Here is a 143,294-nt window from a genome sequence, read left to right on the forward strand (position 1 = left end):
TATTTATAATACAAAGCCGATTAACAGCAGTGATTGTGAACGGTCAGCAACCGAGTGTATTGGCTAACTTAGAAAACACTGACCTGGAATCAAAAGTGGGCACTATTAGACTTACCAGGAAGGAACCGGGGAACCCACTAAGAAACCTCTCCTCTCATCCAAAATTGCAGTTCTGTGAGCGTCTGCATTGGTGCTGGAAAAACTGCTGAGGGCAGAAGCAGAAAGTAGGGCACTCGCCCAAGTAGTCTCTGGTTCTTGGTGTTTGTTTATGGGTTTGTTGGACGGTGTTTCCCAGTAGTGGTCTTTTGCACCAGGATCTGTAGAGCTTTCATGTTACACTCACCTGGTTTGCAGTGTTTGAGCGTGTGGACTACAGATTGTAGTTCTACTCACCTGGATTGTAGACTGTAGTGTCTGAGAGCCTCCAGGCGGCCCAGCTGCTACATTTGAACTGTGCCCTTTGTCCAGGGCCTGAACAGCATTCCCCGCTCTTGTGCCGGGAGGTGAGACCACACTGCAGTGTGCTGAGAACCATAGGAAATGAATGTTGGCGACCACAACTGAGGGCCATGTCACCAACCCTTACTTTATGGTAACTACAGCAATTATTTGTGAACTGTTCACAAGTAGCTGAGGCTTTTGCTAATGGAACAGACATTTTCTGCCTTCAGGGTGAGTTGGTGAGGTGGGACATTACCAAAACAACAGTTTGTCACAGAATTCTACATGGGTTTTAGGTATATGTTTGTTCTTGCCAAATGCACTTAAGCTTTACACAATTTTATTGGACCTAAATTTTAAAAATGAGTCTTGTCTTAGGCTCCAATTATCTTTACAATTAAAGTTGGATACATTTTTTTCACTAATCATTCATCTACATTTCCAGATACTATTTTCACCTAGACTGAGAACCAGAGTTTCTGGAAAAACTGGAAGAGCACCCAAAAATGGCTTTATAAAATTTAAAAAGAAAAAAATTTTTCATTGAAAAAACAATTTTTTTCTTGCAGTCTTTAAAAGTATATGACTGAGTGAATTAACTTTGAAGGCAGCCGAGTGCAAACCCAGAGGTCAATTTTCCCTTTATATCCAAGTAGATTTTTATGCTTTGTCTGCATAAAATAAGAGTATTTTCTCCATTATGAGTTTGTTAATGGGTCAATTGCTGATAATTTAATAAAGTAGTTCAAAGGGAAAATATTCCAGACCATTTTAAGATTAGCCCATATTAGAAGCAGCCCTCGTGGCCATTGATAAATGAATGGGTAAAGGAGATGGGATATATATACAATGGAATATTATTCAGCCATAAAAAAGAATGAGATCTCACCATTTGCAACAACATGGATGGATCTAGAAAGTATAATAAGACAATCAGAGAAAGACAAATACTATATAATTACACTCATATATGGAATTTAAAAAACAAAACAAATGAAGGGAAAAAAAAGAGAAACCAAAACACAGACTCTTTTTTTAAAAATGTTCTTATTTATTTTTCAGGAAGAGAGAGAGAGAAATCAGGGGAGGGGCAGAGGTAGAGGGGGACAGAGGATCAGAAGCAGGCTCTGTGCTGACAGCAGCGAGCCCCATGCAGGGCTTGAACCCACCAACTGTGAGATCATGGCCTGAGTTGAAGTCAGATGCTTAACTGAGCCACCCAGGTGCCCCCCAAATAGACTCTTAAATATAGAGAACAAACAGAAGGAAGGAGAGAGATGGGCAAAATAGGTGAAGGGGATTAAGTGTCACTTATCTTGATGAGCACTAATGTTGAATAGCTATATTGTACACTTGAAAATAATATAACACTGTGTTAATAACTACAATGGAATTAAAATTTAAAAGAAGAAAAGTAAGACTGGCCCATATTACATAGTGTTTAAAAGTGGTCAAAAGGAATTGGTTTACAGAATATTTGGATTTTAGTTGTAAGCCAGTCACATACACAATTGTCTATACCCTTTTGTGTGACTCACATAGTAATAATACAGACTCCACTGGGCAGATATTTCAGGTCAGTGCTGATTTAAATTTCCTACATTCCTAGGCCTTCCTTTTATACTCATTGAATTAGAATCTCTAGAGATTAGACCTAGAATTCACATTTTCAAAACACTCCCTATACCAGCTGGAGAATGGGTGGAGAATAACCGCATAGTACCCCCTGGATTGTCCCCTGGCTGCCAGCCCTCTGTACTGCCCCTCCCAAAGTGAAGGGACTACTGAAGCCTATCTTTGTGCATCAGAAGATGGAAGTTCAGAGGTGTTAGGAAAACCACACAGTAAGAGAAGGACCAGGATTCATTTGCAACCAATCAGTGCCAAGGCCAGGCTCTCCCCACTCTCTTACAGGATGAGAAGAGGTTGCAGAAGAAAGCTAGAGGCAGGGGACACCTGGGTGCCTCAGTTGGTTAAGCCTCCCACTTCAGATCAGTCATGATCTCGAGGTTCGCGAGTTGGAGCCCTACATCAGTCTCTCTAATGTCAGCGTGGAGCATGCTTCAGATCCTCTGTCCCCTTCTCTACCTGCTGCTCCCACATTTGCTCTCTCTCTCCTTCTCTCTCTCAAAAATAAAATAAACATTAAAAAGAAAACAAAAAGAAAAGAAAAGAACATTAAGAAGCAATGGCCTGGAGTCCCATGAGACTCCTGACCCCTTGACAATGACCTTCTGCCTCATCTGTTTCTGAGAATTTCCAGAGGGATATTTTCCAGTTGCTTCCAAACCACTCTGCAAGCTTTAGTCGCCCATAGTGTCCCCTCTGTTTCCAGTCCCTGTTTGCTAGTCTGTGCCATCCCATAGATGCTTGGGGAACCAGTGTACTCACCAAGGCTGCAGTGCTCAGGGACCAAAGGGTCTGCTTCCATGCAAAGGTGAAAGAGCAACCCCTATCCAAACCCTCCTACCTGGGCACCATATCTCCAAAAGTCTCAGGAACGGCTGTTAGTACCAGGCTCTTGGTCTCTGAGTGTGGTGGCCTGTGCCTTGCTCAGGAAGTCTCTGTGCCAGCACTAAATCTTGCACCAAGAAGCTCCAAACACCGCCATTACACTAAAGACATTTTATTTTTAAAAAGAAAAATTATCAATTAAAAATATACACATCATCCACATTTATTTTTTAAGTTTGTTTGTTTGTTTGTTTGTTTGTTTGTTTAGGGAGGGAGAGAGAGATAGGGAAGGCACACATATGAGCAGGGGAAGGGGCAGAGAGAGAGAGAGAGGAGACAGAGAATCCCAAGCAGACTCCATGTGCTGTCAGTGCAAAGCCCAGTGTGGGGCTCGAACTCACAAACTGTGAGACCTGAGCTGAAATCAACAGTCAGACACTTAGCCGGCTGAGCCACCCAGGCACCCCATCACCCAGGTTTCTTTTTCTTTTTTTTTTTTTTTTCTTTCAACGTTTATTTATTTTTGGGACAGAGAGAGAGAGACAGAGCATGAACGGGGGAGGGGCAGAGAGAGAGGGAGACACAGAATCGGAAACAGGCTCCAGGCTCTGAGCCATCAGCCCAGAGCCCGACGCGGGGCTCGAACTCACGGACCGCGAGATCGTGACCTGGCTGAAGTCGGACGCTTAACCGACTGCGCCACCCAGGCGCCCCTCTTTTTTTTTTTTTAATGTTTATTTATATTGAGAGAGAGAGAGAGAGAGAGAGAGAGAGAGAGAGAAAGTGCGTGCGTGCGTGCGTGCGTGTGTGTGTGTGTGTGTGTGTGTGATTCAGGGATGGGGGAGGGAGAGGGAGATTCCCAAGCAGGCTCCACACCCAGTGCAGAGGTCCCATGACCTCAAGATCACGACCTGAGCTGATATCAAGAGTCAGATGCTTAACCGACTGAGCCGCCCAGATGCCCCCACATTTCTATTTTATTCTCCAGAAATTTTAATCTCCAAAATGGCTGAAATGTTAAAGTACACTTTAAAGGACCACAGTGACCAGCAGAAAGCAAATGAGAGGAATTGACCTACTGGAGATTTTTATCCTAGAATCAGTTATGAGTTGAGAACTTTGCCCTGCAGAATCTTCGTCTCCTCCGGCACCTTTTCTCTTGCCTTTTCCATTGGCTATCCTTGCTCTTTCACCTCTCTGCATATCAAACACCGGATAAAAACACCTGGAAACAGCTCCGGTCACCCACCTATGCCCTGTTGCTAGCTCAGGATTCCAGGGATAGCTCCGTAAAGGCTGGAACACCTGTCTTATATGTGTTTTTATATATGATTGATATTATATATAAAATATATTAAAATATAAAATTATATATATATTTAAAGTATATTTAGTGATAATTTAGTTATCAGTGAAAATACTTGACTGATAAGTGATCAAACCTGGCTTCCGATCTCAGCTACATGTGTGTTATAGCATGGCCAAGTTTCCTAATTCAGTCTCCATTTCCAGATGTAGAGATAGTGGTAATTCCCATCTCCTAGTATTGTTGAGAAGATGAAATGAGAAATTACTCATAGACATCTTAGTACAATGTCTTCTAAATCCTCAGTCAGCATTAGTTGCTTCTTTATGTTTGTGAATAAAGTAGAGCTGTAATATCTCTGACTCTGACAATGGCTCCAGAAGTGGAGGAATCAAGAGCGAGGGTTCTGCACCCGGGTCAAGTGGTGGCTGATGTGGAGCCCAGATCTTTGCTCAGTGTGGCAAGGGGGTTGCTGGGTAGAACTTTGCAAATATCTGGGAAGGAATGATGAGTGCATTTGGTTGAAAGGACAGATGTTTGAAGATTGTGAGCTCAGCAAAATGATCTGCCTAGATAGGAGAATTCAATATAAAATCAAGTACTTCTGAGACATTTGCTAAAGAGGGTGAAATGTAAAGTTCTGTCAAATGCCTACAGTTTTGAAAAAACAGAAATATCTGGAAATGAAGAATTAAAATGTTCCCTAATGCATATAATAAAAATATTAATTGGCATAATTTTATGGAATCAATTTAAAATATATATAGTTCAGGGGGGCCTAGGTGGCTCTCAGTCAGTTGAATGTCTGACTTCCGCTCAGGTCATGATCTGGCAGCTTGTGGATTCGAGCCCCACATTGGGCTCTGTGATAATGGCGTGGAGCCTGCTTGGGATTCTCTGTCTCCCTCTTTTTCTGCCCCTCCCCTAATCTCTCTCAAAAATAAATAAACATTAGAAGAAGCATAAAATAGAATAAAATAAAATATAAAGATAGGTCATGTTTCCCTTTAAAGATATCAATGGTTGAGTGATATACTGTGAAAATCTAAGAAGTGTTGAATAATTTGTCAGCAGTTAAAGTCACTCTCACTATTTCTTGGACATCTTACAAGACCCTTAGTGGGCCTTGAGGAGGCTGAGATCGCCATCAGAAATAATGCCCCTTACCCATTTAGCCTATCCCCCTTCCCACAAGCCCTCCAGTGACCCTCAGTTTGTTCTCCGTTTTTAGGAGTCTCTTATGTTTTGCCCCCCTCCCTGTTTTTATATTATATTTGAATCTTTAATGCAAACTGAAATTGAAATATGGGGTATGGTGCAGGGTATGGAGTCCAATTTCTCTCTTTCTTTTTTTTTTTTTCCATATGGGTATCCAATTTTCCATTACCATGAATGGACTAACTTTCCTTTTCTGAGTGGTATGCAATACCAGTTCTGTGCTAGAGCAAGTTTCCACATATGTATGGGTCAGCCTCTGGGCTTTACATTCTGTTTACCCCTACATCATATATCCATGTTCTTGACAAAAATTGTCCTGTAAATTTTCATCCTTATAGTGCCTGTGCCTACCCTTTGGTATCAAGGCTATATTTGATTCACAAAATGAATTAGGTAGTGTTCTCTGGTTTTCTGTTCTCTAGAAGAGTTTGTTTAAGACTGGAAATCTCTTCTTTGAATGCTCGTCCCATTTGTTTCTGTGCTTTTTAATTTGATTCCTTTCATTCTACCTCCCTGTCCTTTCCTACGCCTCTTCCTCCTCTCTCTCTCTATTTGTTCCCTCTTGCTCCACCCACTTTCTTTTTCCTTAAAGAGCTTCTTGGACTTACAAGCATCAAGGAAATTGGATTGAAGCCCAAGTATTAAGATATTTTAACTGATGTTTTTAACATTTCCAAATATAACATTGCTTTGTGTTCAGTGTGACCAATTAGTACTGCCTGGATGTGAAAAAAAAAAAAATCTTGTAGTCATTTAAAATAATACTGATTGTTAAATGAGAATTTCAATCCTCTGTTCATAAATACTTATTTTGAAATATTTTTGAAGCCAATTCAGTCACATTCATAACATGGTAATTCTAGACCTCTCTGCCTGTGACACTCAACAATGAAGGGAAACAATTCAGTTATGTAAAGAACACATCAAAATTTCATGAGGGCAAGAGACTTTCCACAAATAAGCTATGATGATTTTCCAGGTTTTTCTATGAACATTTAGTTCTATGCTTTATATTTCATAGACATATATCTTCTCCTCTCCTTTCAGTTAGCACAAATGCAATTTTCTTGATGGATCATTATTTCTGAATGGTAACGATTACTTTAATTCTCTGTAAGAAAAATCTGGGACCCTTTCTCCTTTTATTTAGTTGAAATGTAAATGTTTTAAAACCCTCCATATCAATTTGATTTCTTTTTTTTTTTCTAGTAACTTTGTGGCTAAGTACCAAATGCTCTTACAAAAATGCAAATCTCTTATTCAAAATATAATTAAATTATAACATATGCAGTTTATAAGCAATTATAGTCACATAATGTGTGTAATTTGGATTTTTTTTTGTAAAAAGGCTATAAATGCACAGCTACCACATTAGAAAAAGAAACATCGTATTTATTTTTTGGAAATAAGGTATACTATAGCAACAATACTATTTCTGGGTAAGAATGTAAAGTAGGTCTCTCTGAAAGAATACCAATTAAGCTTCCCTCTTTAGGAATTCTGCAGGGGTCCTGCCAGTTAATTAGGTCATTTTATGCTGATAACAGACACCAACCTCAGAATCTGGAAAAGCTCTATGGCCACATATAATGATTGTTAAGATTGTCAGTGTCTATTTTGTATCACTTCTTGTGAGCAGTCCTTCCCCCCAAAACCTTAACTGAATAGGAATATTCAAAAGCAGATTTCTGAATTTTCATAGATTTAACCAGTAGACACTGTGATGAGTTACCCAAATCCCCATTTAGGAAGAAGGACTTCGTATTAGTTTTCCAGGAATGAGCAAAATCAATAAATAAATAGCCATAAGCTGGATGGTTTAAAACATCATAAACTCATTTCCTCCCAGTTATGGGGATCAGAAATCTGAAATCCAAGTGAGGCAGAACCTCACTCCTTCCGAAGACTCTAGGATAAAATCCTTTCTTGTTTTGTCTAGCATCTTATGGCTCCAGGTGTTCCTTGGCTTGTGGTTACATAACTCTAATCTCTGCCTCTGTGTTCACCAGGCCTTCTTCCCTGTGTCTCTGTGTCTTCTCTTCTGTCTCTTATAAGGACACTTGTAATGGACTTAGAGGCCATTCAAGTAATCCAGGATGATCTCTTCTTGAGATCTTCAACTTAGTTGCATCTGCAAAGACTTTTTTCAAATGAGGTCACAATCACAGGTTTCTGGAGTTAGGATGTGGACATATCTATCTTTCTGGTGATCACTATTCAATCTGCTGCAGACTTATTTCTCCAACTATGGGTGGGGCTATCAGAAGGCAGTCTCTGCTGTCAGCCCTCTTTGGGGATTGCCTCTTTGGGGGAATGCTTTGTCTAAGGCTTCCTTCCATGGGAAGCCCATAGAAAAGTGGATATAAAGTGGACCAAAGTGATCAAAGGGGATACAGAGGCCAGGCCTCCTTGACCCAATGTGGAGCATCCTGCAAAGCCACTCCAGTTCTATGGCTAACATTAACAACTCAGACAACAACAGATGTTGGCGAGGATGCAGAGAAAGAGGAACTCTTTTGCATTGCTGGTGGGAGTGCAAACTGGTACAGCCACTCGAGAAAACAGTATGGAGTTTCCTCAAAAAATTAAAAATAGAACTACCCTATGACCCAGCAATTGCACTACTAGGTATTTATCCAAAGGATACAGGAGTGCTGATTTGAAGGGGCACATGCACCCCAAAGTTTATAGCAGCACTATCAACAATAGCCAAAGTATGGAAAGAGACCACATGTCCATCGACTGATGAATGGATAAAGAAGATGCGGTATATATATACAATGGAATATTACTTGGTGATCAACAAGAATGAAATCTTACCATTTGCAACAATATGGATGGAACTAGAGTGTATTATGCTAAGTGAAATAAGTCAGAGAAAGACAAATATCACATAATTTCACTCATATGTGGAATTTAAGATAGAAAACAGATGACCATAAGGGAAGGAAAGCAAAAAATAATATAAGAAGAGAGAGGGAGACAAACCATAAGAGATTCTTACATACAGAGAACAAACTGAGCATTACTGGTGGGGTTTCCCACCAGCTCTTTCCATACTTTGGGTATGGAAAGCCCCATACATGGGGCTGTTTCCATACTTTGGCTATTGTCAATAATGCTGCTATAAATATTGGGGTGCATGTGCCCCTTCAAATCAGCACTCCTGTATCCTTTGGATAAATACCTAGTAGTGCAATTGCTGAGTCATAGGGTAGTTCTATTTTTAATAGAACTGGTGGGGTTTTGTAGGGGGGGGATGGGTTAAATGGGTGACACGCATTAAGGAAGGCACTTGTTGGGATAAGCACTAGGTGTTACATGTAAGTGATGAATTACTAAATTCTATTCCTGAAATCATTATTACACTGTATATCAACTAGCTTGTACTTAAAATAATAATAATAATAATAATAATAATAATAATAATAATAATAAATCACTCCAGTTCTAGAGACCTGCTGTGGTGAGGTGAGGTCTTCATTTTAGACCGTATTAAAGCTCAACCTGTCTGCCTGATCATCTTCCTCTTCCTCCTCCATCTCCATCTCCTTCTCCTCCTCCTCCTCTTCCCTCTACCCCTTCCCCTCCTACTTCTCTCTTTCTCCTGAGTCTGCTTAACAGGGAACCCAGCCTGAAACACTTTGATGAAAATAATTCATTCATTGATTCACTCATTCATTGATTCACTCATTCAATTTATTTAACCATATAAACAAATATTTATTGGTCACCTACTGTGTGTCAGGTGCTTTCTTTCATAAGTATGTCACAGTGAATATATTTGAATCTTTCTTTGGTAAATCAGGATTTCTCAGTGCGTAAAGCTGACCATCCTGGGGCCTCATTCGTTAGTTGCAGACACTAAGGGCTTAGGAGAAGACCGCACAATTTGACCTGGAACATCTCTTCTGTTTTGAATAAATCCCAACCTGACATTAGCTTCTTTTGCTGTACAAAAGAAGTTTCCTCCTAATAAAGGCACCACAAAGTCCATCAATTGAGTGTGCTAATCTAACAGAGTTTGCCTCCATTGTGGACTTTCTATACTGATTTAGGTCCCTCTCTTACCCTTTTAAGTTTATTTATTTTTGAGAGGGAGAGAGAGAGAGAGGGAGAGCATTAGGGAGGGGCAGAGAGAGAGCGAGAGAGAATCTCAAGCAGGTTCTATATTGTCAGCAGAGAGTCTGACCTGGGGCTCTATCTCACAAACTATGAAAGCATGACCTGAGCCAAAATCAAGAGTCGGATGTTTAATGGACTGAGCCACCCAGGCCCCCCCTCCTTTCTCTTAACCTTTTCAAATCTCAGTATAGAGATATGGAAAGAGAAAATAATGACAGATTCACAGTGTTAGAAGCATCACTGGATTACAGAATGTTAAGGCACTATGAGAACCAAAAAAAAAAAAAAAAAAAAAAAAAAAGCAGTGCAACCCCCTGTCACTGCAGATGGGAAAACTGATAGCTCATCTCACAGTTGCCTGAATCATGTACTATACGTGACTTTGTTTTATGTAGGGGCCATTGTCTCCCCATCCACTTTGTAAACTTCTTTTGGACAGAATCTGAACTTCATACTTTCCCACACTGCTCAGTGTTTAGAAAAATAAAAGATAGGTTTTGAATAAATAATTAACTTATTGAGCCCTTTTCTTTTTTTTTATTTTTTTTTCAACGTTTATTTATTTTTGGGACAGAGAGAGACAGAGCATGAACGGGCGAGGGGCAGAGAGAGAGGGAGACACAGAATCGGAAACAGGCTCCAGGCTCTGAGCCATCAGCCCAGAGCCCGACGCGGGGCTCGAACTCCGGACCGCGAGATCGTGACCTGGCTGAAGTCGGACGCTCAACCGACTGCGCCACCCAGGCGCCCCATTGAGCCCTTTTCATCCAGCAAAACTGCTTCAATCAAATGGGCAAAGTTTTAATCTTCTATGTATATGCAGAGACTTCTAGAGGAAATCCAATAACTTCCCTTCTCACTTGAATCCTAGACGTAGCAATGATCACGGTCAAGGAGTTCCTCCAAAAAACATAACCCAGCCTTGCAGAGTAGGCCAGAAATGTCATATGTATGCATATAATTTGTACCAGCCCTGTTCCATCAAAAGAAATTCACAGATAATGAAACAGTTTAGGAATAAAATAGCACCATTTTTAAATTTAAGTGTTTGTGTCACTTACAATAAAAAAAGGGGCACCTGGGTGGCTCAGTCAGTTAAGTGTCTGAGCTGATCTCACGGTTTGAGAGTTCAAGCCCCACGTCAGGCTCTGTGCTGACAGGAGGAGCCTGCTTGTGATTCTCTGTCTCCTGCTTTCTCTGCCCCTCCCCCCCCTAAATAAATAAATAAACAAACTTTGAAAAATTCTTTAAAAAAATAAATAAATAAAAAGGATTTGTGTCATTTACAATAAAACACATATTTCAATGTATTAAAAAACTAAGAAGGTGAGAAAACTGAGGTAGAAAATAAGACAAAGCTTGGGGTGATGCTGATATCCAAAGTGCATGACATTGGTAGGCCTGAAATTTGGCTGTGAGCATTCCCATTAATTAATAGCAGTTGCAGTAGAATGGTCCAAGTTCCCAAGTCATAAGAATCTGTTTCAGCCCAGATAATTAATCTAAGCCAATCACAGTAATCCTATTCCCCTTCTCAGTAGGTGGGTTAAGAATATGTATGTGACCTATTTTTGGTAAAATTGACAGGAGCGAAATTCTTCTAGGGAAGGAGGAGCTTTCCAGGAAAGACCTCCTCATTCTTATTCTCAAAAGAGAGATAAGAAGTATATAGTCCCAGGGTGCCTGGGTGGCTCAGTTGATTAAGTGACTGACTCTTGGTTTAGGCTCAGGTCATGATCTCAGAGTTTGGTGAGTTTGAGCCCCACACTGCCAGTACAGAGCCTGCTTGGGGTTCTCTCTCCCTCTCTCTCTGTCCCTTCCCTGCTTGCACTCTGTCTCTCCCAAATAAATAAATAAACTTTAAAAAAAGAAATACACACTTCTGGGGCGCTTGGGTGGCTCAGTCAGTTAAGCGCCTGATGTCAGCTCAGGACATGATCTCACAGTTCATGGGTTCCAGCCCCGCGTCTGACTCTGCTGACAGCTCAGTGCCTGGAGCCTGCTTCACATTCTGTGTCTCCCTTTCTCTCTGCCCCTTCCTGCTCACATGCTCGCTCGCTCTTTCAAAAATAAACATTAAAAATTAAAAAAAAAAAAAAAAGAAATCTACAGACCCTTCCTGCCTCTGGATGTTGTTATGTCTGGATATGATGCCTGGACTGATGAGCCATCTGAGTATCAACCTGAGAATGAAGCCAAAACATAGGGGGTGGGGGTGGGCAGGGCTATGGGAATCACCGTGAAGAGGTGCTGCAGCCCTGACTTCCTCCCCTGGAGCTACATTCCCTCTGACCTCTGGTTTTTGTTGTTGTTGTTTAAGGCAACTTGAATTGGGGTTTTTCTGTATCTTACAGCCAAAAGCATCCTAAATGGTTTCAAAGCAGCAGTTAAGAATGTAGTTCCAAAGTGAGACAAATCTGGATCTATCATTGAACTTGTTCTATGTAAACATGACCTGTATATTAGAGTATGTAATACCTACAATACAGAGTTGTTGTACAAACTTAGTGGAGAAAGAAAGCAGGTGAAATGTTTAGCACAGAACCCGATGCATCATAAGTGCTTAATAAAGAGTAGATTTTAACACTGAGGAGAAACACAGGTAATCAATATCTAAGTGACTGGCTCTTGGAAATGGCAATTGAACTTTCTCAGGCTGTAATTCAGGCTCTTAACCTGTCGTTAGTGAGGATGGAAGACAATTGGCCACTTCTTGCTTGTAAAACAATCCATTACATGCTGGACAGTCATTATTAAGGGTCTCATTTGTTAATCTCAACGGAATATCTAAAACCAAAACCACGAACTAAGCAACCTATATCCAATTAAGTTGTGCTCTTACTGAAAGGACACAGTAATGTGACAAAGGTAGGACTCAAATGTCACTGCCAGGTGTCCAACAAATAGTTACCAGGATGGTCTTTAGGGGTCAGCTCTTCTGGGCTTCAGCCTCCTTGTCTCTGCAAATAAGCTCTTTTGAGCCTGCCTGGTGGGTGCTATCAATGCTAGTGACCTTTGGTATAAAAGTTCCTTCCTCCCTCAGGCCTTGCAGAAACAAATCCTTTGGAGCCAGCCACCAAGAGACAACGCAGTATTGTTTCATTTTTTTCCCAAGGGGCTGCATATGATCAGTCACAAGGCCATCTCCAGCCAGTCCAGTGCTCTCCTAGCATTAAGTCTCGTCCATTCAGCGGGAGAAGGATTTCAATATAATGTTGTATGGACCAGCTGACTCTCAGAACCCCCAGTATTGCATTAGCAGCAAGGGTTGTGGAGGATGGATATGGGAAGTGGTAGGAGCTGAGGGAGAAGTGTGGCTGGTTGCCCCAAACAAATCTCTCTTATCTATAGACCTGCTTTTCATCTTTCTCCAAGAAGCAGTAAAAAATAGCTAATTTAATTATGTTTCTTGGGGACAAGGATTGTACCTTCATTGGTACCATTTATTGCCTGAAAGTTCATGGTTTTGGTGTTACAACCAAAACTAACCAATAGTTAGTTGTCCTTATAAATTTTTAATAAAGTTTAAATGTCAGTCTCTTCAAAATAAAGGCATTAAGCACATTTTTGAAAATAAATACATAACAAGGTAATTTATATTTTTAAAAAGGAGCATGCTACATTGGTGAGGAGAATCAGGAATGCCAACCACAATGAACTCAATAGCAGAGGCTTCTCCCATGTCCTTTTACAATCTCAAGAAAAGGGAGGGGATCAGAAAATTACTGAGATTGGATTCCTTCAGTTTTAAGAGAATAATGGCAAAGCCAGGTTTAATTGTAGCTAGAATAATATATAACAACACTTCTGGTTATGGAGCAGTTCATCCCTATTGTAGTAATTTTTAAAATGTGCAAATCAAAAAAAAAAAAAAAGAGAAAAACAAAATGAAGATAAAATCACACATACCCCACCACTTAGAAATCATACTTTAACATTTTGGTGATTGCTTTTCCTGAAAACACACACATACCCATCCATATATATATTCATATATGTGGGACCATATTTATATACTCTTGTATTAACTGACTTTTTTTTAATGCAGCATAACATTGCAAATATATTTCCATACCAATAAATACATTTCTGCAATTATATTTCTACAATGTAATTTTAATAGCTACAAAGCATTCCATTATATAGGATCTACTATATGTTTTATATCATAAATAATGTGCATAACCAAATCATTAGTGTGATTATTAGACTTTTCCAGTGTTTTCGTTGTTATAATTAACAGCACTGTGATAATTGTAACTAAATTCCTTTACGCTTCGTTATTAAATCCCTAATTTCCTTAGGATAATTTCTGAAAAGTGGAATCGCAAGTTCAAAGTGTTTGTACAATGTTGTTTTTAAACATAGATTGCGAGAATTCAGTAGGCACATTTAAATATTTTTAGGAGTTGCATTTCCTACTTAGAGAAAATTCTGTTGGCCTGTTAAATCATCATACCCAAATTTTCATTTTCTTTCTCCATACTTAACAGATTCATAACCAATTGTAATAGGTCTTATTTTTACTTGAAGTTAAAATTCTTTTATTTACTAACTGATCATTTTCTTGAATTTCTTCTACACTCAGAATCCCAATAACTGGGCTTGTAGCCCAATCTTTCAGTCTGTTAATATAGGCAAATCTCTCTAGTACTTCTATTCATTTTTTGATTAAATTGATCATATTGCATAGAACAGTGGCTGTTACTATTTAAATTAAGTGAATTTAAAGTAGAATATGCTAGGCCTTTTTGATTTGCAAATTTACTTGTAAAAGCCAGGCCCACATAGCAGTTAAAGGCTCAATCTTTTGATATTAACACAGCATGAAAAGTTTTTTATTTTGGTAGCATCTACTTACTTTAAAAATATGTATATATACATAATGTATGCAATATATCTGTATATGTGTATACATACACACACATATAACATTTATTCTAGAAGTGTGCTTTGTTGCTTACAGATGTGGAATAAATTAACTACAAAGCAAAATATTTGCAAATGTGTTTTGTTATTGCTTCTAATCTGTATAAAAGACCACTAGCTAGATGCTCCCTTTTCTGCTATCTCAACCTTAGCAAATAAGAATACCATTTAGCACTTTGCTTGGTGCTCAGGAGATGCTAATGTTTAGATAATAAACTGAGTATTTGTACTTTAAATTTTAGCCTAGGTTCACAGCATGGACCACTCCATTCAAATAAAACTGAGAAAACCATGTAAAAATATGATCCCTTTGGCGACAACTGTTATGACATACATGAATTTCCTTAAGTAAACATGATTTGAGTGTATTAGACACGTTAAGAGACAAAATACTAACTGTAAATACTTGGGAAGCATTGTGGACATGGGAATTGGTAAGTCATTTTTATAGGAAAATTTGATTTTTAGAAACAACAAATTGAGCAGTGGTTATGATTTTAACCATCTGAATGAAACAATGAGCTAATTATATGTAATGACTCACTGCTGTACTTTCAACACCTTCAGGGATCAATTTCACCCCAAAGTGAACAGAGCCAGCACCACATGGCCTGTTATCAAGCACTGACCTCTCTGATTCAAATGCAAAATGCTATTGCAGATGAAATTCACTGGGACAAAATGTTCAATAGAAAGATTACATTTCCAGTGGGGCAGAAAGATATTTGCCAGCATCTCATTAAGGCTTTGATACCAAGTCTTGGATTTCAATCAGCACTGAGATAGAATGGCAATAATCCAGTATCAGGAATGTATCTAGGGCTTTGTTTCCAGTAGCATTATGCATTTTTCCCATCTACAATAAAATCTTGAAAAAAATTTCTAAGGGACTAGATATGGAAAGAAATAACCTTGTAGTCATTTTAATGTCAGCCACAGAACGCATTTGGTGAAGCCTCTGCAGCCTGATAACTTTGCCTCTCACTAGGGGAGGAGAAGGTGACATCATTTACATTTAGCCCAACACGTGAAAAAGCCTGAAATTCTCTGCACCGTAAATGTAGCATCAATTCTTCCACCTTTGCAGCCCCACCACCCATCATTAATATAGTCTGGCCATTTTATCGCCGGCATTTTATCCTCTTCCCCTAGAAGTAATTTACCGACTTAATGGAAATGTGAGAGATTTGCTTTAACAGATTTTATGAATTTAAGCAAAAGGTCCCACTGAACATTTCCCTCTGGAGAGAGGTTATTCTTTGGCCAGGAGGCATTTGTAATAGTTCAGTAATCAAAAAAGAATTGCCTCAGGCTTGCTAATTTGCTCAGTCTCTTAAGTAACAAAAGGGTCTAAACTCTGCCTCTCAATTTAAAGTGAGCCCATAAAAGCTTCCAGCTTAGCAAGAAATCTAAGAATCCACAATCTGAGCTTTTAACCCCATTTCAATTTGTGCAAGTGTAATATCATTAGGGGCTCATTTCTACCAAAGAGTAGCTGTGGCTTTTCATAGAATTTAGTTCCTTAGAAGAGGTGGTGAGGTGGGCGAACACTTTGAAGAAGACAAACTACCAAAGAGATAAGGCTTGTTTCCCCTGAAGGATCAGAAGCTGGGAACACTGCAAATTTCATGGGAAAGTCTCTTTCCTATGAAACTTTTGGTCAAATGCGGCCAGGTAAGAATTCTGGATCAAATTTTGACTAGGGGGTGGAAGATTTAACTGCATTCTTCTTTGTTTGCATGGCTGCATTTGAAAAAGATACAATCGGGCAGAATTATGACACTGCGTCCACAGATGTATCCCCAGCATCTAGAATAGTGCTAGGCACTGAGACGCTCGGTAAATATTGGCTGAATGAATGAACTGTAATACAGCAGAGCCATTGTCATTGTTTGGTCAGGGAGAGACATGGTTTCTGCCTCAGGTTCCCTCAATATCCTGCCATTCTTGGACTGGCTTCTTTGGGCTGGTTGTTCCAGTTCCTCCTGCTTCCTGACACCTCTTCCTGGAACCAACTAATCAAAGCCCCCAACTTAGTGGGAAAATGTGTAACAAAGATTAAGGCCTCTTAACCGAGGAAACAAATAGAAGAAAACTAACGTGTAAATCCATAATCTTGCCCAACAACCTTGGTACTTAAGAAAAAAATTCACACAATTGAGAACCTGGGATAAGCATATTTGCTAGATTCCCAAGACAGTTCTAATTTCCCAAATCTTGTTTCACTGCCTCTTAAATCATTGGCTAACAAATGCTCATGACCATTAGACTAAAAGGCAGGGAAAGGAAAAAACTAAGATAGCAGAAAAGAGGGAAGAGGTTTTGCTAAAGCTTAATTGAACTGAATCATCTCCTCTGAATATGTCATTCTGGAAGTTAGTAAAACCCCCACCAAGTAAGCATGGACAGCCCATAAATAAGGTAAAAGGGTTAATAATGCAAGCTTAGGTGGTTCAGCATCTTCTGATATGCAAGGTAATAGCAGCAGTGATGAGACTAGCAATGGTTGGTTCATAAATGTCCATGAAGAACCAACCGGACAGAAAACATGGCACTTCAGGCAACTGGGAAGGGTTCTGTTTGCCAGAAACATGAGCAAGACTTTTTCCTGACCAATACTATCTTCATCTCTGTTAAAATTCTTCCTGAAATATCCTGCCACGCCAGTACAGTTCTTCCTGATCACTCTGTATGGATACCCCCAGGAACTTCACCTGGCTTATCTCATTACTTGGTTAACTGGCTAAATCATACTGAAGTCTTTCAACTTTGAGAATCAAGGAATAAAACAAATACCACTTTGGTTAGAATAAAAATTCCTGTGGACTACTGATTGCCATAGGTGAAAGAGAGAGAGAGTAACACATATAGGGATTTTGCCTCTGTAAATTATGCCTACATCTGTATTGTTTTGTTTTTCAAACTGTGGACAAATTTCTGTCTTAATATAATTTTTTCATTAATTAATGTACGTATGTAGTGTAAACAGTCAGATAATAATAAAGGGCTGTGCCACAAACCTCATCAACAATATCTGCTCTTTTACCTATTTGTCTTTGTTTCTACATAAAATACTTGGGCTGCTATTTCTTGATGTTTTTCAGTTTTAGATTGTACTTGACTTCCCACTATGGAAAATGAGAATATTTTTCTTACCAACACATTCTCTCCCTCATCTCCTTTTCATCTTCCCATGCAGTTATAACATAATTTCATTCAATCAGTATTCAATGTTTCCATTATTATCGCGTTGTTAACATTATTCACCACAGGCTGCACAGCATACCATAAATACACTTTCTTTTGGTACAATGTTTGTTTTCTCTGGCAATAATTGCCTCAGATTTTCATTTATGTAGTTTTTCGGGATTCATCCCCCAACTCTCTGAAAGAAGTATAAACATCCTTCCAGTATATTCAGACACATGAAGTAATCTAGCAGTTCTGTTTTAATTGTTTCACTGATATCCAACTGGAGTCCCACCTTTACCAGCTCCCATCTGGCGTGGTTGTGTCCAGGCCTGTTAAATGCTGAAAATTCCCTTCTCCCCTGTCCTATATTGCCTTGTTTGTTTCCCAGCCTCTGTCTTTTTTTCTTGGCTTACTCGTTCTTGCAGAGCACTGTTACCAAAGTTCTTTTCTTTCAAAGATTATAAACTTGTACAGGTGTATACACTTGTACAGGTGTTCTGAATAATAGTAATTCATGAGAGCTGCACTTCCTGCTTTGCAGAGGAAAGGCTTATTAATTATAAGGGAACGGGAATATATGGAATTAAACAATTACAGTAAACATAAAGAGAAGAAGTATAGAGAAGAATAAAGAAAGGTTACTACATCAAATCAGGTACTCACAACATCCAACCTTTCAGCTAGGGAAGCCCTACAGTGAATAGCCTGGTTGGAGTCCCTTTTGAGGGTCCCGGTGTCCTCCCCTCAGGTGAGGTTTCCAACTAACTATTCCCACCAGGGCAATATATACACTACCCGTGTGTGATCCATGGTTAGCATTAAGTTTGCCTAAGTGCAGTTGTGAGATAATCGGTTTTTCTTTCTTTCTTCTTCTGTTTTCTTTTTTCCTGTTTCTCTTGTCATCTCTCACAATATTAGGAGCCTTGGGTCTGCATGGTTCTCTTCTCTCCCTGATCCATTCGAGGGAGCCAGCCTGGTCTGCCTCAAGGAAGTGAGGCAAGTCAATCCCTCTTGATGTCAAGAATAGAAGGGCCAATTCTGATCCAGAGGCCAGATACGGAGCATAAGCCAACTAAGACCCCATGATTGCGTATGTGCAGTTCTGGGCAGAAATGCATGACAAGTCACCCGAACAAGTTCTATCCAGGACAACTGGCAACGAAAACTACTTGTTCACGGTTTTTGTTTTTTGTTTTTAGCTACGTATTTTTCAGACTTGAATTTTTTAAAGTATTTTTAATGTTTATTTATTTTTGGGAGAGAGGAAGAGAGAGAGTGTGAGTGGGGAAGGGGCAGAGAGGGATGGAGACACAGAATCCGAAGCAGGGTCCTGGCTCTGAGCTGTCAGCCCAGAACCTAATGCGGGGCTGGACTCACAAACCGCAAGATCATGACCTGAGCTGAAGTCAGACGCTTAACTGACTGAGCCACCCAGGTGCCCCTCAGACTTGAATTTTAACGCAACTTGAATAATACCTGAACCTCAAAGACCACCAAAGCTCCTTAGATTACCCTTTGAGACTTTTACTGTCTTAGTTCAGTAATAAACCAAAACACTAATCATAGTTAGACCTATTCTTGTTGCTGTGAGAAATACAGAGAAAAATATAAGACACGCGAGGAGTCTATACTCTGACTGAGAAGTGTGGTAGTCACGATAATGGCCTTCCAAAGACGGTCACGTCCTATCAGAATTTGTGAATATGTGCGGCCGGGTTTTTGTGCCGCAGAGAAAAAAAAAAAAAAAGAATTTGTGAATATGTCATTACATGGCAAAAGAGAATTAAGATGCAGATGGAATCAAGTAGGCTAATCAGCCGGCCTTAAAAGAAGGAGATGATGGTGATGGTGTTGGTGATGAATGCATCAAGTAGGTACAATGAAATCACAAAAGTCCTAAGATGTGGAAGTGAGAGGCGGGAGGTCAGAGTGTCAGAATGATGCAACACGAGGAAAATTCGACTGGCCATTGTTCATTTTGAAGGTGGAAGGTGGCCATGAATGAAGAGATACAGGTAGTCTCTAGAGTCTAGAAAGGACAGTAAAACAGATTCTCCCCTACAACCTCCAGAAAGGAACACAGCCCTGACAATAGTTTTCACCTCGTGAGAACCATGTCAGACCTCTGAACTACAAAACAGTAAAATATTAAATTTGTGTTGTTCTAAGCCACTAAGTTTGTGGCAATTTGTCACAGCAGCAATAGGAAACTAATGCAAGGAGATAAGATAAATACACACACAATTAGCAGTTTCATCAAGTAGGATTACGTAATTATTACAAGCTTAAATTGTGTAGCTTGTATCAAAAGCTGAAGGAGATCCAGAGATGTGAATATGTAGTAACATTCACTGAACATGTAAAAGATGCCAACACTATGTAAAATGCCTTAAATTTGACATCTCATTGGGTTAATTCCAGTGATTTGATAGTTGTAAAGGAAAGATGAAAAGTAGAGAAAGATATTTGCATCTTTGTAAGAGGCTTACATACTCATCAGATGTGAATTTAAATGGAATTTGGATTGTTGTGCTCTTTTTAATTGTTTTGCAGCATGTTCCATTTAAAATAGCAATCATGGATGGGGCGCCTGGGTGGCTCAGTTGGTTAAGCACCCAACTCTTGATTTTGGCTCAAGTCATGATCTCACATTTTGTGAGACTGAGCCCCACATTGGGCTCTGTGCTGACAGCACAGAACCTGCTCTCCCTAGCTCTCTGCCCCTCCTCCACTCTTTCTCTCTCTCAAAATAAAATAAACCTTTAAAATGGCAATCATTTTTTAAAGTATGGCTGAGCATAGACCTCAGCCTTTTCAGTTGAAAGTAAATGACCCAACTCCATCTATTCCTTTTAACCATTAAACACACAGAGACACAAAGACATACATCTTGACTCAACTAGCCAGCCTCCAGAAGTGTTGGGGGGAAGTCTGTAGACTGAGAGTATCTCACATGATGTACATTAACCTGGTTGAGTTTTTAGTATGTGAACAAATATATTCAAATCTCTTGATGAAGGTACTTACTCTCTCAGCCGTTGACGCATGCCACCTGAAACCTAGTTTCAAAGACGGAAAATTTGTTCTAGTTCCCTAAATTACTCTGTTGAGTCAGCGGTTTTATTTTCTCTTACTAACTAGAGTTTGTCTTGGAGCTCTAGAAATTGATTACTTATTTGGGCACAAACTTACACCAAAGAGCAGAATTTAGCATTGACTCCTCCCTACTGGACAAGATTAACCCTTCACGTGAGGATAAGGCAAGACTTAAAGTCACCTTGATGAAATCCTCCTAAAACAATTCTACTTTAAAAGCAGTGCAAGAAAAAAAAAAAAAAAAGCTCACCTATGCATCCCTTTCACATACTACGGATATACCTTGCTATATTTTTGCTTTTCTTTACAATAAGCTGTTCCAGTTGTCTTGCCTATGGGTATTCACAGACATATAATCTTTTCTCTGAGAATCTGAACTGTTGTTAGTGATTAGAATTCTAAGGCAAATATGCCAAGAAATGACTACAAGGGCCTGATTATCCTATAAACACTCTTCAGTTGTTGATTATTTGTCACAGTCGTCCTTAGCAACAAAAGCTTCCCTTCCCTCCGTGAGAAGTTGCAATAATGTTTTCACTTGAGGCTCCATTTGCCAGGGTTGTGTAGGTATTCTCGGTGCTGGGAGTGCTACTACAGTGCCAAGAATATGGGAGTTTTAAAAAGAGGACTATGGGATCTCAAACATGACATTAAACAACTCCCTCATGGGGGTGCCTGGGTGGCTCATTCGGTTAAGCGTCCAGCTTCAGTTCAGGTCATGATCCCATGGCTCCCAAACTGGAGCCCCGCATTGGGCTCTGTGCTGACAGCTCGAACGAAGCCTGGAGCCTGCTTCGGATTCTGTGTCTCCCTCTCTCTCTGCCTGTCGCTCTCTCTCTTTCTCAAAAATAAATAAACATTTAAAAAGTATTTAAACAATTCTAGGGGCGCCTGGGTGGCGCAGTCGGTTAAGCGTCCGACTTCAGCCAGGTCACGATCTCGCAGTCCGTGAGTTCGAGCCCCGCGTCGGGCTCTGGGCTGATGGCTCAGAGCCTGGAGCCTGTTTCCGATTCTGTGTCTCCCTCTCTCTCTACCCCTCCCCCGTTCATGCTCTGTCTCTCTCTGTCCCAAAAATAAAATAAAAACGTGGAAAAAAAAATTAAAAAAAAAAAAGTATTTAAACAATTCTCTTATGTAAATTAAGACATTCCTTGTCTGGCCTCTCCCTGGTTGCAAGTTCTTGTGGTTTACAGCAGTTAGAGGAGAAAGAAAAATGCATCTTCTTTCCTGGCCGCTTGGTCGCATATGCCATTTGAAGAGAAACATCATGCATTTACAGTGCAAACCTTTTTTCTATACACAACCCAGACTTGAAAAGAGAAACTACACCAAAATCCAAGGAAATAGAAGAAAAGAAAATCAGAGGAAGCTGGAGGTCAGTAAATGTATTACAGGATTAGGGGCCAAGGAGGAAACAAAAGAATTCTAAAAGACTCAATTCATTAGATTAGATTGTTTAAGCAAGCCAGTAAGCAATGGGCTTGGGAAGCTCTAGGGTTTTTGTTTTGTAATGTTTTTACATTTTTAGCCACTTAATAGCTGAGTTACATATTTGGTCAATGAATGTCAAGTCAGTAGAGCATATACAATTTCAAGTTCTTAAAGATTCAAGGTGAGGGAATAATATCTAAGGGAATATTTTGGTTAAGACAATTAGGACTTGAATAATATCTTCCTCTGCTTCTCAAAATAACAAAATCTACCTTCTGGATTTGGATACGATGTCTTAATTCTACTCTATCCTATTTCTCTAGGGATATTGAAGGGGAAAATGTTGATCCTTTTTTTCTTTTAGTAACTGTTGAAAGTGAACTGAGTGAATGGCAATAACTCTTTAGGAGAAGTTTTCAGAAAAAGGAAATTTTCAGTTTCATGATTAAATTATGAACTAAGAAAGCAGTGTCATCTATTTTGTCTTTTTTAAGTTTGTTTATGTCTTTTGAGAGAAAGATACAGCACGAGCAGGAGGAGCAGACAGAGGGAGAGAGAATCCCAAGCAGGCTCCGTGTAGTCTGCATGGAGCCCGACGCAGGGCTCCATCCCATGAACCATGAGAGCATGACCTGAGCCAAAATCAACAGTCAGATGCCTAACCAACTGAGCCACCCAGGCCCCCTGTGTAATCTATTTTAGATGGGTAATAATACTTAAGTATAAAAAGCAAAGATTTTATCTTGTTTTCCTAGCTGCAGAAGATTCTATTCAATTCACTGAAATACCAAGGAATAAAAGAGCTAACATTTACAGAGTGCCTACTGTGTGGTTCACAAAGCGCCTACTATGCTGTGGGTGCTGTGTGGTCATTTACAGTACATGTAAACCTCAGTGAGGTGCTAATATCCTCATTATTCAGATGAGAAAACTGTGGTTCAGAGAAGTGAAGGAACTTGTCTGAGCTCATATAATTTGAAATTGACAGGAACAACAACAAATCCAGATCTTAGTCCAGAACATGTCATCATTCCACCCCCACTCTGTGCCCTCAGGGAGCTGTCTGGTGGTGGAAATGACAAGCACTCAAAAACATATAACCAAACTAATAATATAAATACCTTTAGAGATGGTGCTTGGTGCTTCAAAGGAGAGTCAGAGAGAGAGAGAGAGACAGAGGTCATTGGGTTGGAAGTGGCAAGCCTAGGTTTGGCCTGAGTAGAGCATGGTTTGGAATGTTTTTGCACAACAGAGGGGCAGCCATCCCACCCAAACCCTTCAGCCTCGCCTTGGAGTCCTGCTGACCAGTGGAGACACATCTGATTAGGATACATCAGCCAGTCACATCTTCCTGAAAAAAAGTCTAGGTCCAGGGCATTTCTGACTTCCACCATGCCTACCTGCTTGCTCTCGCTCTTGCCTGGCTCACCGGCCGCGTCCGTCGTATCCGCTTGCCGCCTTTCTCTCTAACGCCAGCCTCGTTGATATACTCTCAGTTCCTCAAACGCTCACACCTCCCTCCCGCATTGGGACTTTTGCATGTGCCTGTACTTCCACTGTGCTTCAGCACTGCAGTGTACTTCAACACCTCCCCTCCACTTCCCCAGAAGTGGTTTTTAGATGGAATCCCCAGAAATGGACTCTGGCTGATTTAAACTTAAGAGGAAGGCATTGGAGTATACTGGGTGGTTCACAGAATTTCCAGGAAGAGTGGAATACCCAGATTTGGAGAACAGGAAAAAAACAAAGCCAGACAAATGGAACTTCAAGCAAAATCAGACCTAGAACCAGTCTGAAGAAGCTGCCTTTGCCCCTGAATGCAAAGCTCTCTTAGACAAAGGAATCCTGGAGTCATTGCTCTAGAAACTGAATGCTGCTACCACAGTCATTGCCACTAAAACAAATTCTTGGCACTGCTTCTTGGTATCACTGGCTCCTGCCTTGAGCAGGTTAACTCTGTTTGTCCAAGCCTGGGTCATGGGCCTAAACCCCAATGCAAGGAAGGCTAGGAAAATGAGCTAATGGGCTTTGGAGAATCCTGCCTCCTACCAGGACTCACGTAGTGGAAAGGCCTCAAACATAGCAAAGGAATTCGGATACAAAGTGGCCAGAAAATCCCATCCCTTCTTCCCCTGCTTGCCTTTTTAGAATTCTTGCCACTTTAGAATTCAGATCTTTGTTGTAATAACTTGACCAGTTAAGATCAATAGCTTGATCTTAAAAGATCTTCCATCGGTTATTATCTGCACCAGGCTTGTTCCTTCACAGCACTTAGCACAGTTGATCACTCTTCATTTGGACTATATGGTTCGTGAGTATAGGGACCTTGATTGTATCGTTCACAATGTTTCCTAGTACCCAGGATCATGCCTCACCCGGAGCACTGTCACTAAATAGTTGTTGAATGAATGGGTAAATGTGTTAATACTTGGAAGGCAGAGACTCTATCTGCTTAACTTCCTTTAGATTAAATGTAGCTTTACATTGAAGAAGGAATTTCCACAAATTATACTGGGAATTAATTGGATAACTATAAGCCAGAGCCACAGTCTAATTAATCAGCACAATACCGTATACAATTTTGCATTTCCATTATTTTTTTTATTTGGTGGTAATATTTACCTAACTGGCACGTGATCATGTTATGGATTTTCACTCAGCAATTTCTGTTCAGAATTGGCCACTTCTCTTACCTGAAAACCTAGAGATTAAAAAAAAAAAAAACTTTTAAAAAACGCATATCGTGTTCTCTGTAACAAATCAGATATAACCTTGTGTGCTATTATATGTCAAGTGTTTTCTTATACAGAACTTCATAACTGAAATCCAGAAGTGGCAACAGTGACTAATGACTTTCCACCTCTGTCATTATACCTTTGTAGGAATGTCTTCCCCACCGTTACACTGTTAGGTCTCTTAATGGTGCTTACCTGGTGCTTTTACCAACTATAGCATCTCAGTAAGTATGTTTTTAATTCACCACTAGCTTTACAGTAATGAGCGTAGCCCCTCAGTCACCACTTCCAACAAGCTGGCTCCTGGCCCTGTGCCTCTGGAGTCTGAGCACGGTTTAATCTGTCTCCACCACAGAATCTGAGACCTTGACTTCTAGGGCTTGTCTTACAGATCTTTGCATTTTCCAAAATGTTCAACATAGGTCTGGACACACATTGTTGCTTGGTGAGTGTTGGCTGCATGAGGCTAGTGGCTATTTTAAAATCTCTTTTAAAGGTGCATGTGTTCTATCTCCACAATTGGTATAGTGCTCTGTAGGCATTGCCTATGGTCACTGCAGCTGCCTCCCTGTCCCACCACCCCGGGAACTCTAGAGCTTATACTACATGGGCTTTTAAGGATCCTTATCCTGCTTACAAAATTGTGTGCAGGGGCACCGGGGTGGTTCAATTGGTTAAGCGTCTGACTTTGGCTCAGGTCATGATCTCACAGCTCCTGAGTTCGAGTCCTGCATTGAGCTCTGTGCGGACAGCTCAGATCCTGGAGCCTGCTTTGGATTCTGTGTCTCCCTCTCTCTGCCCCTCCCCTGCTCATGCTCTGTCTCTGTCTCTCTGTCTCTCTGTCTCTCTGTCTCTCTCAAAAATAAACATTTAAAAAAACGTGTGCAGTATTTTGTGTGTAGGTGAATTTATTCAAGGAGAGATTGTGCTTTTCACCCACCTGGCTAATGAGTTAGAAAAGTTTAAGAACTACTGTTCCAATGGCTTCTAAATCTCAAATTATCTGTTGGAAGTATAGGTAGAGAATGATTCTCCCTACATGCATCTATCCCTGTATTCCCTGGAAAAGTAATAATAGTTGTAACAGTAATAATAATAAACATAAACACCATTGGACACTTACTATGTGATAGTCACTTTTCTTAATACTTTTCATGTATTTCTTTTTTTTTCCTTATTTCACCCTGAAACCCCATGAAATAGGTGAGTCGGCTACCAAAATTCTGTTTTAAAATATAAATTAGAACATGTAACAGTTCTGGTTAAAAATGTATAGGGGCGCCTGGGTGGCTCAGTCAGTTGGGCATCCAACTCTTGGTTTCAGCTCAGGTCATGATCTCACGGTTCGTGAGTTCAAGCCCCACATCTGGCTCTATGCTGACAGTGCAGAGCCTGCTTGGGATTCTCTCTCTCCTCTCTCTCTGCCCCTCCCCCACTTGCACTCTCTCTTTCTCAATATAAATAAAAAAAAATTTTTTTAATGCATCAGTGGTTCTCTGTTGCCATTAAGATAAAACCCAAACTTATTGGCATTTGTATGGTGGACGCTGACTGTTGAGTCCACCACTTTTGCACAGTGGGCAGCTCCAAGAGGTAGACTCTAGACCAAGGTCCTTGGGACCCAGATGGCAGCAGTTTTCATTTTTGTTTTTAAAGAGCAGAACCTTTGGGGTACCTGGATGGCTCAGTCAGTTACGCATCCAACACTTGATCTCAGCTCAGCTCATGATCTCACATTTTGTGAGATCGAGCCTGGCATCGGGCTTTGTGATGACAGTGTGGAGCCTGCTTGGGATTCTCTCTCCCTCTCTCTCTCTCTCTCTCTCTCTGCCCCTCCCCTGCTCACGTACTCTCTCACTCTCAACATAAATAAAAAACATTAAAAAAAAATCTTTAGGGGCGCCTGGGTGGCCCAGTCGGTTGGGCGTCCGACTTCGGCTCAGGTCACAATCTCGCGGTCTGTGAGTTCGAGCCCCGCATCGGGCTCTGGGCTGATGGCTCAGAGCCTGGAGCCTGCTTCCGATTCTGTGTCTCCCTCTCTCTCTGCCCCTCCCCTGTTCATGCTCTGTCTCTCTCTGTCTCAAAAATAAATAAAACGTTAAAAAAATTAATAAAAATCTTTAAACAGCAGAATCTTTTTCTTTTTTATAACTAACAAAACCATTATTAACCCCAGTATGCAAGATAGGTAAGACCACCAGTGTTTTATCGACTTGGATTTATTTTACACATTCAACTTTATAATATTTAACATCTACTTATTATTATAAGTTAATAAAACAGCACACTTTTGATAAACACAAACATTTGAAATGGGGTTAATGGGATTAATTGCAGTCTTAACAGCATGTAAACTTTGAGGAAATTTGAATCAGAGGCTTATGGACTTTCTAAAATATTTGTGCAGGATTCTGGGATTCTGCGGAACACAGTTTGACAAAGCACTTTAGCATTAAGTTCTTCCCACAAGGCAACCCTTTCTCAGCCTTAACTGTTCAAACACTGCTAAAGATGCCATATTCTTTAATGTCACATTTCCTATGTCTGTTATGTGGATGATATCATGCTTTCTGAGAATATTTGAATCTTTCTGACAGGTTTTTATATCCACGCCCATGTGAACAACTTTCTCTCCTGGACCATCTAACTCTTCTTTGCCAACTCCTCTTCTGGGTCCTGTTGTCTCACTACCCAGAGCCATTCACTGTTAACATATTGGTGAATTTCCCTCTAGTTTTTTCTCTGCATAATTGTTTACAAGTACTTGAGATCATACTTTATATATAAGCTTATATTCTTATATTTTTCACTTACATTATAACAAAGGGCTTTCTCACATCATCAATTCTTCAGAAACATAATTTTAGCCGTGGTAAATGTTTCCACCATATTGCTTATACCACAATTGACTTCAGTTATTCTCTAGTTGGACATCCAGATTGCTTCTAATTGTTCACAATTATTTTTAAAACTCATGACAATGTTTGTAAATACTCTTTTTAAAGTTATTTTTGTAAAATGGACTTTCAGGCATTGAACAAACTGTTTAATGATGCAAACCTTTTTTTTTTTTTTATTTGAGAGAGAGAGAGAGAGAGAGAGAGAGAGAAAACTCCAGCAGGAGAGAGGGGTAAAGGGAAGAGAGAGAGAATTCTAAGCAGGCTCCATGCACAGCCCAGAGCCCAACACAAGGTTCGGTCTCACAACCCTGGGATCATGACCTGAGCTGAAATCAAGAGTGGGACCCTCAACCAACTGAACCACCAGGTGCCCTGCAAACATTTTTTTAAAAGTTATTTTCCTAAAGGCTGCAACAAAGTGTAAGCAGGTAAGAACATCTGTCTACTTATTGAGACCTAGAAGTTTTATATAGTTTCTAACTTGATAGCTACAAAGTTATATTTCCTTGTTTAAATTTGCATATCTACACTAGTAGGAATTGAACATTTCTACACATATTAGCCTTTGTAGTTACTCTATTGCAAACTATCTTTTTCTTTGCCTACTTATTTCCTAGTATACTAGTAATTTTTCTATGATTTCTATCAGTTCTCTGAACGTCAAAAGTAATTCATAAGTAGTACACTCATTGATTTTAATCTAAATGTTTTGCTACACAGCTGCTGGAAAACAATATATCAGGCATCACTCCTATTTTTCCTTGTTTACTTTGTTACATTGAGAAAAGCGAGATTCTAGTTTGTGACATCTGAACTATCAGAATTGTAAATCTGTAAGGTCCAAAGTAATAAGTACCACTATAATTACATTGTAATTCATCCAAAAGCCAATGACTATTTCTTTTTTTTTTTTAATGTTCATTTATTTTTGAGACAGAGAGAGGTTGAGCAGGGGAAGGGCAGAGAGAGAGGGGGACAGAGGATCCAAAGTGAGCTCCATGCTGATAGCAGTGAGCCTGATGCAGGGCTCGAACTCACGAACCGTGAGATCATCACCTGAGCTGAACTGGGACACTCAATGGACTGAGCCACCCCGGCGCCCCCCAGTGACTATTTCTTGAGAACCCATTATGGGCTAGACATTGTTCTTAGGTCTAGGGACATAACGGCACTAAGCGAGATAGGGCCCCTGCAGTTTACTGTCGGATGGCACAAATACCGTTCTTTTGAAAGTGTGCAATTATTCAGAGAAAAGCTTCTTAGGCAGTAGGTCAAATGATGAGGGGGCTACTAGTGAGAGAATTATAGCCGGCACCCAGTGACAACTGATGTAATAACCTCTCTGGCCCCAAAGTCCTAGAAGCTGACAGTTGAGATCATCTAATTCCACCTATTGCTTCATTTCTATTCCAGTCTCTAAGATTAATTAGGTCCAGGGTCAGGGATATAAGGACTATGGGACTCATACCTCTTTGTCTGCCTAGAACCACCCTTAATGTTAATCAACTTCTCACCATGTCTTCTAGCTACTTATTTAAGGCCATGTGTGACCAAATCCCTGCCTGCCATCCCAATTCTAGGAACATATCCCTCCCTTGCTGGCTTCCTTCATCACTACCTAATTTTCTCCTTACTCTATTAATTCTTTGGGCCCAGGGCTCTCTTGGTTGGACTTTATCACTGTGGCTGGATTCTTGTTTCCTGCTGCTGCATTGCTCTCAAGAAGACCATCTGCCTGGATCTGATGCTCACTAGTCATGCTTGCTGCAGCCTGCTCACTTAGCATCACAGATGTCTTTCTGTTGCCTCCAGAAAGCATTTAGGAAATGGAATCAACAGTGGTAGATGAGGGAGATATGAAACCCGAAAAGGATGATTTTGCAGGATTGTGCTTGGATGACTGAAGGAATGATAGTTTCATTCTGTGAGACTGCAAACGGAAGGAGCAGGTTTGCTGGGGAAAATGACAGGTCAGTTTTGGACATGTTGAATTTGAGGCTCACCTGTAGGATCTCCAGAAGATATCCAGTGGAGAGTTGGATGTATGTCTCAAGAGCTCAGGGGATAGTGTTACATTGTATAAATATCTTTCAGTGTATAAGTGTAAGTATATTTATATATCACATATATATTATAGTCATACATACACACAGACCAACATTTTAAAAGCTAAGCGTCTGTCAGTGATCAAGATTTCTGGAAAGATCACTGAGCAAAGTTCTTTTCCCATTATGCAAATCTGTACATTTTGTTAATCAACAGTTCTGTATAATTAGAAGCTCGCTTCCATGTTAACGTAGAAAGTCTTAACCACACTGAAATTTGCCTAAAGTCAGTAAGGTCAGATGTTGAATAAATAGTGATTCAAAGAGGAATATTACAGATCAAGGCTTCTAACCTGAAACTTAATCAATCCGGGTCTGACTTGAGCTTTACGCAGGGTTTGTGTTCGTTTAACAATGTTTCGCCTGCCAATCAGTAATTGTTTTCCACCCCTCCATTCAAAAGACAACATATTGAATACCTAAGAGAAACTTTAAAACAACAATACAAGATCTGATTCTACCACAAGAAACTAAATCAATACAAGAAATTCTGGGGGCAAAAGAGTATCTGCCTACCACACTTGCGGGGGGAGGGTCATATACTCCTTTAATGGGGCACTCATAATTCCCATCACAGTTAATGGGAGTTGTAGGTGTGTACTAGGAGGTGCGCAAACCTTGCTGTCTCCATCAGAAAATGATTTCTTTTGTGTTGATCTTCTAGCTGTGTTTTCATTCTACCTTTTAAAACCATTACACCTAACAGAGTTTTGAGTGCATTATAGGTAACTTTAAGAAGCCATCATTATCTTCTCTCTCTTAACCACATAATAGGGGGTAGAAAAGTGAGAGCACAGTATATACACCACGCTGAGGAGAAGGAACTTGCCTTGAATTTTTGAACCCTCAGCCTATTTTCTGTAATGCTCAGTGGTGAATCACTCTTAAGTGCTCCATCATTCACTAGGATATGTGCTTCCTGCCAAAGGTTACCAGATTACAAAAGTATCCTCAGCTCAGAAGGGACTCATAATTCACCATCACCTTATTTTGACACTAAGAGAGAAAATATGTGCATCAAGACAAGTAGAGGAAATAATGAAAAAAAAAACTGTATTAAGTTAACAATGCAGCAAACACTCCAAAGGGAAAAATACAGACTAGAACAATAATAAGGATAATAGAAAAGTAATGCTATTAAATTATGAGGAGAGATTTGCTGGCCAGCTCATGAACACTCCCCTGAGTGAAGATAGTTTCTTAAAGAACTTCATTTAGGCATGAGAGGAAATGGGGAAGTTAAGATAGTTCCCAAAGTTGGAAGAAAATAGGTAGTTGTGCCAATATCTGAAAGACAAAGTCAAATACATTTCCTGAAGGTGAAGGAAGTATCTGGAAAATATTAACAACACAATGACTTGGAAGGAGATGTTAACATGCAAAAGATGAACAATGTAAGGTCACAGAGGCAGGGTGGTAGAAAACTCAGGAACTTAGACAATCAAAGTGAAATGTTAGAGGATTCACATGTAGAAAAAAAAATGAGAGACACAATATTTATGAAAAGGTCCTGAGAAATGCTGTATGCTCTTTGTCTGGTAAAAAGGTCATAGGAATGTATGTCTTAAATTTTAGTTCATCTCATTTTAGCAAAGTTACAACCAAACGAATGACATTTACAGAAGAACACTAAAAGTGTAATTACCAGAAAGCTTCATGCATTGGTAATGCAGCTACAATTTTCTTTTTTGCAACATAATTTCATCATAAACTTTGATGAAAATGCTATCACAAGGTTGTCAACAAACATTTTTAAATGCTATGGCTGGCTACCTGGGAAAGACTTACTGAAGGCCCTACAATATATTGAAATGCCTGGATCACTAAGTAAATGTAACGCATTTCTATTCCTTGCAAATTCCTTCCTCTTCTGATCTGGGTGTTATATCTTTCTGATGGTTTATATGTTCATTGGTTTAAGGGGCACAGTTCAATATGCTCCTTTTTTCTTTACTTTTTTTAATTGAATATAATATACATATACATACATATATATGTATGTATATGTGTGTGTGTATATAAATATATATATATATATATATATATATAGTAAAGAGGACCCTTTATAAGGGTAGAATTTTTTTTACAAATTATATAAATCCATAAAATTATACTTTTACAATGTTCAATTGTACAATATTTTATAGGTCATATAAATTTGTGTAAACTACACCCAAATCAAGATGTGTAACATTACCAGCACCCCACAAACCTCCCTATGTCCCTTTCCAGTCAATACCCCCATACCTTAATAGCTACTAATCTGACTTATAGCATTAGTTTTGCCTACTTTAAAATTTCATATAAATTAAACCCTGCAGTATGTTCAATGTTACATTTATAAAACTTTCTATAAGTGGATATATTGAGTTCAAGTGTAACTCTGGATATGAATGTGTTCAATAAATGCACTTTCCCTCTATTTCTAACCTCTCTTACAAACTATTCTGAGAAATTTTAAAGTGCAACCTCTCCAACCATTCCCTTAAAACAAAAAATCCCTTCAGTACTAATGCTTACCATGCTCCTCCTCAGCCCTGCCAACTTAAGTAGCAATGACATAGTGGTTTGAGTTAAGTAATGTGGAGTAGTAACTTTTCTTAGCCATTACAGTCTTTCTAATCAATGTTGATAATAAGGCTTTTTTTAAGTGTTAAAAATGAAATAAAACAAAAAAATGTGTGGGTTTTGGTTTTGGTTGTTGTTGCTGTTGTTGTTTACACATTGACACATTTAAAAAAAAAATTCAAACGGGCCATTGAAGAAAGTCTTTGTTTTGCTCTAGATCCAGACATCTAGCCCTCTTCTCTAGAAGCAACCATTATAACTCATTTCTTGTGTATCTTTGTAAAAACAGTACATACATGGTTATGTTTCTTCCTTTTTGCACACATCAGATAATTCTAGGCAAACTATCCTTAACTTCACTATTTTCAACTATAAATTATAATTATATTGGAGGTCATTTGTCATCAGCACATAGAGAACCACCAAGCTAATTTTAATGGCTTCATGGTACCACATTCTATGGTTATACTTTTATTTACTTAATCAGAATTCAGGATTTGAAAAACAGGTAAGCATCCTTGTTTGGCCAGTGATTATTTAATCACAAGGAGACAGAAATTTCAGGACACTAAGAGGCAGAAATTAGCTAAAGGATTTTAGATATCCTTTACTTCCAACTAAGTGGATGGAAATTCCAAACAATATCTGGCTATTTCCCACACCACTTTCAGCTCCCTGCCGAAAAACAGGAGCCTTCAGCTGATGTAGTTCCCCAGGTTAGTAGGATCAAATAATAGCCCATGGTGTTAGAGAAACCAGACTCCACAGAATAATCTTGGCTTTTCTAAGAAGTGGTATTCTAGCCTTTTAAAAAAGTTGTAGTTTCAAGACTGAAAGTTTTCCTCCTGAGATCAGGAACAAGGCAAGGCTGTTCTTTTTCACCACTTTTATTCAACATAATACTGGAAGTTCTAGCCAGAGAATTAGGCAAGGAAAAGAAATAAAGTTATCCTAATTGGAAAGGAAGAAGTAAAAATATTTCTGTTCATGGTTGACATAATCTTATATGTAGAAAATCCTAAAGAATCTATAAAGAATCTGTTTAGAGCAAATAAATCCAGCAAAGTTGCAGGATACAAGATTAACACACAAATCTCAGCTGTATTTTTATGCACCCACAATGAACAATCCCCAAAGGAAATTAAGAAACCAATTACATTTACAATAGCATAAAAAAATTAAGTGCTTAGGTAAAATTTAACCAAGGAGGGCAAGACTTGTATACTGAAGACAAAATAAAGCCATGTATTGCTGCAAGAAATTAAAGGGCTAAATAAATGGAAAGATATTCTGTGATTATAGATGGGAAGACTTGAGAGTAAGATGGCAATCCTCCCCAAACAGATCTATAGATAGCCACCAAAATCCTAATGGCCTTTTTAGCAGAAATAGAAATATTCATCCTAAAATTCATATGGAATTTTAAGGTACTCCAATAGCCAAAGTAATCCTGAAAAAGAACAAAGTTGGAGGTCACACACTTCCTGATTGCAAAACTTGCTACAAAGCCACAGTAATCAAAACACTTCCATCACTCTACAAAATTCCCTAATGCCTCCTTGGCAGTCAGTCATTCTCTATTCCATCCCTGGGCAACCACTGATTTGGTTTTTGCCATAGTTCTGCCTTGTCTAGGATTTGATAGAAATACAATCATACAGTATGTAGTCATTTCTGTGAGGCTTCTTTGACTTAGAATGGTGTTTTCAAGATTCACTCATGCTGTTACATGTACGGGTAGCTCATTCCTCTCTGAGTTGAGCAGTTTTCCATTGTATGGATATATTACAATTTTATCCATTCACCAGTTGATGGACATTTGGGTTATTTTCAGGCTTGGTTTTTTGTTTTGTTTTGTTTTGTTTTCCTTTCTTTTTTATGGTTTTTTTTAAGGAAGTTATTTATTTATTTGAGTTTATTTATTTATTTTGAGAGAGAGAGAGAGAGCAGGGGAAAGGCAGAGAGAGAGAATTCTAACCAGGCTCTGCACTGTCCACACGGAGCACAACACGGGGCTTGAACTCATGAACCGGGAGATCATGACCTGAGCCAAAACCAAGAGCTGGAAGCTTAACCAACTAGCCACCCAGGTGCCCCTCTTTTTTTTTTACAGTTTCATTCTGTGGTGTCAAGTTCTACATTTACCCCATTTGCAACTAATAGGAATTCTTGAATCTGTGGATTCGTGATTTTTGCCAGTTGAAAAAAAATGGTCTTTTCAGAGGTTGACTCTGTTCTCTTCTCTCTCCCCTTCTCTTCTAGAACTTCATTAGATGTTTGCTAGACCTTCTCCTACTATCCACCACGTTTCTACTCTTTCTTCCATATTATCTTTTTTGTCTCTTCCTGCTGCATTCTGGATCATTTCTTTAGTACTACCTTCTAATACAAACATTTCCTCTTCTTGATCTACCCTCAATATTTCTAGGACCCTGGAAAAGAGTACAAATGAAAGGCCACATACTATATAAACATATTTAAAAGTCAGAAATCAAACTAACAAAGAATTAAATAAAATATATTCCCTCCTCCTATCTTGACAAAAGCCAGGTTTGAATTTAAAATTCTTGGATACCTAGAGCTCTGCCCTATACTATGGTGGCACAGGGATTGTTGACTCCCATCTGCCAACCCAAACCCCTTTTTATCCTCAGCTCCATTCCACACTACAATGGACATTGAATGTACACATTTAGGCAACCAACCTACAAATCCACATTCCATTACAGCCCATCTCATTCCATGAGAGCAATTTCTTGGCCACCCCCTGAGAGTACAGGCTACTCTCAGGAGGAGAGACCCAGGGAAGAGGTGTATATAAGGAACCAGAAGCTGGTTTGGGACTATTTGGGATGGTAATTGCAGAGTCTCTGCTGCCAGGAGTATGATCTATAAGGGGGCATATAGATTTCATGACTGGCCGTATCCTTAGCCATGCAAATTCCTTGTAGCTGGATGAAGGCCAGAGCAGACTCCAAAGTACAAGGCCCAAGACTGGTCTAAGGGCAGTACTGCTCTCTTTAGCTATGTTCAACTCATCTCTTGAGGGTTTTTTCTTTTTTAATTTCAGTTAGTATATTGTTACTTTTAAGAAGATCTAGTTGGTTCATTTTTAAAATCTACTGTTTTGGTCATATTTTTAGCTACTTCTTTTATGTGTTACAATAGTGAACCATATTTATTTTATATTCTGTGTCTGATATTCTAATATCTGAAGTCTTTCTGGGTCTTACTCTGCTACCTGTTATTTTGGTTGGTTGGCTCTTGCTTTTGGTGCCTTCTTTGTGTGTTTTGTATGATTTTTGAGCTCCTATTTCTTGAAATTTATGTGGAATTCTTCAAAGCATAGAATTCTCAAGGATGGAATTCTTCAAAGCTTGGAATGAAAGGAGTTCCTACAAAAAGATTCACATTTGCTTCTCCCAGGCATCTGAGTACATGACAAGTCTGGAAAACTTGAAACCAAATTTTCGGTCCATGTTTTTATGAGCCATCCAGATACTGACATTTCAGGCTGAAAAGCCATGTGAAGGCCCACCTGTGATTGCACATTCTCAGAAATTTGCCTCCTCCTTCCCATCCCAGTGAGTGCCAGAGTTGCTGGACAATTTTCCAAGATTTGGGGTGGATTTTTTTAATTAAAGAAATGTTTTTAAGTTTATTTAGTTTTGAGAGAGAGACAGAGCGGGGGAGGGGCAGAGAGAGAGAATGTCAAGCAGGCTCCGCACTGTCTGCTCAGAGCCCAGTGTGGGGCTCAAACTCACAAACCATGAGAACCTGACCAGAGCTGAAACCAATAGTTGGACGCTTAACCGACTGAGCCACCCAGGCACCCCTGCGGTAGATTTCCTATATCAAGGATGTATTGAGAGGTTTCCTTTTGAAATCGCAGTCTAGAATAGGCTTTGGGCTTTGTCTCTTGTGATCTCTTGCCTACAAGCTATGAAAATTCATCAAGTTAGGCAAATGCCATCTAAGTTGCCCCCTTCTTTTGTCTGATGTATTCTTTACTTTCTTGGCAAGAAAGAAAAGGTGTTTTATCCTGCATTTTCAGTTATTTTCAGGGGGGAGTTCAGGTGGTTACCTAGCCTGCTTTATTGCTATAAACGTCTTATACACTCTTACCATTTCTCCAGTCTATTTTTCTTAATTCTCCTGAATTAAGAATTAATTCTTAATTCCCACTTAATTCCATTCCCAATGCATTGGCTCATACACATATAGTTTCTGGCTCCACCCAAAAGCCTTCAAACTATATTCTCTGCTTCTTGTCTCTATCCTGCCTCTTCTCTCCATCTCCCATCTCTCCAACCAGGCTGTATCAGTTAAGGTCTCAGCAGGAAACAGAGTTCACCCAAAGAGTTCAAATGAAGATACTCTGATGAAATAAGTTACAGAAAGACTGACAGAGGTAAGGGAGCAAATAAGAGTTGATGAGGCACTTGGAAACTAGCTACAGAGGAGATGCTAAAGAGACAAAAGGAGAAAATAAAGTTTCCAGAGCCCAGTGAAAGAGCCATGGAGGAGGGGCCACCTGGAAAGAGCTGTAGCCATGAAGGAATTAAGCTACTATTGGAGATATAACATAAAAGGAGGGAAGTGGGGAAGAGATGCCAAATTTCACCTTCCATCTGCCTTCTGATAACCTTGCTTAAGCCTCTCATTAGTCAAACTCAACCATAATGAAGTTTTCAAAGAGGCTGGGGTCACTCCCCAGAGGCACAGACATGGGCAAAGAAGGGAAAGAAATGAGTCTGAGGGCCAAAAATACCACCACATCAGGCTTTCTTCACACCACTTTGAAAGGTCAAATGTCTAATATGCTAACCTTACACCATCCTCCTACTTAAAATCTGTCAGTGGATTCACATCATCTTCAGGACTAAATCTAAACTGGGATATGTGACTGTGCCCCTGCTTGTAGCTTCATTCCCTAGCTCTTATCCTAGCCTACAGCTATTCTGTATTATTTCCAGATTCTTCAGCAGTCCATGCTCTCATACCTCTGTACGTTGGCCACATTCCTTCCTCTTCCCAAGGCAACTTTCTGCATCTTCTTTGCTTGGTTAGCTTCTATTCAAGCTTCCAGAATCAAAGATTTAACTCTGGAATCATTTTCTCCTGAAAATTTTCTTTCCCAGAGTGTTTCCATCACTTCCCTACAGAATCCCATCATAATATTTAGTTGACCTGGTGTCCTGATGGAGATATGCATTTTAGCTATTACATACAGCACCCAGCGCCATTCCAGGCACATGGTAGGCAATCAATAGCAAATTTCCAAATTAAACAAAAACTAAATACTAGGAAAGAAGGAAGAAAATGAAAATATACAGTTTGAAATTTTAAGTTATGGGGAGATATCTTGAAATTCAAAGAATTTTCTTTCTCAAATTTATTTCTGAGATATTTATCTTGCATATAGGCAAAGTAAGATAAGGAAAAGACTAGGCACAGTCCCAAGGACTTAGAATTTGAATCCTAAAAATGAATCCTAGATTTGAGCAATGTCCCTCTAGAATTGAAGAAAGACATTTCTTTGGTGTTAGCTTTGTTTCTAGATAGTCTTTTAAATTATTTAAACATAAAAATTTTTAATGTGTATAGACCCATACATTTCTGGAAATTCATATTCCAATAACTTTCCCTTTTTTGTATATTAAAAAATCAAAAACTGTGGAAACCATTCTTGTCCGGTTTTAATAGATAACATGATTGATTTCAATAGTGTTATGTTTTCAAAAATTCTTTAAGAGAAAATAAAAATGCTACCTACCACACTACAACAAAGAACTGAGGAATTATTTGCAATGCTGATAAATATTTATTTATTTATTTATTTATTTATTTATTTATTATTTCTTTAGCTAGCTATTTATTCCAACAGTAATCATTTTATTTCTGGGCTCAAATAAATATTCCATGTGTACACGATGAAATTTAGGAGAAAATACAGGAATTAGAAGTTCTTATTGCTAATTTTCATAACTCTAACACTCCAGCTAAGCAAGTTTATAACTGTCCAAGGATGCTGAGTAAAAACTGAATAAAGACTTACAAATTTTTTAAAGACAAATTGTCACATTTCTGACAGAATGTAAAACTTGTTTTATATTTTAGATATTGCCTATGATGCCACATGACACCTCAGTAAGGGGTTTTCTCACTAAAACTGGTGTATATAGGCTAAAAAAATGTTGTTCATGTGCAGTGTAATACATAGGTTCACAGCCGGAAAATAGCCCTTCTTAAAATCCGGCCAGTGTTGAGTCAAAGATCTTAATATATAACTTATACAACACTGTGAGCGCTGACCAATGGACCAGAATACTGGTTTAAGGCCAGTGCTGGCAGCTTCTCTTTGGGATACTGAAGATAGAAGGCCTCGGCTTGGGAAACTGTAAGCCTCGGAAAACACTACACGTCCCAGCATACTTTGCGACTATCATTGACCATAACTCCCAGAATGCCTTGCTCGGCGCACGCAGGTTTCCCCTACAGCTGGGGCTTGTAGTTCTCCCTCTCCGGTCGTGTCAATCTGTAAGGCAAGGGCGGTGGTTGCTTATCCAGTCCGAGGATATCAGGCGTATTCTTCCAGATTTTAGCAAAGTGGAAACACTTCGGGTCCCTGGGCTGACTGAAGTGTTTGTCTTACCTCTTGGTTTCTACTTGACACAGGTAAGTCACGGAGGGGCTGCAATTCCACGCAGCGGGGCCCCACCCCTTCTTTCTGGAAGCGACCTCGTTCTGGTGAAGCCATTTGTCCCTAAGCTCTCGCCGTAGTGGCCGCCGCCCATCTCTCTTTGTGTGTGCCTCGGCAAGTCGCGGAGCTAGTGGCGGCGATTCTTGGAGTCCGGGGTGGAGGAGAGGGACGTTACTGGGTCGTTGCAGGCGGGCGGACTCTTTTCTTTCCCGCCAGCTTACAGGTGGGTTGACTGTGCTTCCCTCAAGGCCTTTTTGTCTGCTGTGTCTCACGTCGGGGCTCAAAGGGCGGTTTGGCAGTTCCTGCTGACTGCGCTGCCCGGCCCGACTCCTGAAGGAGAGGCGGGGAGAGCCAGGTGCGGTGAGTTGGGAAGGCGGGTGGAGACCAGACCACTTTATTTCCTCCTTGACCCACCGGAGGTGGCCGGCGGAGCCTCGAGTCTTGCTCGGTCCCCAGCGTCCCCCTTTCCCAGACCCCCAGTCCTGGACTGCGCCCTCTTGGTGGTGACCTCAGGGGAAAAGCAACTCTTCGCCTTGCTCCATTTTATAAATAAATTACTACCCGGCGATGACAGCGTCTTCCCTCCCCGCGCGTGTTGGAAAGTACCCGAACATGGAGGTTGTAGCACAAAATTACCGAGACTTTGTCTTCCTTGTAATTTTGAGAAAGTGAACTTGACACTCGTGGAGCTCCCGGCCTCGGAGGAAGAGCCGGTCAGCTGTAGGTAGTGAAGCCAGTCAGACTTTGTTGTTGGGCTCTGTCTAAAAATATTCGTACTTTAAATATATGTGATAGTTAATGATGGCAGTTTTTGTGTTTTGCTTGTCCTGAATGTTAGTATTACACGTCAGTTTTAGAATTTACAGGAATTTTTGTCTGCATATTGTTTTCATCAAATTTCTAGGGATGAAAACAAAACTCTGGTGATAGATTTGATCTATGTCCTATAGTCGAAGAGCACCTTAAAGCCAATCCATGCCTTCTGTTTTAAGAGTCAGAGACATTGTGTTAAATTTGGACATTTGAACGTTAAAGAGCTTACTGTGTGCTAGCTACTTTGCTCAACTCCAAATATTTACTTACATACATTTCTTCATAATGTTTCCCAAGTCTTAGTGATATATATATGCTTCCATATTTGAAAAGTAGAGTTTATATGTTGTCTTTTGATCGCAGTGCACTACATGGCCTCTTGAGATAATTCTCTTTTTGAAGACTGATTTTTTTAAAAGAGCCCTGCTTTTACCAACGTAATGATGATTGTAAACGATTGTATATTTTTTCCAACGTAATGATGATTATAAATGATTATATGTTTTTTTAAGCTCACAAACATGTCGGACAAAAGTGAATTAAAGGCAGAATTGGAACGTAAGAAGCAGCGGTTGGCCCAAATCAGAGAGGAAAAGAAGAGAAAAGAAGAAGAAAGGAAAAAAAAGGAAGTATGTTTTCTTTTTTTTAATAAACAGTGTAAAATAATTGGATTTAATATCAAATACACTTTTATGTAACACCTGCAGAATAATTAAAAATCTAGCAGTTGTGACTGCAAATAGAGCACTGTATGTGAATTTTAAGGAAATCAGATTAACAAAATGTGAAAATGACAAAGTTGATAAGTTAAAATGATTTTTTTTACTGAATAAAAATATTTCATATGGATTGATGCATAAAAGTTCAATTTACATATTTCTAAGAATATGCTTATTATATAAAGTAAGGGACATCTGCCTTGTAATAGCTCTTAAAAAACATGGCATATATATCATAACTTAGTCTGGATTTTGAACTTACTTTTCTGAATGTTTTGCCAGTCTGTTCTGCTAATAATTTGCAAGACTAAATAATGGCAAAGAGAAATACATAATAGATTATTTAATTGATAGGGAATTTGTGCTTTTTTCCTTCATCATGAAATACTGAAATATTTTTGGCAAGCAGTGAGTTTGATACTGCCTTAAAGATAGACCAGGTAGCTGTTTCTTCTGATTTTTCACATCACCATTTCATCATGTATGGCAATTACATGTTAATCCTGAGCTGGAGATATTTTACTCACTCCTGTGTTGAAATGTACATTTTTTCCCAGTGGAAACTATTTGGACAGATTTGTATAATTTTACCACAGATAAGTTTTAAATGGTCAGTTTAGGGGCGCCTGGGTGGCGCAGTCGGTTAAGCGTCCGACTTCAGCCAGGGCACGATCTCGCGGTCCGTGAGTTCGAGCCCCGCGTCAGGCTCTGGGCTGAGGGCTCAGAGCCTGGAGCCTGTTTCCAATTCTGTGTCTCCCTCTCTCTCTGCCCCTCCCCCATTCATGCTCTGTCTCTCTCTGTCCCAAAAATAAATAAACGTTGGAAAAATAAAAATAAAAAAAATAAAATAAATGGTCAGTGTACAATAATTTGTCCTAAGTGTGACATTAGTTCCAAGGTTTTCTATTTGATAGCTAATAGCCAAGACTTCTAGAAATCTCTTTTTTTTAATTTTTTTTTTTCAACGTTTATTTATTTTTGGGACAGAGAGAGACAGAGCATGAATGGGGGAGGGGCAGAGAGAGAGGGAGACACAGAATCGGAAACAGGCTCCAGGCTCTGAGCCATCAGCCCAGAGCCTGACGCGGGGCTCGAACTCACGGACCGCGAGATCATGACCTGGCTGAAGTCGGACGCTTAACCGACTGCGCCACCCAGGCGCCCCTAGAAATCTCTTAAGGGAAAAGAAAATCAGAACAATTAAAAGTATGATTTATGTGCAGCATTGCTATGATGCTATAAAGGCCTGTAACTGAAGAATTTTCTAATTTATTCTGAACCTTGGAAAGTTGGAGATTTAAGTTAGCTGTTTGATTAAAAGTTAACTGATAGAGGGGCGCCTGGGTGGCGCAGTCGGTTAAGCGTCCGACTTCAGCCAGGTCACGATCTCGCGGTCTGTGAGTTCGAGCCCCGCGTCAGGCTCTGGGCTGATGGCTCAGAGCCTGGAGCCTGTTTCCGATTCTGTGTCTCCCTCTCTCTCGGCCCCTCCCCCGTTCATGCTCTGTCTCTCTCTGTCCCAAAAATAAATAAAAAACGTTGAAAAAAAAAAAAAAAGTTAACTGATAGAATGGTAGAGCCATTCCAAAGTAGTATCTATAGCCTTAAACCCTTCAGTGCTGAAAGCATATTTGATTTTTGTTTTCCAGAAATGGCCTTAAGTGGCATAAATTGCCTCTTAGGGATATCTACTACATGATTTATAGCTAATTTAAAATTTATAAAACATTATGAGGGATAAGTTAATAGCATTAAATAGTGAGTCTACTAATATATTGCTATGTACAGGTAAATTACCAACTTGGTAATATAATCTCTTTGACTATTTTGATGAAGTTATGGATGACTTCTTTAAGTTAAAATGGTATCATAGAATGTTATGATTGACAAAATTCACTGCAGATAGTTGTATGAGTAATAGTGGTTAGCCGAAATAGGCATCTGAGGTGAATATATAACACTTTTCCTTCAAAAAACTTAAATTTCACTTGAAATGTTTTGGATGATTTCAGATTATTGAGGCTTATCTAGTTTAACTGAAGGATTTTGCTAAAACTATGAAAGGCTAAAATCCGGCAATAATTTTGCTATGCAAAAGTGAATTTTAGCTTTACCAAATCCATCCGCGTTTTTATTATTATAAAAATACCACCTATAGTTTCAAAAACTAAAATGTTTCCTCCAGATGAATTTTTGACAAACATCCTTTACATAAAATTGCATAAATACAATGAAAAGTACATTGTACAAAAGTTTGAGATACTCATACTTGATTTTCAACAGAATACGTTGTCCATTTACTTAAAATGTGTTACCTGTTAAATAATCTTTTTTTCTTTTTTCAATACTGTTGTGATATTTATATCTACGCTTTTGTGTCTCTAGGGAAGGTTTCCACAATTCCTAACCATGAATAGCAGTTTCATACTGTGGATAAATAGAAATAACTGTACTTTTTAAATTTACTAGGTAAAAACTTTTGTGGGAACTCCTTCATTACATATCATTTGGAGATTACTTACTAGAACTCTAGTGAGAATGGTTTTCATTTAATGACTATAACGTGTATTCAAAATTAAGTCCACTCTCCCAGAGTATAAAGTATTAGTACATTATTTAAAATACATTTTTTTGCAAACAAATATTTCATGTCCTATGTAAACTTAAGTTTTTAACTTTAAAAATTTAGACTGATCAGAAGAAGGAAACAGTTGCTCCTGTGCAAGAAGAATCCGATCTTGAAAAAAAAAGAAGAGAAGCTGAAGCATTGCTTCAAAGCATGGGGCTAACTCCAGAATCCCCCATTGGTAAGGATAAGAATATATCCATTTATAAGAGATAGATTTTATTTAGCTTAGACATATCTGAGATGAATGAATTGACTTTAATATGTTTTGCATATTTTTCTTATTTGTGTCTCTTAAAAATGACTAATCTTACAATTTATTCAGAATTATCTTTTTTCACATGTGCCAATACATGGTTATTTTGTTTGTTTAAAAGAGCTGCAAGATTAGGTATACTTATTAACATACAGTGAACAACCAATTGACTTTTATTGTTCAATCAGTAATTTATTTCAACATTTGTTGAGTAAGTTTTCTGTGGTATACTGTATTTAACTCAAAGATAACTGTGATTCCTGGTCTTAACTCTATATTTCTTTCTGTAGGTTAAAGAGAGGTATAATGAGTCAAAGTTCTAAAAGCTTATTAGTATTCAGAGGTAGAGGAAGGAAAGGATACACCTCTGCTGTCATTGCCAATAAGAAAAGTAATATTGGTAGCTTATTTTGGCAGTGATTTGACTTGTCCTGCTTTTGTGCTATTCATTTTGATAACAGTACTAAACCAAAAAGCTGAAGTAGTAGAGGTACTGAAGACAATCTAGTTACATATCAGAAAGCATTAAATATTTAAATGAGCTGGGTGCTGTTACGTAGTATTTTAGTTTGATATGGCCTTTATCATTTCTGGTTTGTTTGTGGATTAATTCCATCTAGTTCAGGGTACATATATTTTAGAAATAGTAACTGCTGTTTGCCTCTTGTGAAACTACAATATAACTATTTCTAGAGCTGATATTTCTAGAAGGTTTCAAGATGAAAAACTAGTTACTGTCTTAGTCTGCTTCATTGTTATTTCTTTCAGCTCATTTGCCTTTATGGTAGAATTTGAAGATTGAAATATATTAACTTGAATTTTATTTATTTATTTATTTTGACTTGTCTTTATTTAATAAGCTAATGTTGCATAATGGCAGTTTTAAGAGTAAATGAATCGTAACACTACTGTTAAAAAAATACTCTAGTAACTAAACCAAGTTGCTTGTTAGTTGCATAGACTATAATCAGTTTTTCTGAGTCTTTGGCTTCATTTTTCTCCTATAGGAATTTTTTCCCTTTTCTGTTTTTAGGATTTCATTTTCATGGAATTCACTTGCTCATAATTCTCAGTTCATATTCGTTATCAATTCTTGAAAGGGCAGTCTTTTTTAAAATTTTTAAATTTTTTTTAATGTTTATTATTTTTGAGAGAGAGAGAGAGAGAGAGAGAGAGCGTGAGTCGGCGGCAGGGGGCGGGGGGGCAGAGAGAGAGAGACAGAGAGACAGACAGACAGACATAGTATCTGAAGCAGGCTCCAAGCTCTGAACTGTTAGCACAGAGCCCGCCTTGGGACTCGAACCCATAAGCCGAGATATGACCTGAATCGAAGTCTGACGCTTAACCGACTGAACCATCCTTGTGCCTTGAAAGAATGGTCTTTTGGTGTGTGGGTGTGGGTTTGTGGGTGTGCATTTCTCCCTCATTCCCCATCTCCAATTCCATTCTCCTTCCTAGTCTTGCATTAAGTTCCCATTCTTGCATTTTTAACATATCCTCTTGATCTGTCCTACATGTGCGTACGTATTTCAAGGTCTCATATTTATGTATATTTTACACGCATAAACGGCATTGTGCTGTGTGTGTCATTCTGTTTATACCTTTTTGTCAACCAGCATTTGAGAGCTACCTATGTTGCCAAATACAGATCTAGGTATTTATTTTTGACTGACACCTAATATTCTATTCTGTACCATATTTTACCTGTCTCCCAGCAATAGGCACTTGGCTTGCTTCTCTCTCTTTGCTTCGCTCTCACAAGCAACACTGCAAAGAATATATACTTTCTCTTTGAGAACTGTGGAAGAGTTTCTCTGGGATGTAAGCCCAAGAGTTGATTTGCTATGTTATTTGTATGGGCTTACTTACATTTATTAGATTCTACATACCACTTAAAATGACCTTCCCAGTACCACTGAATAAGAAAGTAACAATATTACCGTATCTACATCATCACTTGACCTTCTCCAACTTTCCAGTTTTTGCCACCTTGATGGGTATAAAATGGTATACCAAAAAAAATTTTTAAGTTTATTTATTTACTTCGAGGGGGAGAGAGAGAATGAATGGGGGAGAGTCAGAGAGAGAGAAGGGGACAGAGGATCTGAAGCGGGCTCTGTGCTGACAGCCAAGAGCCCAATGTGGGGCTTGAACTCACGAACCATGAGATCACGATCTGAGCCAAAGTCGGATGCTTAACCCACTGAGCCACCTAGATGCCCTTACCAAAATGTTTTAATATAAATTTATCTCTTTATAGTGAGGTTGACCATCTCTCAAATATCTGTTATTTTCTCTTCTGTGAATTGCATATTCATATCTTTTGCCCATTTACCATTGGAGTTGTAGGAGGTCCTTGTATATTTTAGGGGAGGACTTCTTTATTTTAGTTTTTTAACAAAAATACCTCTCCCAGTCTATTACCTGTTAACTCTGTTGATAGTATCTTTCATTGAACCAAATCCTTCATTTTGATAATAGATCTGTCAATTATAATCCTTTTTTTGTACCTTTTAAAAAAATTTTTTTTAATGTTTATTTATTTCTGAGACAGAGAGAGACAAAGCATGAGTGGGTGTGGGGCAGAGAGAGAGGGAGACAGAATCCAAAGCAGGCTCCAGGCTCCGAGCTGTCAGCACGGAGCCCGACATGGGGCTCGAACTCACAAATGGTGAGATCATGACCTGAGCCAAAGTCAGTTGCTCAACCAACTGAGCCACCCAGGCACCCCTGGTCTTTTTTTTTTTTTTTTTTTAAAGAAATACTATCTTTGAGGACACAATATATATTCTCCTACATTTTTTTTCTGTTAGGCTTTATAGTTTTAGCTTTCACCTTTAGATATTTGGGTTATATTTTTTGAATATAGTATGAGGTAGGGATCCAATCTAGTTTTTCTCCATATAGTTAGCTAATTTTCTCAATACTATTTATTAAATAGTCCATCTTTTCCCTCACTGATATCTGATGCCAACTTTGTCGTACAATTAGTTCCCATGTATTCATGGCATTTCTATTTTCACTGTTGATCTAATTTGTTTGATTCTATACTATTAACCCCCAGTTTTAATTACTGTGGCTTTGTATTATATCCTAATTTCTGATAGAGAAAATCACCCCTCTTTTTTCCTCTTTTTCAAAATAGCTCTAGCTTAACAAATTTTTCTTCCCTATAAAAAACTAGTTTAAGTTTCCCCCCCAAAATCTTGCTGCGCCATATGTTGCATTTAGTGATATGTTTGTAGTCTTTCTAGATCTAGAAGATTCTTCACACACTACTTTTTGCCCTATGTCATCAAGTTGTTGAAGAGAGTGGGCCAGTTGGTCTCTAGAATGTCCCACCTCCTGGGTTTGTATGATGGTTTTTCTCACATTTAGCTTTTGTTCCTGTATCTTTTGTATTTCCTCTACCCTGGAAATTTGGTTTAAAAAACTTGTTTGGAACATCTTTGGAAAGAATATCTCATAGAGATTCTGTGTACTTCATATTACATCATATCAGTAGTACATATGCCTGGTTGTTGAGCTATTAGTGATGCTAAGATTGATTACTGGGTTACAATTATGACAGGCAAGTTTCTCCATCATAGTTTTTTGTTGTTATTGTTGTTCTCCTTATGACTATTCAGTAATATCTGGAGATGGTACTTTGGCACCATGTGAATGTTCATTTCTCCATCAACTTTTCACCAAATAGTTTTAATACTTCTTGGTGATCCTTATCTAAATCAGTTTTTTGATTAGGAGTTGCAGAACTGTTTTAATAATTCCATCTTTTCTAGTGCACTTAGTGGCTGGAATTCTTCTGTAAAGGGGAGCTTTCTCTCATAATAGATTTATTTGGTTACCCTAAATGAATTTCCTGTTAGAAAAGCAGAAGACATGCTTAGTTTTTTTCACTTTAATTACTAAGAGTCACCTCCGGGGATTGCCAGAGATTTTGTGTGTATTTTTTAAAAAGATTAGCCAATACTGTATTTAGAATCTTTATATATATATATTCATAAGTAAATTTGCGTGTAATTTTCTTATACTGTTCAAGTTCATTGGCCATCATGGTTATGATTTTATCTTTTTTTTTTAATTAATTAATTTATTTTGAGAGAGAGCAGGGGAGGCAGGAGGAGAGATTGAGAGAGAGAAAGAGAATGAATCCCAAGCAGGCTCTGCACTGTCAGCACAAAGCCCCGTGCGGGGCTGGAACTTGAAAACTACGAGATCATGACCTGAGCCAAAATCAACAGTCAGATACTTAACTGACTGAGCCACCCAGGCGCCCCTGGTTATGATTTTAAAATAAATTAGACAGCTTTCCCTTTTGATATTTTGTACAACAGCTTGTAAAAGGTAGATGTTACTTTTCCCTTTAAAACTTGGTAGAATTCGGGGCGCCTGGGTGGCGCAGTCGGTTAAGCGTCCGACTTCAACCAGGTCACGATCTCGCGGTCCGTGAGTTCGAGCCCCGCGTCAGGCTCTGGGCTGATGGCTCAGAGCCTGGAGCCTGTTTCCGATTCTGTGTCTCCCTCTCTCTCTGCCCCTCCCCCGTTCATGCTCTGTCTCTCTCTGTCCCAAAAATAAATAAACGTTGAAAAAAAAATTTTTTTTTAAAAATAAAAAAAAATAAATAAATAAAATAAAAAAAATAAAACTTGGTAGAATTCAACTGTAAAACTGCTTGGGATTGCAACTTTTTTTCCCAGGGAGTAGTTGAGAGCAGAGATTATTCACCATTTCTAGTCTTCTTTTAAAGTTACAGTCTGTTCAGGTTTTCTATTCCTTTTTGTATCGGTTGATTTTTTAAAAATAATAATAAACATTTATTATCTCTCATAGTTTCTGCCTGTCAGGAATTTGGTAGTGACTTAGCTGACTGGCATTGGTTCCTGGTCTCTCATGGCATTGAAGTCAAGATGTCAGTCAGAGCTGCAGTCATCTGAAGGCATGCTTGTTACTAGGATTTGCTTTCAAGGTGCCTCACCTACATGGCTGGCAGTTGATATTGGCTATTGGTAGTGGGAGTCCTGAGTTCCTCTCCACACAGAACTGCTTGAGTATCCTTGCAGAATGTCAGTTTCTCCCAGAATGAGCAATCCAAAGATAGAACCAGGAAAAAGCTATTCTTTTTGACTTATTCTTGGAAATCATAGAGCATCAATTTCCACCACATTCTGTCAACTGGAATTCACAAAGAATTTGGACATTTTTTAAAACTGCCAAAACTGCAACAAATTCATCGTTCTCTTTATATTTTGAAATATGTTTTTTTTTCCTTTTACTGTATTAATACAATGATTTATAATGATAGTTTTTCTAATGTAAATGCATGTTTACATTCTGGAACAGATCCCACTTAGCTATGAGATAATTTTTTTTCTTATACATTGCTGAATTCATTTGCTAATATTTTATTTAGGAGTTCTTTATGCTCATAAGAGAATCATGCCTGTAATTTTTTTCCTTTTATTATATCTTGTCTGGCTCTATTATAATAGTTATAATAGCCACCTTAAATGGGTTGTGTGGTTTTCCATCTTCTTCTGTTCTCTGACAGATGCCTAAAGATCTTTCTAGTATTTATTTAAAATTAGACTTGAAGAATACAGGATACAGATGAAGTCAGTGTCCGTAGAACTTTCTTGACAGTAACCCATAATAAAAAATATATTTTATATCATGACCCAGGATGGATACTTGTTTTCCTTTTCACTACAGAATGTACTTAGTAAACATTTTTGAATTGTAGAAGTATAAAATACTGCTAGAATATTCAAGAGGATTTATTAAAAACACCACTCTCTGATTTTCCTAAAACAGATTTTTTTCTTTTTTTTTTTAAATTCTGAAAGGAATTTGTTTTATATTTTTATTTTTTTGAAAAGATTTGATTTTTTAAAAAGTTACAGCTAGGGACACCTCAGTGGCTCATTCGGTTAAGTGCTTGACTTTCAACTCAGGTCATGATCTCATGGCTCGTGAGTTCGAGCCCTGCATCAGGCTCTGTGCTGACAGCTCAGAGCCTGGAGCCTGTTTCTGATTCAGTGTCTCCCTCTCTTTCTGCCCCTCTCCTGCTCACACTCTGTCTCTCTCTCAAAAATAAACTTTAAAGAAATTATTTAAAAATATATATATATAGCTAATAAAATCTCTTTTAACTTCTCTTTGTTGGTAGATTCTTACTTGGTGAGTTGACTACTTTTTGTCAGGAATCCTCGAGAGTAGGGACAGTAACATTTTTATCCCTGGTGTCCAGCACAGGCTAGACATTTAAATGTTTGTTCAATTATTACTAGGTCATATGTCTTTCTGTACCTTGTAAGGCCAAATAAAAGCCATCTGCTTTAAAAGTAATAACAAAATGTAATTGTTTAAATTTCAGAAAAAAGCGTAGTGGAAATTGAAATTTTAATATTTCATAAAAGAAGCATGGCTTGGTTTTGTTTTGAACTAAATTTGAGTGGCCAGTCAAAGAAATTTAATTTTATTTTTTTTTATTTTTTTAATTTTTTTTAATTTTTTTAACGTTTATTTATTTTTGGGACAGAGAGAGACAGAACTTGAATGGGTGAGGGTCAGAGAGAGAGGGAGACGCAGAATCTGAAGCAGGCTCCAGGCTCTGAGCCAGCAGCCCAGAGCCCGACGCAGGGTTTGAACTCACGGACTGCGAGATCATGACCCGAGCCGAAGTCGGACACTTAACCAACTGAGCCACCCAGGCGCCCCAAAGAAAGTTAATTTTAGATACAACTTTCAAACATGTTCTATCCAGTGTGGAGCTCTTAAACACTGATGATTGAAAAAAAGTGAAGTGAATCTCTTTTGTATGTGTAATTACTGTTTTGACCATCTTATAGAGAGATGAAAACAGATACTGTCAATTAGTCTGTAGCCTGAGTCTGTATCAGTAGGACACAGTACATTGATTAGTATGATAGTTTATTATCTGTATTTTCTTTTATTAGGAAGAAACAGAAGGACTTTGCTAGTTAAAAATAAGTACTACATTTATTTCCCTCATACTTTGTAACTTTTCAATTCCTTAAATCTCATTTTTTGCCAGTTTTATCGAGAAGTAATTGACATATGTCACTATATAAGTTTACTTATTTGTAGTGGTGTGATTTATATATATTGTAAAATGATTACCACAATAGGTTTAGTTAACATCCATCATCTCATACAGATATACTAAGAAGAAAAGAAAAAAAAAATTTCTTCTTATGGTGAGAACTCTTAGAATCTACTCTTTTAACAACTTTCCTATGTACCATATAATAGTATTAACTGTAGGTCATGTTGTAGGTTATATCAATAATATTTATTTATCTTAAAACTGGTAAATCTGATTTTTAGATAGAATGAATGCTTCCCATGTACCAAGTCATTTCTTCAAGGTTAGACTGATTTTAACAAATGGTTCCTTCAAGTATATTAATGCTACAGAATTTTATTTTTATATATTAATTTCTTTTAAAAAACTTATCTGATGCTCTGAACTACATTGAAAACAATAAAGGAAATGAAACATTTAGGGGAAATTAGTGGCAGATATTTAAACTTCATTATCAGGAGAAGGGGCCATAGAAAGAAAACATTTTTAGATGTTTGTTTATTTTTAGAGAGATGGGAGGGGCAGAGAGAGAGGAGAGAGAGAATCCCATGCTTACAGTGGGAAGCCCGACCTCAGGCTTGATCTCATGAACCATGAGATGATGCCCTGAGCTGAAATCAGGAGTGGGATGCTGAGCCATAGACACCCCATAGAAAGGGAGAAATTAATATTTAAGACAATTCATGTTTAAAGCAACACCTTTCAGGACAAAAAGAGGAAGTTATGAAAAAGTTATTTAAATGTTATTTTTCCAGGCTAAGAGTATCCACAAGGGGGCATTATTGTAGTGTGTGCTGTGTTTGAATGTTAAGTATCATTGATTACCTAGACAATGTCTTACAACTTTGGGTTATCTCAGAAGCTCACTTCTTCCATTTTACTGTCTATACTAGCTCTTACTCCATACATTCGCTTTCCTTGGTTGTACACTTTTTCTAGGTTCTACTTCCTGGCAAACGCCCCTTCTTGCCAGAGGCTTTCTTCTACATGAGAAATAATTGGGCTATGCATCATCCTTCATCTCTTGAGACTTGTGTGGTTCTGAGTTGTCAACTCAAACTTAAGTCTAATTGTAAATCTAGGTGCATTCCTAGTTCCCTTCTCATTTAAAAATAGTCTGGTTGTTTCTTTGTGTGCCAAAAGGCAGCAGTGTTAATTTTACATCCTTGGAAGGCCAAGATCTAAACTGGCAGGAAAGGCCTTCTTGATTGGGTTTTTGTTCTAGAGAATTTAAAAAGTCACAGTCTTTCTTTTTTTTTTTTTAATTTTTTTTTTCAACGTTTGTTTATTTTTGGGACAGAGACAGAGCATGAATGGGGGAGGGGCAGAGAGAGAGAGGGAGACACAGAATCGGAAACAGGCTCCAGGCTCTGAGCCATCAGCCCAGAGCCTGACGCGGGGCTCAAACTCACGGACCGCGAGATCGTGACCTGGCTGAAGTCGGACGCTTAACCGACTGCGCCACCCAGGTGCCCCAAAAGTCACAGTCTTTCAATACTACTTAAGTGATCAGTGAAGGCCATGGTGCAGATTTGTTTACCAGTTTACTCCATGTATCTCCCCTGGTTTTCAAAAAAGGAAATAGGATCTTTGCTCTAGACTTCTAAGAAGCTTGAACTTGTTAAACATTGACATATGGTAATGTTAAATCTAGTAATGTGATTCAATCACTGTTCTTACTAAACATTATATCTCTGATACTTGGCAAAAGCTAATTAGTAATGGCTTTTGTTATTTTCAAAGCTGATTGGACTGTTAAACCATCTTTGCAAATGAATTCTAGAGTTGAGTCTTGAGATTTGAGGGACTGAGTTCAGAGGTGTTTTTTGTTTTTTTGTTTTTTTAACCTCCTTGAATACATGCTGTTTGTTCTTGGGAGGTTGTTGAATCTGGGAGTATGGAGGCGTTGCCTTGTTGTGCAATTGCTGTAGTCTTTGATGTTTTAGACTAATTAGGTTGAAATATGGTAGTGACCAAATAACATTATCATTCCCCTTTTTCTGTTAATATTACTCCTTTTTCAATAATGGTAATTTTCTTTTTCTAGGCTTGTCCCTTCTGTAATATACATTATTTATTATTGCAAGATGAAGTTGGTGAGCCAGATAATAATTTTGAGTCTTTAATGAGTCCTCTCCATAGGTTGCTTGAAAAATACCTTTTGTGAGAAATAATATAGTTCTAGGATGGAGATTTTTATTGAATTACAAATTTGATGTCGTGGCAATTAATTTTGCTTCTGTCTAATAAACTATGGTAATTTGGTAGCATCACCCCTGTAATTTATTTTTTATTTGGGAAACTTTTACTTCTGACACTTTAAATGGCTAGGTTAGTGTATTTATTTTGCGTATAATTACTTTTTAACTTGTTTCCATAAGGAACTTGAGGTAACATTTTTTTATAGTGTAGTCTTAACCAGTATGATACTGTTGAATTTATTGAGTGGAGTCACTGATACTTAACAGTCATCAGAAAGGGTAACAAATATGGTAACCATATTAAACTGCAAAAGAATTTTATAGTTCACCACAAATAGGTTGATAGAAATATTACTGTTTTCCTCCAATCTTTGCAATATGTATACCTAGACAAATTATTTTCCTAAGCATGAAGTTAAGTATGTAACTTAAAGAATACAAAGTTTCTTCTTTAAAAATCTTTAATATGAAAAAATCATGGTGTCTCACTATAATAAACATATTTGTGCTTTACAGCATAGTTGGCAAGCCCCTGTTAGATACTATTTATTCCTGTATTTATTCCTGTTGGGATTTAGACTAGGGGAAGCCTCACATTGAGAGATATACAAAAAGATGAGGAAATGTGATCTAAGTGAAGTTAGGGGACATTAATATTCCTTTATTTCAGATACAGATCATGTTTAGCTACTTTGAGTTGTACACGCAGCACCTAGCACAGTGCCATCCACCTGTAAACTATATGAAGGTGACCTGGTTTTTCATTGTTTCTGAGAGATTTAATCACAAAGTTAGAAACATTTGATTTTAAGCGAGAATTAACCACTATGTCTTGGGAAACCTTCTAGCTATGATTTTTTTCCCCTTCTAATCTTACTGTTGGTTACCAATAGAATTTACCATTGAAAACATAGGGATGGTTAGTTTTGTACCTGTGTTTAAGATGTAATTCATCGTAGGGGCAGCCGGCTAGCTCAGTTGGTAGAGCATGCAACTCTTGGTCTTGGGGTCATGAGTTCAAGCCCCACATTGGGTGTAGAGCTTACGTTACAAAAACAATGTAATTCATCATACTATACTTGTACATTTTGTTAGATTAGCAAACCCCCTTTTTTATTGCATCATGTATAAACAATTAAACATAATTTCAAGGATTCAGTGAATGCAACTATCCCCAAAACAGATTTTTAATTAAATATATACTTCTTTAGATTAGTTCCTTTATAACTAGGAACTCACCTTCTTTTCAATACACTATTAAAACAGCAGCTTGCAGCTCAACATAAAATGTGTTAGTCACTTAATATTGTATACTGAAAAATTATTTTAAAAAGATACTTGGGATGGGGGACATTTATGGTAAAATTTAACCAGAAGATGGCAGTGATGATCCTCCTATACTTCCTGCAATGGTAATCAAAATGTTTTACAAACGTAATAGCATGAAATGTGCACGTTTAATTGTTGGTATATAATGTTAAGAGTGATGATTTAGGGGAAAGCATTTGCTGTTTGTTTTATATACTATGAAAAATGTGTATTTTTCTATAAGAAGGGATTAAGAATATTTTGGGTGTCTGTATCTTTGTTTGTACACTTCAGTTTTTTCTGAATACTGGGGTAAGGAAGTTATCATAAGTCTTGCCTTGTTTAAGTTGCATGCATCACTTTATGTTATGCATCATGTCTAGAAGGCATGCTATTTTATGGCCTGTTTGCATTTTTCACCCAAATTGCTGGAAACTAATGGACATTTTAAAGGAGCCATTCCTTTAGCTGTAGTCATTTCTCTAAATTGGCCCCTTTTCTTGTTGGGGCGGGGGAGGGGGAAATGAAATCATTTAAGGCATTAATTCCTAAAATAAAAAGTTGTTAGACAAAAAATAACATTTTGAAATATCAGAAAATCAGAAAGCAAATGACTTCTGACGAATATTTCAGAGTTTTGATTTTGACAGCAATTATAAATAATATTTATAATCTGGTGATCTTAAAAGTGAGAAGTTGGGGGAGAAGGAATGCTCTCCTTTGAAAATTAGTGCCCACATTTGGTGTTGGCTGGGATGAAGATGCATCCTTTCATAATCTTGCTTTTTTTTTTTTAATATAAAGCCCAAATGCATTTTGCCAGAGAAATTGCATGAATCGTCAGCATGCATTGTTAACTTTGTCTTTTTCCTCTTCTTTCTACTGTTCATTTTCATTCATGTATTTTTGTTTTTTGGTTTGCCATTTTTTCTTTTTTGTTAATTACTTCATGTTAAATTACTTTTGAAACGTCATAAGCTGAGCAACCTCTCCGTGTAGTAACAGCGGATACCTGTCTATTTCACTATTTAGTCCCTCCTCCTATGTCTCCATCCTCCAAATCTGTGAGCACACCAAGTGAAGCTGGAAGCCAAGACTCTGGAGATGGCGCAGTGGGATCTAGGTACAGTAAATTTTTAAAAATATTTTAATGATAGAATGCATTTAGTGCCCAGATACCATTGATGCTTTAGAGGGATTCTAAATAGTTGTGTTGAACTTAACATTTTGAAATCTAAATTGTCGTAGAAGTTATTTGTTATAAATTGGGGGAAATTTTTTTAATAGTATTTTAATTGTCCCCATTGATTAAATCAGACTGATTTTATGGTGTTTTATATTGAAAATAGAGTTTTAATTCATTTAATTTTTTTATGTCTAAGCCTACTGCATGAGTTATTGTGTAAAGGTTTTGTATACATAATATATATGAAAAATGTAAATAGTGTATAAATAGTGTAAATAGTGTATGATAATATAAAATAGTATAAATATAATAGTATAAATATAGTGTGAAATAGTTTATAAATGGTGTAAAACCTCTTTGTTGTGCTTAATTCTCCATTCAGTAATTGAAAATCTAAAGAATTCACTTAAACATTTCAGTTGTGTTCTATTGAGTCACTAGTTCTAATTGGGATAGAAAATAATAGTGCATAAAATATCAAATAGAGATAACTGCTAAGGAAACATTAAGAGTGTTTACTGTCCTAGGGCGCCTGGGTGGCTCAGTCAGTTAAGCATCAGACTTCAGCTCAGGTCATGATCTTGTAGTCCATGAGTTTGAGCCCTGTGTCGGACTCTGTGCTGACAGCTCAGAGCCTGGAGCCTGCTTTGGATTCTGTGTCTCCCTCTCTCTCTGCCCCTTCCCCCCCTCACTCTGTCTCTCTCTCTCTGTCTCTCTCTCTCTCAAAAATAAATAGACATTAAAAACAAATTTAAAAAAAGAGCGTTTACTGTCCCAAGGGCAAAATGAAATACAAAATGAAATTTCATGCAAAATGAAATAAGTGAGAGAAAGACAAATATTGAATTATGTCACTTATGTATGCAATCTAAGACCTCCCCGCCCCCCTCCCCCAAAAAAATCCAAGCCGTAGTTAAAGAGAACAGATTGGTGGTTGCCAGAGGTAGTGGATAGGGGACAGTCGAAATGGGTGAAGAGGCTCAAAGGGTACAAACTTGCAGTTATCAAATAAGTCATGGGAATGTAATGTACAGCATAATCACTACAGTTAATAATACTGTATTGCATATTTGAAGATTGCTGAGAGAGTAGATCTTAAAAGTTCTCATCACAAGAAAAATACTATGTATGATGATAGATGTTAACTAGAATTATGGCGATCATTTCACAATATATACAAATATCAAATCATTATTTTACATACCTGAAATTAATATAGTGTTATATGTCAGTTATACCTCACTTAATAAACGTTTACCCCCAAGTTTTTCTGTACTCACGTCTTCCTTGTAAACTGTATTTCATGTTTGTTTTAGGATCCTGCACACATGTTGAGACTTGCTTTTCCAAAGTTGAGTAAGATTTCACTTCTTTCCAAAGATTGTATCAAGGAAAGTATTATTATTCCTTTCTGTCACGCTAACAACATGTGTTTTAAAAACAGGATTGAGGCGCCTGGGTGGCTCAGTCAGTTAAGCGCCCGACTCTTGATTTTAGCTCAGGTCATGATCTCAGTTGTGAGACCAAGCCCTGTGTCAGGCTCTGTACTGAGCATGGAGCCTGCTTGGGATTCTCTGTCTGTCTGTCTGTCTGTCTCTCTCTCTCTCTCTCTCTGCCCCCTCAATAAATAAACATTAAAAAAAAAATGAAAAACAGCATCGTGCTTTTTGACTCCTTGTGAGAGCTGGAATGAGATTAAACATAGTTAAAATCTTTATTCAGAATCCTTATTTTGGGCAGGAAGTTAAATGTCCTCCTCCGAGCAATTTCTTAACACACCGTTTAATAAGAAATAAACATGAGAAGTTCTATCTTCTTTGTGCCTGAGTTCCTCTGATTAAGGTTATAAATAAATAATGAGTATCAAAAAAGCAGGCAAGAAAAAAGAAGCAAGGAACTAGGTAATAAACTCAGTATTTTAATTAATTCCTGAATAATCGAGCTATCATTAACAATTAGAGAACACAAAAGTCTCACCAGTTTGTATTTGAGCTGTGTTTTCCAAAACTGTTTTATAAATAGAACTGAAATTACAAATCTAAGCTATACTGTCATTTGAGGTAAATGATATAATTATCATTTAAGAAAAGTCAGAACTTTTTTTTAGAAATAATAGTACCTTATAAAATAGTATATATTATAAAGACTAAATTTATTTAGTCTACATTCATTTTTAAGGCTAAATTTGTTTCATACTTCTGTACTTTTATACAAATGTATTAATATTCTTTTTGTAATAAGCAAGTGGTATTTTCTTTCTTTCTCTTTCTCTCTCTCTCTCTTTCTTTCTCTTTCTTTCTTTCGGGAGCCTCTGCACGAGCAGGGGAGGGCTAGAGCAAGAGGGAGAGAGAGAATCCTAAGCAGGTTCCATGCCCAGCACAGAGCCCAGTTTGGGGCTTGATCTCACAACTGTGAGATCATGACCTGAGCAAAATCAAGAGTCAGATGCTTAGCTGATTGAGCCATCCAGTCGCCCCAGCAAGTGGTATTTTCAAGAGAAGGCTTTTTTTCCCCTTCTACAACATTCTTGTAATACAAATATTTACCCAAAGAATTATTATATTTATTAAATTTGTTTATTTCATTATACATTATTTTTATGTAGATATTATACTTTGTTCATTTTGCACTCCCTGTTCTTGATTTTGAATAGGAGTAGAAAGATTTTAAATGGAGTATTAGCAAGTTTGCTTTCAAAACTACTGTATGACATCTACTTGGTTTTTTAAATTTGAATTAGAGCATGTCCTCCTGATGGGACACCTGGGTAGCTCAGTTGGTTAAGCATCTGACACTGGATTTCGGCTCAGGTCATGATCTTACAGTTCGTGAGTTCAAGCCCCACATCGGGCTCTGTGCTGACATTGCAGAGTCTGCTTGAGATTCTCTCCTCCTGCCCCCTCTCTGCCCCTCCCCTCGTTTCTCTCTTTCTCAAAATAAATAAACAAATGTCAAAAAATATATTAAAAAAAAGAAGAACATATCCTTCTGAGTTTCACTGGGAAACTTAGAATTTATTAGAGACCATTGAAATACTGTGAATTGGTATAGGAAGTAAACACTGATAAGAAAAATATTTATTTGTATATGGAACACATTTATCATATTGCCAATTTAATGTTAAATACTGTATAGGTTACCACAGAAAATAAAATATTCATGGCCCTTCCCTTCATGGAACTTACATTCTAGTGATTACATCATTAATTTTAAGATATTCACTGTACTGAAAAGTTCTAAGCATAGTGTGCTAACTTGTGTTTAAGTTTAAAGTATAGGTTTTTAATGGTAAGTAATAAAACAAGAAAATAGGTACTTAAATATCTTCAGAGGCATTTGTTCTTATTAGATAATGAATATAAAATTTAGTTTCTTTGAAGTTTAACAGGAGGAAAAAAATTCCTCTTTTTGAGTGAGATGACCTTGTTATCTTTTTAATCTTACTACATACATTGTCTACTTTGAGAGCGCAGACTCAGTTTTAATCATTAATTTTCAAGAGAGCTGTGTATGTTCTTTTTTATGTATATATGTATACATACAAGAGTAAAAACTATGAATTCTGCATCATCTCCAGATTCCATAGTAGAGAGATAGTTAATCTTGTTGATTAATTGGTGCTATTGGCAGTGAAATAATAGCATTTCTAAATACATGGCTTTTAAAAAGAATGCTAAGGGGCGCCTGGGTGGCTCAGCTGTTTGAGCATCTGACTTTGGCTCAGGTCATGATCTTACAGCTTGTGAGTTTGAGCCCCAACAGGCTCTGTGTTGACAGCTCAGAGCCTGGAGCCTGCTTCAGATTCTGTGTCCCTCTCTCGCTCTGCCCCTCCCTCACTCATCCTCTGTCTGTCTGCCTCTCTCTCTCTTTCTCTCTCAAGAATAAATAAAACATTAAAAAAAAAATCTGTTTGAAAAGAATGCTAAGATCTGAGAATGAAACAGAATGAACTTGAACTGAGCAGGCATGTTGGTAATGAAAAAATGAAGAGAATAAAAAGTATCAACGGAAAGATACATGAAGATGTGTGAAATGTATGAACCTCTGCACTTACTTGGCAAGACGTCCAAGATTAGTACACTCAAAAAGTAGGAAAAGATATATTAGACATTACCAAGTATGGTATTAAGACATATCTGAATCACTATTTCTAAATGCCAAAAATTTCTGTTGGGCCTGGTTATAATTTACGAATAAATATAAATATAAAAGGCCATGAAAAGTGTTCTCTCTCTAACTTTGTAGATTTGGAGTTGCATTTCATTAAGTTTCTAGTTCTCTTAGCACTTCTCTTATCTCTAAAATTTTGCTGACAGTTACTCAGTTGGGTAATCCATACTTTGTGTTCCTTTTTCCATTCTTGATGAGTTTTTCTTTCAGGCTTTTAGATTATGTTGGAATTTCACTTTATATGTCTATTGATGCCTTTAATATAATTCTGTATGTTATACAATGTATTTTCAGTAATGGCTGTATTTTGAGGCAAAGTTTTTCTTAATTTTAGACTTAAATGGCATCCTCAATAAGGAGCTGTATGTCACTGATAACAGTTATCCCTCTCATATAATGTAAAGGCTGTGGACAGAACATTCCTTGGAGAGCAGCTCATAGAACCCCCTCTGATTCAACAAAGCCTAAGTTTGTTGCTGTTCATTGCTTTTAGTACAAAGTAGATCTTCAGAGTGACCTTTACATACATTATACACAATCCTGTTTAAATCCCAGAATCTTTCTTTATATTTTTAATATGAAGAATTTCTCTAGCTCAATTCATCTGAAAGTTTTTATTGATAAATTATATAGGAAGTAAAGTATAGAAATGATTTGTTGTATTTAAATATTATAGCTATCTTAGTTATATGTTAGAACTTTATATAAATGAGAAACATTTGACAAAAATGGTAGTACTGAATATATTGTGCTTAACTTTTTTATAAAGGACTATGAGCATCATATAGTACTATACCTAATTATCTTATATACTGTTAACTTATAAGAATGCCAGTGTGATAAAGTACCTTTTGTTTTAGTCATATAAGATTTGGCTTAAGTGGAGAAGGTCCCATGTAAGTTATTTATCCAGTAGGCAAGGCTAAAACACAACCAAATATTTATTTAGAATTAATATTCTTTAGAAGTTTATTTAGGTAAGTCCTTTGAACATAAACTTTTCATGGAAAAATTTATCTTTTCCTAGAGACAGAAATCTTTAGTTGCTTTCTAAAGCAGATGACATGTAAGCCCAAGGCAGTGCTTAACCCATAAATTACATAGGGGTCACATTTTGGAAACTTTAGCTTTTTTGTATCCCAGTGGAATAGTCTTTGGTTTTCTTACCAAAAGGCTTATGTGTTGATTTCATTTCCTTTACCAATATGACAATTTCCTGCACACATTTAATGCTTTGGGCAAGATTATAATATATTAACTAAGATGTTTTTACTAATGTTTTTTTAATTAAGAAAATTAAAAGTTTGGCTATTTTTATAGCCTAACTTGATATCCAAAAATAATATATTATTTGTGTTGTATGCTTTGGCTGTTCTTGTCCATTATTATGCAATACTAGTTTCCTGTAGTCTCAAAATACTGCCTTTAACTATTCTGGGTTGTATGTTTGCATCTTTAACCACATTATGCTTATGGCATGCACTAAGCATTGAGTGATACCTGGTGTTTTTTTCATACTAACCAGAACATGTGGTTTTTAATTGTGAACAGTATTTTAGCTTACCTATTCATAGAATGTATTTGCTTGACTAACGTATGGCCTTTTTTGCTAACGCTTCATGGTTGTCCTACAACCATTTAGGACGCTGCATTGGGATACAGATCCATCAGTTCTTCAGCTTCACTCAGATTCCGATTTGGGGTATTGAATAGATTTTTTACCTTCCCTCTTTTATAGTTAATTTGATTCTTTGTGAAACTGTCCTAATTTTACTTAAATTTCTAATGTACATTATACAGTTAGGGAAAGAGTTAATATTTTACTGTGACACCTCATTTATCCTCTATCATTAGTGAAAGAAATATTTTATGTATATGATTTTTTAGGTACCCTAAGTTTACCTGTTTAAGTTCCAAAGTCCTTTTTTTTATTTCTGTGTTTTTGATGTAAAATTTTCTAAGCTGTGTTACAAACTTCCCAGATTTTTTCTGATATATGTTCTACATACAATTGAAACTTTTCTGGGTTACTAGATATGAATATTAATTTATTTTCCTATATTAATATTTCCTGATGATTCCTTCCTTAGAAGGTTTCAAGAGGAACAGAGCTGTTGGTCATCTACACCATGGCCCCAGATTGTATTGATTTATTCATTCATTCATTCATTCATTCACTCATTTAGTTATTCTAGTCAAATTATAAATGTTTATAGATGCCATTGTTCCTTACTCAGATAGTTGTTTTACACTGATAATTTGTACCTTCTAAAACACATGACCAACACCTTTTGGAATTATGTCTAAAGTCAGAGTAAGTTTTCCCACTTAATTCTTTGATTATGCACTTTTTTCCCTTTGAAGCTAAGATATTCCTAAAGTGGAAAACACATTAAAAATTTATTATGGCCCACATTTGGAACCTTACAGAAAATTAATCCATTTAATGTACTAATTTTATTTTTTTGTGCAAGATTTTGAAAATGATGTTTTATAAGAAAAGTTACTATATTACATATATATGTACATATATATGTATTCATGGGTGTGTATGTATGTATGTGTGTATATGTACCCTGTGTGTGTATGTATGTATGTGTGCATACATACCCTGCTTGATATTCTGGAAGTTACAGCAGTGCTTTTATTAGATGTTCTTTTAAGACAGCCTTATAATTGAGAATTTCTTTGGGAGTTTGTAAGCATACCACATTATTTGATTTAGAATTTAGATATTCTAATAAACCAAAAAAAAAGATATTTTTTATTTGATCCATTTTCCTCAGTTACAGTTCTCTTCTTTTGTTTATCAAAAAAGAATGTATTCCCTCTGTTTAAAACAGAAGGTGACTTTAGTAGTTTTATGGTGTTCAAAATACCTGTTACTTTAGTTCAAGTATAGACAGTCTGTACTATAGTTTGTCCATGTGTGAATCACACATGCAGAGATTAGAGATTTAAAATTTTTAATTTAAATTGACTTTATGATTCTCAATTTCTGCAAAGTAGAAAAAAGGCTTTCAAGAGGAACTTATTTTCCATTCTTAAAGCTGAAGTCTCCTAATGGTGAAGGAAATGAAATGTGGACTGAGTGAGGTCTGTATACCTGACTCTTCAGAAAAGTCAAGATTCCTATCCTCCTGCTAAGAGCATTTCTTATAACCAACAATATTTAGCAGTCCACTCTGAAATTCCTATCCTCTTACTCTATTATGCACACATTTGCTCTAAGAAACTAAATTATTTTCCATTTCAAGGTGAAAAATAAATGAATGATTCAGAAATATCTTTGTTTTTGCTGCCTTCTAAATTTCTTTTCTTAAAATGAAGCCAATTCATTGTTCATCTAAAATTTCTTGAATAAAACAGGGTTTTAAATTAGAGTGTTGGATACATAATGTTTAATTCTTAATTTTCCAAAATAACATGATTTGATGTAGTCAAAATGTTTCATTTCTTGTATTTAAAAACATTTGTCTTTATTTAGACGAGGACCTATTAAACTTGGAATGGCTAAAATTACACAAGTTGACTTTCCTCCTCGAGAAATCGTCACATATACAAAGGAAACTCAGACTCCAGTTATGGCTCAGCCCAAAGAAGGTGAATATCTATCCTTAATATGATGGGCATTAAGCTTCCATATTGAATAAATGGATTCTTTCTTTTTTTTCTCTTCCTTTTTTTTGGGGGGGGGCATATTTTCTTAGGGAAATATGAAACTAATACATTAAGGTTTCTGTATTGATGTATTTGTTTCTTAGAGTTTTAAAACTTCTAGAAGTTAATAAAACTATAAGCTGTGATTATGGTTTTTAATTTTATTGGCATGAACTTGAGTTTTTTAGTCCTCATTTTGTCATTGATATGTGCTGTTTTAGAAGCAGAAAAGGTTAGCAATCTATTTCTCTGTCACTGAGCATAATCCTCTAAAATAGTATATCGCATAGTAAATGAAACCATGTAAATTATTTTCTGTAGAGCATGTATATTCTGATATGCTATCAGTGTTATTCGTATTAATGAACAAATCTAGACCTAATTCTTAAACTTTTTCTTTTGTGATCTAAGGGCTCAATTATATTGAGTTTATAAGCAATCTTTAATCTGTGCATAATGGAGAGAAGTATACACAGACATTGAATGTGGAGTCCTTTGATTCTTAAACCAGAAGGAGTTACCTTTTTTACATTAGGGACTAATTTTTAAAATCTCATCAGATAGTTAATGATTCAAGCATGAAGTTAATATGCTAGGTCTTATGTTTTCCAGTGAGGCTAATAAATTTATGTCACAAATAAAAGAGGTTTACATAAGATCCACAGTTTCTTATCTGAAACCTTTGAAGCCATATATGTATTCAAATTCAGAATTTGTCAGATTTTGGAAAAGTTACTAGTAAAGTAGATGTACCATAAGTAAATACTCCAGCAGCATCTTGGACATTAATATTTTGGCAGCAGAAGATATGACTGTTCAAACTAAGTAAGATAAATAATAATTGTAAATAGCTTTATCTGTGGTCAGGGTTTACCACCAAATGAGTTACGGATTTTAGAGTTGTTGATATTTTGGATTGTGGTCCCGTAATAAATTTTCCATTTAGCAATCTGTGCATAAGGAACATTTTTTTCTCTTTGACCAGGAAGATTCCTATTTAACAATGGAATATCAAACATGAAAATGTTATTTGTCAAATTTTTAAAATTTTAGTTGCATTGCTGTATTTCTCCCTGAAGGAGAAACAAAAGTAATATTCACTTCAGAAAGTCTAGAAAATACAAGTAAACAAAAAGGAGAAAAAAATCCTTGAAACCTCTGGCTATTACCAAAGAAAATCTTTAAATTTTCATGTTTATATATACCTCAAAAGGTATTAGGATATACCTGTTTAAGTCTTTTTTTTAATTTAATAGTAGATTATCACATGCACTTTTTTTTTTTAATTTTTTTTTTTCAACATTTTTTTTATTTATTTATGGGACAGACAGAGACAGAGCATGAACGGGGGAGGGGCAGAGAGAGAGGGAGACACAGAATCGGAAGCAGGCTCCAGGCTCTGAGCCATCAGCCCAGAGCCTGATGCGGGGCTCGAACTCACGGACCGTGAGTCGACGCTTAACCGACTGCGCCACCCAGGCGCCCCATCACATGCACTTTTTAACAACTCTCCTTTCCCTGCCCACTAAGGATGGAAATGAAATAAATACCTTAAACTTTTTTGTTGACTTTCCTCTTGTTCCCCAAAAAACCATACTATTACGCTTGGAAAAATTTGAGGAAATCAGGGTAACATTTTTATCGTAAGTAGTTTTTTTTTTTTACTTGATCATGCAAATGTTCATTTCTATGGATACGTTTTTTTCAGTTTTGTTGCTCCATTGATTGGTAAGATTGCTTTCACAGGTGGAAAAATCCTCATCTTACTAGAAAAAAAAGCCACTGATGGTAAACTAAAGACATAAGCAACTTAAAAAAGGAAAGATAAAGTGTTGAACTATCAGTATGGAGAATACTAATACTGCAGGATTCCATAATTTCTGGAAAATAATATTTTATTAATTAGTATATTCAAGTATTTTAATGTCTGTCTGAAGCTACATTATTAGATATGTTAACTCAAAAAGTGAGCAAAATAACCAAAATTAGGGCACAGCGACTCATTTAAAAAGTATATTAGGCTGTCTTTCTTCATCTAATAATTTGGAGATTTATTTTTAGTTATTCCATCATAATTATGAAATGCATCTTGGAATGTTTGAAATGTAAAGCATTCTGAAGCAATTTTGGTCAGTGCCATCATAGTAGACTTAAATTGAGTTTAAGTGAAGAGTTCCTTGTTTTTTTAAAATAATTTTTTTTCTCATTATTACAGTAGTATATCATAGAGAATTTAGAAAATACAGAAAATGAAACTAGGATACTATCTTTCATCATACACAAAAATAAATTCAAAATGGATTAAAGATTTCAGTATAAGACCTGAAACCATAAAACTCCTGGACTGGAAGAAAACATAGACAGTAAGTTCTTTGACATCAGTCTTAGCCATATTTTTTTAGACCAGTTTCCTCAGGCAAGGGCAGCAAAAAGTAAAATAAGCAAATGGGATTACGTTAAACTAAAAAGTTTTTGTGAAACCATCAACCAAAGAGGTGACCTATCGAATGGGAAAAGAAATTAACAAATCATACATCTGAATAGGGGTTAATATCCAAAATATATAAAGAACTTAGACAATATAAAAATAAACTCAATTAAAAATTGGGCAGAGGACTTGAATAGACCTCTTTCCAAAGAAGACATACAGATGGCCAATAGACACATGAAAAGATGTTCAACGTCACTAGTCATCAGGGAAGTGCAAATCAAAACTACAGTGAGATATCACCTCACACCTGTCATATTGGGTAGAATCAAAAAGACAAAAAATAACAGATGTTGGGTGAGCATGTGGAGAAAAGGGAACCTTTGTACACTATTGGTGGGAATGTAACTTGGTGCAGCCACTCTAGAAAACAGAGTGGAAGTTTGTCAAAAACTTAAAAATGGAGTCACCATATGATCCAGCAGTTCCACTCTGGGTATTTATCAGAAGAAAATGAAAACACCAATTTGAACATTATATGCACCCTTATGTTCATTGCAGCATTGTTTACAATAGTCCAAAATATGGAAGCAACCTAAGTGTACATCTATAGATGAGTGGGTAAAGAAGATGTAGTGTGTATGTATACAATGGAATATTACTCAGCCATAAAAATAATGAGCTCTTGTCTTTTGTGACAACGTGGATGGACCTAGAAGGTATTATGCTAAGTGAAATAAGAGAAAGTTACTGTATGTTTGCGCTTGTATGTGGAGTCTAAAACACAATAAAAAACCTGAAACAGAACCCAAACAGACTCATAGATACAGGAAGCAAACTGTTAGTTACCAGAGGGGGCAGATGTTGGGGGTGGGTGAAATAAGTGAAGGGGATTAAGAGGTACAAACTACCAGTTATAAAATAAATGAGTCATGGGGCGCCTGGGTGGCGCAGTCGGTTAAGCGTCCGACTTCAGCCAGGTCACGATCTCGCGGTCCGTGAGTTCGAGCCCCGCGTCGGGCTCTGGGCTGATGATGGCTCAGAGCCTGGAGCCTGTTTCCGATTCTGTGTCTCCGTCTCTCTCTGCCCCTCCCCCGTTCATGCTCTGTCTCTCTCTGTCCCAAAAATAAATAAACGTTGAAAAAAAATTTTTTAAATAAAATAAATGAGTCATGAGAATATAATATACTGCATAGAGAATATACTCAACATTATAACTTCATATAGTGACAGATGGTAACTAGACTTATTGTTGGGGTCATTTTGTAGTGTATAAAAATATTAGATCACTATGATGTATACCTGAAACTCATAGGATATTTGTGACAATTACACTTCAGTTAAAAAAAAATAAAAATATATAGGGTGCCTGGTTGGCTCAGTCGGTCAAGTGTCCGACTTTGGCTTAGGTCATGACCTTATGGTTTGTGAGTTCAAGCCCTGTGTCCGCTCTTTGCTGACATTTCAGAGCCTGGAGTCTGCTTTGGATTCTGTGTCTCCCTCTCTTTCTGCCCCTCCTCTGCTCATGCTTGTCTCTCAAAAATGAATAAACGTTAAAAAAATTTTTTTTAAATTATGTGTAGGATGAGCACTGGGTGTTGTATGGAAACCAATTTTACAAATTATATATTAAAAAATGTTATGTGTATAAAGGATATAAAGAGGAAATGTCACGATTCCATTGTGTAATAGCCGCTGTTAATATTTCCAGTTTTCTGTGATCTATTTTTTCAAAAATTCTGTGTATATGTATATACACACACAAATATATATACACATATGGTTTTATATCCTGTTTGAAATTTGCATTTTAATTGCTAATTTTTGAGATGTGTATAAATTTTTATTTTTTATTTATTTTTTAAATTTTTCGTGGGGCTTGAACCCATGAACCATGAGATCATGACCTGAGCCAAAGTCAGATGCTTAACTGACTAAGCCACCCTGGTGCCCCTGTGTGTAAATTTTTAAGTGTGAACATGTAACTTACTGCCTTTGAACTAATTTGAATGTATAGCTGTATAAGACTGGCATTTTTACAAAATTCTTTTTCCTATTTTTATTTTGCAAGTAATTAAAAATTTGAAAGATCATGATTTGTTAGATAGGCTGATAATCCAGAAGCACAAAATAAACTGTATTCTTTTCAGTTTTAAATTATTTGGAGCAAGGCTTTTAGCATCATCAAACTTTGTCAGATTTTCCATGAGCATAATAAGGACTGTTTCTTCTTAGCTGCTGTAATACCTGGTCTGGAATAGTGCCTGGCATGTAGTAAGAACATAATATTTGGTGAAGGAATTAATCGTTTATATCTACTGTGGAGAATAATTTTGCTTACTTGGGTTATTAATTTTCATGCATTTACTCTGGAAGTAACTACTGGAAAATGGGTTATTTTCAAGTGTTAATGCTACAGTATAATTATTGATGAAATTGGTGAAAAAGTAGGATTAGTCTCAGTTCTTGGTTTAATGTGACTATATAATTTTCTAATCTCTATTTGCTCTTTGATCTATAAATGAAACCATTATAGATTCTCTTTATAGCCTTTGTGGATTCCATTGTGACAAACTACGTAGATACTAATGTGGTGTTATTTTATGTTCCTGTGTATCCCTCAGAATGTTTTGAACAAAATTGAACATGTTATCATCTTTCAAATATATTATTTTAGCTATTTATTTGTAAACAGTTCTTCAAACTTTATGTTTAATAGCTGAAAATTTTAACAGCAAAGAGTGCTACATGTCAGGTATAGTGTAAGCACTTCACGTTATCGCTAATCCTCTCACCAAATATTGGTTCTTTTTACACATGAGGAAGGTAAAACTGAAGGAGATAGTCTATCAAGGGTCACGTAGCTAGTAGCTAAGATTCTAAACCAAGTCTGATTCTAAGATGTGCTTTTCTCTCTCATGCTGCCACTAAAGCAGCAATTGCTACTTTTCATAATAGTAACCTATGATAAAAATTCAATTTATAGTATAATACAGTACAGATGTGGGTACAGATGTATCACTGAAACAAAAGTTTTATTAAATAGCACCTCCCTTTTTGTTACATTTCTCTCTTTTTAATGAAAAATGACCATAATGTGCTAAATTTATATCTGCATCTGGATAATATTTTATAGTAATTGTCTAAGAGTAATGAATAAACAGCTTTGATCTTTCATAGTGCTATGTGTAATTTTTCTTATCTTATTGAAGGTGAAGTGACAAGATACTTGAACTCAGCCTAGTTTCTGTTGATTATGTCTGCATCAGCAGTACTACCTTTTAAATGTTCTTATGCAGACTAGACCTAGATACTACAATTAATAAAGGTCCTATTGCAACCTAACAAGTATTCACTATTCTACAATTTTATGGAGTATGCACTGTATATGAAGGCACTAAGTCATTTTTGTTGTTGTTGTTGTTTCAAGTTGAGTTATGTAAGTGAAGGAGAATGAGAAACTTATCCTGCTACCATAGGGCCATCCTTACCCTTTGGAGCTGTTGATAAAAATGAAATCATTTCTGTATTATTATAATTATTTTAATGTCTAGGGCGCTTATATTAAGTTTCTTTTCCCAATTTGAGAAAGTTTTAGAAAGAAAGAAAAAAAAAGCTGAAATTAAGATTTTTTAATGAAAACACTTTGTGCTGAACTGCACTTGTACTCATCCATTTTTTTAATGCAGTGGTTCTCAAACTTAGCCTGGTTGGTTTCCATTTAAGAATTATGTAGCAAATTCCCAAACTCACCATGAGACAGAATTGCTGAAATTACAATTTGAGTGTAGCAGACAGTAAATTAAACTTGGGTAGGCAGTGTAATCAGTGCAGAAGTAATATGAGTTACTAAATTGAAGATAAAAATTGGTGTTAGGCTTAACATTTTTTTTTCAAGGCTGAATCTATTATTTTAAAAAGCAGTGGGTGTTTTGTTTTGTTTTGTTTTTTTGCTTTGTTTTTCTTTTTCCCCATTCTAGCCATCTTCTTGGTTTCAAGTTTACTCTGTAAGTTGGTAGCACTGTTTCTGAACTGAGGTGCTTTACTGTCTTAAAGCACCTACTGTGAATGAAATTGACTAGGAACATGTGACCTCAGTCAATTTCTCTCTCGGCAGGTAAAAAGCTTCTTATGGTGCCCACAGATAAACTCCTGGAAAAGTTACTTTCTTCCCTTACCTTTTAGAAGTCTAACTCTTTTGAAAATAGAATTATTTTTTCTTACCTACCTTTTCAGGATGAATTTTTTTGTTGCTATTTTTAGACAGATTTTCAAAGAGGAAGAAATCCTGTCACCTAATGTAATCAGTTTGTTTATATCAGAGGAAACTGAGGCCTGAGGAAGTTAATTGACAAGCCTGTCCTTACAGTGTGGGTGAATACTAGGGCCACAACCAGAACGTGGCTTTTGATTTCCCCTGAAGTGCAGTTCTTACGCTATTCCAATTTCTTATCTGTGTGGAGTTTTACAATTACTTTTGGTGTTGGTTTGGTAACCAGATATTTTTCCTCAGAAACGTCAATTAGTATTTATAATGTATAGAAAAGTATTATATGTAAACAGCTCTAAGTTTTTTTTTATTGCATCATCTCAATATCTATCAGTAATCCACGCTTACCAGGTAGACTAAATTTGTGGGCCTTCTTGTTGATACTACCCTTGTCCAAAATTGATTTTTCTTTTTTAAATTCTGGAATAAATAAGGTATTTAATAAATTCATTTAACCCTTAGAGAATCTGTGAGAATGTAAATATAATTGAAAATTAAAGCGTTTGTTCTAAATCTTAAAGACTTTTAATCAGCATATCTGAAATTATGGCTTGAGAAAAATGTAATATATATGACATCATAGATCTCAGGATCTATGTAAATGATGCCACTACTGCCTAGATAAAATCTGAATTTTGTATAAGAAAGACCATGTAGAGAGACAAATTGTGTTAAATGGTATAATTGAAATTTTACTTCTTTCTTATTTCCCCCCCAAGTTAGCATTAGATCTGTATTCAAAATATTTCCTGATTAAAAAGTCTGCTATATGTCTTCCTTTGTTGAAGCTCTAAATTATTAAGGAAATCCAAGTAACCTTGCATATCACTCTATGTTATTTAAAAAAATAATAAAAGGAGTGGATTCTGTTGATCCATTCATGAAGCTTTGTCCCAACATAAGGTTCTCTTAATATTGATTTTAAAGAATAAGGTGTAAGTAAATGAGATTAAGGACAAATGGGTTGAAATGAAGTGGGTCAAATGATTTTGATCTAGAAATTTTTAAAGGAAAACTATTTATATCTAATTTATATTTTAAAACTAATGATGAAAGCATTTCCCTCTAATAGTTTATGAAAGATTTTGTGAAGTTATTCATAAGTTGAATTTTTGAAAATTATGTTTTTATATGTAACAAATTTTCTAATTTTTAGAACCTGGTGGCAACTTCCTTTGTACCATGAATAATCAACCTACTGTGTAACTTAGGAATACTCCATAGGACATTAAATTATCTTAAAATAGGGCACACCGATATAATGAAACTACAAAATAAATTTATAGACAACAAATGTATTTCCTAAATAACATTAATGCACTAATGATGGGATTTGTTTTTCACTTCATAATGAGAATTAATCGTGATAAGTGATAGATTAAAAAGTATCAGTGTTGGGGCGCCTGGGTGGCGCAGTCGGTTAAGCGTCCGACTTCAGCCAGGTCACCATCTCGCGGTCTGTGAGTTCGAGCCCCGCGTCAGGCTCTGGGCTGATGGCTCAGAGCCTGGAGCCTGTTTCCGATTCTGTGTCTCCCTCTCTCTCTGCCCCTCCCCCATTCATGCTCTGTCTCTCTCTGTCCCAAAAATAAATAAACGTTGAAAAAAAAAATTAAAAAAAAAGTATCAGTGTTTAGTGAGGATTCTCTAGAATGTTACACATTACCTGTTAAATGTGTTACAATATTTTAAAATAATTCAAAGTATACTTTGTCGCTTATTCTTAACTCAGATGTCTCTTAAATGTAATGTGAGATATAGATGAGAAAACTTGCTCTGTAGACTCCTTCCCTCAGCTTAACAAAAGCCACCCATTTTACAGATGATTTAACTTTGATTAACCTACTCCATTGTAACAGATTATTCCGACAACTGGAATTTCGTTCTTTGGTGTTATTTCTAGGTGCAGCTTAATTTACAGAACAGCTTTTCTTTCCATCTCACCAAAATACATCACAATTTTGATGTTAACTCAAAGTAAAAATTCAATGGTTCATTAAACCTAGTCTTAGCATTCATTGACAAGAGATTTGTCATTTTAAAAGTAACTGCTACTTTATGCATTCTTTACTGCTCAGTTTATAACCCTAGATTCCCTGTCAGAGAAAGCATGGAGTTAACCACTTAGCATATTGCAATGAATATTCATCAATAAATTGATGTGACATGGCAGTCCCATTTTTCAGTCTTCTTGCTCTGTTGCATTCTTTTTCTGTTTTAAATATATTATAGTTTATCATGTAATAAGGACTAGTTTAGAAAATTTCCAGAATTATGATACTATATTTTTGATCATGTTAATAGTCATTTAGTAGCTATTGTATTAGTTTTTAATAAGAGAAGTGTATTTGTTCAGAGGAACATTCTCTAATCTGATGTTACTGATGGGCGTTTTCGTCAAATATTTGGTATATATAGATAATTGCCTAAGACCAACTTTATAATAGAAATATTTTTTGTAGTTTTTAAGAACAGATCATTTGTTTTATGTTCCTTGAAATTTTATCTAGCTTAGTCTTTTGACCTATCACAGTTTTTAAATGAGTTTTTAATCCATGTAGTAAGGGAGCTGTGTACATTCACTTAAAATCCTGAAAACATGTATCTAAATGGTAAGTCCTCATTCAGCTACAAGTAAACTATATGGGCAAATAGCATAGCAAATGCCGTATAATAGGCAGATATAGATCACTGTCTAACATACTTCATCTACATTTTAAATTTTAAAAGGAAAAGAGTGTCTATAAACAAGATCTTTTCTGTTAAATATGTAGATTATGAGGTCACTTAGCACTAAAGTACTGACCATATGCATTATGACAGGAGTTTGACACCTGTCATTGGAAATGGTACTTAGAAGCCGTATAATGCAACAAAGTTGAGGGAGGAAAATACAATGTGGGTAGGAGGCTGTAATTTATAATTCACAGTGCTGAAGAATGACCTGTCCAGGGTATCTCAAAATCCTTCTCTTTGATTTTAGGATTTACATACAGTAAACCCTGCTAGTAAACAAAATTGATTAGGATAGCTAACAGCAGAAAATAGAATATATATATATATATATATATATATATATATATATGTATAGTAAATATATCATTCTAAAATATATATATATAAATATATATATAGAATATATATATGTATAGTAAATATATCATTCTAAAAGTCAGCTTCTGAGTTAAAAGTAATTCACCTATTTTATTACATTACACCTGCAGGTGATTTTATGGTAGAATTTCATCCTAATGTTTGAGTAGTACAGTATAGAATTGTGACCAGTTATACTGTTTTCAGATTAATAATCTGTTGTATATGAGAATTCATCTAAAAAGAAGTACTGTCTTTCTGTTTCTCTGTGTGATTATTTTGCCCAAAAAAAGCTTTCATTTTTTTAAGTAGCACAAAAGCTGTAATTGGCATGCTTTGTAAGGAAGTGTCAATGTGCAAGACAGTGGCGATCACTAAGAATTCTTTTACGTGTTCTTTCCCCTTTGCACCACCGCCTCCTCAGCAGGGTCACTGAGATCACTAGCTTTTCTTGAAATGGCCATTTTCACTGGCAGGTGCATTATACCCTGTATTTTCAGATTGTTTTTCCATTCTGAATGTTTGGCAGGTTGATTGCTCTGGCTGCATTGACGGAGAAAGGGCTGACAAATGCGGTTGGGCTGGCTGAAAAGACAGTGATTACTGTTTTCCTTTGTGGCTGATTGAGGCCCTTGAAAGGAAAAATTTTAACCTTCACCATTTGGTTCAAAAGTATGAGCATATATTGAAATCATTCGTGCCATTTATCCTAGTTCTGTAAACTTGTCAGAACGTAAAAATCGCTCAATTTCAAGTAATGTCGGATTGGCATACGTCATTATCATTTTGATTAAGTTGGAGGTTGTATCATTGTGTGCATTATACAGTGTCATTTAAAGCTTTCTCTCCTACAGGTACAGTTATATTTTTATTGCTTATACTATAGACTTAGAAAAATTTTCATAGCTCTCCAAACCTAACACTATGTGTGTGGTTTGGCAGCTGGTGTGGCCTACAAGCTGCATTTTGTTTGCAGGGTAAAGGCTTATCTGTAGGCCTCCTGGAGTGTGGGTAATTGCACAGGCTCACCATTGGGGAGAGACAGGATTGGAAGCAGCCGAGCGGAAGAATGTTGTGCCATCCCTTTGCCACCTTGCAGCAGAAAGACACAATCCCGGCAGTGCCATCTGGTTGTTGCTATCTTGTCAGCTGGCCTGGCTGCTGGGACCATGACTTGGCAGCTGGTTCCCATCCTTGACCAGTTCTTTTGTGTATGTAGCATGTATGTGTGCTTTAGATAATTTTGAACATAGGTTGGGGAAATGACTATAACTAACAAGTCCCCTTATTGAATAGGCCCTCATTACTTCAGATGCACTGTGCTGTAGACGCCTGCTGCCATTCCCTTATAGACAAATGACACATCTGTTTAGGCAGTGAAAATAACCGTTTTCTCCATAGAAAATCTATCCCAGTATGTAGTGCAGAGTTGTATGTTCTAAAACATTCTAAAGTAAGTGATTTTAAGGTATCTCTTGGTTTGGAGAGGAGATTTAGTAATAAAGTCTTCTTATAAACATTGCATATTATCTCAATATATATTTTTGTTCAAGTTAATAAAACATTATTTTAAGTGCTTATTGCCACATCATGCAACGGTACATAATGAGACTTGCATTTAAAATGACAGAATAGAAAATGTGGTCTCATAGCTATTATCTTTAAAATCTGCCTCTCAAATAGCAACCTGAGAGTTAATGTAAGCCGTCTTTATGCCATATGAAGACCCATTAGACACTGATGGTTTCAGATCACAAGTAAGCAGCCAGCTCTGTAGGCTATTTTAGACATTTGATTTTCTTCATTTTGCAGCATTAATGTGTCAGCATGCTACATAAAACTATGCAGGAGTTACATGTTATTCTGTCTGGAATGATAAATGCTTGCAAGCTTTTAGAGATTTCCATGAGGAATTTATCCTAGTTGCATATATATCTTATTTCAGTTTATGTAGCTACAAAATTTGGAATGACTGTTGGAGGTGCCACATAGGTATGTATAAACACCAAGAAGTTCCACTTATTTCTTTCTTTAAAATTGTGTTGATGAAGTTTGTATCATTTTTACTCATTCTGTCTTATCAGTGGTTTATCTTTAGCTTTTATCTGAAGTTAGATACCTTCTGAACTATTGCTCAGAAGTTCAGTTATTTTCATAGAAATAATTTTTGTGTTACTGCTCTGTGTTTTTAGATGAAGAGGAAGAAGATGACGTAGTGACTCCTAAACCACCTATTGAACCTGAAGAAGAGAAAACTTTAAAGAAAGATGAAGAAAATGATAGTAAAGGTATCTTAAAGAATTTAACTTTAAAAAATTTTGTTGATTCCAATTGAGATTTTTTAAATTATTTATGTGTTAAGGTAGAATAAAATGCTCTAAATCGATGAGGCGAACCTAGTTGGAAAAAAAAAATGTGTGGCATTCACTGATCCAAACTGTGATAGTGAGTTGACGTGATTTGATGGATATAAATCAGACTTCAGGAAAACATTTGTTTTCCAGCTCCCCCTCATGAGCTGACTGAAGAAGAAAAGCAACAAATCTTACACTCAGAGGAGTTTTTAAGTTTCTTTGACCATTCTACACGAATTGTAGAAAGAGCTCTTTCTGAGCAGATTAACATCTTCTTTGACTACAGTGGAAGAGATTTAGAAGACAAAGAAGGGTAATATTTAATTGCTAAAATTACGGCTTCAGCAACATTACTTTAAGATGACTTAAATTACTTTAAGATCAAGAGTGAGAAGTTATAACACCATCTTTTTTTGGGTTTCATTCTTTTTCTGTAGAGAGATTCAAGCAGGTGCTAAACTGTCATTAAATCGACAATTTTTTGATGAACGTTGGTCAAAACATCGTGTTGTTAGTTGTTTGGATTGGTCATCTCAGGTAAATTGTAACAGAATTGGTTACTGCTAACTCATTTCTGAATTAAAATTAATAGACACTTTTAATTATGGAAATGTAATTAAATCAATATATATCATTTAAGGTAATAATGGATGATGGTTCTAATGTTATCATATTTATTTTATTTTATATGCTTTGGAAGAAAGGATTGGAAACATTATTTAAAACTCAAGATTGAATTTGTGCCACAACCCAGGTTTACTGATTTCAGTTGCTCACTGAATCCTTTGGATAAAATTGCAGCATGTTTTAATAAAATGTTTTAACATTAACATTTAACATTTTATTAAATGTTTTAATGTTAAAACATTTTAAATAACTAATTGTAGTAACTTAAAGTTGTGTTAACATCCCATTGAGCATTAACTCTAGAGATATCTCTCTTGGGGAAATGTTAGGTATTTGTATTTGCAAAACAATTGATAAAAACAGTTGAGTAACTAAGAATGTGAGGCAGTTCTTACGCATAGCATTTTTTTTTCCCACTTGATTCTTGTGAGCAGTATCCAGAGCTACTCGTGGCTTCCTATAATAACAATGAAGATGCTCCTCACGAGCCGGATGGTGTGGCCCTTGTATGGAATATGAAATACAAAAAAACTACCCCCGAATATGTGTTTCACTGCCAGGTAAGATGGTCTCTTAACAGTCTTCCCTAAGTTTAAGAATTCATTAATGAATTTAGACAAGTGCCTTTTTTCTTTTCTTGTCAACATGATGATTTCATTGGATTGGCATTTACTAAACCACCCCATATTTGCAAACAGATGTTAACAGAAAACTGAGGACTTCTCAGTTCAACATGATATGCCTTTTGTAGCTTTTCTGACATCTCTTATGTTTAATCACACCTAAAGTCCTTTGCAGTTGTGATTTTCTGTTATTGTGATTGATTGTTTAAAAGGAATCTTTTATAAAATGTCTTTTCTACAGGGAGTTTCTCAGGAACTTATTTGCTGAATATACAATTAGATGGTTGGCCCACTGAATTACTTATACATGGCCTGAGGAATTGGAACTAGATAGTTTTAACTAGAAACATATGTTTGAAGCAGGAAACAGATGCAGATTTTTAAAGTGGGTTTAGTGGAAGGTTAGAATTTGTAAGCCTTTTCTGGTTGCATAAGTTATAATCTTTTAATAATCATAATTCTGAAAAAAATGCTTACCTGAATCACAAATAACTTATACTCTGTTGTCAGATTACTGTTAGAGGCTAATGGAGAGCCAGTTGTCTTTTGATTTAATACTGTAAGCACATGAAATAATTTTTTTGCTTTTTTTATAAATTGAACACATTTATGCAAATAATCATTAGTTTTGACTTTTAAGCAAAAGCTATTCTAAAGGTATATTTTTATATTCCAAAATAAAATAAAAATTTTAAATAAATTTTTTTATAATCTCTAATACCTTATAATAAAAGGGAAGATGTTTTGGATATAGAATTATTTTTATAACAAGCTTCTTCCATTTGAACCTTAAGTATAAAAATCTTACTTATTTATAGTCAGCTGTGATGTCTGCTACGTTTGCAAAATTTCATCCAAATCTGGTTGTTGGTGGTACATATTCAGGCCAAATTGTGCTGTGGGATAACCGTAGCAATAAAAGAACTCCAGTGCAGAGAACTCCGCTGTCAGCTGCTGCACACACAGTAAGTAAAGAGCTTATTTCCACTAGACTCCTGTGCTGTTTCGCCATTAAATACTTAGTAGTGTCCATTAGAGTAGTCTTGGAATGTGTTTCCTTTGATGTATGAGTTCCTTATCTAGCCTCCAAGAATGAAGGCAGGTTTTTTTTTTTTTGTATTTTTGGAAATCTGTTTTATTAGAAACTCTTCTATCTTCTGAGACAACATTTTGTTTATCAACAGAATAGCATCAAACTTCACATTAAAAATATCATCAAGATAGGAGACTGTTTTGATGTGAAACAGAATACTTGTGATTATAGTGTAAAAACGGTTTCATTTCTTTGGTAAAATAATCCCAGAAAACTTCTTTTAACATCTTTCTTTAGCATCCTGTATATTGTGTAAATGTTGTTGGAACACAAAATGCTCACAATCTGATTAGCATATCTACTGATGGAAAAATTTGTTCATGGAGTCTGGACATGCTTTCCCATCCACAGGTAGGTTAAACTTGGAAAACTGAAATTTTGAGACAAGTGTTATTTTTTAAGTCTGTACTGATCCCAGCTTATGTTTTTCATAAATGTTTTATAATAGTATTATAAGTTTATAAACTAAACATGTATTAAGTATAGTTGTATGTATACTTTATTTTCAAACCCGCGTCGTTTAAAGTACATTTCTGTAAGTATTATAGTAAAAGAATTGCTTTTAAACCGATTAAACTAGAAAATTAGAAATTGCAGGTTTATCATTTCCTCAATTTTCTTCTATGTAGGATAGCATGGAATTGGTTCATAAACAGTCAAAGGCAGTAGCTGTGACATCTATGTCCTTCCCTGTTGGAGATGTCAACAACTTTGTTGTTGGGAGTGAAGAAGGTTCCGTGTACACAGCATGCCGCCATGGCAGGTAAATCTAAACTGGAATTTGTAGTTATTTAAATGTCTCCCTTTAATAATATCATTAAAACAAGCTGCCCCCTGTTTAAGTAGAAATTTGTCAGAGAGCCACTCATTATTTTTGACAAATTATATTTGAGTTCAGATATATAATATTAAAACTTATATACTTTTTAAAATAAAAGGTTATTTGGGATTATGATGTGTTCTGGATCTTAAGGATTGTAATGTGTTTTTGTATGTGTGCATGTGCTCACAGAAGTTAGCGGTAGGAAGTAGCTTTCAGCAATTGGAAATACAATATGCCCGTGCCACGTACTGACCCTTACAGTTGTAAATAAAATTTTCAGCCATTTTCCCATTTGATTTATTTGTACTTTGAGCTTTGGTTCATCTTCCTGATAATTGTATTATAATTGTATTGTAATGTCATGTACATATTTTAAATTGACTGGTATGTCTTCTGCTGTGCAGTTTGTTTTGAAAGTGTCTAGCTGTACCTTATCAGTTGCTTCCTTAAAAAAAATGGTGTCTAGGTTTCATCTCAAATACAGATGACCTTCACTTCAAAGCTTTTGATACAAAAGTACCCCGGATTTTCTGTCTTACCTATAGCATCCCTTTGTCTCTATTCCACCACCTTAGATATTGAAGTCATGAGTTCTGCTGTCAACAGCATATATTTATAGTTCAACATGTACCAACTGCTTTAGTAGTGTTTTCAAACCTGAATAGTTTTTACACTCAACATAAGTTACTCTGATGTGTTATGAACAGAATTAGGTTTGTTGAAATTATGTTAGAGTCTGACGTATAATCCTTAATAAGATGTATTTATAAGTGGTCTACTTACAAGAGATTTCCCTAACATTTTCACTCTTATGAAATAGCAAAGCTGGAATCAGTGAGATGTTTGAGGGACATCAAGGACCAATCACTGGTATCCATTGTCATGCAGCTGTTGGAGCAGTGGACTTCTCACATCTTTTTGTCACTTCATCATTTGACTGGACAGTAAAACTTTGGACAACTAAGGTATCTAAAAACTAAGGTATCAAGGCTCATTTGCTCAGGTTTCTGACACAAGGTGGTGCTCTAATTCTACATGGGAAAGATGAAAAGCTTTCTAGTAGCTTAGAATGATTCATTGATAGATGAAACCGGATAAGTTATACTGAACATGAGTGAGCTACTAGATGTTCTAGTTTTCATAAGTGTACTGGCAAATACATTAACCCACACACAATCAAAGACCAATTTTCCCACTTAAGGCTTTTTAGGCACAGAACTGTTTATCCTGAACTGAGTTGGGGAAGAAGCACTTGAGTATCTCTCATAGCACCTTACATAGCTGTGTATAGCCTGGCACAAAAGCCATCTATTTACTCTTGGGAGAGCTTTCTGGAGGCTGCAGTAGCTCACAGAGCTGTTAGAAAAACGGAGAAAACACAACTAACTGACATACAGTAAATCCTATAAAATAAGACTATACAGGGGCGCCTGGGTGGCTCAGTCAGTTAAGCGTCCGACTTCGGCTCAGGTCATGATCTCACGTCCTGTGAGTTCGAGCCCTGCGTCGGGCTCTGTGCTGACAGCTCAGAGCCTGGAGCCTGCTTCAGATTCTGTGTCTCCCTCTCTCTCTCTGACCCTCCCCCGTTAATGCTCTGTCTCTCTCTGTTTAAAAAATAAATAAACATTAAAAAAAATTAAGAAAAAATAAGACTATACATAACAAACTTGAATCATTAAAGAAGTATTGTGTGAGGAAGGCATGGATGAATATATATTTTTGTTTTCCACAATAAACACTTTAAATTGTTTTGGTTTTAATAAGCTTCAGATTTTTTTAAAAAACCCACTGTGTTATTAAGTGCTTCCTAATCCTCTAGCAATTCCAGATAAATGTGACATCGCCCTGCTTCAGTGAAAGTCTCAAGGCAAATCCAAGTAAGGAATGTTACTTTTTGTGATAAGCCTTCTAGTTTCCTTTAACCCCATATTTAAAAAAAAAATTTTTTTTATTATTTAATGTTTATTTTTGAGAAAGAGAGCGTGATTGGGGGAGGGGCAGAGAGAGGGAGACACAGAATCCAAAGCAGGCTCCAGGCTCTGAGCTGTCAGCACAGAGCCCGACATGGGGCTTGAACCCACAAACCGTGAGATCATGATCTGAGCTGAAGTTGGACATTCAACCTACTGAGCCACCCAGGCGTCCCTCATTTGCCCCATGTTAAAACTAAGAAGTCTTGACTTTGCTATCTTTCTTTTCTGCAATATTACATTGTAGTTGGCAAAGCTGCACAATCAGAATATCAGATTCTACTTAAATCAAGTTAAATTTTAAGCTGTATTTTTCTCATGTTTCTATTTGCCTTATTCTAAATGTTGACACTTTGAATAGTTTATTATGAGACAGAGTTTAGAGATCTTACTTTGTTCTTCAGTTTCTTTGAGGAAACCTAGTGGTCTTAAGAAATGTTCTTTATTGTTAACAGTGAACTCATGTTTATATGTCAAATGCTGGCCTCAGAAAGCTGGGAAGGATTCACTGTTCACTCTTGTTCTTTCATGATGCTTTCTTTCAGTGTAAAATATGAAGTGAGTTAGAAAATTTTGCCTCTAAAAGCTTGCCTTTTAAATTTGAGCATTTTCTTGTTTGGCATTAACGAGTATAAAAATAGCACTTAAGGCTAATGAAGGAAACTTATAGAAAGGTACATAACACAGTGTCTAGCATGTAATAGGCACCTAGCACTGTTTAGTTTCTCTCCCCTTCATGAGGATCAGACAGAGCCTGAATGCTTTTAGTCAATCATTTGTTCGCTTTCTTGGGTTGTTCTTAAAAAAAAAAAATTTAATGAGATTTTTCAGTGGAAAAAGGTAGAGGAAGAAGAGGGTTCTTACAACCACAAGCAAAGAAATACATAGTTTAGCTAGTAAAACCAAAGCAAGATGCAGAATTGGAGAGATGAGGCCAATTATTTCAGTATAGGCTGCAGGCAGCTGTATAAGAAGCTAGATTTCTTAATGTGTTTTCACCTGAGTAGTCCTTTGTATAGACACAGGAGACATCACATCTTTGTTAGGTTGTTGCCCAGCTTCCTTTTTCAGTAATTGAAAAGAATCTTTTATAGATTTGTAGATTTAAATATTTCACAGGGCTTCAGTTGCCAGGTTTTTAGCTTTAAACTTAACAGCAGGACTGGGGGCGCCTGGGTGGCTTAGTCAGTTAAGTGTCCGACTCAATTTCAGTTCATGAGTTCAAGCCCCACATCGGGCTCTGGGCTGGCAGCACAGAGCCTGCTTGGGATTTTCTGTCTCTCTTCCTCTCCCTCTCTCATGCTGTCTTTGTCTCTCAGAAAATAAATAAACTTAAAACAAATTTTTTAAACTTAACAGCAGGACTGGAAAATGAAGAATTCCTCTTCATTGCCTAAACAAGAACAGAACGTATGTCTGTGATAGCAGACTGATTGATGCTTGCTTTTGTGGTGTTACACAGCTGGTTGATTGGTGGTTGGTATTTTTTGTTCTAGTATTTTGCTGTATTTCAACATAGAACTGCCTTCTGAATAAGAATGACAGGCAGGCATATCGGTTTCTTTGCTAATTGAGCTAGGCATTGCTTCCTTCTGTGAGCTTCATTTATTCATTCATCTGTGATACATATGTCTCCCCCACCCACATACATATGTACATACCTCTCCAGTATTAGTGACCAAAAGACTAGCCCACATTGAACAGGGTGTTTTTATACATGCTCATGGGCCCTCTAAAACTTTACAGAAAAGTTATCTTTTATTCTAACTTTTCTACACACAACTAATTCTAGTCTATGAAGAATAGAACAGCAACAATCTGAATAAATATTTTTTTATTTGATCATATCATGGCTTCCAGTATTCTTGTTTTGATCTTGGATTTATACTTCATGATTAATTATATTATTGGTATTTACTGTCTGCCCTGTCAAAAAACCTGATAGAGCCTCTGTGCTCTCCAACACAATAGTTATAAATAATAGACAAGGTTTCTAAATAATCTCCTTAAAAACATTGTTCCAGTTCCATTTTAAGCTTTTAAACCAGTATTTTCACATTCATGAATTTAACAAACCTTAAATGTTTTTCTTCTCTGCCTTGTAAGTCTGTTAAAAAAATCCCAGAAATCTCAATTTGACACTGCCTGAAATTTAGCTTAAAGTAAGCTACTTCTGGGGCACCTGGGTGGCTTAGTCTGTTAAGCGTCCAACTCTCAGGTCATGATCTCATGGTTCATGGGTTCAAGCCCCGTGTTGGGCTCCATGTGTTCAGCGCGAAGCCTGCTTGGGATTCTCTCTCTCTCTCTCTCTCTCTCTCTCTCCCTCCCTGTCTGCCCTGCCCCTGTGCACGCACACTCTCTCTCTCTCTGTCAAAATAAATAATAAATTTTTTTTAAAGTTCAAAAAAAAAAAAAAAAACTATTTCTGTAGTCAGCTTCTGATTTTTGCCTGGTCAGGAATTTATAAGGCAGCAATAGTTCTGGGTCATCAAATTGTTTTCGTGACTTTTTTTTTAATTCAGTTATTTTTAGTAAAGAAGATAAACAGAGGGAGATGATTTTCCACGTTTTGGTGAGGTTTATACCAACCAAGACATTGCTTCTAATATATTTGGAAGACACTATTACCTTTTCAAAATGCCAAATTTGAAAGTTTACAACAGAAGTATTTGGCAGCCCTGAAAAATTGTGGGAAGAATGTGTGAGGAATGAAACTTCTTGAAGGTAACCAGAGGATTCCATAAGAGCTCAATTTAGGGGTAGACCTGGTAAATTAGCTTAATATTCTACCACATCTAACCATACTTGTTACATAATCACTCTTAAAATATAAGAATTACTTATTTGGGGGCCAAAATGTTTTCATGTATGCACAGTATATTCTAACCTCAGAACAAATGCCTGTCAGAATTGTATTTACCAGTCATGGTTAAAATTATTAATGTGGGTAATTTCTTAGAATAGGTAGTTTTCAGACTTCGATAGTCCATCTACCCCTTGAATTTTCACAATCTCTGATGTCTTAAATCCTCTTTTCTATTTTAACAGCTTAATTATTTAACTCTCAGAGAATACCAGCCTTAAAATGGGGTTAAAGAGATTTTCCTAATGCTTGGAATAGCAACTGTGCACATGTTGAACAAGTTCAAATGAAAAAATGCTTTGAATTTGGATTGTTTCTTGGGGAAGGCTGTCCGACCATTAGGACCAGTCCTCCATGTTAGCATTACTGTAGTAACTTGCTACTAGCCAGTGTCCAGCCTGCCCTTTGCATATTCAGAAACTTAGTCTTGTCAGTCTGCTAGAGTTGATTAGCCAGGGAGTGCTGACTGGAACTAACAAGCTTCTAAGACGCTGACATGGAGAGGATCAATTTATTAATTTACCAATGAGAAACGATTGCCAGAAGGCGCAGAGATGCTCATGCTGGCCTGACCAGCTCATTGTTTCCCTGTAGACAACCCACGTGGGAAGCCAAATTATAATCAGAAGATTGCTTAGTGAGCAAGGAATTGGAACAAAAGAAGTTTTCTAATTTGAATGTTTAATGGCATCAAGCAAAGATAGTGTGATTCATTCATTTTCATAGAGAGATAGCCTTGCCATGGGTGGTAATTTTTAGAATCCATTGGCTGAGATTCTCTCCTGGACAATTGGGTACTGTCTTCATTTTTCTTTTAAGACTCTACTTTGTATTTCCATTGCTTTTAATAGACATTCCTTCTCAAAAAGTTTGTATCTTCAATAAGGCTATATAGGAAGATGTTTCTGATCTTGGAATTATTTGTTTTTAAAGAGATTTTAATTTCTCTTCTCATCCAAGTGAGGGCATACTTACTCAGTTCTCTGGAGAGCACTTATTTGTTATGTTCATAGATTTACTATAGGGACACTTCTGGTTATTAAGCTAGAACTCTCTCTATAGAAAAATATAGAATTACTATATTAGTTTCCTAAGGCTGCTGAAACAAATTGCTACAAACTGGGTGGCTTAAAACAACAGAAATTTATTATTTCACAGTTCTGGAGACTAGAAGTCCAAGATCAAGATGTTGGCAAGGTTGGTGACTTTTGGAGGCTTCTGAGGGAGAATCTGTTCCTGTGCTCCTTGCCTCTTTCCTAGCTTCTGGTGGTTGCCAGCAATCCTGGTGCTTCTTGGCTTGCAGCTGCATCACTCCAGTCTCTGCCTCTGTCATTACATGGTATTCTCCCTGTTTGTCTCGGTGTCTCTGTCCAAATGTTTCTCTTTTAAGACAGCAGTTACGCTAGATTTGGGCCCACTGTAATGCAGTATAGCCTCAGCTCAACCTGATTACATCTGCAAAGAACTTGTTTCCAAATAGCATCACACTTACAGGTTCCAGGTGGACGTGAATTTGTAGGGGGAGAGAGAGAGAAACTATTCAACCCAATACATAATCGTAAAGAACTCAGAAAAAAAAATATGGCTTCTCACTTGACCACACAGTGTTTATTCACACCACTGTACTATAATGAGCTACTTTTGCTTATTCGGATGCTACCTATCATTCAAAGAAGCTTGTTTTGATTCATTCTTTTGGCAGATGTGTTTGCAGACCTTTTATTTGTAATAATTTTACAGCTTCAGTGATCCTTTAGACGTTATTTAGTTAAGTGGGTCTCAGTTTGGGTCACATTAGAATAACCTGGGCAACTTTTAAAACTTTTAGTGCTAACCTTGGGATGCTTGGGTGGCTCAGTCAGTTGAGCATCTGACTCTTGATTTCAGCTCAGGTCATGATCCCACAGGGTCAAGGAACTGAGTCCCACATTGGGTTCTGCACTGATGGAGCCTGCTTAAGATTCTCTATTTCCCTCTAACCTGCTCACACTCCCTGTCTCTCTCTTAAAAAAAAAAAAAACAAAAAGAACACTTTTAGTGCTCACTTGGCATGTGGAACTAATTAAATCAAAATATCTAAGGGGAGGAGCACCTGGGTGGCTCAGTAGGTTAAGCATCTGACTACAGCTCAGGTTGTGATCTCTCGGTTAGTGAGTTCAAGCCCCACATCAGGCTCTGTGCTGACAGCTCAGAGCCTGGAACCTGCTTTGGATTCTGTGTCTCCTTCTCTTTCTCTCTGCCCCTCCCCTACTAGTGCTTTGTCTCTCTCTCAAAAATAATAAACATTTAAAAAGTTAATAAAAAAATATCTAAGGGGGAGATCCAAACAACAGCGTATTTTTAAAAATTCTCCAGAGTTAGGAGGATTACAATGTATAGTCAAGGGTCAGAACCACTGATACAAAATCTTTGTCTTGTAAATAAGGAATTAGGGGCCTAGAATGATGAAGTGACTTTTCCAAAGTCTTAAAACTAGTTATTAGTAGCCCTGAGACAGTGATCTGGGTCTTGTACCCCGCTTCAATTCCTCCCTGCTGCCTCTGCCATTTAGGCAGAAGTCTTCAAGTTAAGAAAAAATGTTACCGTTAAAATGTACTTTAAGTGATCCATTTGGGATTTTAATTGACAGTTATATAAAATTATTGTATTACAAAACAGTATTTAGTGTTAAGTACATGTTTTCTTTTTGAAAGGAAAAAATTGCTAGTCCTTGGATGACTGTTTTTAAAATTAAACTTGAAACAATTGTAAGAGGTCTACAATCACATTTGAAAGATTTGAAACATGTTGCCATTTATTGTATTTTTATTTTTAATACAATCTTTTACCCAGTTGTACTGCTTCCTGCTTTTTTTTCTGGCTGCAGCATAGTGCACTGAGTAGATGAAACATTTAATCTAAATCATTTCCTGAGATATTTACAAGTCTTCTTTTTCATTATAAACATGAATAGCTTTTAATCTAGTTTGCATTCAACTTTTTTCATATTTTATAAAAATGGAATCATATAATATTTACTTATTTGTGTCTGGCTGCTTTGCTTAACAGTATGTTTGTGAGATTAATTCATATTTTTTTTCTTCTCTTGGTTGTATACTATTCCATTGTGTAGGTATACCACAATTTGTCCATTCTACTGCTGATGGTTTTTGGGTTGATTGCAGTTTGGGGCTGTTATGAATAGTGTTGCTGTGAGCATAGTTGTAGATGTCTTTTGATGGACATAAGCAACCATTTCTCTTGGGCATATATGTAGGAGTGAAATACTTGGCCATAGGATATGCCTACATTCTGCCTTAGTAGATACTGCCAAGCAATTTTCCAAAATAGTTTTACCAGTTTGTAATCCACTAGTAGCACATGAAAGTTCCCCCAGTTCTGCATCCTTGTCAACACTTAATATTTTCTGCCTTTTTCCATTTTAATCATTCTGATGGGTGTAGTTGCATTGCATTGTGGTTTTAATATACATTATCTTGAGACTAATGAGATTAAGCACCTTTCATGTGGTTTTTGACCATTACGTGAAGTGCCTGTTCAAGTCTTTTGCCCATTTTTCTATTGATATCCCCTCCTTTAGAACATTATGTACACCAATATGTATTCTTACAGAGCTGAGCAAGTGAACATGTTTTGAACAATTTCTGTTTTAAATCTTTGATGGGACCACAAAATTGCTTGAAAATGGGATGTCCTTGGGGAAGTATACTATCACCTCAGGAGTAATATACCTTAGCATGGTGGTTCTTAATTGTGGTATGCATCAGAATCACTAGTGCAGCAACACCAGAAACACTGATGAAGTGTATGGAGCAAGGGGGTGGGGTGGGGGGAGGATGGGTTGCTGCATCTGGATTTTTAAAAAGCTCTGCAGATGATGGTGATGCCAGGCCTATGTTGAAAACCACTACCTGAGAGTGAGACTTCATTTATCATTGTTGCCTAAGAGATTTATAGGAAAATAGTGATCTTAAGAGGATAAAAAACTTACTAGTTTCTGTTTATAGCTTATAAAACTTTTACGTTTTGTGAAAAATTTCTTAATTACAAGCAAACATTTTTAGATACGAAGATAGTCATGCTGTTGACATTTACTATGATATCTGAAATTTGTAAATATTTTTAAACTATTATGGAAAATTCCAAATAGATACAAAAGCAGAGAGAAGAGTATAATGAAGCCATGCATTACCTAGCTTCCACAATTATCAACACATGACCAGTCTTGTTTGATTCATTCCCATGAACACTCCCTCCATATGCCTGGATTTTAAAGGCAAGCCGAGACATATTATTTCATCTATAATTACTCAGTATGTATCTCTAAAAAAGAAAGTCTTTAAAAAAGAAAGCCATGATGCTCTATATCACACCCCCAAAAATAAACAGTGATTTCTTAGTTTCATGAAATAGCCAATCAATGTTCAGTTAAAAAAATTTTTTTTTACCATTTGTTTGCAGCAGGACCCAAATAAAGTACATATATTTGCAGTTGATATGTCTTTTGAGCCCCTCTCTTAAGATACGGCTTCCTTTCCCTCTCTTCTTGCTTTATTGCTGTTGTTGAAGAAGAAACCAAGTTGGTTGTCCTGTTGAGAGTTTCTCACAGTCTGGATTTTGCATTCTTAGTGTATTATAGTTGTAGATTGTTCACGCTTCTGTAAAGTGAAGTTTACCCTCATGAATCACTTGGTATCTCCCTGTCCTTACTCTGATGTCTCCTCAGGTTTTTTTTTTTTTTTTTTTTTTTTTGTCATCTGAAGCTCATTCTGCAGTAGAGTGCTTGTGGATGTGCTTGTGGTTGCATTATTCCCAATTCATAATAGCCTGTCTTGTTAGAAAGGTCAGTTTGGCTATATATAAAATTCATGATTTAGTTTTTTGTTTGATTACCTTAAATGTTATTCAGTTGTCTTCTGGCAAAAAGCATTGTTGTCAAAAAGTCTGATGACAGTCTGATTTCCTTTTCCTTAATTGTGACCTGGTCTTACAAAACCTTTTTTTTTTTCTTCTTCTTCTTTTTCTTTAAAGGGTTGATTTTCCTAGATACAAAGGAGTACTCTTAAATATGTAGTTTCAAGCCGTCTTTTATTTTAGGAGAGTTCTCTTGAATTATTTTTCATACTTGTACTATATTATTGCTTTGGTTTTCTTCAGTGGCTGCCTTTATAGGTATATTTTTGTTAATTTTTGTCTGTCACTTTTTAAAAAATTCATTTTATCTCTTTTTTTCTTTTTTAATTAACAGCATTATTGAGATACAATTCAAATACCATAAAATCCACCCTTTTAAAGTGTACAATTCTTAGTGTATTCACAGAGATGTGCACTGTCATCACTGTCTAATTTTAGAACATTTTCAAATTTCAGAAAGAAACCTTATATAAATCCTTTAGCAGTCATTCCTCATTTCCCTTCTCCAGCTCCTGGAAGTGACCTAATCTACTTTCTATTTCTGTGGAACTTCCTGTTACAGACATTTCATGGAAATGCAGTATGTGACTGGCTTCTTTCACTTCACATAGTATTTTCAAGATTCATCCATGTGTGGCATGTATCAATACTTCATTCCTTTTGCGGCCCAAAACTATCCCATTTTATGGATATACCACTTTTTGTTTTACCCGTTCATTAGTTAATGGACATTTAGGTTGTTTCCACTTTTGGGCTGTTGTGAATAATGTTGCTGTGGACACTTGTGTACAAGTTTTTGTTGTGTACTATGTTTTCATTTCTCTTGGGTATATACTAGGAGTGAAATTGTTAGGTCATATGTTAACTCTAATTAGCATTTTGAGTAACAAGCTGTTTTTCAAAACAGCAGCACTAATTTATATTTCCACCAGCAATGTATGAGGGTTCTGATTTCTCACATCTTCACTAACACTTACTATTGTCTGTCCTTTTTATTAGAAGACATCCTAGTGTATGAAATGATATCTTATTGTGATTTCGATTTGCATTTCCCTGATGGATAATGATGTTGTGCATCTTTTCAAGTGATTATTTGTTGTTTGTAGATCTTCCATAGAGAAATGTTTGTTCAGATCCTTTACCCAGTTTTTGATTGGCTTATTTTCCTTTTTTATTAATGAGTTTAAAGAGTTCTAGATACAAGTCACCTATCAGATGTATGACATCCAGATATTTTCTCCATTGTATATGTTGTCTTTTCACTTTCTTGAGGGTATTGTTTGAAGCACAAGAGCATTTAATTTTGATATAGCCCAATTTATTGACTTTTTCTTTTGTTTTTTGTACTTTTGGTTTGGCGACTCCAAGGTCACAACAACTTAACTCCTATGCTTTTTCCTAAGAGTTATAGCCTTACCTCTTTATTTGGATATGTGATAACATTTTGAGTTACTTTCTTTTCTTCTTTTAAGTTTTAATTTTAATTCTAGTTAGATAACATGTAGTGTTAGATTAGTTAACATACAGTGTTATACTAGTTTCAGATGTATGATATAGTGATTCAGCAATTCTATACATCTCCTGGTGCTCATCACAACAAGTGTACTCCTTAATCCCCATCACCTGTTTAACCCATCCTCCTCCCCCCATACACCTCTCTTCTGGTGACCATCATTTTGTCTTCTGTAGCTAAGAGTCTGTTTTTGGTATATCTCTTTCTCTCTCTCTCTTTTTATCTTCCCTTTGTTCCTTACATTCCACATTAGTGAAATCATATGATACTTGTCTTTCTCTGACTGATTTCGCTTAGCATTATACTCTCTAGCTCCATCCAAGTCATTGCAAATGGCAAGATTTCATTTTTTTTTTATGACTGAATAATATTCCTGTGTGTGTGTGTGTGTGTGTGTGTGTGTGTGTGTGTGTGTGTGTGTATACCTTCTTTATCCATTTATCAGTCAATGGACACTTGGGCTGTTTCCATATCTTGGCTATTATAAATAATGCTGCTATATGGGGTGCCTGGGTGGCGCAGTCGGTTAAGCGTCCGACTTCAGCCAGGTCACGATCTCGCGGTCCGTGGGTTCGAGCCCCGCGTCAGGCTCTGGGCTGATGGCTCAGAGCCTGGAGCCTGTTTCCGATTCTGTGTCTCCCTCTCTCTCTGCCCCTCGCCCGTTCATGCTCTGTCTCTCTCTGTCCCAAAAATAAATAAACGTTGAAAAAAAAAAATAATGCTGCTATAAACATAGGGGTGCATGTATCCCTTTGAATTAGTGGGGTTTTTTTTTCATTTTTTTTTTTAATGTTTATTTATTTTTGAGAGGGAGAGAAACAGAGTGCAAGCAGGGGAGGGGCAGAGAGAGAGACACACACACACACACACCACACACACACACACACAGAATCCCAGGCAGGCTCCAGGCTCTGAGCTATCAGCACAGAGCCCGACACGGGGCTCGAACTCACAAACTGCGAGACCATGACCTAGGCTGAAGTTGGGCGCTTAACCAACTGAGCCACCCAGGAGCCCCTGAATTAGTGTTTTTGTCTTTTCTGGATAAATAACCAGTAGGGTGATTGCTGGATCATAAGGTTGCCTCTATTTTTAACTTTTTGAGAAATCTTCATACCATTTTCCATAGTGGCTGCACCAGTTGCTTTCCTACCAACAGTGCAAGAGGGTTCCTTTTTCTCCATATCCCCACCAACACCAGTTATTTCTTACATTGTTGATTTTAGCCATTCTGATAGGTGTGAGGTGGTATCTCACTGTAGTTTTGATTGCATTTCCCTGATGATAAGTGATGATGGGCATCTTTTCATGTGTCTGTTGGCCATTTGGACATCTTCTTCAGAGACTTGTCTGTTCATGTCGAAGACTCGTCTGTCTATTTTTAAATTGGATTATTTGGGTTTTGGGTGTTGAGTTGTATCAGTTCTTTATATATTTTGGATACCAACCCTTTATTGGATAGGTCATCCCATTCCATAGGCTGCCTTTTAGTTTTGTTGGTTGTTTCCTCTGCTATGCAGAAGCTTTTTATTTTGAGGTAGTCCCAATAGTTTATTTTAGTTTCCTTGGTTTCCCTTGCCTCAAGGGACCTATCTAGAAAAAAGTTGCTATAGCTGAGAAGTCAGAGAAGTTACTGCCTATACTCTTCTAGGATTTTTATGGTTTCAGGTCTCACATTTAGGTCTTTAATCCACTGTGACTTTATTTCTATGTATGGTGTAAGAAAGTGGTCCAGTTTCATTCTTTTGCCTGTAGCTCACCAGTTTTCCCAGCACCATTTGTTTAAGAGACTTTTTCTCATTGGGTATTCTTTCCTGCTTTCTTGAAGATTAATTGACCAGATAATTGTGGGTTTATTTCTGGGTTTTTTTTTTTCTCTTCTGTTCCCTTGATCTTGTGTCTGTTGTGGTGCAGTACCATACTGTTTTGATGACTACAGCTATGTAATATAACATGAAGTCTGGAATTGTGATTACCTCCAGCTTTGCTTTTCTTTTTCAAAGTATCTTTAGCTATTTGGTGTCTTTTGTGGTTCCATATAAATTCTAGAATTTTTTGTTCTAGTTCTGTGAAAAATGCTGTTGTATTTTGATAGGGATTGCATTGAGTGTATAGGTTGCTTTGGGTAGTAGAGACATTTTAACAATATTCTTCAGTTCTTGAGCATGGAATGTCTTTCCATTTCTTTGTGTCATCTTAAGTTTCTTTCATCAGTGTTCTGTAGTTTTCAGGGTATGGGTCTTTCATGTCTTTGGTTAAGTTTATTCCTAGATGTGTCAATTATTTTTGGTGTAATTGTAAATGGGCTGTGTTCTTAATTTCTCTTTGTGCTGCTTCATTATTGGTGTATAGAAATACAACAGATTTCTGTACACTGATTTTGTATCCTCTGACTACTGAATTCATTTATCAGTTCTAGCAATTTTTGGGTGGCATTTTCCCCATTTTCTATATATAGTATCATGCCTTCTGCAAATAAAGTTTTACTTCTTCCTTACTGATTTGGATGCCTGTTATTTCTCTTTGTTGTCTGATTGCTGTGGCTACCAGTATATTTTGAGTTACTTTTTGTGTAGGGTACGAGAAAGGAGGGGTCCAACTTCATTCTTGTGCATGTGCATATTCATCTTGTACCCCCCAAAAAACATTCTTTTCCCATTTAATTGTCATGACACCATTATTGATGATCTGCTGCAATAACTTTGGGATTTGGCTAAGAACCTACTATTGTATTTATTTATTTATTTGTTTAATATAGAGAGAGAGCGTGCATGAGAGAGAGACAGAGACGGGGGGGGGGCGTGGTGTGGAGAGAATCCTAAGCAGGCTCTGCACTGTCAGCGCGGAGCCTGATGCAGGGCTTGAACCAGGAACTGTGTGAGGTCATGACCTAGGCCAAAATCAAAAGAGTTGGGTGCTTCACTGACCAAGGCACCCAGATACCCCAACTAAGATTCTTTTTTGTTGCTTATTGTCTACTAGTGAACTGATTTTTTCTCTACTCTTAGGAGGGAGGTAATGGGCAAGGATAGCTTTTCTAGTTTCATAGTCTAGGTTAAAACTCTGTTGGGATGAGCACTGGATGTTGTATGGAAACCAATTGACAATAAATTTCATATTAAAAAATAATAAAATAAATTTTAAAAATTAAAAAAAAAAAACCTCTCCTGTGTTTAAGTTTCATTTATTTAAGAAATCTTTACACCCTCTGTGGGGTTTGATCTCACGACCCCGAGATCAAGAGTCTGTGCTCCTCCCATGCCCCTTTCTGCAAAGTGGATATGTACCTCTATGTGTCTGTCTATCTTGTACTTTCTGAGATGTGTGTTTTATGTTTTTCTCTACCACTTTTATCTGAGCCTTGTCTTTCCTTTGTCCTACTGTGCTATATATGCCACAACTTTGATTCTTCTCCCAGCGGTTTCTCTTTGGTGAGATTTTGTCTTGAAAGAGAACTTTGGTTTGTTAATTTTGAGAGTTTATAGAACTCAGACTGCACCATTAGACCTTACTTACATCACATTGGAGTCTGCTTGCATTATTTATAAATAGAATTGCGTTAAACTCCCTCCTAGTTTCTGCTGCGGTTCTCAGACTCCACGTGCTCCCCAGCACTATGCAGTGAGCATCCGCTGTCAACTGTGAGTCTCCTCTCTTCTGCTCTCTGGTCGTCAAAAGCCCCATGCCTTTCCACACTTCTTGCAAGGATGCTGGTACCCTGTAGGTCTTGCAGTTGGCAGAGGTTTGTTTCTACTCACATTTGGAGCTTTATCTCCTGATTTTGGTGTACATATTGTCTGTGAATCTTTGGTTTTGCTATCCTCTTTGCTGTGTCTGGGTTTATGGGGAGATTTAGGGGAGGTTCAAAAAGTATACAGCCATTACTATCCTCTTCCCAGAATCCTCTCATGGTCAAGTGTTTTTGAAGTACATTCTGTTCCTTTTTTTTTTTAAACAGTATGGTGTCTACAAGTTAAAAAGAAACTGCAATCCCATAGTTGATTCTTAGTTTATAACTCCAGGTAATTTTGTAGCGAAACAAATAAGAGGAACTTCTAGGCTGAGTTAAAGATCATAAAATGTTATTCATACCTATTAATGTATGTTGTATTTTGACTATGCTAAGAATCAACTTTTCCCTTTCAGAATAACAAGCCTTTGTATTCATTTGAAGATAATTCAGACTATGTTTATGATGTTATGTGGTCACCCACCCACCCAGCCCTGTTTGCTTGTGTGGATGGCATGGGGAGGCTGGATTTGTGGAATCTCAATAATGACACTGAGGTGAGCAGGATAATAACAAAAATAGCACTGAAAAATAGAAAATTGGAGATTTATTGAATAATTTGTGAAATTCTTTTTATCCCAAGGAATGTAAAAGGGCTCTGTGATTGTAGCTTCATCACAAAGCAACCAAATAAGCTTTGTACCCTAAATAATAAACAGCATGCTGTGCAGAATTGAAGGGAGAAATAATGTTGCCAAGAGCACTGGGGCATTTCCTTTTACTTCTGAAAAGCACTATCATGTCTGTAATGTCCTGGCAAAGTCTCATTCATAAGGCAACTGGGATATTTTTCATTCATAGACTACAAAGCAGATAGTTTCAGACTGTTGAAATATGTTAACCTTAATTCTGAATTTCTAAATTATCTCTTAGCCTTGACAGAATTGTATATCATCCGTAAACATTGGTCTTAGCCTGACTTACTTGAATGAAAGAATGTATTTTGATGACTTGTTCCATAAAGGACTGAAAACAGGTTGTTACTGTTACTATAAAACGAATACAGAAATCACCAAATTGCCTAATTACTATGCTAAAATCATTTACTGTCAATGAAATTTAACTGTAGCTATTACTTATATTAGCTATGTGTATTTTTACCAACTTAGAGATGTTCCTTGAGTTCTCTATTGCTACGTGGTGGTAAGAAGTAATATTTTACAGTTCTGTCAGAAGCAGTTATTGAGGGGAAAGTCTCCTGGTGCCTTCCCCCCGCATTCCACATTTCTTCATATGTCTAGTGGCAGCTGTCCAAATTCCTTGAAATAAAATCGTTGGTTATACAGGGCAATGAAGTTATGTATTGGAAATGTAGGAATACTTAACTATCCTAACTACTGGTCTAGTAGTTTGAGGAGGAACATTCAGATACTCCTAGGAAAAGTTGTTAAGCCCTGACAAGATGGTTGGGCTTACTATTACATTTGTAGTTACCTGGAATGGTATACTAAGTAATTGTATTTTTTTACTTTGGGTTTGGTGTTTGAGATTTGTGGTAAGGCTTAAATTTGGATCTTTCCTATAATCATTACCTCAAAGAATATATCTAAATTATAATTTTTCTCTATAACAGTTTTGGCATTCTAGGAGTTAAATTAATCACGTGGGGATGACTAGTGTCAATTAAAAGGATTATTTTTAATCAGATTTCAAAAATTTTATTGTGTCTCCAGTCTGAACCAAACATTAAATGTTTGTTCCGTGTGTGGCAGATAAATCTCTCTTTCCTCAGCATAGGAGAGGTACAGTCAGAGTCCAAGGGGCTGGTACCACTGTGTTGGTGCTATCTTCCTACTCGCTCCAGAGAGTTCATGGGAACAAGAGCTTTGGAAAGACCCATACTGCACCTTCAGTATAAGCTGTTTCTAGGAACTGTGGATCAAATCACGGGTTTCATCTGACAGAGTTGCAGCCTACAAAAGTAATTTCTGTCCTCTAAAATTGAACCGTAATCTGTTTATGAGGGCTTTTGAAATTTCTTTAAAATGGGGTTTTGGCCGTCTGTTTTCAAACAGCTTGATTTCTTAAAAAAGTTAAAATAACAACAAAGAATCCTTTAATAAACAAAAGATCTTTCAAAATAATGTATCCAGTCGCGTGAGAATTTCTTATATAAGAACTTCAGTTATTTTCCCAAACCATTTTCAAGGATTGACTATAATGTCATTCATAAAGTATTACCGCATAGGAAGAAAGTTGGGAAAATTCTTTATCTATTTTCATCTTTGTTTTAAAAAATGTAGCCAGATTGAAAGAAAGAAGAGTTACTGCTTTACATGTTTATAGAAATCTTGATGAAACTTTTAACACTGCACTATATTTTAAATGACTTTAGGTGCCAACTGCCAGCATTTCTGTGGAGGGTAATCCTGCTCTTAATCGTGTAAGATGGACTCATTCTGGAAGAGAGATTGCTGTGGGTGATTCTGAAGGACAGATTGTCATATATGACGTGGGAGAGGTATGGGGCTCACTGCCTGTAATTTTGATACATCTGTTTAGCTTTCAGGGCATTGTAGTTATGGTATCTTTGTGGCTAAAACTAGTGTTCAAGGTTCATGAATTGTATAAACTATATGGTTGTAAAGATGAAACTTTTTCCACCACAGAAGCAACTCTTGGGATTAATTTTCCTAAACTAGACGTTCTGTGTCCCCATGCAACAGATTTTGAGGATAATATCATACATTGGAAGTACCTTGTTTCTTGAGGCATAAATCACTAGAAATTAGAAATTCTTCAGGAAGAAGCAGAAATTTGGAGTCAAAGTTGAGTTTATAGACGTTGGGGCTTTCCAGAATTAAGTTCTTATTTTTCTGTATTTGTAGATTTGTTTGGGCCAGGTAGTAAAATACCTTTTGAGGGGTGCCTGGGTGGCTCTGTCAGTTAAGCATCCAGCTCTTGAATTTGGCTCAGGTCATGATCTCACAGTTGTAACATAGAGCCCCTGCACTGGGCTCTGCACTAACAGCACAGAGCCTGCGTGGGATTCTCTCTCTCCCCCTCTCTCTGCCCTTCCCCTGCTTGTGCATGTGTACACTCTCTCTCAAGATAAATATTTTTAAAAAGTAGTATTACTCTTTTGAGAGTTATTTGATGACTGTGTGTAACGTGAACCTTGTTGCAAAGCCATTATCATTGAATCCAGTAGGATGAGTTGCATCTCTCTCATCTTTAGTACTTGGGTTGGCCATCCGCAATGTCCAGGGTGATTTCCTTCTTGTTAGTCTTGACTAGTGCCTTAGTCACTCTTGCTTTTGCTCTGCCTTTATGATTCGCCACCCCTCTGGACACCCTACAGTTTCTAGCAATTGGATCTGGGGGGAGGTAGATTGAAGCATTTAGAATAACCAATTGAACTGTCCACATAGATGGAATTCCTGTCTTTCAGCACCAATGTAGTAGTTACTAGCCACATATGGCTATTGAACACTTAAAATGTGACTGGTACAACTAAAGAACAGAATTTTAAATGTTATTTCATTTTAAGTAATTTAACTTAATTGCCACATGTGTCTGGTAGCACCATATTGGATATCACTATCCAATCTAATGTGGTAGGTTAAGAAACAGGCACATTCATTTGCCACCCTGAGTGGTTTGTGTCCTCATATGGCAGTATCTGAATTCCTCCAATATTATGATGACAGTTATCAAAAAGTTTTGGTCCTTGGATGCTTCAGGGAAGCATTGTTTTCCCCTTTTGCTGTTTGTACATCACTAAAGTGTTAAGAGGTAACGTACCTTCTGATGAAGGGATTAAGATATCTAAAAAGGTTATCTTATGCTCCAAGCAAAAATAAATACTTATAAGAAACCCCTTTGAAGCATGCTTCAAAAACTATTTCCTATTAGGAATAGTGCAAGAAGTAAAAACTGTTAAGGAATTCCTCCCCACCAGCAAAATCCATGAGATAGTGCATGGGAGTTATATTTACAGAGCGTCGTTGTTATTTTCTCTTGCACTGATGGTGGTAACAGCAAAATCATTTCTGAGGCTGTCACAACACACTTCACAAACATCATCGTTTGTTTTGAAATGTATTGTAAAGCGTTGTTATAGTCCCTGTAATTATGGAAAGACCATTTAGGTCAATTATTACTTTTTAATGGAGAAATTATTTGAAAACAAACTGAAATACTGGGTAAGATGATCTTTTATTTCAGCGTACATTGAAAAAACATTGTTTTTCTTTTAACAGCAGATTGCTGTCCCCCGAAATGATGAATGGGCACGGTTTGGCCGAACGCTTGCAGAAATTAATGCAAACCGAGCTGATGCAGAGGAGGAAGCAGCTACCCGAATACCAGCTTAGCTCCTGACAGGGTGATATTGTAGCCTTAGTGGATTTGGGGAAGTCTCTAAGTAGAACCTAAGCTATTTGCATGTTTCTATCTAAATGTTAATTAAAAAGAGATTTTGTGGATTAAACCATGGATTTAATGCGGCAAGCAAATCTTAAAGTCTTACAAAAATGTCCCTTTTATATAACATGCATCTTGTTTTGGATTTGTGTCATTTTTAATACAGCCGATTGACTTTACAGATTGTAGCCTTTTCTGAATTCTTATACACAGGTGTATATTTGGTATTAGTTATTCTTTTGAATTCTTTTCAACTTATAACACTATATGCAGGTTATTTCTAAAGTACAGATTAAATAAGTTCTGCATATTTTTAAATAATCACAATTCCCTGTTCTACTGATAATGTTCTCACTAACCATAATATGTAAGAACGTTGTTTATTCTTAGCCAAAGCATGCATACATCTGCCCAAGTTCCATTCTGATGTTCTTTTTCTTCTTTATAATTCATGTGATAGCTATCTATAAATAAAAACAAATATGCTTTAACTTTTCAGATTTTTATTTTCACTTAGCCTTGCAGTTTTAACTTTTCCATCTCTTTTATAAAGTGTCTTTTTTTCCCATATCTTTCTTTAAGCTCTTGTAAGCAGTCACCTCAAATCTCATAGTTTTATGTCTTTTTTTTTTTTTTTTTTTTTGAGAGAGAGAGCATGGGCAGGGGGAGAGGCAGAGTGAGAAGGAGACCGAATCTGAAGCAGGCTCTAAGCTGTCAGCACAGAGCCCAACGTGGGGCTTGAACTCACAGACTGCGAGATCATGACCTGAGCTGAAGTCGGACACTTAACTGACTGAGCCACCCAGGCGCCCCACAGTTTGGTGTCTTAAATATTCCATACATTGTACTGTAGATCTCTTAATGAATTGGACTGATGTTTAAATAACCTGTCAGTTAAAACATTTCTCCTAGGTTAACTTTTGCATTACTCCCCTACTTTCCATCTGAGATCTATTTAGTCTAAAGAATAAACAGAAAGCTGCCTCTTATTTTCACTGATTGAGATTGCTATGTATGTGAGCTTTCTGAGACTAAAACCTCCTTTGAGAGAAACTGATTTCATGGTTGTAGTAGTAGCCGTAAAGGAAAAGTGTTCAAATGACGTTGTCATTGTATCAACTCCACATCTTGAAATCTGTTACCACACAACCTTGTGTAATAAGTCTGAAAGATAAGTGACAAATATCTAAGAATTAGTGTTGAAATCAAACAATTTCAGGATTAGAGGAAAGCATTATGATCAGATCTTTATTTTATCCACTTTAAATTGTCCATTTCCTTAATCCTGACCTCTTGTCTTTCTAAAGTTTACCTGTTGTTTATTCATCAGAACATGAACTAGGAAGGGAGAGTAGATAGCAGAATTTGAACATTTTTGTTTTGGTTTTATAATTCTAACTAAAATCTGTTGGAAGATAAATTTCCAAATACAGTAATAAAATTTCTGAGCTATGAGTATCATATAGTGTAAGAAATAATCAACTAGGAATACTAGACTTAACTCTAGTTCTAGCTCTGGCACTCATGAGAAGGGTGATTTTAGCCAAGTCTTTCCGTCTGTTTGTATCTCATTCTTTTTATCTAGGAATTAAAGCTTAGATTAGATGATTTTTAAATTTCCTTCCAGCTCTAAAATTATTAATTGTAATTACTTCAGGCAGTTCTCCATTTTAATATATTCAGTTTTCACAAATTAACACCCTAAAATTGCCTATAGCATACCAAAGATAAGTTGTTGTTTTTTTTATATTAGTAGGCAGACATCTCATGTTAGCTCATGGTAGCAGTGTCTGAGTCAGAAGTTCAATTTCAGCAGGATAACACTGTCTTTGTGTAGAGAAATTCATGTAGTCACTGTAATAGTTGTTATGTTTTTTGCCATCAGTTTGTAAAAAGGACTAGAAAAAGGGAAAACATCATTATGACTAGGGTTGGAAGTCACAAGATGTGGCAAATCAGATGCTCTTTGAGCTCCAGTTGATGTGTTCAGTTGCGAAAGAATAAAGTTGGTAAGTAAAATACTTAGCACGAGAGATTGTGCTTTTGAGGAATACCTTCTCTCCCTCTCCCCGCAAAAATGCAATGGAGACCTTTGCCCATTTAACTTTAGTCTACATTTTTAGGAATACAGGAATTTAATGGGAGGAACGGCCTTTTGAGGTTGATTGTATGACAGGAAAAAAGTAAGTACTAAGACTGTCAATATTGATGTAGAATCTTCTGACAGATCAAGCTGACTAGAAGAGTAGAGCACAGCTCTTTACTCTTTTACAAATGAAAACCTTAAAATTTTCAAAAATATCCAGTTATGGAAATTAGACCTTATTTGTGATCAGTTATACTTTTTTCTGAGTGGGAAACAAGCCATAGCTTTCTCGCTAGTTTCTTATTTTGTTTATTGTATGGTTATTATCTTTTGAACGAGATGTTAAAGATTATGTTAAAGGGTTATCCCTGTTTGTGTTGGAAGAATAATCAGTTTTGCAGAAGTCTCAGAAGTAATTTTTGGTATAATTTAAGCAAAAAAAGAAACACAAAAATTCATTGGTAGAATCTATCTTCGTGTTTATAGATCCCATTCCCTACAAAGTTTAGAAAATCTCTAGATATAAATATTGTTGCAGTAATGCTGACATACTGCATCTTGAAGGAGTGAATGACTTAAAATTTAAGGGGAAGAAACTAAAGGAAAGTAGTATTAGGAGTGATCCTACTCTTTCAGTATTATAAGAATGTTGATTCATTCTGTTTTGTACTAGTACTGAATAGACTAGTCCCTACCTCTTAAACCATATGGAAAAGGGCTTGAATGAATGAAAGAAAATCTGGTGTAAAGCATGTGATTTTTCATCTTTCCATTCTCTTGGGCAGTGCAATTTTAGAAATTCTTTTTTGTTTTATGTTTGTTTATTTTTGAGTGAGAGTGAGAATGGGCAGAGGAAGGGCAGAGGGAGGGACAGAGGATCTGAAGCAGGCATTGTGCCGACAGCGGCAGGGAGCCTGATGTGGGGCTCAGACTCATGAACCGTGAAATCTTGACCTGAGCCAAAGTTGGACACTCAACCAAATGAGCCATCCAGGCGCCCTTGAGCAATGCATTTTTAAATCTTTTCCACAATCCTGGTATTTCAACATTGGTATTGTGTTATTTTCTAAATAGGAAAAGCTCTGCAGTTAGGTGTATATCAGAGAGGATGGATCACTGGTTACAGCTCCAGCTGCTCAATGGTTGTGGGAACTGAGTTGTTCCAAACATGACGTAGGATCCAAGGTGGTAGTGTCATGCCTGAATCTTGGGCATAAGTCTAGGATAAAAAGCTATTGGCTTTGCCTCATTTGATGATTTAGTGATGAGATTTCCATTCAGATTTTTTTCCCCAAGCTACAAAGAAGCAAAAAAGGAATTCTTGCTTTCCTGCTATCATCTTGCCAATTGCTAAGCAACTAAAGAAAGATCTTACGGGTTTGGGAAAAATACCTGGACTCTTCTAGTGCTGGTCAGTTATTTACTTAAAGATCTGGTTTACAGATTCTGGGGGCGTCTAGTGCTACCAAAGAATTTGAAAATTGCCCCAGAGACAACCCATGTTTAATAAAAAAAACCCATGTTCAATATTTTTTTTGAATTCAAAGATTATAGTAAAGAACATTAACCAGTCTCTTTAATCTTACTGCCCCCAAAAGGTAACTTAGTATGTTAAATTTTTTAAATCCTTTTCACATATAACAAACCTGTTTTAGAAAAAGATGCTACAATCCTAACTCAGAATGCCAACCAGAAGACTTTGAATAGTCATCACATTGCAGGACTTTTCTCAATAGGCTGACGCTCTTGGAGCTTTAGTTGGATTTTAGGTGTACAGATTCTTTCTGCCTGCCATGTTCACAACTTCTTAAAGTTCAAATGGATTTCAGGTATTTAAGTTTTCAGTATATAGTTCCTAACCACTGATAGTTTCAACATAGCCAATCAGCTATCTTTTACAGACTTTTCTAAAATTACAGTATTTTGTGTTGTTAGTTTCATAGCAGGAATCTCGGTTTTGGCTTCTTAATATTCCATTACCAGTTCCCATTCAGAGGATGGAACAGCTTGCACTCAGGTAAGCTTTCAGAAAGGTCTGTTTCACTTTGTGAGGTCATTTATTCAGGTGTCTGGTAATGTATTATCATGCCTGTTTTTTAATGTGCTTGATTTGGCCAGAAAACTGTGAGGCAGTGATTGTGTGGGGTGTAGAACACACCTGCCTGGTGCCGAACATGCAGAGACCTGCCTCTGGTGACTTCAGAAATCAGGTATAGCACCGGTAAGGCTTTGATGGCGAGGAATGTTATCTTTCGTGAATTTTTATGCTAGATTAAAAAACATTTTTTTCTGACAAAGTAACGGAAATGGTTTGGAACAAAATCTCTCCTGCTTAAGTGTGGCTGGTGTATGAGGAAAAGAACACTGGGCTCAGAAGACCCAAGTTCTATTCCTGATACCACCCGTAATGTAACCCGGGACAAGGGTCACTATTCGTCTGGGTTAAATGAGGAAAATGTTCACTTTCTGTGAAGATTACAAGAGATACTGTGTATGTGAAAACTTGTAAATTATAAAGCCCCACACAAATAAGGAACTTTTCTCTTTTTCTTAAGGATACAAAAATGTGAAGAGACCATTTGTGTAGCCATCTGTGCAGCATAATAAGAATGCATCTTCTGAGGGTTAAGTGGTTTGGTGTCCAAGAAAAAATTTTTTTATTCTAAGACATCATAATTTAACTCTCAGATGTTTAGGAATGGCAGTGAACTGAGGGATATTAATTACCCTTAATCAGTGATACTTTTCCCAGGAATGTTTTATTAAACTGTGGTTTATAAATTATGAAAATAGGAAAACAATGACCCACTCTGAATTTCCAGCCTGTACTCAGCTGTTGCTCTTATGTTACTTATGTATAACATGGGTTGTGATATCTGGAGACCGAAAAAGAGGAGGTGGAACCTCTTTTACAAATCATTGAGAAAAAAATTCATGACTACCCAACTACATGGTAGCAGAACTGGAATCAGTCACTTACACAAAATTCTGGGGAGAAGTTCTTCAACTTTTAAAACTTACAGTTCCGGGCACCTGGTGGCTCAGTCGGTTAAGCGTCCGACTTCAGCTCAGGTCATGATCTCATGATTCGTGGGTTCGAGCCCCGCATCAGGCTCTGTGCTGACAGCTCAGAGCCTGGGGCCTGCTTCAGATTCTGTGTCTCCCTCTCTCTCTGCCCTTCCCCTGCTCATGCTCTCTGTCTCAAATATAAACATTAAAAAAAATTTTTTTTAACTTACACAGTTCCATTCCTTCTTCCCTACAGTCAGTCCCTTTGAAAATAACTTGTGTTTGCTGTAGGAAGATAATTACTAGAAGGAGGAGCTTCAGTCCTTGATGACCTGTGTATGGCTGTCAGGCTTAGAGGAAGCCCTAAGATGAGTCCTGCACTAATAGCTTTTATCTAACTCACATCTGGATTGGCAGATCTCTGCTATCTCATTGTATCCAAAATGTGGTTTTGAAATAAGTCAAAACTTGACATGTTAATGAGTACCAATTGAGCAAGAAACTTGGCAAAATGACTAGGTCCTTCCTAATGGGCTTCATTCCCAATAATGTTTGATACAGTCATGATCTGTCAGTACATGGAGGGTTGTTAGATGGCTGTGAAGGACCTGTCCTCTTCCATCAGCTCTCCTGAAACTTAGGAGTTACTTGAATAGAGGTGGTATCAATTGGGAAAAAGGACTTTTGTATTTTGTGTTGAAAATCAGACAAGGAAGGGTGCCTGGGTGGCTCAGTTGGTTAAAGGTCTGACTCTTGATTTCAGCATAGGTTGTGATCTCAGATCATGAGATTGAGCCCCACATCAGGCTCTGTGCTGACAGCGTGGAGGCTGCTTGGGATTCTCTTTCTCTCTCTCTCTCTCTCTCTCTCTCTCTCTCTCTCTCTGCCCCTCGCACTCTTGTGTACTCTCTCACACAAAATACACATTAAAAAAAATTAGATAAGAAGAACAATGTGATTCATAGAAGACTGCCCCTGGCGTTTGTTGTTCCTCATCTCTCTAGACCTTCATCCTAAATATTGTAAAATGAATGCCATAGTAATAATAGTGTAACAAGAGAATAACTGGAATAATAGATCCACAGAGATCAAAAGCCCCCCAGAAGGCTATAACATTATCAGGATGTTGTACCTTAGTTGGAACTATATCCACTGAGAGGAAACAGTTGACCACAAAATTCTAATGTTTGGTTGGTAAACTCGTTCAAAACATGGTGGTTCTGAGATTTGTATTTCTAGTATAAAGAGTCTTGGACTTATAAGTCAGCTTGTGTTGAAACTTGATTAATCATAACTTTGAGCACATGGTTTCACCTCTCTAAGCTTATTTCTACATCTGCTGCTTCACAGGGCTGTTATAGAATTAAACCAGAATCCGTGTGAAAATGAAGAATTATACAAAAAAAAAAAAGATACAAATATGAGGCATTGCTATTATGGTACGTGATGAGTAAATAACCTTTAACAGGTTCAATAACTGCTCTTCAGTAGCACTTACAAGTTTATACGCTTTATCTCTTGGCTGTTAGAGCTTAAAAACAAGCTTGTACAAGTTCAGAGGTCTCTGCTTTACCACACAAGCCTTTCTGGATTGACCCGTTAGGATTCCCTTCTAATCCTTCTCCCCTCCCCTTGCTTCCTCTACTGAAAGAGACCGCAAAACCAGAATGCAGTAAGTTTCAAAGAAAAAGAATCGGGCAGAAACACTCAAAAGATCTTCCACTAACTCTTCATACTTAATGGAACTGTATATTTCTTGTTTCCAAAGTTTCCTCTGCTTTACAAAGAACTGGCTATTGTGCATTCTGACCATGTATTTATTAATAACTGGTAGCATTTATTGAACATTTGCTAAATGATTATATATGACACATACTCTTATTTATCCTAGCTTCCTATAATGTGGGAACTATTATGATTACTAATATACAAAAACAAACTAATTTGAACCAATTTCTGTGGGCCTGATTTATAGCCAGTTTCCAATGGTACAAATGCCCCCACCACGGCCAATAAATAGCAAACTACCAATGTGATATCACTGAATATGGAATTGGGAACATGCGCATATAATGGGGTTCTCCTTCAGCTCGTACAAGCCAGGTCCAGAATATCACTGGGCTTCGGGACATTAAGTGATTCACAATCTACGAACCAAACCTAAACAGTCTGATTGAGAGCTGTGTTCTTAAGCACCACACTACACTGCTTTTATGATCTTAGCCAATCAACAAGTCAGTTTTTTATCCAGATAAGCCTATGTACTAGCTACATGTTTAGAAGACTATATTAAAAAAAAAAAAAAAAAAAAAAAACAACTCTGTAAGAGAGAGGAATTAAGATTAGTTTTCTGGCTTCTGGGAACCTACAAAGTAAGTTTCCATTGGCTGAGGATGATGGCAGTAGCTGTGACTTTACAGCTGAGCCATCGTATGACATCCCATATGGCATCTCTGTTAGCAAGGACTGTACCTAAAACCCATTTAGCAGTCACTACTTTTCTCCTCTGTAGGCCCTCCCCCTAACATTTACAGGCCTTGAAGCAGTAGGTCAGAAGATTTCACTGTTATAAAAACAAGCTATTAAATTATGTTCATAGCATGTACATACAGCTTGGATTTTAGAATTTTCAGAATTCCACCTCAAAATGTAGCAGCCAGAGGAGAACCAGCCCACAGCCCATTCCTCTCCTTCTCTTCCACCTGTTCTGTGAATGATAAGCCTCCAAGGAACTCTTGTGAATTCTGCAGCCCACATGCCTAAATTTTGAACCACTGGAAAACCACAGGCACTTCTTGACTACCCTTTAGATTTATAGGTGCATTTTATCGAAGATGGACCTGGTTGAAGAAGCTCATGCAGGCTCTGGAAGCTGAGCTGTTCAGGGAGAAAATTTGAGTCCCAGCTACCTTGAACATGATCTTATAAAGGAATAAGATGGGCTCGAGGTGGGGATATCCTATTGGCCCTGCAGGGGCACAGCTATAGGAGGGTGTAGGCATAGATTTTGAAGATACCCTCTAAAATGAGGCACCTAAGGGCAGTGCTGGGCCTTTTCTCTTAAAGTCAATTGAGTAGTTTTTTTTTTTTTAATTTTTAGGCATAGTTTAGAAGATTGTGTAAGGTGTCCAACGTGTTTATTTTATATACTTATATAAACAGCTATTTAGCATGAAAAAATGTTAGCTAATAGCTCTTTCATGTCACATAATTACATTTTGTGTGTGTGTGTGGTGGAAACAATTAAGATCTAATCGCTTAGCAACTTTGAAACTTATAATATGGTACTGCCTATAATCACTGTGCTGTGCATTACATCTCCCAAGTTTGTACCTTTAAGTAGTATATCCCCAAGTATCTCACCCCCCAGCCTCTGATAACCACCAATCTACTCTCTGCTTTTGCGTTTGGCTTTTTAAAAAGATTCTGCCTAGGGGCGCCTGGGTGGTGCAGTCGGTTGAGCGTCCGACTTCAGCCAGGTCACGATCTCACGGTCCGCGAGTTCGAGCCCCGCGTCAGGCTCTGGGCTGATGGCTCAGAGCCTGGAGCCTGTTTCCGATTCTGTGTCTCCCTCTCTCTCTGCCCCTCCCCCGTTCATGCTCTGTCTCTCTCTGTCCCAAAAATAAATAAACGTTGAAAAAAAAATTAAAAAAAAAAAAAAGATTCTGCCTATAAGGAATATCATACAGTATTCGTCTTTGTGTCTGACTCACCTCACTTAGTTATTAATGCCTTCAAGTGTCCATCCATGTTGTTACAAATGGCAGGATTTTCTTCTTTCTCATGGCTGAATAATATTGCTCTGTGTGTGTGTACAATAACTTCTGCATCCATTCATCTGTTGAAGGACAATTAAGGTTGTTTCCATATCTTGGCTATTGGAACAGTGCTGCAGTAAACATAGAAGTGCATATATCTCTTCAAAATCCTTTTTTTCATTTCCTTTGGATATATATCCAGAAGTTGAATTATTGGATCATAAACGGTAGTTCTATTTTTAATTTTTTTGAGGAGCCTCCCTACTTTTTTCCCATTGTAGCTACACCAGTTTACATTCCTACCAACAGTTATACAAGGGTTTCTTTATCCTCACGTCCTCACCAACACGTATCTCATCTTCTCAATGATAGCCATTCTAATAGGTATGAAGTGGTATCTCATTGTGGTTTGATTTGTTTTTCCCTAATGATTAGTAATGTTGAACACGTTTTCATGACCTGTTGGCCATATATATGTCTTCTTTGGAAAAATGTCTATTTCCTATGCCTGTTTTTTAATTGGATCATTTGGGGTTTTGTCATTGAGTTGTAGGAGTTCTTTATATATTTTGGATATTAACTTCTTATTGGATAAATGATTTGCAAATGTTGTCTCCCATTCCATAGATTGCCTTTTTGTTTACTGTGCAGAAGCCTTTTTGTTTGATGCAGTCCTACTTGTTGATTTTTGCTTCTGTTGCTTGTGCTTTTGGGGTCATATCCAAAATATCATTGCACAGACCAATATGAAGGAGCTTCTTCCCTTTGTTTTTTTCTAGGAGTTTTACAGTATCAGACCTTACATTTAAGTCTTTAATCCATTTTGAGTTAATTTTTGTAAGTGCTATAAGTGTTCAATTTCATTTTTCTACATGTGATTATCCACCTTTCCCAACACCATTTGTTGAAGTTCTTTTCTGATTGACTGTTCTTGGCTCCCTTGTCAAATAATAGTTAACTCTGCATGTAGGGATTTATGTCTGGACTCTTCATTCTGTTCCATTGGCCTGTGTGTCTTTTTTTTTTTTTTTTTTTTTTAATGTCAGTATCCTACTATTTTAACTATAGCTTTGCAGTATAATTTGAAGTAAAGAAATGAGATTCCTCTGGTTTCTTTCTTTTCTGGATTGCTGTGGCTAGTTGGGGTTTCAAATTTTAGGATTGGTTTTTCTAGGTCTTGAAAAAGGCCATTGGAGTTTTGATAGAGATTGTGTTGAAGCTGTAGATGGCTTTGGGGAGTATGGACATTTAAACAATGTTAATTCTTTTGATCTATGAGCATGGGATTTCTGTTTGTTTGAATCTTTCACTTTCTTTCATCAAGGTCTTGTAGTTTTCATTGTGCAGATCTTTCACTTCCTTGGTTAAATTTATTCCTTAAGTATTTTATTGTTTTTGATGCTATTGTAAGTGGGTTTATTTATATGTTTCACCGTTAGTGTATAGAAATGCAGCTGATTCTGTATGCTGACTTTTATCCTGCAACTTTGAGCTTCAAGTTTGTCCTTCAAACTGAAGTGAGTCTCTAGTAGGCAGCATATAGTTGGGTTTTTTTTTAATCCCTCCAGCTACTCTGTGCCTTTTGTTAGTGAATTCAACCCATTTATATTTACAGTTATTACTGATACGTAAGGACTTACTAATGCCATCTTATTAATTGGTTTCCAGTTTTGTATTTCCATTTTTTTTTCCCCTCTGTTTCTGCCTACCTTTGTTGGTGACTTTTCACAGTGATATGTTCTTTTTCCCTTTTCTGAATCTTTTGTGAATCTGTTCTAGGTTTTTATTTGTGGTTACCATGAGGCTTACATAAAATGTCTCATAGATAGGAGCATCTGGTTGGCTCAGTCACTTGAGTGTTGGACTTCAGCTCAGGTAGTTCCTGAGTTCAAGCCCTACATCCAGCTCAATGCTGCCAGTGCAAAGGCTGCTTCAGATCCTCTGTCCCCCTCTCTGTGCCCCTCCCCTGCTTGTGCTCTCTCTCAAAAATAAAATAAACATATTTAAAAAACAAAATCTCATAGATAAAACAGTCCATTTTAGGGATGCCTAGTGGCTCATTTGGTGAAGTGCCTGACTCTTGATTTCAGCTCAAGTCATGATCTCACAGTTTGTGGGTTCAAGGCCCACATTGGGCTCCACACTAACAGCACAGAGCCTACTTGGGATTCTCTCTCTCCTCTCTTTCTGCCCCTCCCCTGCTCGCACTCTTGCTCTTTCAAAATAAAGTTAAATAGTCCATTTTGAAGTCCTACTTCAGTTGCACAAAAAGCTTCATCCTTTTGCATTTTCCTTTCATATTTTTGATGTCATTATTCTTTGTATTGTTTATTCATTAACAAAGTAGCTGTAATTATTTTGAATACTCTTCCCCTTTAACCTTTCTACTACAGTTAAGTGGTTAACAAACTTATTACAGAATTAGTTTTCTGATTGTATATACATAAACTGCATATATAACACTTTTACCAGTGTGTTGTATATTTTCCTGTGTCATCATGTTGCTGATTAGCCTTTTTTGAGATTGAAAAACTCCTTTCAGCATTTATTGCAAATCTAGTGGTAACGAACTCCCTCAGTTTTTGTGAAAATAGTTCTTCTTCATATCTTAGGTATAACTTTGCCAGACAGAGTATTCTTGGCTGGCAATTTTTTTCTTTCAACACTTTGATTCTACTCTCTCCTGACCTATAGTTTCTGCTGAGTCTCTTCTCATAGCCTAACAGGGATTCCTCTGTAGGTTACAGGCTTCCCCCCCCCCCCCCCCCCCAGCGGCTGCTTTTAGGATTCTGCCTTTATCTTTGATTTAAAACAGTTTTATTATAATGTGTCTTAGAGAAAGTCTTCTTGCATGGAGATAATAGGATGACCTCTTAGCTTCATGAACTTGGATGTCCCTATCTCTCCCCAGGTTTGGTAGATTCTCAACCATTATTTATTTAAATAAATTTTCTGCCCCCTTTTCCTGTTCTCCTTCTTGAACCCCAGCTATTCTAATATTTGTTTTGATGGAATGCTATTGATTACATAGGCTTTCTTCTTTTTTATTCATTTTTCTTTTTCCTGATCTGTGTTATTTCAACATTTCTGTCCTCTAAATCACTTATTCTGTCTTCCATTTGCTTTTACTCTGCTTCAGATGCTCTCTGTTGGATTTTTCATTTCAGTCATTCAGTTTTTCAGCTTCAGAATTATTTTGGTTCTTTATGATCTCTGTCCCTTGGATAAATATTTCATTTTGTTGTTGTTTTTTTTTTTTTTCCCCTCTGATTACATTGACTTGTCTGAGTTTTCTTGTAGTTCATTTCTTATTTTATCAGGTAGATCACAAAACTCCATACCTTTGAGAGCATGGTTATTGGATAATTATTTTATTTTGGTGATGTGTTTCCTTGATTTTTCATGTTCCTTGTAGTTTGGCTTGCTCCTTTTGCATGTGAAGTAGCTGACATCTCTTTAGATCTTTACTAGATGCTTTCAGATGGAGTATACTGTTTGTTAGTGCTGTTGTATTCGGAGTTTTCTCTGGCTTTGTATAAATACACCCAACTACATAGATTCTTCTTGCTCTCTGTTATGGCAGAATTCTTAAGCTTTTATAGCTTCCCTGGTCCTTACCACTCACCAGTGCCCACTGGAATCCTCTCATTTTTCAGAAGGTGGCACTATAGCTCAGGTTTCTGGTTTCTCTCTGATGGTGTTTACTTGACTTACTGTTGCGTTTGCACTCCAGTGTGCACAAGCAGCTGGCTGCAGGGTCAGGGGAGATGTTGATTTAGCCCTTGGGGTGATTGGGTGCCTATGGACCCAGTGGGATGATCCTTGGGTGAATCACTCCCAGAGGCTTGTGGGCTGAGTTCCTGAGCACTGCCAACAGGAAATGCATTCTTCGATGCCCTGTGATAGTCTTATCTGGCTCTTTCCCAGACCACCCTCGCCCCAGTCATAAAGGTCCCTCACCACTGGTCCCCTCACAGTGAGCCAGACACTCACTGCTTTCCTTGACCCCAGGGAAGGGATTGCCACTGCTGGATAGTTCAGCCCTATCCATCATGGCTATGTGAAAGTTCCTCTTACAGTCCACACTAAACCAAACTTATTTTTCGTTTTGTTTTTTTATTTTTGGGGTTTTTTTTTGTTCCCGTGGTGTGCCGGAATCTCCTCTTGGGAAGTCTGGATTTTTGCAAATTCTTTCTCATCCGTGCATATCCACCTAGGACAGTACTTTCCAAGTTCTTCTCTGACTGCAGCAAGAGGGTTTGAGGCAGTTTTGCTGGTTCTTCAGCCCATAACAAGGTCTGGTTGCAGGGGTGGGCAAAACTCCTCCTAGGTCCCTTGGCAGACGGTGCTCATTCCCACAGTGCTTTTGTTCAAGGATGGATGTCTAATTCATTGTTTAAAAGGGGGGACAAAAGTCACTACGATCCTGAGTTTTTAAGATAGTTCTATTGTCTCTAATGCTTCAATGCAAATAAAATCGATTATCACTAAGTACTATTTCATGACCCCTAAGAGTATTCACTGCTGCGAATTGCTTTTTAGTATTGATAGGTGCATCACAAAATTGTGGGTGTTAGGAAGCAAAGAGCTAAAAATTTCAATAGCTCCTTGTAAACAGTACTTTCTGTGAACATACAGTAGTACATCACATTTTGTAACTAGAGGACCATTCTAGGAGCCACTGCAACACTAGTTCTTTTCAAGGAAGTTAACTGGAATAAAAAAACAATTTTTTTTTCCTATTTTCTTAAAGTGGTAGTAGTAAGATTGGATCAAGATGGTAGACAGGATCTACTATCTCTCTCAACCCTAAATTCTATATAAGGTGATAAAGCAGAAGAGAAATAATAAAATCTGCTACAGTGCTGAAAAACTAAGGGCTAGCAAAAGAGTAGAAGTTTTGAAAAATGCCAGAAAGATAAAAAGCAGCTGGGATCAAAGCTATGGCAAATAAAATGAGGAAACTGCAACACAAAAGAGAGAAAAACTACTACACACAAAAGAATGGGTTGAAATCCAGAATCAACCGACACAAAGAGCACGAAGGTGCTCATGGCTGCTGGTAAGGGTGATTCATTAGGGAGTTGATGCACAATAGCTAAGCAAGTCCCATTCCCCAACCGTGGGCCAAGTGGTGGGCAGAAGGGGTGTCCATACCCAACTATAACATAACAGTAAGGGAAACCACTGGAGCAGGAGAAATAGGGCAATGCCCCCCCCCCCCTCACCAGGTACTTGCTTATCAAGAGAAGAGAAGTCTATACCCAGAATCAAAATATTGGCATATGTGCACCTGGCAGCATAGCCCACCCCTCCCATTATGGCCTTTGATAAACAGAACAACATCCACAAAAAGAAATCTCAAACACAAAAGTGAGCAACTAAATAAATTACAACTATGAATCACCAAAATATTTCAAGAAAGCCAAGAATATGAAAGGCCCAAATTTTTTTTAAAGTCCACAGAATAAACTGTATTTAATATATCCAAGTCCACAGAATAAACTGTATTTAATATATCCCAAAGGCATAGAAGAGGATATCAGAGTCACTAAATTTAAAAAACAAGAAACAGGCCAGTCAAGGGATACAGCTGAAGAGCAAAGCTGTCAGCAGAATGATCACAAGGTAGCTCCCATTACTCAACCTAGAAGTATTGATGGAGAAACTCTCAAAGAAAGCTAAAAGATGCTGGGGTAGTTCCAAAAATTCCAAAATCTACCTAAACAGGAGATAAACAAGAAAATGTAGAGAGACCAAAAGAGTGGAACAGATTCCTTTGGTCTGAAAAGTTTTAGGAATAAAAGGTTTCATGCCCATTCAGCATAGAACCAGATGAAATCTTAAAAGGAAAATTTTAAAGTACCAACACTACAGGACCAATCCTAAAAACTGTCAGAAGCCAAAAAAAACAAGTTATATACAAGTTAACACTACTGGCATCAAGCGTCTCTTTGACAAGAATATATGAAGACAAAATTACTTTGAACTAAGAATTCTAGACTTCCAATTTCTAGTCCTGCACAAAAGAAGTTTAGAAGTTGCCACTCTGTACTAAAAGCAAGTAAAAAGCTGAACAAACAACTCTTCCTAGATCCATAAGGGAAGTAAGGTCAAAGTGCAAACCACTGTCCCCCCAAAATTAGACCAACAAGCAAATATAGAAAACCACAACATGCTAGAGCAATTACATCCATGGGAACCAGTGCCAGGGTAGGGAAAACTGAACAGCAATTGACAAATTGCTGGAGGTTCAATGTGTGGAAAAATCAGTTAAAACCAGGGGAACCCAGTCATGTGAAGTGTAGACTAGGGGAAGGAACAGCTTTTGTTTTACCACGGGAGTCCCTACCAGTATCTCAGTGAATACCTAAAAATAATCCCCTTGTGTTTTCAGCAGGAGGAGGAGAAAAGGAACTACTTTTGAAGTATGCTAGAGCATTCTGTTTTAAGGTCTGTCCTCAGAAGACAGTAATTAACCAGAGCCTAACTACCTGAGGGAAGAGAAGCACCCAACTCTGGTGTACTCTAGCCATCCTGTCCCACCTATCAAGAAAAAAATTACAAGATTCACTAAGAGTCAGAAAACTTACTTTTTAAGAGAGTAAACATCAAAATTATGTGACATGACAGGAATGTTGGAATTACGAGACCAGGAATTTAAAACTAGGATTTAATATGTTAAGGGCTCTAATGGAGACAACATGCAAGAACAATGGGCAACATAAAAAAAGAGATGGAAATTCTAAAAACGAACCCAAAAGGAATGCTAGAGATCAAAACACAAATGAGGAATGCCTTTGATGAGTTTATGAGTGAACTGGATGTGGCTAAGAATCTCTGAGCTTAAAAATGTCTCATTAGACACTTCTAAAACAAAAAAGAAAGTATCTAAAAACTGGGATGACCACAGAAGTTGTAATGTGTATAATGGGAATACCAGAAGGAAAAAATAGGAACAAAACAAGTATTTGAAACAATGACTGAGAATTTTTCCCAAAGGTCAGATACCAAACCACAGAACCAGTAAGCTTAGGGAACATCAAGCAGAAGAAATGCCAAAAACAAACAAAAAACAAAAACCCAAAAAACAACCTACACCTAGGATTTAGTTTTAAAACTACAGAAAATCAAAGATAAAAAATCTTAAAAGCAGCCAGAGAAACACCTACCTATAGATGAACAAAGATTTAAGAATGATACCCAACTTTTCAGAAACCATGACAGGAAGAAGACAAATATTTAAAAGTGTTGAAAGGGAAAAAAACCACCAACCGAGAATTCTGTAGCATGTGAAATTATCCTTCAAAAGTGAAGACAAAGATTTTCTCAACAAAAACTGAGGGAATTTGTTGCCAGGAGACTTACCTTGCAAAAAATGTTAAAAGAAGTTCTTTAGAGAGAAAAAAGAATGATACAGGTCAGAAACACTCTGTTCCACATAGAAAAAGGAAGAGCATCAGAGAAGGAATAGTTAAGGTAAAATTAAAACCATTTTTCTTATCCTTAATTGATGTAACAGGTAAATTTGTTTAAAATAATAGCAACAGGGGTGCCTGGGTGGCTGAGTCGTGAGCATCTGACTTTGGCTCAGGTCATGATCTCACAGTTCGTGAGTTCGAGCCCCGCATCATGCTCTGTGCTGACAGTTCAGAGCCTGGAGCCTGCTTCAGATTCTGTGTCTCCCTCTCTCTGCCTCTTCCCCTCTCATACTTTATCTCTGTCTCTCAAAAATGATAAACATTAAAAAAAATTTTTTTAAAAATAATAGCAACACCATATTCAACTATATATACTTGTGTGTGTGTGTGCACACTAATGTACAAGTGAAGTGAATGACAACAATGAAGGGACAGAAGGGAGGAATGAGGATTATTTTATTATAAGGTATTCCCACTATGTATAAAGTAGAATATTACTTGAAAGTGGACTTGGATTGGTTATAAGTTTATACTGAAAACTCTAGGGGAACAACTAAAGTTTTTAAAAACTATGCTATGGGCGCCTGGGTGGTTCAGGTGGTTAAGCATCTGACTTCGGCTCAGATCATTATCTGGTATGTGAGTTCGAGCCCCGCATCAGGCTCTGTGCAGACAGCTCAGAGTCTGGAGCCTGCTTCAGATTCTGTGTCACCCTCTGTCTTTGCCACTCCCCCGCTTGCTCTCTCAAAAAATAAATTAAAAAAAATTAAATTAAAAAAAATTTTTAAGTATGCTATAAAAAGGAGATAAAATGGGATATGAAATGCCCAATTAAAGCCAAAAAAGGCAGAAGAATGGAAGATAAAAATAAGAAAAAGGGCAAGGAATAGAAAACAGTAACAAATATGGTAGGTATTAATGTAAGTATATAAATAATCACTTTGAGCATCAGTGGTCCAAAATTCATCAATTAAAAGGTAGACTATCACGGCTGGTCAAAAAATAAGACCCAAATATGTGTTGTCTATAATAAACACACTTTAGCAAGGTGCCTTGGTGGCTCCGTCAATTAAACATCCAACTGTTGATTTCAGCTTGGGTTATGATCTCATGGTTTGTGAGTTTGAGCTCTGTGATTCTCTCAAATCTTGGGATTCTCTCTCCCTGTCTTCCCTGCTTATTGCTCACTCTCTCAAAAATAATTAAACTTTATAATAAACACATTTTAAATATAAAGACACATACAGATTAAAAGCAAATGGGTGGAGAAAAATACACCATGCCAACACTAATCAAAAGAAAGCAGGAGTAACTATATTAATTTGAGACAAGAGCAGACTTAAAAACAAGACAAGTTATTGGGAATCAAGAAGGATTTTATGTAATGATAAAAGGGTCAATTCTCCAAAACAACCCCCAACAATCCTTGATGTGTATGCACCTAACAGAACACCCAATTGAGATTAAAACTAATAAAACTGAAAAAAGAAATACATAAAACCACTATAATAGTTGGAGACTTCAACACCCCTCTCTCAGAAATGGACAGATCCAACAGGGAGAAAATCAGTAAAGATGCTGTTGAACTCAACCACCATCAATCAACTGGATATAATCCATATCTGTAGACTACTTTATCCAAGCTCACATGGAACATTCACCAAGACAGACCACATTCTGGGTCATAAAACACACACAAAAATTTTTTAAAGAACAGAAATCACACAATCCCCTCAGACCACAATGTAACTAAACTAGAAGTCAATAACAGAAAAACTGGAAATCCCAAAATATGTGGAGATTAAGTAACATACTTCAAATAACATTGGTCAGAAAGAAATCTCAAATTTTACAATATTTTGAATTAAATGAAAACATCAAAACTCATGGGAGTTAATAGAAGCAGGGCTTAGAAGAAAATATAAGCATTGAATACATATATTAGAAAGGAAAAAAGATCTAAAAGTAATCTAAGTTTCCACCTTAGGAAACTAGAAAAGGAGCATTAGAAGAGAAATAAACATTAGAGCAGAAAACAATGAACTGAAAATAGGTAATCAATAGAGAAAAATCAGTGAAACCAAAAAGCTGGTTCTTTAAAAAGCTCAATAATATTGATAAGGCTCAGCCAAACTAAAAAGAGAAATTATTGCTAATAACAAATCAAAGTGGGGACATCACTTCAGATCCCAAGAATATTAAAAGTATAATAAAGGAATACCACAAAAAACTTTATACCCACATATTTGATAACCTAGATGAAATAGACTGATTCCTTGAAAGACACAATTTGCCAAAACTCCCAAAAGAAGAAATAATATTAATAGGTTCATATCAAAGAAATTTAATCAATAATTAACTCTCCAAAACAGAAAGCACCAGACCCAGAAGGGTTCACTGGTGAATCCTACCAAACATTTAAGGCAGAAATTCTACTACTTCTCTACAATCTCCGAAGATAGAAGAGGGAGTGTTTTCTAACTCATTCTATGAGGCCAGCATTATCCTAATACCAAAGCCAACGACATTATAAAAAAACAGAACTATAAACTATCTCTCATAGATGCAAAAATCCTCAATAAAATATTAGAAAATTGAATCCAACAATGTGTAATAATAATTACACACCACAACCAATTGGGATTTATCCCAGGCATGCAAGACTGGTCAGCATTTGAAAATCATTGTAATCCATCACAATAGGCTAAAGAAAAAACACATGATCATATCAATACATGCAGAAAGAGCATTGACAAAATCTTGAACACTCATTCTTGATAAAACTCTGTAAACTGGGACTAGAAAGGAACTTATTCAACTTGATAAAAAAAAAATATATCTACAAAAACCCTACAGCTTAATGGTGAGAAACATGAAGCTTTCCCACTAATATGGAAGAAGAGCTTTCACATTATGAGAAAGCAGACAAGGATGCCCCCTCTCACCATTCCTTTTCAACATATTGGAAGTATTAGCTAACACACTAAGACAAGGAAAGGAAATAAGAGATACACAAATTGGGAAGGAAGGAATAAAACTATTGGCTTGAAAATGAACATGATTGCCTATGTAGAAAATCTGAAGGAAGTGACAAAACCAAAAAACAAAAAACCAAAAACCTTCCTGGACCTAGTAAGTGATTATAGCAAAGTTAAAGGATACAGGATTAATGTACAAAAAGTCCATTTCTTTCCCATATTCCAGCAATGTACAAGTAGAATTTGAAGTTAAAAACACAATACCATTTACTTAGCATGCCCAAAATTAAATATTTATATATAACAACATAAGAAAAAGATCTACATGAAGAAAACTATAAAAGTGATGAACAAAATCAAGGAACTAAACAGATATTCCACGTTTGATAGCAAAACTCAACATTGTCAAAATGCCAGCTTTTCCCACCGTGACTGATCAATTTCAATTAAATCCCAATTGAAATCCCAGGAAGTTATTTTGTAGGTAACATCAAACAGATCCCAGAGTTAATAGAGGCAAAAGACAAATAGCCAACACAATATTGAAGAAAAACAAAGAGGACTGACACCACCTGACTTCAGACATAGTATACAGCCATAATAGTCAAGATGGTATGATATTGCCCCCCCCCCAAAAAAAATCAGTGGAACACAAGAGAGAGGCCAGATTTAAACCCACATAGTCAAGCAATCTTTGACAAAGGAGGAAAGGCAATACAATGGAGCAAAGATAGTCTTTTCAACAAATGGTGCTAAAACAACTGAACATTCACAAATTAAAAAAAAAAAAAATCTTGGGGCACCTGGGTGGCTCAGTCAGTTAAGCGTCTAAATTCTACTCTTGAAATCATTATTACACTATACATTAGCCAAGTTGGATATAATTTTTTTTAATAAATAAATATACTCTTGCCATTTGATCTAGTAGTTAAATAAATAAACACTTACCATATGATCCAGTAGTCATGCTCCCTGGTATTTACTCAAAGGAGCTGAAAACTTGTGTCCTGCACCTGGATGGTTACAGCAGCTTTATTATTCATTATTGCCCAAACTTGGAACCAACCAAGATTTCCCTCCTGGATAAACACTTAGTATATCCAGACAGTGAAATATTTAGCACTAAAATGAGTACTCAAGCCATGAACAGAGATGGAGGAATCTTAATTATATATTACTAAGTTAATGAAGCAATCTGAAAAAGGCTATATACTCCATGATTCCAAATACATGACATTCGGGAAAAGGCAAAACTACGGAAATTAAAACATCAGTGATTGCCAGGTGTTGAGAGCAAGGGATGGAGGAGTAAGTGGGACACAGAGGATCTTCAGGGCAGTGAAAATACTCTGTATGCCACCATAATGATGGATAAATGTTTTTATGCATTTGTTCAAAGTCATAAAATATACAACACCAAGCGTGAACCCTAATGTAAACTATAGACTTTGCATGATTCTAATGTGTCAATGTAGGTTCACTGAGTGTAACAAATGTTCCACTCTGATGGGGGAAATGTTGATAATGAGGGAGGCTCTGCATGTGTGGAGATATAGGGGGTATATATGGAAAATCTCTAATACCACTTAATTTTGCTGTGAATCTAAAACTCAAGAAAGAAAATATTTTTTTAAGATAGTAAAAACAAATTAAATGATATACTACAGATATAAATATAAATATCTATTTAATAATCTAGTAAATATATCTTTTACACAAAAGAAAGCAGCAAAAGAAGACAGGAACAAAAAGAAAGAAATGAGATATATAGAAAAAATCCAGTTACCAAAACTAAGTGAATTCAGCAAGATCATAGGATACAAGATCAATATAGAAAAATCAGTTGTATTTCTATATAATCTGAAAATAAAACAATTCCATTCATACAAGCACCATAAACAATACTTAAGAATAAATTAACCAAGGAAGTACCAGACTTGTGCAATGAAAGCAAAACAACATAGCTGAAATTTTTAAGTATCTAAATAGGTAGAGATTCCAAGTTCATGGATTGGAAGAGTAAAGACTGTTAAGGTACAATTCACCCCAAATTTCTTTACAGATCCAACAAAATTCATATCAAAATACCAACTGGAGGCACCTGGGTGGCTCAGTGTGTTGAGTGTCCGACTTTAGCTCAGGTCATGATCTCACAGTTCATGAGTTCAAGCCCAACATGGGCTTTTTGTGGTCAGCACAGAGTCTGCTTTGAATCCTCTGTCTGCCTCTCTCTCTCTGACCCTCCCTTTGGCTCATGCTTTTTCTCTCAATAATAAAACACTAAAAAACAAAAACAAAAACAAAAACAAAACCAGCTGGCTTTTTTGAAGAAACTCTCAAGCTAATCTAAAATTTATATGGAAGTACAAAAGATCCAGCCAAAATAATTTTGAAAAAGAACAAAGCTGGAGGGGTGCCTGGGTGGCTCAGTTGGTTAAGCATCTGACTCTTGGTATCGGCTGAGGCCATGATTTCCCACTTGGGATCAAGCATGTTGGGCTCTGAGCTGATCATGAAGCCTGCTTGGGATTCTCTCCCTCCCTTTCTGCCCCTCCCTCACTCTCACTCACTCTCTCCAAAAAAAAAAAAAAGCTAAGCTGGAGAATTTACACTTTCCTATTTCAAAACTTAACATTAAGGGGCACCTGGATGGCTCAATTAAGCGTCTGACTTCGCCTCAGGTCATGATGTCCTGGTTCATGGGTTCAAGCCCTGCATCCGGCTCTGTGTTGACAGCTCGGAGCCTGGAGCCTGCCTCAGATTCTGTGTCTCCCTTTCTCCCTGCCCTTCCCCTGCTTGTGCGCATGCTTGCTCGTTCTCTCTTTCAAAAAGAAACATTTAAAGAAATTAAAAAAAAAAAAAAAAGCATGAAGCTATAGCATGTGGTACTGGAGTGCCTGGGTGGCTTAATCGGTTAAGCATCCAACTCTTGATTTCAGCTCAGGTCAGAATCTCACAGTTCTTGGGTTAAAGCCCTGCATCAGACTGCATGCTGACAATGTGGAACCTATTTAGAATTCTCTCTCTCCCTCTCTCTCTGCCCCTCCCCCCACCTCTCTCTCAAAAATAAACTTAAAAAAAAAAAGTGCACTACTGGTGTAAATTAACTCCAAATAGTTCAAAGATCTAAATGTGAAAGTTAAAATATATAATTTTTCAAAGAAAACACAGTAGAAAATCTTGACAACCTTGGTTTAGGCAGAAGTCTTAGATCATACCAAAGCATGATCCATAAAATTCAAAAATTGATAAACTGGACTTAGACTTTAAAACTCTTGCATTTCAGGGGTGCCTGGTGGCTCAATTGGTTAAGCATCTCACTTCAGCTCAGGTCATGATCACGGTTCATGGGCTTGAGGCCCACATCAGGCTCTGTGCTGACAACTCAGAGCTTGGAGCCTGCTTTGGATTCTGTGTCTCCTTCTCTCTTTGACCCTCCCCTGCTCACACTCTCTCAAAAATAAACATTAAAAAAAGAAACGCTTGCATTTCAAAGACACCATTAAGAAAATAAACTGGGAGGAAACAATTGCAAATCTGATATAGGACTCATATCCAGAATGTATAAAGAACTCTTACAACTCAATAATAAAAGGACAAACCCCAACTTACAAATAGGTAAAAGGCTTAAACACCAATATCTATAAGCACATGGAGATGCCCAACATCATTAGTCAATGAACAAATGGATGTTAAAATCACAATGTGTATCATTTCATGCCCACTGGGTAACTATAATAAAAGACAATAAAGTGTTGGTGAGAATGTGAAAAAACTAACATTCATATGCTATTGATGGGAATATAAAATGATACATTTTACATTTGGGGAGGTAAAGAAAACGTATTAAAATTGGATTGTGGTGAAGGTTACATAACTTCGTAAGTACCTCAGCAGCAAAGCTGTTAAAAGAAAAATTAATCACTATACCACTAGACTTCTAGTTTATAGTATTGGGACAAGATAGACAATACCACAAGGACACAATCAGATAATCAATGCAGGACGTTCTGTAAGACAAATGACTTACATACAATGTTAATGACCAACAGACAAATGAAAAAGCATGGGACTATTCCAGAATTAAAAACTAAAGATGCACAACCAACCATAACGCATCAATACTGATTAGATTCTGCCTCAGAAAAACAAAGACATTTCTGAAGTAGTTGGGAAAGTTTGAATTTAGACTGAATATCAGTTTATGAAGTTATTGTGAATTTTTAAAGAGCGTCCAACTTCAGCTCAGGTCATGATCTCGTGGTTCGTGAGTTTGAGCCCCGCAATCAGGCTCTGCGCTGACAGCTCAGATTCTGTGGATCTGAGGGATTTGGTGTCTCCCTGTCTGTCTGCCCCTCCCCCACTCACACTCTCTCTCAAAAAAAAAAAAAAACATTAAAAAATTTTTTAAAATAAAATGTGTGATAATGGTGTTGTTTGGTTGCAGAATGTCCTCATTTTTAGGAAATGTTTGCTAAAATATTTAGGGATGAAGCACCATGTTGTCTGCAACATACTTTCAAATGGTTCAGCAAAAATAACTGTATTTGCAAAGATAAAGCATGGAAAAATGTAAATAAGTGAATCCAGTTAGAACATTCAAAGAGTTTTATATTACCTCTTCACAAACTTTTCAGGTTTGTAATTTTTGAAAATAAAAAGTGAGGAGAAAATTATATTCCTATATACCAGGCATCTAAATTATATGACATACCTAGGAATGAATATATATACACACAATGTATAAGACCTCTTTGGTGATAATAAAATTTTATTAAGACATTAAAAAGACTTAAATAAGAGATATCATGTAAATGGGATTAGAAGGTCTGGTATAATGATGTAAATTCTCCCCACGTGGCCTATAGAATCATTGGAACTCCAATTAAAATCTCAGTGTGTTTGGTTTGTTTAGTCTTTGGGAGGAAGTTCACAAGCTGTTTCTGAAATGGATATGAAAGAGCAAAGAAAGAAAAGCCACAAGCTCTTGAAGAACAAGGTGAAAGGACTTGCAGTACTATATATAAAAACTTTTTTTAAAAGATAAGGTAACGAAGAGAGTGTATACAAGCACAGGGAAAGACCAATAAAACAAACAGTCCGGAAGTAGATGTCTGCACATACCAACGCTCAACAGATAACAGAGAAGGCACTTCAAAGCAGTAGGGAAAGGAAGGTCTTTTCAATAAACAGGGCTGGGACAACAGACTAACCCATATAAAGAAGCAAAAAAATCACCTCCTACCACACACCGAAGACATTTCCAAGTAGGATAAAACCTCAATGTGGGGGGCAAAACTATAAAGCCTTTATGAAAAAAAATAGCAACCATATTCATGACCTAGAGAAAGAATAATTTTAAAGTGAAATATAAAACATGCTAACTGTAAGGTAAAAATATATTTGAACGTATTAAAATGTTAATATATCAAAAACACTGAAAAGACAAGCCACAAATTAGAGAAAGGTTTTGCAAGCACAACTCATGAAAGACTAGTATCCAGGATATAAATATAAGAATCCCCTGCAAATTATTGGGGAAAAAATTAACAAAATACTTTAGCACATACTGCACTCACCAAGCCAGTAAACATGTTGACGTTCTCATATGCTGTCAGCAGGAAAGTACGTCTTTTTGAAGACCAATGTGGCAATATATATGAACACATCAAAGGCTCATTCAGCCTCACTTGACATAAGGAAAACGCTAATTAAAACCAAAATGAGATAACATCAAGCAGCTTGGTAAAAATTAAAAAGCCAATACACCCTTGGGTGAATGTGTATCAGTACAAGGATCTCTGGGAAATAGTTTGGTATGACCTGGCAAGAATCTAACGAACCTGTGCCTCTCTGGTTCTACTCTTAGGTATATATCCTTTTAAAAGTGCATACTCTAGGGGTGCCTGGCTGGCTTCATTAGGGGACCATGTGACTTGATCTCAGGGTATTGAGTTTGAGCCCCATGATAGGTGTAGAAATTAATAAACTTAAAAAAAAAAGTGCATACTCTAGGGGTGCCTGGGTGGCTCAGTCAATTAAGTGTCTGACTTCAGCTCAGGTCATGATCTCACAGTTCTTGAGTTCAAGCCCCATATGGGGGTCTGTGCTGACAGCTCTGAGCCTGGAGCCTGCTTTGGATTCTATATCTGCCTTTCTCTCTCTGCTCCTCCCCTGCTCACACACACTCTCTCCTTCTCTCTCATGAATAAACATTAAATTTTTTTAAAGTGCATACTCTAGGGGCGCCTGGGTGGCTCAGTCGGTTGAGCAGCCGACTTCGGCTCAGGTCATGATTTCACGGTCCGTGAGTTCGAGCCCCGCGTTGGGCTCTATGCTGACAGCTCAGAGCCTGGAGCCTGTTTCAGATTCTGTGTCTCCCTCTCTCTGACCCTCCCCCGTTCATGCTCTGTCTCTGTCTCAAAAATAAATAAACGTTAAAAAAAAAAATTAAAAAAATAAAGTGCATACTCTAGAATACACATACAAAATATCCACTATTTGTAATATCCCCAAGTTAGAAACCACCCAGATGTCCAAACTAAAATGGAAAAATTATAATATATTCATATAATGGAATAAGCAAAGCATAGCTACATACAATTACATGGATGAATCTTATAAACATTTTTAGCAAAAGAAGTCTCAAAGTCTATAATATAATTTGACTCATAAATTTCAGAAATGAACTAAATATTTAGGGATGTATATTTGGTTGTAAAACTATAAAGAAATGAAGAGTAGGACTGGTGTTAAAGAAGAGAGAAGGAGTGTGATGGGGAGAATCATGTGGGAACTTCAGAGGTGTTAGAAATACTGTATTTCTTGACAGGGTAGTTACACTAGTGTTCACTTTATGATTTTAAAAGATGTGTGTATATACATACATACACGTATGTCTCATGTACTTTCTGTATATTCCACAATAAGAAAATATACAAATGGCCAGTAAATATGAAAAGACATTCAGCCTCATTAGTAATTAGGAAAACAAAAATTAAAACCACAGTGATCATCCATCATGATTTACCTAAAAGGAAAGACTGATAATACCCATTTTTTCTGAGGTTACAAAGAAATAGGCATTCTTATATGCTGTCAGTAGGAAAGTAAATCAATAAAGCCTTTTTGAAGAACAATGTGGCAATACAGACATCAATGTAAAACCCATATTATCTTGTGAATTATCAGTCCAAATTTCAAATACGCTAATGAAATATTAGCACATGTACTCAAAATATATGTACAAAGATGTGTACCATTCACTGCAGCAGTTCTTGCAGTAGTAAAAAAAAAAAAAAAATGAATGTCAATAAGGGAGTATTTACTAAAAGTGTCCATAACCATACTATGGAATACTACGCAGCTATTAAAAATTAAGATAAATCTCTATGAATTGGCATGGAAAGATCTCAAAGATATTAAGTGAACGACAGTCACAGAACAATACATACATAGCATAATCCTGTTTTTAAAATATAAATATGTACATATATCATTATATAGATGTATGAAAAACAGACTGCAAATTTAGACTCTAACCTATTAGCAGTGATTACCTCTCAGGAAGCAAGTGGTAAAGGGAGAAGCGGGGTAAAGAGGGCACTTTCACATCTTTCTCTATATAGTTGACCTACAAACAACTTGGGTTTGAACTGTGTGGTCTACTTATATTTCGTCAATGCAGGACTGTGTTATGATTTTCTTAACATTTTCTTTGCTCTAGCTTATTTTATTACAAGAATACATTATTTAATACATATAAAATATGTGCTAATTGATCCTGTTATCAGTAAGGCTTCTTTCTGGTCAATAGTAAGCTATTAGTAGTTAAGTTTTCAGGAGTCAAAAGTTATAGCCCATTTCCCACTGCACAGGGGGTTGGTACCACTAGCCCCCAAGTTGTTCAAAGGTCAATTATATGCACAGATATTCTATGAATCTTTTGTAAGAACATATCCATGGGCTACTCGCGTATTTTTAACAGGTGGCAATAGTGAACAACTGTATTGTTATTTATTCCATTCCAATGAGAACTGAATACATTTGGAAATAACTTGCTTTCAAAGCTAAGTCTTTTGTTGCTGGAGGGCCTGAGAGTGCCTATAGTTGTGTTACAGACCTGTCAGCCATCAAGTAATGAGTGTTGTGTAGGATACTAAGTGACTTGGTCTATTTCCAAGTTTGTCCCTTGAAAATATTTGCATACATTCTCCTATCCCAGCTTATCGGCAACAGCAATAATGTTTTCCCAAAGCACTTTGCTAAAGTAAATTCTGACGTACACATCAAATCACAAGCACAGCAAAGTGTAGATGTGGCTGTCAAGATGTATGTTTAGATCTAAATTAGTAATCACATCCTGGGTGAGTGACTTTTGGAATAAGTAGTTTGTATTTGGATTCATAAGGAAGAACCTAGACCCCACTAAAAATCCCAAGATACAGCTTCTCTTTATCGTCCTCCCTCCCCTCACTCCCAGAGCCCTTTCCAAATCAAATACTTTCTTATAGAAGTGGGAGAGAGGGATTCCTGATCATGAGTTCTTTGGAACTGGTAGTGAATCAAAATAAAAAGCACTATCAGAGTATTTATGAAGGAAAATCCAACTACATGCATACATTTTGGTGTGCATTTTATTTTTGATTGGAAACATGTCCATATGAAGGAAAATTGCCAAAGTATCTTTTAATCTTAAAAGCTAGGCCCTTGCCTTGCTGTGTCAGAGGAAAGCAAAACTAAGCCAGTAATGCTGGAGACATCCCTATTTCCGTATGCCCACTGACAGGAGAGGAGCTGTCTAGGAAATGCCTTTTGATTGATGAACAGAGGAGAATCTATACACATATTAAATACAAATGGAAACACATCAGCACACACAAGTCATTAGCCTGGTCCTCTGGCATCTACTAGCATGCATCTTCCAAGGATCTCTTATTCAATGGTGTAAGCACTTGGCCTCATTATGCCTCCTTATCAGCAAATACCTTTTTATTCCAGAATGGAAAACGAGCTGGGAATTAAATACATCCAATATTGATGCTTTATTTCTATAAGTCACCAATAAGAGAATGGATTTAATTTTAATACATTTATTTTTGTGTGACTCTTAATAAAACACTTTCAAAACATTCTGTACATTTCAAGCCACTTAGAACCGCATTACATTCTATAAACGTGATTTGTTGGGATGAGGTGCCAAGATGTCTCTGTACAAAGATGTACAATATGTACAGTCACTATAAGTGCAAGCTGTGCAAAGCAGTCTAGAACACTAATTCATGCCAAGGCTTAGAAAACATTTCAACACTTAAGACTAAAGCTTGAAACTGCGTTGTCGCTTTTTCCTGGGCAAATGATTACTTTATAAACAAATATATGTATATGTCATATAGAAAGAATAGTTTGACTCCTCAGCTCAGTCAGCACCATGCAGCTGACTGGATACATTACAGGGCTGCTCTTCGAGGCCCCTCTCTCCAGGGCAACCATTTTGCCACACTCAGTGGTTGTCTCATCACTGAGCAGCCGCCGCCACTGCCTTTGACTGAACCACAGCAACACTAGGAGCTTTAAATTTGGGGAGATAAAGGCCAAACTTGTTTTCAATGCCAGCAAAAGTGGCTGTGGCCAGTCTGTATCCACCGATGTGATCAGGATTGGCAGGAGGAAGGTCTGCGATGCGTGACTTAGGTGTTGGTTCTGAGCCAGAGGGCTTGCTGTTGATAGGAAAAAGCTAATGGTTAGTGCGCTCAAGACTGATGAGGACGGCACATGAGGATGGGAGAACACTTTCAGCCTCACCCATGTGCCACAAAGAGGAGTGTTCGTCCGAATAGTTCCTGGTCATCTATGCTACGTTTGTTATGATTTATAGCTGCTTGGAAAGCAACACATTCACATTTTTTTTGGTGGTCTCAATTTATAAATAGGTCCACAGAAAAAAGATCAGAAACAAATACACTTAAATATTAAAACTCTCTGGGAAACAGGACTATGAGTGACTTTCTCTTTTACACTTTTCCATTTTCCAAATTTTCTGTACTAAGCATAAATTAGTCATAAAAAGTTTATATTTTTCTTTTATTCTGACATAGTTTAAAAAGCTAACTTTTGGGGCGCCTGGGTGGCTCAATTGGTTGAGCGTTCGACTTTGGCTCAGGTCATGATCTCACAGTCTGTGAGTTCGAGCCCCACGTCGGGCTCCATGCTGACAGCTAGGAGCCTGGAGCCTGCTTCAGATTCTGTGTCTCCCTCTCTCTCTATGCCCCTCCCCTGCCCACACTCTGTCTGTGTCTCTCAAAATAATAATAAAAAAAAAAAAATTTAAAAAGCTAACTTTTTAAATAGTAAACTCATGAAGTATTACTAAATTTAAAGAGAAATAGAGAGAAATCTTACGTTTACACAATCTGAAAGCATAGAAAAGCCTGGAATTGTGAGACTACTATTCTTACTTCCTTTGTTTAAGTCCCTCTACTTCTTGGTTCAACAGCTAATTTCCTATTTGGCCTCTGAGCAAGAAAGGGGGTCAAAGGTTTATGAGGTGAAGACCCAGATACGGGATTTGATCATCTGCTGAAAAGCTGATAAGTACTTGCTCGGGTACAACCTTCCCCCCTCAGCAGATTCAATAAGTAGTTCCTTTTCTTCTCAGAACAGACTTCAAGTGGCCCAATTTCTGACCTAGATCTCACCAGTGATCATGTCCATGGGCATAACCTCTCTTTTTTTCCTGTTTGTTAGCTCTAAGAACACCTATACCTATCTAGTCATAAATTATGGTGAATAATGAAGTCTTGGAGGTATGAAAGGGCTTGATGGAGCCTTTGAAACAAAGTTCATTAAAATGTTACTAACACAAATTTACATTACTTCTGGTTAAAAGACCATATAATAAATTCAAATAATAAGGACCTAGATCCATGAAGCTCAGTATTTGCTTATACTAAAAAAGATAATTTATTCACATAACATTTTAATTTGCTGCTTGCCTTCACTTTCCCCAAGTAACTGCTTAATACTGTGTATGATGTCCCCCTACCAAGGTCTCACTCCCCTGATACTGAAGCTTCTCAAGCCCACTGTTTGTTTTATTTACTTTTTTTTTTTACATAGGCTTCGTGCCCAGTGTGCAGTCCCACGCAGGGGTTGGACTCACAACCCCGAGATCAAGACCTGAGCTGAGATCAAGAGTTGGATGCTTAGCCAACTGGGCCACCCAGGCACCCCAAGCCCACTGTTTGTTTTAAATGCACTGGTCCTGTAATATTCTCTGTCCTCCTAGTTTCTAATAGTTTCAAAAATGCCTTTGTAGGCCAAAGGCCTACTTTGATTTTGGTGCTTTCTTTTACAAGGAGTTGAATAGCTGCACTTACAGGCCTCCAAAATCAATGTAAAACCACCGCTGGAGAAGTTCATAGGTGACCAAGGTAACACCAAACTGGGGAGAAGATCGAAACACTCGAGCTGAAAAAGATGGGAGTGGGGATACTTAACATGGCTGTGGCAAAGCCGACGAGTGAGTAATGGGAGCAGGTCCCTAACACCAGACAGCCATTCTGTGCGGCCCTAGTCCCTACCTGCAGTCCCCTTCCAAAATGCTGAGGGCCCCTCTTCCCGGAGTATCTTCCTGAAACAGTCAATGACACCACTGTATGTCGTCTGGCCAGCACGGGCGGCCACTTGCAATCTTGTCTTGATGACATCAGCAGGGGTCACCAGAGAAGCAGCAGGCACACCTGTCAGGAGAAAGGCACATGTAAGTCATGCAAAGTACCTTAAAAAGAACAGACATACTGCTAACATCTAACAATACAATTAGCAACTTTAACTGCTCTAACTCAAAGTTTCTTAAATAGATGCCTGGGCACTCCTGGAAAAAAGGACACATAAGCCTACTAGCTGCTTCAGTGTGGAACAGAATTCTTTTTTCTTTATGAATTAGAAAAATCACTCTATACTGCATGATCCCAAAGAACTGTGACAGGAAAAAATGCAGCAATATTACCAGGATGATTCCCAAGTATTCCTCTTTAGGTTTCAATTATTTTACCTCCTTTTTTTGGTAAATAAGACACAAGTATTTATGTATATAGTAAGAAATGAGGACACTGTCCATTTAATGAGATGTTAAATGTACCTGACAACAAACCAGTGGTTTTTGCTGATTCTTGTCATCTTACTGTGCAAGGTGACTGTCAGTACTCATATCCACTCACCTGTTTGAGGGCTAACTCAAGAGTTGACTGGGACTCCTTTCAGACACGCTTACATGACAGAAGTTACAATTGGAGCAGAGGCAGAGGCAGCCAGGCAACCAGTTAAGGAACAATATGAGAACCGATCATCAAAAGGCCTTATTATCTATTCCCCGTGCGTGAGCTCCCTGGGGTCATGCTGAGATGGATCAGCAGCGGGACACCCAAAATGGATTTCACAACCACGTCTTTCACATAAAACAAAGCAGGGAATAAAGTGCAAGATAACCTTCCTCAGGGGGAAGATATTCAAATGGCCTGAATATCACTGAATCATCACCAGGCAGGTGGAGCTAGTGGACTTTGTGGGAGCCTGTTACAGGATGATGCGAATACCCCCCCTTCCACATGGCCCTGCACCGTATTCAGATGAAACAAGGAAAATTGCCTGTCTTTGGAATGTTCTGAATTCTAAATGTTCTCAGGCCCTGCCAGCAAGACTTCACTGGAAAAAAAATGAGAAAAAATCATCTTCCATTATGAAAACTTGACATCGAGTATCTGTGGGCAAAAAGTTGGTGCTGACAGTTCCATGGAAATGTTTCCTTGGTTCCATCAACTGTTGGCAAAATGCCTGTCCACGATTAGACTGTTCTTTGGCTGGTTTTTTGCTGCTGACTGGAAAGCACAGGCCAAAGTCTGGAGGGAAAATTTCCTGGCCCCATTTAAAACTGGGAGCCTTTGGTGAGTACCCAAAAGAGGCTGGATGAGCACTCAGTGCCAAGACAGAGCAGATAGTTTTTCTGGCTTTCAAATGTGCAGTTGACTGAAATAGCAAAGGCCAGAGGACACGGGATTTGGTAGACCCCAAATAAGGACTCAGAGCTCCCTGGAGAGTTTTTTTAACCATCACAAGTCATTCCCTGTCATCGTGGGCGAGGACAAGAACATGGTCCATCCCAACACCCTTAGAACCCCACCATATGCACCCCACACTTCAGGAAGTGCTCAGGCTGTTCTGCTGTATAGCCAGGGCACCAGAGGAGAATGAACCCAGTGAGAGCTATATGGCACCACGAGTCCAGGCATTTAGACCTACACCAGCATCTGGGGACTCCGTTTGGGTCTGTGTACACCCTTCATGTTTCTATCTCTGACCAGCAGTAATGGAGAGCAAACACATGCCTTTTCCTTCCTCTGTCATTTCTGAGTGCCGGTGCAGCCAAGGACACGTGGTCCTCCCCTACTATCCCCAGTCAGCTCCTTCAAGAGGAAGGCTAGGCCTGTGCGATCAAAAGAAAACATCTTAGTACCTTCCTGCATGTGTTAGGCTCCTCTTTCAGATGGAATTTCTTTTGTGTCTAATTTGGGATCTTAGACCAGATGAAGATTTTCATTTATCCCACTGACATTTTTTGAGCTCCTATTATTACCATGCTGGCCACAAAGGGAGAGTAAGGATAAAGAGAATAAAACTCCTCCCTGCAAAAAGCTCCCAGCCTAGTACAGAAGATAAAACTTACGCAAACAAGTATTATTAAAGAAAGTGTTAAAGGACAGAGAAGAGATGCCCATTTGAGTATGGGATAGTTTGCTGGGAAAGTACTGCTTACTTTGATCTAATTAGAATGACGGTAGAAGGAACATCGACAGTATCATGAGGAAAGCTCAAGTTCTAAGGCAAATCATGGGGACTCCAACATGCAGAAATAGCAAGTGAGGCAGGCTAGACCTGGGCATCACATAAGATACAATGAAGCAACTGATTTGATGAAGAATTTTTCCACCTTAATGCTTAGCTTGGCTACACCCAAGGTTTCAGGGGCATGGGAGGTGCACATTAATGATGAAAGCCCAATTTAGATGGGCAGATCTAATTTGGCTCTGAGTTGCTAAGCTGCATTATGCTGTTTATCCACAGTATGCAAATGTAATTAACTCTCATCAGAATTAGAGCACATCCCACAAAGGAAAAAAAGTGATCATATTTAAACTAAGTCAGATACAAACAATAACCTTCCAGAAATAAAGGCAGACAGTACACAGAGATTCTGTACTTCTTAAAGAGAATGGGGGAAGGGTTCTTTGGTTTAAAAAAGAAAATTCTAGTTACCTGCCATGGCTCCAGCTGCAAGGAGATTTATACCTCCCACGTGTCCATTTTCATCAGCCAGAAGTAGTTTACAATGAGCATAAACAGGAAAATAAATTGCAGAGAAGGGAATGTCTCGGAGGAAACACGCTTTGGCACCCTGTCACAAGTGAGGAAATAGCGCAAAACAGTTATGTAAACAGGGCTATGAATGCCCATAAGGGATCCAGGGTGACAAGTATTAGGTATTCCCTCAAACAGCATGGGGACTGATGTGGAATAGAAACGGGGGGCGGGGGGGTGGGGGTGGCGAGAGGAGCATAGACAAATATACATGGCTCAAAGTTTGAGAAAGGCTTGTGGACTCGAGTCCTAGAGTTCATTAAGTGGGTAATGATGTTATCCTGATAACTAAGAATTTTCTGGCATTTCCAATACAGATTGAGATTTTTTAATGTTTATTTATTTTTGAGAGAGAGAGAGAGAGAGAGAAAGCGAGCACAAGCAGGGGAGGGGCAGAGACAGAGGGAGGCACAGAATCTGAAGCAGGCTCCAGGCTCCGAGCCGTCAGCACAAAGCCCAACGCAGGGCTCAAACCCATGAGCCGTGAGATCATGACCTAAGCCAAAGTTGGACGCTCAACCAAGCCGCCCAGGCACCCCCAGATTCAGATTCTAAGTTTAAAAAAATTTAATTCTCAAACTTCCAGGCTGCTTGTTCCGTGTGGCTTTGGTGGATGCAATGGGGAAGGACATGAGTGGCAACAGACTTGGGAACCCAAGGTTAATAGCTTGATTCCAAAGTAAGCAGCAAAGGCAGCCCACAGTTCTAACAATTCACCAATTCGATCTACACAGCTTAGAACCCATGAAGTACCAGTTAAGAAGCTACAGACAATGGCAGTGGAAAAGAAAGGTGACTATTCTACAAAAGGGGAAAAAAGAAACCACCAATCTTCCCTCCTGGGCCCCCATGTCCTGAACAGCAGAGGAGGGGCAGGGGTGGGGAACTAGGACAAATTATTTTAGCGGAAGTTTCCACGGGAGTAGAAAGCTCACAATAAATGCCTCCCTCAGCTTGGTTAGTAGCCCATGCTATTCTACTGCCCAGGGCTTTATCTAGCCAGGCCAATACACTGTCTTTGGCACTTGTTTCCCTAATGGTTCTGTTTTCAAAAGACAAACTCCAACATTAAAAAAAAAAAAAATTCCAGGGGCGCCTGGGTGGCGCAGTCAGTTAAGCGTCTGACTTCAGCCAGGTCACGATCTCGCGCTCCGTGAGTTCGAGCCCCGCGTCAGGCTCTGGGCTGATGGCTCGGAGCCTGGAGCCTGTTTCCGATTCTGTGTCTCCCTCTCTCTCTGCCCCTCCCCCGTTCATGCTCTGTCTCTCTCTGTCCCAAAAATAAATAAATAAACGTTGAAAAAAAAAAATTCCAAGAACTCTCTGAAGAATGATACAGACAGAAACAGTATCAATAAATTTAGCTCTCAAAGGTTAATTCCAAAAAAAGGATGGAAATTGCGGGTGAAGGGGAGGGAATGTATACAGAACTCTCCCAAGATTCAAGCATCATTGGTTTACTGGTCTCCCAAGAGCCCTGTACCTGTGTGAATCTAACCTAGAGAAATTCTAATTTCTAATTTGCAGCTCCAGAAGCCAATTTACACATATCTACAGCAACAGATCTATAAATAAATCAGATGCTGTGGAAACACAGTTGTCTAATAGCAGCTAAATTTACGTATTCCCCTCTTATACCAGGCAAAAGAATGGAAAGAAATACTCTTCCTTGTTTAAGAAAAATAATAGCTTCTGCTCCATTACATCTGATCTGTAATGATGGGAGTAAGTATACCTGCAGGGAAGGAATCTGTTGACTGGCATTCTGCTAAAGTACAGTACACTCTGGTTTTTTTTTTTTTGTTTTTTTTTTTTTAATGGAATTCATTATTGACAAATCCTACCACTTAACTTCTTAAGACCTGAATTCTACCAAACTCTACTACTGTTTCACTGTGGTCAAATTATTAAGACAAACAGAAGCTCCTACTGGGAAGATAACAATAGAGATAACTCAGACTCAAAATAAACACAAGACTATTTTGAAGTCCTAAAACAGCCCAAAGAGAACACCAAAGAAACTTTTCCCAAACCTGTGGTCAAATAAAAGGCTGTGAGCCTAAAGCCAGCAGGTCTGCAGTGCTGGCCTCCCTGCTGGCAGCCTCATAAAAGCCTGAAGATGACAACAGGAGAGTGTGTTTGTATATCCCACTGCCTCTAATAGAAGTGTCCTGATTTCTTCTTGTTGTCTGATTTTGTACTCAAGGGACTACCCTGCTGGACAAAATTACTTTTCCAGTTTGGAGGGAGAAGCCTGGTTTCCACATTCTTTCACGGTTCTATTGAGTACATTATAAGCTGTCTACTGAGATAACCCAAGGGAATCTACCCACCTTATACAGACCAAAAAGTCCCAGGTCCCGGAGTACATTCAGAGCACTGACCCTGGGTCCTGTGGTGATTTCTCCAGCTACCTGCAGGCGAATCTTTACTATCTCCAATGGATTAGTAAAGATGACTTGAGAGCCGCCAGCCTGTAGGCAAGGGAGGAGAGACAGAAGCAGATTTCCAAATCAGAGACCGACTGACAGTGTAACCAAGAAAAATCCAGAAAAGCCTCTACATGGTACCACTTTACTCTTCCCTCTTCACAGGAGACTGAGAGTCCCACGCTTCGGCCAATAATGGAGGGGCCCACAGGGATGGTCCCAAATTCAAGTCAATCTATGTCTGGGTTTGTTTCTATCTGAAATGTCAGGAGTATTTCTCAGACCAGTTTTTCCAGAGTCAACTCAGCACCCAAAATGGCAAAACTAATAAACTCATTTGGAAAACAAAAGTGAAGCCAGATGAGGCAGTAGGGAGTTCCCCAATGAAAGGGAAAGTGATGGCAGAAGACTGGTTGGTATCTTTTGTAAGCTGGAGGTAAAATTTGGATCTACAGTTGTTTTTTTTCTTTTCTTAGCAATCATTCTTTTTAGCTCAGCCACCCATTTCCACTGCCGTGGATTGTAAAGCAATTAACACAACTTCGCCCCCACAGACGTGCCTTAAGTCAGAGGGGAAAAGTCTCCCATGGTTCAAATTCTAAAATATATTATCCTGAGCAAAACTCTGGAGACAGATACACAGCTAAAAGGAGAGAATGTAGAAAGACATGTTCAGTATTAAGACAAAACCAGAAAAACTGCTAGGAAGTGGAACCTCTAGTTACCACGAGTACAAAACTGGCAAATCAAAGCCACACTCCACAATGGTGGTGAGTGACAGGGATTTGAATTTGGATAATGAGGGTGTATTTGCATCTGAAATCTGTTAACTAGTCGAGGAGAAAAAAAAGAAGAATGTTTAACAAAACTGCTACCAACTTTTTTTTTTTTTTTTTTTTGGTTTTTGTAAGAAAGTAAAAAACGTATATGGGTGTGTGTATGTGTATGGATACATAAAAATACATTTGTTAAAACATAAATATATACATCTCCATGAAGTGAAAAAATTTCATTTACACATCTTCATCTGAACTGTAGCTGTTTATATTACACGATCATAACCATATTCATATAGTCATAATTATATTCTATAATTGTAACTTCCTGCAACAGCAAGTCACATGTGAATCAGGAAACAGGAAAGGCCTCACTGGGGCACTATAGTTCCACAGGTATAGAAATATTGCAAACAATACCCATAAAACCCAACACTCTACCTTCACCCCCATCCCTGTTCATTTATCTAAAACCCACAGTCCTTCCAGTCCTACTTTCATGGGGCAGCAAGTCTCAGCCATTCTGCTAACTGGCCGGAGCTGGAAACCCCTCAACTACGCCTGCTCCAATCCTGACCCCTCACTCCCATCCATGACATCCACGACTGCCAACACTGACGGGAGATTCCTTTCCACTTCGTGGGCAGCTTACTGTCCTGGATCCCCCAGGGCCCTAATCCCCTTTTTGTCCACCAAGCTCAGGGGGCGAGCAATTTGCTGTCTCTCTCTGGGTCTCCTGCAGCTCCCAAGTCAACAATCCAGACCACTGGCACACAAGTCCCCAAATGATACGTGACCCAATTTTACATGTTGATTTGCCTGTGTTTCCCTCTCTTTTAATCTGTTGCACTGCAGGCAGAAGGAAGCATTTCAATGTTTCAATCTAAGCAAACAATACTTTCAAAAGGATTGCTGGGTAAAAAATTATGTTAAAATGATAATCCAAGTAATTGCTCCTGCAGCTAGTATTAAAGACCAAACGAATTGAAAAAGTTTACTACTTCCCTGAAATCTCTTGTTTAAATAATGGTTGCAAAGACCATCTTTGGGAAAATGCACCTTACGTTCTCAACTAAAGCAGAATTAAACAAATAATAATAGAAACACAAATTTTGATTATAACCCCCAAACTTTGTCACCACCAGATGATGCCAAACCTTGGGTGATCCTCACATTAAATATGAACATCATGTTTAAATAAATACAAAGTTCTTCCATGTTTTTAATCATTAGTAAATTAAAACATCCCACAGAGCAAGAGTATTCCAACCAGCAGTCTCCCAGCCCACACTTCCTCCTCCCCGGCTCGCCACACCCTTCTGGAAATAACTGCCAGTTTACTGAGATTTGCACTCCTTTAACAACTCTTACATTTCTTTCTCAGTGTACATGTAACGTGTAACACAGTAACTGTTGTGTGCTTTGAAGATCTGTTACCCAGAATGCATACAAAGTCCTGACAATGCACTGGACATAATGACAAAACTAAACTGATTTGGATTTATACATACATCTGATAAGCGAGCATATAAACAACAAAGCAATGACACTATAGCAAGGCACATATCTATGAGTTTCATTCACACCTACATACTCTACTATATTTGAAGGAGGAAAACATCTAGCAATTGCACAAGTCTGTATATGCGGTAAAACTTATACTTTTGTATTTTATTATATTTATTTATATTCTATTATATTTATTAAAATTTACTTATATTTTATGATAGACCCAGGAATATGTAGGCAAATACTATCCAGAAACATTGAATAATTTAAAAAATAATAAAAATGACTATTTAAGTTGTCTAAAACTTTGGATATTTCGTAACAATTAAAGGGAAACACACATGGCAAATATGTGCTGTCCTTTTCCGAACTCTGAGATTGACCTAAACTGGGGACATGAGATGGGGGGATAAAATCTGCAGTTAATTCAATTGCTCTAGTAAGAAATCTAGTGACCCAGAACAAAGATTATGTTTTACCACGTTTTTAAAAACATTTTTGAAGTTTATTCATTTATTTTGAGAGAGACAGAGACAGTGTGAGTCGGGGAGTGGCAGAGAGGGAGAAAGAATCCAAAGCAGGCTCCATCCTGCCAGAGCAGAGCCTGATGTAGGGCTTGAACCTATGAAACTGTGAAATCATGATCTGAGCCAAAACCAAGAGCTGGACACTCATCGACTGAGCCACCCAGGTGCCCCAGGTTTTATCACATTCTTAATTGTTTCCACTCTGAAACACAAATATAGGAAAATATCATTTCTATTTTAAGGCTCTACTGATTTTAAGTAATATTATTACATTAAAAACAGCTTTTCACAGGGAAAAAGCCCTGGTTATGATAAATATAATCACTGAATATGCTGAATTTCAGAAGTGTTAAATTGTGAAATAAAAATATGATAACTTTACAATAGAATAAAAAGTATATTTTTACAAATATGTCCATATGTTTTGCTTTTTACAAATATGCAAATATGTTTACTACTTTAAAGAGCAATAAATTAAACAAAAGAATGTAAATGCCCAAGTAAGGAAAGAGTTAGGTGGAAACAATTATATGCTCTTGATCAGGTAATAGGATCATAATAAAATCATGCCAACGTAAACAAAACATAAAATATAGGTATCCACTGATGACCAATATGTCAGAATTAACCTAAGTTCATCAAAATTGGAATGGCTTAGAGATGAAAATATTGGTTGCCTCCTGGAAAGAGAAATGTGTACCTGAAAGCATATCCTATTGTACCTTTTAAATTATGAATTATGAAATGTATTAACTGCTCAAAAACAAAAAATAGAAAAAAATAATGAGAAACAGAACTGGTCTTAGAAACAATGACTTCTTTTATAGACTATGTCCTCTTTCACACATTCTTCCCCAGAATAAATTTGGGAATTTATATACGTTGAATGCATCTTAAAAACTAGTTAGCACTAGTTATCTGTGGATCCAAAACTTTAAACAGGCTTATCCATCTATTTAGGTATGAACATCAAGCAATCTAACCAAATATAGATAGTGATCTGAAATAACAGACACCAAGATATATAAAATTTCAAATTAAATTATGATGATACACAGCTATACAGTCTTAAATGGACACGGTCTCATCTGCCATCCTGCTGCTCCTTGTACTGATGCTTACATTAGATAACGCCACTCCATACAATACCTTTGAGGAACTTGTTTCACTCATCAAATCACCAAAATTAACTTCTAAACTTCTACTTGCTAAATTTCCCTCTTCAAATTTGCTGCCTATTTTTATAGAGAGAAGCAAGCATTGATATTAAAACTATGTTTTAGAAGCTTTCACTTTCAGTACTAAGTTGTTTCTTTGTTCTAGAATTGAATTACAAATGACACAATAAAAGAGAACAACTCCCATTTTGAATGAAGGTTATCTATATATAACAGAAAGAGAAAGAATGTAAACACTTCCATTCAATCTTGTGTCACATAAATTTTTTCTTAATGAGAAAATAAACCAACTAAAGTGGACAGCAAAAGTCAGGAAAAAAGGATGGAAAACTGAGATGTCACCAAGCCTCTGATGTGCCCGAGGCCAAGGGGCTGCACACAGGATCAGGCCTGCTCAACCTCCTGCCCTCACAATCCTGCCCCAGGGGCAGAGTCCACAAAGAGGCAGGAGGACCTGGCCCTGCTCGTGCCAAGTCTCCTGTTTACTTTCTTCTTTGATCTGTTTCTCCTGTAGTTTGGAAATATTTCCCTCTAACCACAATCTGAACAATTCATTATAAAGTCTTTCCTTACAGATATTGATGAAAATCTAATTTCAGTTTAAGGCCAGACCAGGAACTTGAGCAGATGTACAAACTATGTGCATTTAAAATAGCCAAACAAATAAAAATCACAGAATTAACTGTCATCAGGACTGAGTCCAGAAGTATAGGAACAGACAGTGACTCTGTCTCAGATACCATCAACCAAACATTCTTACATATTTTATAAAGCAATGGGAAATATTAATGGTTCTTTCTAAAATAGCCTAGGACCATGATAACTTAAAAGGACTAAAGTACAATTTTCTCATTGTTGAGTCACTAATATATGTGAGGGTGTTATGATATGAATAGATAAAACTACACATACCTCTCACAAGAGTAAAGGAAGAGTCAGAATCTGTGTATCTATCATGAGCCCCTCTGACATAAATATATATGGACTTTGAACTTGTACACATATGTATGTGCTCACATAAATATGCAAGCATCAAGTTGGGAACACACTGATTGGGGGGATGGGAGGTGGAGAGACTGCTCCCAAGCAACTCTTTAGAGATGTGCAAACTCAGCTCGTTGAGGAAGACACAGTATAATGAGCTGGCTAGCTACAAATCTTGGCCCTAGGGTCAGTAGATGCTCCAACTAACAAATGGACCTCTTGCTGCACCTACAGTTGTGTGCATGCATAGACTGAAAGGAGGAAGCATGGAAGAGTGGAAAGATTCTAGGTTTGTTGACCTATAGTGTCATTGACTTTGTAACCCTGGATAGGTCATACCCTTCCCATTCCTTGGTTTCCTATATGACAATAGGGATCCCAATAACAGCCCAATATACCTCACAGAGCTCTTGTGCACTAATGTGAGAGCACCGTAGACTGAAAGCAAGATATCAAGGGAAGGGACAAGTTGTTCAGGAGGTATGTTCACACAGGGCGAAGAATATCTGCAACACATTAAGATTACACTAGCCTTCTGCTGAACAATAAATACACCCTGAGTTGTATGACTTCTATCCATTCAGAAGTATACACTCCCTGAAAGAGTTAATGTGATCAGGCAGGTAAGTGCTCTGGTTAGAGTTTAAACATAAAAACAGGTACTTACTAGAGAGATGTTTAAAAACTACATATAGGTTAGTCTATTTAGACTGTTAAACCTTCTGCGTTTTTGACTTGGAAAGACATTAATTTTTTTCCCATTTAAGTTTACAGATATGTCTAAGAAACTCTACGTAAACTTTTCTTTGAAAAAACAACCACAGAGTGGGCAGGTCAACATGGTAGTATGAGAAAACCCAGAACACACCAAATCTACAACTACATATGGAACAATTCTCTCCAAAAAAGACCTAAAAACTAGCTCAACAGCTCCTCCACAACAGATAAAAAGGCCACATGGAGATAGGTATAATAGGCAGAGATGCAGTATTGCCAAAAACCCCACCCATTCTAGAGTGAAATCACAAATATAGAGTATATCCCTGACAAGCAACAGGTTCGAGCCCCATATCAGGTACCCCAACCCTTGGGACCTGTACTAGACAGACAAGTTCCCAAAATGCCTGACTTTATTTTTTTTTAATTTTTTTTCAATGTTTATTCATTTTTGAGAGAGACAGAGAGAGAGAGCATGAGGAGGGGAGGAAGAGAGAGGGGGAGAGAGAGAGAAGACAGACAGACAGACAGACACAGAATCCGAAGCAGACTCCAGGCTCTGAGCTGTCAGCACAGAGCCCGACATGGGGCTCGAACCCACGAACCGCGAGATCATGACCTGAGCCGAAGTCGGATGCCCAACTAACTGAGCCACTGAAGTGCCCCCCAAAATGTCTGACTTTAAAAACCAGTGAGGCTCACTTCCAGGAGACCCAAGGGCTGAAGGAAACGGAGACTCCCCTTTTGAAGGGCTTGTGCACATACTCACTCACCCTGGGACCCAGTGTAAAAGCAGCAGCTTAAAGGGCACCTAGACCATACATGAAAGAGATCCATAGGCTAGACATAAAGTATCTGCTGGAAGGACAAGGGTCTGTTGGAATCCTCTCTGGGGACAGGTTGTGCACTCTCCTGCCTTGCTAGTGCTGGCACTGGTAGGCATCAGTCTTGCATTCTTCCTCTCCTTGCTAGCATCACTTGCCCTGACCCTGCACTATTCTGCAGCTTTGCCCTGCCTAAACCCAGTGGGCAGCCTTACCCCAGGCCTGCCCTCTTCTGTAGCCCTGGTCCTGCTAAACCTGGCAAGTGAGCTTGCCCTGGCCCTGCCCTCTCCTGTGGCCCTGCCAAAGCAAGTGGGTATAAGCAGTCTGCACAGGGGATGCCCCTTGACAAGCATCTGGCTGTAGTGGTCAGGAGGCCTGCATTTCTGGGGTCCACAGGACTGAAACAATTGGAGAGACAGTTCCTGACAGACTACCATCCCCAGGGTACACAGACAGCAGATAGAAACACATCCCCAGTCTTCCTATGAGCACTTCAAGACTGGGAGAGATGGCTGTTTTGCTTACGATAGAGAAACAAACAGAGTCAAACAAATAGAGGAAATACAGGAATATGTCCTAAATGAAATAATAAGATAAAATTCCAGGAAAAAAATATCTAATGAAAGAAACAATGAAATGGAGAGAAGTCACTTACCTGATAAAATGTTCAAAGTAATGATCATAAATATGCTCACCATTCTTGATAGAATAGATGAAGAAACTTCAATAAAGAGACTGATAATGTAAAAAAGTACAAAAAAGAAGTTACAGAGCTGAAAAACACAATAACTGAACTGAAAAATAAACTAGATGGATTCAAGAGCAGACCAGATGAAGCAGAAAAAAAGGATAAGTGACCAGGAAGACAGGGCAGAACTCAACCAAACAGGGCAGCAAAAGGAAAAAAGTGAAGATAGCTTAAGGGACTCATAGCACAACATCAAGCAGAACAAAATTCTCCTAGAAGGAGAAAAGAGAGAGAAAGAGACATAACTTATTTGAAGAAATAATGGCTCACTACTTTCCTAACCAGGGGAAGGAAACAGACACCCAGATCTAGGAAGCCCAGAGAGTTCCAAATAAGATGAAGCCAAAGAGATTCAAAGCAAGAGACACTGTAATTAAAATCTCAGAAGTTAAAGAGATAATCTTAAAAGCAGCAACAGAAAAAGAACCTGTTATATAGAAGGGAACTCCATGAGACTATTAGCAGATTTTTCAACAGAAACTTTGCAGGCCATAAGGGAATGGCAATGATATATTCAGTGCTGAAAGCAAAATCTCCCAACCAAGAATACTCTAGCTAGCAAGATTATCATTCAGAATTGAAGGAGAGGTAAAGTTTTCCAGACAAGCAAAAACTAAAGGAGCTCATCACTGCTAAACTGGCCTAAAAATAAATGTTAATGGGACTTCTTTAAGCTGAAAAGAAAGGGTACTGGTTGGGTAACAAAGTAACATATGAAAGTAAATACTGGGGGCACCTGGGTGGCGCAGTCGGTTAAGCGTCCGACTTCAGCCAGGTCACAATCTCGCGGTCCGTGAGTTCGAGCCCCGCGTCAGGCTCTGGGCTGATGGCTCGGAGCCTGAGGCCTGTTTCCGATTCTGTGTTTCCCTCTCTCTCTGCCCCTCCCCCGTTCATGCTCTGTCTCTCTCTGTCCCAAAAATAAATAAAAAAACGTTGAAAAAAAAATTAAAAAAAAAAAAAAAGTAAATACTGTACCAGTAAAGGTAAATGTACAACAAAGGTAGTAGACTAATGACTTATAAAGCTAGCATGAAGGTTAAAAGATAAAAGCAGTATAAATAACTACAACAATTCACAGAATAAGAAGATATAAAATGTGACATCAAAAACATAAAATTGGAGGTGAGCGTAGTAAAAAAGTAGAATTTTAGAATGCATTCAAACATAACTTGTTATCAACATAAAATAGACTAGTATAGGGTGGTTCAGTCAGTTAAGTCCAACTTCGGCTCAGGTCATGATCTCATGGTTCACGAGTTCAAGCCCCACATTGGGCTCTGTGCTGACAGCTCAGAGCCTGACACGGGGCTCGAACTCACGGACCGCGAGATCATGACCTGGCTGAAGTCGGACGCTTAACCGACTGCGCCACCCAGGCGCTCCAAAATAAATAAACATTAAAAAATTATAGACTAGTATACATACAGGCTGATATAGGTGAGCCTCATGGTAATCACAAAGCAAAAACCTATAGTAGATACACAAAAGATAATGAAAATGAAATCTAAACATAACACTAAAGGCACCAAACCACAAGAAGAGAGAACAAGAAGAACAGAAGGTCACTACAAAACTGCCAGAAAACAATTAACAAAATGTCAATAAGCACACACCTACTTGTAATTACTTTAAACATAAATGGACTAAATTTTTGAACTGAAAGACATAAAGAAGCTGAATGGATAAAAAAACAAGACCCATCTATATGCTGCTTACCAGAGATTCATCTCAAATGTAAGGACATACACAGACTGAAAATGAAAGGACAGAAAAAGATGTTTCATGCAAACGGAAACCAAAAGAAAGCCAGAGTGGCTATACTTATCAGACAAAACAAACTTTAAAACACTGTTAATCAAGCAAAGATAGGCATTATATTATGATAAAAGAGTCAATACAGCAAGAATATATAACATTTGTAAATATTTATGCACTCAACATAGAAGCACCTAAATATATAAAGGAAAT

General features: G+C 37.4%; 2 protein-coding genes across 13 annotated transcripts in view; one reads left to right on the plus strand and one right to left on the minus strand.

Moving 5' to 3' along the window:
- Positions 1-39,009: 39,009 nt before the first annotated feature.
- DYNC1I2 (dynein cytoplasmic 1 intermediate chain 2) lies at positions 39,010-98,461 on the plus strand. 8 transcript variants are annotated; one of them, XM_040475377.1, is made up of 18 exons: positions 39,279-39,426; positions 40,529-40,645; positions 43,422-43,539; positions 54,526-54,543; positions 55,264-55,354; positions 61,230-61,289; positions 63,075-63,190; positions 75,228-75,323; positions 75,540-75,702; positions 75,827-75,926; positions 76,451-76,576; positions 77,458-77,604; positions 77,970-78,083; positions 78,362-78,495; positions 79,376-79,520; positions 93,962-94,102; positions 95,941-96,066; positions 97,808-98,461. In XM_040475377.1, exons 2-18 carry the CDS (start codon positions 40,538-40,540, stop codon positions 97,919-97,921), a joined length of 1,917 nt encoding a protein of 638 aa, XP_040331311.1. In that variant the 5' UTR covers positions 39,279-39,426; positions 40,529-40,537; the 3' UTR covers positions 97,922-98,461. The 8 variants fall into 8 exon arrangements, with proteins under 8 accessions (XP_040331309.1, XP_040331311.1, XP_040331308.1 ...); XM_040475375.1 differs by lacking the exons at positions 39,279-39,426; positions 54,526-54,543 and adding an exon at positions 39,010-39,178 and having other exon boundaries at positions 55,210-55,354; XM_040475374.1 differs by lacking the exon at positions 54,526-54,543 and having other exon boundaries at positions 55,210-55,354.
- Positions 98,462-125,840: 27,379 nt separating this feature from the next.
- The window catches only part of SLC25A12 (solute carrier family 25 member 12), a 209,464-nt gene continuing 192,010 nt past the window's right edge, over positions 125,841-143,294 (minus strand). For all 5 annotated transcript variants that reach the window (XM_040475386.1, XM_040475384.1, XM_040475383.1 and 2 more), the window contains 5 exons: positions 133,968-134,108; positions 131,536-131,674; positions 128,805-128,963; positions 128,601-128,691; positions 125,841-126,941 (listed from right to left, as the gene is read on the minus strand). In XM_040475386.1, the coding sequence (XP_040331320.1) occupies positions 126,740-126,941; positions 128,601-128,691; positions 128,805-128,963; positions 131,536-131,674; positions 133,968-134,108 (732 nt within the window). In that variant the 3' untranslated portion in view covers positions 125,841-126,739. The remainder of the gene's footprint in view (positions 126,942-128,600; positions 128,692-128,804; positions 128,964-131,535; positions 131,675-133,967; positions 134,109-143,294) is intronic.

The sequence above is a fragment of the Herpailurus yagouaroundi genome, unplaced genomic scaffold (assembly GCF_014898765.1).
Source record: "Herpailurus yagouaroundi ecotype Mexico unplaced genomic scaffold, PumYag 140, whole genome shotgun sequence".
NCBI lineage: Eukaryota > Metazoa > Chordata > Mammalia > Carnivora > Felidae > Herpailurus > Herpailurus yagouaroundi.

Coding starts and splice junctions, on each gene's coding strand:
- DYNC1I2 (XM_040475375.1), top strand. CDS start 40,538: ATGTCGGACAAAAGTGAATTAAAGGCAGAATTGGAACGTAAGAAGCAG. Junction 61,290..63,074: donor CACTCAGATTCCGATTTGGG/GTATTGAATAGA, acceptor GTCTTTATTTAG/ACGAGGACCTATTAAACTTG. Junction 75,324..75,539: donor TGAAGAAAATGATAGTAAAG/GTATCTTAAAGA, acceptor TTTGTTTTCCAG/CTCCCCCTCATGAGCTGACT.